The sequence below is a fragment of the Bubalus kerabau genome, chromosome 18 (assembly GCF_029407905.1).
Source record: "Bubalus kerabau isolate K-KA32 ecotype Philippines breed swamp buffalo chromosome 18, PCC_UOA_SB_1v2, whole genome shotgun sequence".
In the NCBI taxonomy this organism is placed as follows: Eukaryota; Metazoa; Chordata; class Mammalia; order Artiodactyla; family Bovidae; genus Bubalus; species Bubalus kerabau.
In genome coordinates this window covers 43,196,019-43,340,197 of record NC_073641.1, presented here as the reverse complement: position 1 = coordinate 43,340,197, position 144,179 = coordinate 43,196,019, and the positions used below count along the sequence as shown (strand labels likewise).

The window sequence follows — 144,179 nt, the reverse complement described above, 5'->3', positions numbered from 1 at the left end:
TATACATATAACTGAATACAATATAGCAGGAATTAGCACAGTGTAAATCAACTATACTTCAATAAAATAGAAAACTATTACTAGAAACATTCTTCATCTTTAGGCAGCACAAACTCTTCAAAAAGGCTATGTTACATAGGCCCCCTCTTACCTTTCTTGTTAATAGACTTTTACGTCTCATTCCACAAGCCTCTAGCTGTAACCTTCCTCTCAATGCTAATTCAATCAACATACAGCCACGTAATCCAGATGATATACAGTCATTCCAAAACGATGTGTAACCCTATTTAAAAAAGAGAAAACAAAAGAGTTAATTTACTTTGGAGTCAAGAAAATAAGTATTTTTTAGCCAAAGCTATTTCTCGTGCCTTTTACCTTTCATATCTTTCTCTAATTAAAATCAAAATACTGAAAAAATACAAGTACTATACATTATTAAACTAGGATTTTCAAGAACTTACTGTCTTTTCACCACTTTCTTACAAGTAACTTTGGAAGTCACTAAGTTATGTGCTAATTAGGCCCTTTCAGACTTCAGGGCTCACCCATTCAGTTAACCTCAGATCATAGTGGTTTACAACATGGGCAAAAGCAGCAGCTCAGGAAAAATAATCTAGTCCAATGTGGCCTCATGCAGAATTAGAACATCATTCAATGCTGTTTAGGATAAAAACACAAGGTTAAATTTAGATGAATATATCAGAAAACTTAGGCATGGGGTCATGCCTAGTACTCTGAATAACATACTGTAAAGCAATCAGATTCCGGCACCTCCCAACACACAACCCCAGGAGAAATTTAAGGGCAATAACCAAGGTGGATAAAAAAGCTGGACAAAATGAGACTGATAGGTATCTAGGGATTTGGGAATACTCAAGTGAAAACAGGCACTCTTTGAGAGCTAACAACTGGGTCTGTCCAAATTACAAAGCCATGAAGAGTTGCCAACTACTAAAGTACTCTACTTCCCAGGTGGCGCCAGTGGTAAAGAATCTGCCTGCCAATGCAGGAGACCCAAGAGATGTGGGTTTGATCTGTGTTGGGAAGATTCCCTGAAGGAGGAAATGGTTACCCACTCCAGTATTCGTGCCTGGAGAATTCCATGGACAGAGGAGCCTGGCAGGCTTCAGTGAGTACTCAACTCTGAAGAGAAATCAGCAGCTGTCTCTAGTCCTGTTTAAAACTCAGAATAAGGTAACATACAATTTTGGTGGGAGGGAAAACAGGTCAAAAGATTCTTTGAAGAAAAGAGGGTCTAGACTCAGGGTTATAGGGCTCTGTTGGGGTCAGTCTTGGTGCTCTGCCAGGCCACCGTGGGCAGCTTGTACTTAAGACGATGCCTGACTATCACGGTCCACGCGACTTCACTTTTGACACAGGAACTTAAATGGCGAAGCTACCCTTCTGAGAATGAAGGCTTTGAGAAAATTAGAGTTTAGACTAAGGGAGCCACAAGGAGATCAACATTAAGAAGCAGGTTTACAGGACTTTCCTGGTGGTCCAGTGGATAACACACCACACTCCCAATGCAGGAGCCCAGATTCAATCCTTGGTCAGGGAGGTAAATCACACATGCCAAAACTAAGACCCAATGCAGCCATATAAGTGTGTGTGTGTTTGGTTGTTGTTGTTGGTTTTTTTTTTTTTTTTTAATTTGTTTAAAAATAAAGAAGCCGGACTTCCCTGGTGGTATAGTGGGTAAGAATCTGCCTTCCAATGCAGGGACACAGGTTTGATCCCTGGTCCAGGAAGATTCCACATGCCATGGGCAACTAAAGCCCACATTTCTAGAGGCTGTGGGCCACAAGAAAAGCCACCACAATGAGAGGCCCGCAGGCCACAAAGATGAGTAGCCCCAGCTCATCACAACTACAGAAAGCCCATGCAGCGATGAAGACCCAAAACAACCAAGTACTTAATAAATAAATAAATAAATATTTTTTTAATTTATATAAAAAATAAAGAAGCAGACTTAAATGTGAGGCAGGGGAAGCAGATATTGTTTAGATTTGAGGGGATTCTTTTAAACTTAGTTTTTTTTAGGGATCTGGTTAAATTAAGATCACTAGAGATTAGCTAAGTAGTTAATAAGACCAATAACTTAACAGATGTTAGGTAAAATCCATGGCTTGTGTATCCATCCAATACTATTAAAGCTCTAGGAAACCCAGAAATGGATTCACATGAAATCAAAGTTATAGCTATCTGGCTTCAACGGGCCTGGACATACAGATGGGAGTTCCCAGGTGAGCCTCTACAAACTATAAATAATAGAGTATACCTCATAAGACAGTGATGGATCAAGTACAGGACCATGCCCTGTCTCTGCAGCCTGGAAATTTCTGATGAACAGTACTTATTAGAAACTTAGGGACTTCCCTGGCAGTCCAGTGGTTAAGAGTCTGCCTTCCAATGCAGGGGGTGTGTATTCAATGGCTGGTCGGGAACTAAGATCCCTGCCTCAGGGCAACTAAGCCTGTATGAGGCCAGCAAAGATCCAGTGCAGCTAAAAACAATAAACAATAAAAATTAAAAGAATGATCGATTTCACCTTAGAAAAAAGGGAGAGGGGAGAATCTTACATTTGCTAGCAGACAACAAAATACACCTCAACTTCAACTGCCCTGAGAATAAAGGTATACCCAGAGAAGTTAGCAAAATGGAGTATTTAACAGGACTTCAAAGATTTACATGTAGTGAATGGCTTTTGGGCATTAACATTAAAGACGCATACTTAAACAGAATTGACTTCACGTGGGAAAACAGACAAATGGACATGGACAGTTCTGTACCAAAGCTTCCAGGACTCATACACAATATTCCAAAGATCAGTGAAGCCACCAAAACCATACCAAGCAGGCTGACGACACCTGCCAAAATCCACATCATAAAAGTATGATCAGGAATTAAGCAAGTTGCAGGAAGCAGGAGAGAAAAGGGGAGTTGTTACTTAGTCGCTAAGTCATGTCTAACTCTTTTGCAACCCCACGGACTCTAGCCCCGCCAGTCTCTGTTCATGGGATTCTCCAGGCAAGAATACCAAAGTGGGTAGCCATTCCCTCCTTCAGGGGATCTTCCTGACCCAGGGGTCGAACCTGTGTCTCCTGCATTGGTAGGCAGATTCTTTACCACTGAGCCATGAGGGAAGCCCATAGCTGAACAAAAATATTTTATATTACTGGATAAGATGGTGGCAATGCCATCCTTGAGAATTAAGTATATTAGAAGGAAAAGAACCAAGTGAATTTGGTCATGACCTAGGCCAGCAAGATTCTGCAATGAATCCATGTCACTTTTACACATACAAGCAAAACTACTGAAGCTGGGGCACCAGCTTAGATCCTGCCAAGTGCTAAAGAGCACTTCCATCTTTTAATCTCTAGTGCTAACCATACAACTACATTTTACTGATCTCCAAACATAAGTTTAGTCTCTCTATATGAGATGATGGAAGCTAACTAAACTTACTGTGGTAATCATTTCACCATATAGGCCTACTTCGGTTTGGTAAATATCAGAGATATCACAGAATTGTTTCCAGACCACAGGAACAAAGCCAGTATCACAAGAAGTGAGTCACACAAATGTTATGGCTTCCCAGTGCACATAAAAGTTAATATATACACTACACTATACTACTACTACTGCTACTAAGTCGCTTCGGTCGTGTCCGACTCTGTGTGACCCCACAGACAGCAGCCCACCAGGCTCCGCCATCCCTGGAATGCTCCAGGCAAGAACACTGGAGTGGGTTGCCATTTCCTTATAAACAAAAAAAAAGAAAATGTATATACCTTAGTTTTAAAATTCCTTATTGCTAATTTAAAAACACCTTTAATTTGTAAAACATATGGTATCTGTGAAGCACAGTAAAGCAAAGCACAATAAAATAAGGTATGCCTGCATGTGTAAATTAAACCACGATACTGTACACCTTAAATTTATACAGGGATGTATGTCAATTATTTCTCAATAAAACTGAGGGGGAGAAGTTGTATCTCTGGTATTGGGATGCATTTAAAAATAGATGGTATCTTGAAAGAAATACAGTATTATAGCTACTGCTGCTGCTGCTAAGTCGCTTCAGTCGTGTCCGACTCTGTGCGACCCCACAGACGGCAGCCCACCAGGCTCCCCCGTCCCTGGGATTCTCCAGGCAAGAATACAGGAGTGGGTTGCCATTTCCTCCTCCAATGCATGAAAGTGAAAAGTGAAAGTGAAGTCGCTCAGTCGTGTCTGACTCTAGCGACCCCATGGACTGCAGCCTTCCAGGCTCCTCCACCCATGGGATTCTCCAGGCAAGAGTACTGGAGTGGGGTGCCATTGGTTAACGTAAACCCATGGAAGAGAGGACAGACATGGGGCACAGGCCTCACAGGTGCACAGCAGTCAGATGAAGAACTGGCGTCTAACTTGTCAGTTACTAGGAGCCTTAAAACTTGGTCAGACTGGCTGACTGACCATCCAAATCTAGGCAGACCACCAATCTACCTGACTTCTCAGTGCGAAAGACTTCATCAGAGCAGGTAACACCACACCGGCCCGGGGATTTGTCCTCAGATAAAACACCACTCCTGAAACAATTACAAGGACTTGTGTTCTAAATAGGAAAGTTATATATTCAGGGCATGAATGTGTTTTTGCCCTAGTAAAAATCTTATACCGTATCTGTCAAAAGGGCAGTTCAGTTCAGTCGCTGTCACTTCCAGCTCTTTGCGACCCATGAAGAGCAGCACTCCAGGCCTCCCTGTCCATCACCAACTGCCAGAGTCTACCTAAACCCATGTCCATTGAGTCGGTGATACCATCCAACCATGTCATCCACTGCCGTCCCCTTCTCCTCCTGCCTTCAATCTTTCCCAGCATGAGGGTCTTTTCAAATGAGTCAGTTCTTCACATCAGGTGGCCAAAGTATTGGAGTTTCAGCTTCAGCATCAGTTCTTGCAATGAATATTCAGGACTGATTTCCTTTAGGATGGACTGGTTGGATCTCCTTGCAGTCCAAAGGACTCTCAAGAGTCTTCTCCAACACCACAGTTCAAAAGCATCAATTTTTCAGCACTCAGCTTTCCTTATAGTCCAACTCTCACATCCATACATGACTACTGAAAAAAACCACAGCTTTGACTACCCTAGCTTAATCCAAAAATAGGGTACTAGTATTCAAAGTTCAGGGTCACATGAAGGGAGAACCACTGGCCAGGCAATCAGCTTAGTGACAAAGCAGCAGCACTCCATTAGGAATACCAGTAGCCACAGGATCTTGAGGATGTCCTCTACTCACTGCAGAAGACTCAACTTCTGGGTCCTGAAGGAGGTTAGAGAACCACAAACACACAAAAAAAACTATATGGGGGCCCTACAAGTTTAAGATTGGGATCAGAATCAGCTATTCCTAAAATATAAGAATGGAAGAGGCAGAGATATGCCAAGTAGCAGTGGATCATACACTACCCCCACAAGAATCCAGAGAAACAGGATTTCATTAGGCCTGGGTCCAAAACAAGGGGAAACATTCAAGAACAGATGGTCCCATGAAGACCCTAACATGGCTGTCCTGGGGAGCTGAAATGCTAGAAAATCAAATCAGGCACATTTGAAAGTCATACCACATGCAGCTCACAAGTGTGTTAGTCACTCAGTCGTGTCCAACTCTTGGCAACCCCATGGACTGTAGCCTGCCAGGCTCCTCTGTCCATGGAATTCTCCAGGCAAGAATACTGAAGTGGGTTGCCATTTCCTCCTCCAGGGGATCTTTGCAACTCAAGGATCGAACCCTGGTCTCCTGCATTGAAGGCAGATTCTTTACTGTCTGAACCACCAGGGAAGCCTAAGTCTTCAACAAAATCAAGACTAGAATATAAGAGGCAGGCAATCAGAAAGCCCTGGAAGCTAATTCAAAGCACCTCTACTTGCCTTTTACCAAAATTTAATAATAACAACTAATGATAACCAGGTAGGTGGAGCGTTTCCCAACAGAATGCCAGCTAAATTGACTACAGAGTGCTCCCATCAATCTTACATTTTTGGTAACACTCAGCATCTGTGACTCAGACAAATGGCCAATCTTTAGGCAGACCTCACGAGAAGCTTGTAACTTTAAGTGGGATATATGACCTTTATCATACAGTATGCCACTCAGAAGCAAGGAGCAGAACAGAAAGAATGAAGGCACAGGAACGAATGAGGCAATGACACCAGGGACAAGCTCTGCCCTTCAGTGGGCAGTTCCAATATCTAAACGTAGGGGACAGAGAATACATGCAGTAATCTGACATTACTGCAGATCTAAGCAACAACCTCCAACACAACTTTTTCTCAGCGATGAGATAAAATTTACTTGGATCTTTATTTGCCTGATTCCCTTTTTCTTCTCAAGTGGCTCCACTTGGGAGGATTTCAAAGGGAAATGTTCACTGGGGCCCCTAAATATGCTAACACTGAATTCTCATCATTCAACTTTTGAGTTCCAGAATATTTAACCAGAAGCCTTTTATTGTTTAAGACTAACTGTTGTTAATATATGGACAAGGTATAGACAACAGTTTTCATATTTTACAAGCATGTTTCTGTTTTTATGAAATGACTAAAAACAACATATCTGTATATAATGTTTAATTCTATTGTCACCACTGTTTCAGAAATGGCACAGACTTTCCTCAGCAAAAGAAAATAACAGGTTTCCAAATACATTTGGGATTTACTATAGGTGGCGCTAGCAGTAAAGAACCTGCCTGCCAATGCAGGAGACAAGAGATGACAGTTCAATCCCTGCATCGGAAAGATCCCTTGGAGGGCACAGCAACACACTCCAGTATTCTTGCCTGAAGAAACTCATGGACAGAGGAGCCTGGTGGGCTACAGTCCACAGGGTCACAAAGTCAGACATGACTGAAGCAACTGAGCACACACGCACCAAACTCACTCCAAAAGTTGTACTACTGAGACCACTCTTGGCTCACATCCACCTTTTAGAAACTTGCCCTCTACAGATTTTACAGAAAGGGATGACTATTCTGCCAAATCTAATTGGACCAGGATGGGTACATTAAAGTTCTCCTCCTGGGAATCTGAACTTGGCACACAAAGGCTGCATCATTTAGGTGGGCATGGACAATAGAGATGTAACTGGTTATGTGGATTCAGAAGTCACTGGCCGTTCTTCACAAATGCAACCAGAGAATGATGATAAACAGAAAGGAACAGAAGAGAGACATGCAGGCATGAGAACATACAGTGTAAGGCAGACCCAGACATACACATAGAGACACAGAGAAAAGCATCCTAACAACAGCATTGTGCCTGTATCTTTGGGTTGTACCTCTAAACCTTATTTCCAAAAGATTGACCTGTATCTCCTTTCCTTAGGTTACTTGCAGAAATTTGTTCTTGCAAGCAGCTAACTTTTAGTAATGCCAAAAGGAATTTAATGAAATATTAAATCAGTGGTATCTGAAAAAGTTTGTGTATAGAAACTATAACTAAAAGATTCATCACAGGCTAAAAAAATATTATGCGTGGCCAAGGAATTCAAATTTGCATACATAAACTCCAGTACTTTGGCCACCTCATGCAAAGAGTTGACTTACTGGAAAAGACTCTGATGCTGGGAGGGATTGGGGGCAGGAGGAGAAGGGGACGACAGAGGATGAGATGGCTGGATGGCATCAGCAACTCAATGGATTTGAGTTTGAGTGAACTCCGGGAGATGGTGATGTTCAGGGAGGCCTGGCGTGCTGTGATTCATGGGGTTGCAAAGAGTCAGACACGACTGAACGACTGAACTGAACCTTTAGTTGTTTATCAGAACACCAGTAAGTGTGATTGTGACAAGGGTAGTGGCTTACTGAAAACAAACAGCAGTCCCATCAACAAAACGAACCTGTCAGACAGCAAATTAGGGCTTGTGATTATCAAGTGCCACATTCCAATTAATCTCATCTAACTAGAAACAAATGAAATCCCAACATGATTAACCTTAAAAGACAGAAAATACATACACACTAAGAGACACATTAATAATTTACTTATACATCAAACCCAAACTAAGGGACACTCTATCAAATAATGATTAAAGAACTAAAGAAAACCACATTTAAAGAATTAGTGGGGTACTCGTACCCCACTGTTCATCGCAGTACTGTTTATAATAGCCAGGACATGGAAGCAACCTAGATGTCCATCAGCAGATGAATGGATAAGAAAGCTGTGGTACATATACACAATGGAGTATTATTCAGCCATTAAAAAGAATACATTTGAATCAGTTCTAATGAGGTGGATGAAACTGGAGCCTATTATACAGAGTGAAGTAAGCCAGAAAGAAAAACACCAATACAGTATACTAACGCATATATATGGAATTTAGAAAGATGGTAACAATAACCCTGTGTACGAGACAGCAAAAGAGACACTGATGTATAGAACAGTCTTATGGACTCTGTGGGAGAGGGAGAGGGTGGGAAGATTTGGGAGAATGGCATTGAAACATGTAAAATATCATGTATGAAATGAGATGCCAGTCCAGGTTCGATGCACGATACTGGATGCTTGGGGCTGGTGCACTGGGACGACCCAGAGGGATGGAATGGGGAGGGAGGAGGGAGGAGGGTTCAGGATGGGGAACACATGTGTACCTGTGGCGGATTCATTTTGATATTTGGCAAATCTAATACAGTTATGTTAAGTTTAAAAATAAAATAAAATTAAAAAAAAAAAAAAAAGAATTAGTGGGAAAAATAACAATGACTCATTAATAAAAATAACGATTCATCAAATATTGAACCTCAGTTAAGAGAATAAAATTCTTTAGTTAAAAAATATCACTGAATGAACCATATAATTACTCTTATTTTTTCCACTGTTTTCTTTTTCAACCTTTTATTTCCAGGAATTCTTTAAAAAAAAAAAAAAAGAGCTAATGCCTATTTTATATACTTCATTGAAAAAAGTTTATTTTAGGTTTCTTTTGTATTCTTGAAGTAAAACATGTTCAGCTAGTTCTAAAATGAAGTATCTCCTAAGGAAATGATCTAACCGAAGTCCAAGAATAAAAGAGATCACTGTTGTCCTTCTCTATTATTAATTCCTATATGGACGGTAGATCCAAAAATAACTGGAGAGGCGAAGAGAGGAAGAAAAACTAATCAACCTGTGTAGAAATTGCTCGAAAGAAAGAAGTATGGATGAATTAATTGATGTACTTGGGAAAAAGGTTAAAACGTCTTGTTTTCCTGGTTAATGCATAATACAAGTTGTGTTACTATCTGAAGGTAATTGGGAAACTATGATATATCTGCCAAAACTCATAAATGTTATACTAGCAACCATCTGTTTGAAAATAGGGGAATAAAGGTCTTTTTTTTCCTGTCCAAAGAAAAAAAGTATGACTGGGACTTCTCTGGTGGCATGGCAGATAAGAATCCACCTGCCAATGCAGGGGACACAGGTTTGATCCTTGGTCCAGGAAGGTTCCACAGCCTGTGAGCCACAGCTAATGAGTTTCTGTGCCACAACTACTGAAGCCCACATGCCTTAGGGCCAGCAACTCGCAACTAAGCCCAAGTGCTGCAATTAAAGAAGCCTGTGTGCCTACAGACCATGCTCCACAGCAAGGGAAGCCACCAGTGAGAAATCTATGCACCACAACTAGAGAGCAGCCCTCACTCTCTGCAACTAGAGAAAGTCTGCATGCAGCAATCAAGACCCAGCATAGCCAAAAATAAGTAAATGTAGCAGTGTGTATATGTCACACACACACACACTACGACTATAGTGAAAAGTTTACTAGAGGAGCTCAACAGTAGATGAGAGATGAGAAAGAGTCAATGAACTTGAATTTGAATTTAAAGAACAAGATGGAAAGTAATGAAGAAAACAGGAAAAACCTCAGTGGGCTTCCCTTGTGGCTCAGCTGGTAAAGAATCTGCCTGTAATGCAGGCGACCTGGGTTCAATCCCTGGGTTGGGAGGATCTCTTTAAGAAGGGAAAGGCTACCCACTCCAGTATTCTGGCCTGGAGAATTCCATGGACTGTAGAGTCCATGGGGTCGCAAAGAGTCAGACATGACTGAGTGACTCCCACTTCACTTTCACTTCAGAGAGTAGTGTTCAAGCAAGCCTCCCAGTAGCGACAAGAGCCTCAAAAAGAGGAGAAAGCAGAAAAAATAGTAACTGAAAACTTCCCCAAATATGGTGAAAAATATTCATCGAAGATCCAGAGCATCATACCCAGATGCATCACAGTCAAACTGCTAACATTAAACAAAGAGTATATATTATATACTGGAAAAGCAACAAGAAAAAAACAACTTATCCCATTTAAGGGAACAATACAATTACCAGATAACCTCTCACTAGAAATACTGGAAACCAAAAGGCATTAGGATAACATATTCAGTGCTGAAAGAAACAAACTATCAACCAAGAATCTATACCCAGCAAAATACCCTTCAAAGCTGAAGATGAAACAGACATTTACAAGTAAACAAAGGCTGAATTTGTTGCTAGCAGATATGCCTTATAAGCAATACTAAAAGAACTCCTGCCGATTTTAAGTAAATTAATATCAGACAGTATTTCAAATCCATATAAAGAAAAGATAGATGCAAAGGTAAATGAACAAGGAAGACTATATATTTTCTATTTTTGCCTTTAAAAACTCACTTAAAAGCAAAAGATTGCATAAAATAGTAAGTATAAAACAGTATTGAGTTATGTGCCCTTGTAATATTTCTGACAATAATGAACAAAGGAAAGGGGTAAATGAAGATATACTGGAGCATAGTTTCTGTATTTTGTTGGAACTAAATGAGTATTACTTTAAAGAAGATTAAGGAAAAAACTCCAATGGATATAGGTGTGCAGTGAGGAAGGCAAGGCGGAAGAAAGGGAGGAGTAGGAAAATTTAAATAGTATAACTTTATTTTTCCATTTAACACAAAAGAAGATGGTAGAAGAGGTAGAGAGACAAAAAGGACATCTGACACAGAAAACAAAGAGCACAGTGGCTGGTATAAATCCAACTCTATCGGTAATCACATTAAATGTGTGGGCTAGATCAGATACTCTGATGGTCAAGTTTCATAGACTGGATAAAAGATTTAACCATACCTATGTTGTCTACAAGAGACAGTTTAGATTCAAAGACACAAACAGATTTAAAAGAATGAATTTTTTTAAAAACCATGGAAACACTAATTCAAAGAAAGCTGGAATATTGTATTAACATGAGACAAAGTAGAGATCAGAATAAGGAAAACTGAAAGACACAAAGGGCAATGTTTCATAATGATAACAGAGTTAACCATCAGGAAAATTTAACTATTACACACAGAAACACCTAACAAGAGAATCCCAAAATACATGATACAAACCTAACAGAAAGGAAAAACAGACAACACAGTAAAAGTAGTGGAAAACCACACTGTTAACTGATACAACTAGAGAGAAAACAAAGATATAGCATTGAACAATATGATACAACTAGAGAGAAAACAACCGAAGATACAGCACTGAACAACAGTATCAACCAATTTGACTTAAATGACATTTATAGAACACTCCAACCAACAACAGCAAAATACATTTTCTTTTCAAGCACACAAATATTTCCCAAGATACCTCATAAGCCAGCCCACAAATCAATGAATGTAAAAGGAGTGAAACACAGAAAATGCTTTACTCCAAGAGAATTAAATCAGAATTAAAACAACAGAATGAAATGCGAAATATCTCCACATGAGAAATAATCCATGGCTCAAAGAATTACAAAGGCAGGAAGAAGTAGCCTGAACTAAAAGAATATGAAAACACAAAATATAAAAACCTACAGGATGCAGCTAAAGCAGTGTTTAGAAAGACATCTGAAGCTTTATTAAATACCTGTATTACAGAAGACGACCTCAAATCAACAACCTAATCTTGTACGTTAAGAAATCAGAAAAAGAGCAAACTAAATCCAAAGCAATCAAAGAGAAGGAAATGATAAAGCTTAGCATGGAAACCAATGAAATGCAAAACAGAAAAATAGAAGAGGGGACAAAGGTCAATAAAGCCAGCTTATTTCTTTTAAAAAGATCAATGTTAAAACAGGCATATGGAGAGGAAGAAAGGAGAGGGACAAAAGATCCACGAAGTACCAAGATAAAAAAACAGGAGGAACATCACTTCCAACCTTACAGAAATTTAAAGGATTATAAGGAAATACTAAAAACAGCTTTATGCCAATAAAGTAGACAATTTAGACAAAATGTTCAAACTGCTGGATAAACAGCAATGACCAAAACCAACTGAAGAAGAAATACAAAATCAGAATAAAACCTGTAACGAGAAGTTGAATGAGGAGTTGAATTATCTTCCAAGAGTGTTACTGAGGATGTAAGAAGAAGAATCAGCCTACCAGATGTAGATAAACCTGAATATTGCCCACAGCCACAAGAAAACTTCTTGTGGGCAGGGGGTGGGGGTGGGGTGCGCGGTAAAGCAGGTCATTTTATATCCTCTTTGAGTCTTCACTTTCTCATTTACAAAACGAAAAAGACAGATTTCAAGCATTCTACAAGTATGATTCTAACCAACTGGGAATTCCCTGTGGAGGTATGTGGCTTAAAGCAAAACAGGATACATGATCTATTTTAATCTCTGAAAAAAGCATTTGCAGGTCCATCATCAAGGTTATTCTTCAAACTGCTTCAGTTCAGTTCAGTTCAGTCACTCAGTCGTGTCCAACTCTTTGCGACCCCATGAATCGCAGCACGCCAGGCCTCCCTGTCCATCACCAACTCCCAGAGTTCACCCAAACTCATATCCATCGAGTCAGTGATGCCATCCAGCCATCTCATCCTCTGTCGTCCCCTTCTCTTCCTGCCCCCAATTCCTCCCAGCATCAGAGTCTTTTCCAATGAGTCAACTCTTCACATGAGGTGGCCAAAGTACTGGAGTTTCATCTTCAGCATCAGTCCTTCCAATGAACACCCAGGACTGGTCTCCTCTAGGATGGACTGGTTGGTCTCCTTGCAGTCCAAGGGACTCACAAGAGTCTTCTCTAGCACCACAGTTCAAAAGCATCAATTCTTCAGTGCTCAGCCTTCTTCACAGTCCAACTGTCACATCCATACATGACCAAAGGAAAAACCATAGCCTTGACTAGACAGACCTTTGTTGGCAAAGTAATGTCTCTGCTTTTGAATATGCTATCTAGGTTGGTCATAGCTTTCCTTCCAAGGAGTAAGCGTCTTTTAATTTCACGGCTGCGATCACTATCTGCAGTGATTTTGGAGCCCCCAAAAATAAAGTCTGACACTGTTTCCACTGTTTCTCCATCTATTTACCATGAAGTGATGGGACTGACAGTATATAAAGAACTGTAAAAGATAAGCATTTATAATGGGGTACCTAAAAATTGGTGTTTGGCACTATCATACATAATGTAGAAATGAACAAGAAAATTTTCCAGTTTTCACGTGACACGGAGATCATCTTAAATATCAAACTGATCAAACAAGAAATTATATGAGAAATTTAAAAAATTTCCTGAGACAAATGAACATGGAAATACAATATAGCAGAATTTATCGGATTCACCAACAGCCTCTAGATAAATGATGTGATACTGGTACATGAACAAACAGACCAAGAGAATTAATAAATCCAGAAATAGACCCAAGAATACACTGAAATCTAGTATATGATAAATGTGCTATCTTAAATCATATACCTGATAAGGGATAAATATCCAAAGTATATAAAGAATTCATATAACAGCAAAAAAAAATGATAATCCAGTTAAAAAAAGGGCAAAGAACCCAAACAGACATTTCTCCAAAGTAGATGGTACTCAGTATAAGAAGGAAAGATGGGCAATTTAATCATTAGTATTAAGAACTACTGGATAGCCATTTAGAAAAACAAAATTGGACCCGTACTTCATATTACACACCATAATTAACTCCAAATGGATGAGAGATTAAAATGTAAAATGAAACAATATAAAGCACTATAAGAAAATAGGAGTAAATACCTTCATAACCTAATTTGGGGGCAAGGGGTGGGTGGAAAAGCTTCCAGCTACTGCTCAAAATCTAGAAGAAATACATATGGATAAATTGTATTACATAAGTTTTTTTTTTTAAAGTAATCATGGCAAAAGCATCAACAAAGTAAAAAAGACAAAAGGAAATGTAGGAAAATAATTTATAACATCTCACAAAGACACAATTAGTTCCTAAAAATTAAAGGAAAATAAGATCAAGGGACTTCCCTAGCAGTCCAGTGGTTAAGACTCTGTGCTTCCACTGCTGGGGGATGTGGGTTCAATCCCTGTTTGGGGAATCAAGATCCCACGTGCTGCAGCCAAAAAATTTAAAAAAAAAAGGAAAATAAGATCAATACTCAATTTTTTAAAGGCAAAGATACAAACAGTAAATTTACAAAAGAAATGAAAATGACTTAAACATATGTAAAGATGCTTCCTATCATTAACAATACACATTTAAATAACAGGAGAAAAACAAAACCAATCAAAAAATGGGCAAAACAAGTGTCTATAAAAGATGAATGGATAAACAAAATGTGCTACATACATACAATAGAATATTATTCAGCTTTAAAAAGAAACAAAATTCTGACAAATGCTATAACAAGATGAACCGGGTCTGCTAAGTGACATAAGCCAGTTACAAAAAGGCAAAAGCTGTATGATTTCATTTTTATGAGGTGCCTAGAGGAGTCAAAACCACTGCCAGTACAGTGGTGGCTGCCCCAGACAGCTGGGAGGAGCAATGAGGAGCTGTCACTTAATTGGTAAGGAATTCCAGGGAGGGATGAACAGTGGCGACGGTTGCACAACAATGAGAATGTCCTTACTGTTACTGAACTATAGACTTTAAAATGGCTAATATAGTGAATTCTGTTATGAACATTTTAGTACAATTTTTAAAACTACATGAGACAATGGTTATCTGATAAGTCTGGCAAAAATTGAAAAATATCTGACACCATTGCCAACGATAAGGCCAATACACTGTGCTAGGAATGCAAAAATGACATCATCCCTGACAGAAATCATGAAAAATTACATGTCTTTAGCTTGACAATCCTACTTCTAGAAATCGCCTCTGAAAAGTCTATATCCCCATAAATATGAAACAATAAATGCATATGATTATTAATTACAACATTATCTGAAGTAAAAACTTGGTAACAGTCCATAAATCCATCAATAAAAACAATGAATATATGAAGATAAACAAACATAATGGAACACTATGGAGCCATAAAAGATCTTTATATAATGATATGAAATAATCTTCAGGCTACATAAACTATAAAAAGGAAAATGCCAAACAGCATATATCAGTTCAGTTCAGTCACTCAGTCGTATCCGACGCTTTGTGACTCCATGAGTTGCAGCACGCCAGGCCTCCCTGTCCATCACCAACTCCCGGAGTTCACTCAGACTCACGTCCATCGAGTCAGTGATGCCATCCAGCCATCTCATCCTCTGCCATCCCCTTCTCCTCCTGCCCCCAATCACTCCCAGCATCAGAGTCTTTTCCAATGAGTCAACTCTTCACATGAGGTGGCCAAAATATTGGAGTTTCAGCTTCAGCATCATTCCTTCCAATGACACCCAGGGCTGATCTCCTTTAGAATGGACTGGTTGGATCTCCTTGCAGTCCAAGGGACTCTCAAAAGTCTTCTCCAACACCACAGTTCAGAAGTATCAGTTCTTCGGCCCTCAGCTTTCTTCAGTCCAACTCTCACATCCATACATGACCACTGGAAAAACAATAGCCTTGACTAGACGGACCTTTGTTGGCAAAGTAATGTCTCTGCTTCTGAATATGCTATCTAGTTGGTCATAACTTTCCTTCCAAGGAGTAAGCTTCTTTTAATTTCATGGCTGCAATCACCATCTGCAGTGATTTTGGAGCCCAACAAAATCAAGTCTGACACAGTTTCCACTGTTTCTCCATCTATTTGCCATGAAGTGATGGGACCGGTTGCCATGATCTTAGTTTTCTGAATGTTGAGCTTTAAGCCAACTTTTTCACTCTAGTAGGCTATCTTTTGTATTTGGGGGAGAGGAGCAAGAACAAGTATGTTTAATTTTGCTTCAAAAACACTGGAAAAACAAACTCCAAACTAAGTTTTCAAAATGACCAACAAGAGGAAGGAGGAATGAAGTAGAAAGGATGATGGAAGTAAAGACTCCTAACTTGTAATAGTTATACATATTCAAAACAGAAAAAAACATTTTTAAATAAGGAAAACAAATGAGCTAATCTGACTGCACAAAAATCAGTGATACAACCACAAAGAAATATTAACTATTTCAACTGCCTTTAGAATATAGTATTTTAACTGTACATCCTAGTAAAGTATTACAAACAAATTTGAGGCTGAATTCAACAGTCAATTTGTAGTTAATACTGACATTATTATTATTTGAAAGCTATTTAAATACATGTAGTAACTAATCCAATAAAAATAATATTTTGGGGAACCAAGAACTTTAATTAAGAGAAAAAAGATATAGGTATAAAATTCAATAAGCAAAATAAAAATTCATGTTAAGTTGGAATAAAAAACCATGTGAAGTGATTCTTCCCTCCCCACAAATGCTAGCACTATCCCCTAAAGAAAATATACTCTCTGTTTGTGTTCTGAAAAGTCCTAGAGGCAAGGACATCCCAATAACACTAAGGACACCCAGTACCCAGACTGTGGTTCATTCCCCACTTAAAAAAAGCAAAGATTCCTTGGACTGATCTCAAGTCTGAAACAGGATATGTATTTAGAAGACGAGTCTCAGGCATTTTGATGTTGACCAGAAAGCAAGAAGTTATCAAAAGGTTAATAAGTGATACCAAAAGAACACTGCAGCCAAAGGAAATGAATTCCCATTAGCCAAAGGTGCAACAACTTTAAACATAAAACTAACATTAAAAAAGAGTAATTTATACAGTTCAGTCGCTCAGTCGTCTCCAACTCTTTGTGACCCCAGGGACTGTAGCACGCCAGGCCTCCCTGTCCATCCCCAACTCCTGGAGTTCACTCAAACTCACGTCCATTGAGTCAGTGATGCCATCCAGCCATCTCATCCTCTGTAGGCCCGTTCTCCCACCTTCACTCTTTCCCAACATCAGGGTCTTTTCCAATGAGTCCGTTCTTCGCATCAGGTGGCCAAAGTATTGGAGTTTCAGCTTCAACATCAGTCCTTCTAATGAATATTCAGGACCAATTTATACAGGTGACTCAGATTTCCTTATCAGTCTAATGGCTAGAACTCCACACTCCCAATGCAGGGGCTGGGGATTTGACCCCTGGTCAGGGAACTAGATCCCACATGACTCAACCAAAAGCTTGCAGACCAAAAGAGCCACATGTGCTGCAGCTAACATATTCAGTGCAGAGAAACAAATTTCTAAATGCTCCTTTAAAAAAAAATACAAGTGATTGAAACACAATGAATATATTTTTAAAAAACCCGTAAGTCACAGTTTAAAAAAACAGAAAGCCCACACCTCACTGAGTCACTAAAATACTAACTCCTTATTCTAAAACTTAGCACTCAAAAGAGAAAATTTAGTCAGCCCTCTGTGTCCAAGGATCCAACACACCACAGATAGAAAATAAAGCTCCAAAAAGCAAAACTTAAAATTTGCCCCTATTTACATTGTATTTACAACTATTTACAGAGCATTTACATTGCACCAAGTATTATAAGTAACAGAGATGATTCAGATGATACAGGAGGATGTGTGTAAGTTATATGCAAAAACTATAGCATTTTAAATAAGGGACTAGATCATCCAAGGATTTTGGTAACCCCTGCAATGTAGGTCCTGGAACCAATGCCCCTTGGACACTAAGAGACTACTGTATTTATCCTGGCATTAAAAAAAAACTATGTATTTGCTTACTTGGCGCTGTGCTGGGTCTTGGCTGCTGTGCACAGCCTTTTTCTAGTTGGGGCAAATGGGGCTACTCTTCATCGTCATGCACGCGGTTTTCCCTGCGGTGGATTCTCTTTTGTGCAGCACACGCTCTGAGACGCAGGGGCTTAGTTGCCCTGTGCGTGAGGGATCTTCCCAGAGAATGAACCTGTGTCCTCTACACAGGCCAGCAGATTTTTAACTACTGGACCACCAGGTAAGTCCCTATCCTGCCTTTTAAGTGCATAAAATAAAATGCATAGGATTACAAAGGAGATACAAATTTGTGATAATATATGTGCTTGCTAAGTGGTCTTTTCATATCTTATTTACACACTCTTCTTGAGACATCTCAGCCATTCTCGCTTGCTTGAAAAAAATTTTCAAACAGCAGTACATGAGGGAAAAGTCCCTACCTCTTCCCTTCCCTTCCATCCATCACCCACACCCTCACAGGTAACTTCTATTAACATTTGGAACATATCCTCCTCAAATCCTTTATTTATTTATTTATTTTTTAGTTTTCCTAGAAATAACTTTATTTTTGAAAAGTAATATGGAATTATATGAAAGGCAGCAAGCATGTAATACTTGAATAAGACATGTTTCTTAAAAAACTTACACATAAGAAATTAAATGTGTATGTTAGAAATTTTAACATTAACAGAATGCACTTAGAAACATTACCAAGAATACAATTTGTAGCCAAACCTTTTTTGGTTCCTACTAGTAATGCTTTTTTACCACTTAAGTATGAAGTGAACTCGCCCAGTGGTGTCCGACTCTTTGCGACCCCGTGGACTGTAGCCCGCCAGGCTCCTCTGTCCCTGGGATTCTCCAGGCAAGAATACTGGAGTGGGCTGCTATTTCCTTCTCCATCAAATCCTTTATTCTTCCAACGTGCAGACAGTTGTAGTTTAAAACTGGGCTAAGCATTTGCAATGCACCATGCTGCTGCTGCTGCTATTTAGTCACTCAGTCGTGTCCAACTCTCTGTGACACCATAGACTTTGGTCCGCCAGGCTCCTCTCTCCATGGGATTCTCCAGGCAAGAATACTGGAGTGGGTTGCCATTTCCTACTCCAGGGGACCTTCTCCACCCAGGGATCGAACCCAGGTCTCCTGCATTGCAGACAGATTCTTTATAGTCTGAGCCACCAGGGAAGCCCAATGTGCACCATGTCTAGTCCTTACAAGACCAAATTATGTAGGATGTATTCCTCCATTTTCATAAGACAATGAAACTGAGGCTCAAGAGAATTAAGGGACCTGCCAGTTACTGAGTGGCCAAGTTGGAACTGAAACTGTTCTCCTAGCTCCATCATTCTGTCTTGTCTTCCAAGTCCTGTCTGTCTCATGTGTGATCTCCAGTGTTTGCTTTCAGCTTCCATGAAAATGGAGATGTTGAAGAACTCACTTTTCTTTCCATGGGTGCCATAATTCATTTCACTTCAGAGAGCACAAAGTGTAAGCAGAAACTGACCTTCTCTCAAGAAAATGAATTTTGTAAAGGATTTCTGGCAAAAACGCACATACTTTTGACTAGCAAAGGTGTTTTTCTTTTTTGGCCATGCCATGCAGCTTGTGAGATTTTAGTTCTCTGACTAGACTGAACGTGGGCCCTGTCGTGAGAGTGTGGACTGCTAACCAATGGACTGCCAGGGAATTCCCTAGCAAAGTTTTAAAAAGTATATCTAACAGCATCTTATTAATAAGATTTAACCATAATTCCATAATCTTTCCTAGGGAGCATGAAGGTTTTGGATAGTAAACAGTTTTGCAAAGCTGTTTTCATATATGTAAATTATCACTTTGTCTTACAGTAACTGAATAAAGCATTATTTTACATTATTATGTAAAGCATTATTATTTATGTAAAGCATTATTATTTATTGAAAAATCTGAAGTTTAGGTAAATTAAGAAGTATAATCTAGTTATCAGTAGTTAAACCTCAAGCTACTCTGGCTAGATACTGTTCTTTGACCACCATGTTACACTGTCAGTATTTTAAGCTGAGGACATTTTGGAAAGCATATAGAATAATAAAAGCATTTAAGTTTTCTATCAAGTCACCATAACACTACTTATTAGATGTTGGCCTCTGCATGATTCTATTCACCTACTAAGTACCAAGACACTGCTAAGCAGAGGTAACAGAGATGACCAAGATATTTACAAGGCACAAAATGAAAAAAAAAATCATAATTCAATGTGATAAATATTGTAATACTGCTATGAATAAAATGAAAGCCTAACTCTCTTGTGACAGTATTTGGAAACAAAGCCTCTGGGAGATAATTAGGTTGAGAAGAGGTCATGGGGGTGGGGCCCCGTCATGAAATTAGTGCTCTTAGAAGACAGTAGAGATTTTGCTGTCTCTGTCTTGACACACAGCGAGAGGAACCTCACCAGAACCCAATCACGCATCCAACCTTCTGGATGGTGAGAAAAGGAATTTTTATTGTTTAAGGCAATTCTGTTGGTATTTGTTATGGCAGCCCCAGCAGGCTATCACACATGCATAAATACCTACAACATTCTAGACACTGTGCTAGGTGTACACAATGATAGGAGAAAGGGATATGAGCACAATGAATGGTGCCCTGGAGATTAGGTAAAGAGCTTTGGCTGGGCATCAAGAGATCGGTAAGAAACGGCTGCCAGGTAAAGAAAAGGAGGAGATCCTATACAGAAGAATCTGCTACAAACACAAAGGCCTAAAAAAGTAATAATGTGATTTCCAGGCTACTAGAGAAAAATAATTAAAGGATGAAGGTCCACAGCACGACCATACTTATAATACACCCCTATTAAATATGGTACATCAAATAATATGTTTCATCATGCAGTCACAACAAATACTAGGGCATCTTATTTCTCATTGGAAAAATCCTTATTTACTAACATGGGAAGGTGGTCGCTGTGCATTATTAAGAAAACAGGGGTTAAAAAAGAGAAAGAAAAGGGGTTACACACCAGTACTGGAAGGATTTGGTTTTTTTTTTAGTTTTAAATAAACATAGGCAAACTCATTGAAAATAGGACTGGAAAAATAATGTAACACCAAAATATTACTGCCCAACTTCCACTACTTGCCTCTGTGCAATCCTTTCTCCACACAGAACTTTTTTTTATTGATAACATAAAGAGTGGGTATGAAAGTATTAGTTCCTCAGTCATCTCTGTCCATGGGATTTCCCAGGCAAGAATAGTGGAGTGGGTTGCCATTTTCTTCTCTAGGGAATCTTCCCGAACCCAGGGATCAAACCCGAGTCCCCCACATTGCAGGCAGACTCTTTACTGTCTGAACCACCAAGGAAGCCCCAAAAGTTCTGTGTCTGTCCTTTCCCCACACAGATTTTTTATTGATAACACAAATACTGGGTATACCACTCCCCAATACCTCCAGTGGCTTCCCAACTACACGCAGTATAATACACAAAGTCCTTAGCCTGATTTGTGAGGCCTCTAGGTTGCAGCACTCTATCATCATCTCAGGTCTTTCTCCCCATCACTCCAGTCCTGCCTTCAACCACCTTTCAGTTCCTCAAACCAAACCAAGCTCTTCAATACCTCATGACCTTGAAACATACTAGTCTGTCTTCACTGGATTTGGCAGCTATTCATTCTTCGAGTCTCATGTCATGTCCTTAGAAAGTCCTTCCCTATGCTGTCCCCTCAATATCCATTCCCATGCAGTTTTTTTCACAGTAACTATCACAGTGTTTAATTTACACACGTTTATTTATACACATATGTATATACCTATCTATATATGTATCTATCTTCCTTAGCACAATACCTTCTGTATAGTAGACATTCCACAAATGTCTGTTGAAGGAATAAAAGTTGAATTATGGATTTATTTTTATTTTGTAGTCTGTATTTTCTCAATCTTTTTCAACAATGAGCACAGACTTGTAAAAGAAAGTAATTAAGAACAGTATACTACCTATTGGCTCTTTAAACTCAAACCAATCATCTTTTCTCTAAGCGTTAATGGTAATTAAATTCAAATAATTCTTCCTGAATAATTATCTGTCTCATTCCCTCTTCATCCAAGACCCAGGCAACAAATTTCACAAATTCTAGTAACTTCAAGCCTATTACAAATCTTCCTGCCTCCAACTTTTCCATCTACCAATTCTTTCTTCACTTAAATGTCTTTCTAAAAATCTAGTTTACATCATTACTGCTATCTTTACAAGCAACAACTGCCTCCACTATCATCTCCACCATCTGTTTAAAGGCTTCAAGGTACTGAGTTTTTTCATTTTCCCTATTCCACACATAATCTCCCTCATATCTTATCTTTTATTATTAGACAACTCAGATTTTATTCTTCAGCTTTAAAATAACATTTCTAGAAGGATAACTTTCCCATTTATTTATTTTTAATTAACTTATTTATTATAATTGGGGGCTAATTACACCCCACCCAGATCAGTCCTGGGTGTTCACTGGAAGGACTGATGCTAAAGCTGAAAACTCCAATACTTTGGCCACCTCATGTGAAGAGCTGACTCACTGGAAAAGACTCTGATGCTGGGAGGGATTGGGGACAGGAGAAGGGGATGACAGAGGATGAGCTGGCTGGGATGGCATCACCAACTCAATGGACGTGAGTCTGAGTAAACTCCGGGAGTTGATGATGGACAGGGAGGCCTGGCATGTTGCAATTCATGGGGTAGCAAAGAGTCGGACACAACTGAGCGACTGAACTGAACTGAATTACAATACTGTAGTAGTTTTGCCATACATTGACATGAAACAGCCATGGGTGTACATGTGTCCCCCATCCTGAACCCCCTTCCTACCTCCCTCCCCATCCCATTCCTCAGGGTCATCCCAGTGCACCGGCCCTGAGCACCCTGTCTCATGCATCGAACCTGTACTGGCGATCCATTTCACATATGATAATATAAATGTTTCAATGCTATTCTCTCAAATCATCCCACCCTCGCCTTCTCCCACAGAGTCCAAAAGTCTGTTCTTGACATCTGTGTCTCTTTTGCTGTCTCGCATATAGGGTCATCGTTACCATCTTTCTAAATTCCATATATATGTGTTAATATGCTGTATTGGTGTTTTTCTTTCTGACTTACTTCACTCTGTATAATAGGCTCCAGCTTCATCTACCTCATTAGAACTGATTCAAATGCATTCTTTTTAATAGCTGAGTAATATCCATTTACTTTCACATATATATCCCAACATAACATTCTGTCTAGAATGCTAGTTTCTTATGAAGTCACATGCCACATCTCATTTAAAATTCGGCTCAAAACTTATCTTCCTAAAGTGCTCCCTTCCATCTCCAACACTCCTCTTTGGTGACACACCCAATTCGGGTCTTCTTCACTTACCCCAGTCCCGACAACACCGAGGACTGCTTCCCATTCCACCAGTGATAATAGAGTTACTTTTCCTTTCCTCATTAAATCGAAACAAGAACCCAACATGAGGAACTCCTCTCTTCAAAAGAATGCCCCTTTCTTACCAGCCATTAAGATGATTTTTAAAGAAATCATCATAGGAGGAATGGACAAAGGCTGCCACTGTTCCACAGACGAGGCAAAGGCATCCTCCAAAATGTGAGTGAAGCAATCTGGAGCTAAGAGAAAAGCCATTCCCTCACCAAACAGTTAAAGAAACTATATTAAAAAACACAAATCCTGTGACAGCCTGAAGAGGTGGGATGGGGTAGGAGGTAGAACTTGCAGCATACGAGGCTTCCTTGCCCTTCACTATCTCCTGGAGCTTGCTCAAACTCATGTCCACTGAGTCGATGATGCCATCCAACCATCTCATCCTCTATCACCCCCTTCCCCTTCCGTGCTCATGCTCAATCTTTCCCAGCATCAGGGTCTTTTCCAAAGAGTCGGCTCATGTGTATACCTATGGTTGATTCATGCTGATGTATGACAGAAACCAACACAGTACTGTAAAGCAATTATCTTCCAATGAAAAATAAATTTAAAAATAAAACCAAATCACCAATCCTAGGCCTCCAATACCAATTCTACTGAAGGCAGAGCTTCTAATAACAAAGTTTATAATCAGAAACCACCCACAAAGGCATGGGTAAAGTAACTATGACAAAACTTGAAATGCCAGTGTGTGGTTGTTACTGGAGGAGACAGATGGATGCAGGAAAAAGAAACAAGAGTTAAAAGAGCAAGAGCCCCAGAGAAGCAGAGGGCATCCTGGGGTGAGAGAAGGGATCAGCCACTTTACTGGTCATTAGAGTCATATTATCATTTTGGAGGTTTGGAGGCTTCTGATGCCTCTGAAGAGTCAGCCATTTCTTATGAGAATTGTTCAAGGAAGACTCTGGACTTGGCCTGAAAGTAAGAAATGGTACTTCAGGTGTCCAGATTTTCCAGCACAGCATGCCAGCAATTATCAAAAAAAATAAACCAGATTGTACGTTCAGGACAAACACATAGATAAGCAAGCACAGATAAGTAATCACACTTGATGGAAAGGCTCACTTAAGCCCAGCAAAGCACAAAAAGGTTAAGAAATAATAAAAAACAGTGTCTTAATTCACTTCTCAAGGCTAGGCAATTAGCCATTTGCATTTGTTCAACACCTTGCAGTTTTCAAAAGCACGTACACATATGCCAATTCACTGGAGCCCTACAATTCAGAAGTATGGGACAGCCCACAAAGGCAGGCTCACTGTGCTCAGGGGGTAAAACTGAGGTCTAAGAATTCAATGGCCACCCACTCCAGTACTCTTGCCTGGGCAATCCCATGGGCTGAGGAGCCTGGTAGGCTGCAGTCCATGGGGTCGCTAGAGTCGGACACGACTGAGCAACTTCACTTTCACTTTTCACTTTCATGCACTGGAGGAGGAAATGGCAACCCACTCCAGTGTTCTTGCCTGGAGAATCCCAGGGACAGCAGAGCCTGATGGGCTGCCGTCTATGGTGTTGCACAGTCGAACACGACTGACGCGACTTAGCAGCAGCAAAAATTCAAAGCAGTTAACTTAACCCTTCTAACTAGTCAAGAGCAGGGCTAGAAGTCAAGAAATATGGCAATCTTCTGATTCCTGATCCAAGGAATCCACTATTGCACTTAACACGTATTTCCATTTAAGTCAATAACTTATTTTATTGCAACCACTTGCAAATCTGTTTTCTATATAGACTGGATGCTCCTTGAGGTAAGAGGATTTTCCTTGGAACTTCACCACAAGCAAAGACACTGGCACACAGATGTTCAATAGTTGGACTGAACTAAATCTGTTTCCACTATAACAGTGTACAGACAAAAAAATTAAATGAGCAGCTCAATTCAGTGACTGAACTGAAATTTAAGCTAAATTCTTAAAATGCTATTTCTGAGCTTATTTTGTTAACATGGTATAAAACTGTTTAACACTTGCATTTAAGAAACCGGAACTAGAAAATGAAACCAGAGTAAAAATAACAGTCGGCAATTTAAATGCAGTCCTTTAATTCCAGTTTCTCCAAAGGGCAGAGGGTAGAGAGTGGGGAACAAAGACTTAACCTATAAATTATCAACCAACAAGGATAATTTTGTTCTTAAAGTTTAACTTGCAACTCCCTACAGTTCAATATACTAAAATTATTCCTCCTACTACCAAACTACTAGTCAAATTATATTACAATAAAAACTATCAGAGAAAAAGATCTAAATCTCAGCTAAGCACAAACTCAGTATTTTCAATATTAATTTCAGTATTTCTCAACTTCTTCTTCCCATTTCTGTTTCCTAAAGGAGCTTTCTCAAAGAGTGTTTTCTCTAACCACATCCTCTCCCATAAAATTTTGGTAAGATGGCACACTGTATGTACTCAGTCACGTCCAACTCTTTCAGGCCCCACAGACTGTAGACAGGCTCCTCTGTCCATGGAATTTTCCAGGCAAGATTACTAGAGTAGGTTGCCATTTCCTTCTCCAGGGAATCTTCCAGACCCAGGGATCAAATCCACATCTCGAGTCTCCTGCACTGGCAGGCGGATTCTTTACCACTAGCACCACCTGATCGGCTTATATACTGTATGTGTATCTATGCTTTATACATAAAAGGAGTAAGAATTTTTCATCACCATCCCCAGAACCAATTTTCTCTCTCCCTTAGGGATGACATGACCCTCAATGAAAATACATGCTTTACTAAGTATAGTAAATATTTCCTGTGTGGGAGCTATATGCCAGGCTGAGATACTCACCATGGAAAAATTCTATGACAGCAACACAGTTTAGTTTTTTAGTTTACTGTAAGAGTTTTGATCCAGAGAACTGAAATGAAAAGGGCCTGAAGACAGAGACCTTCTTCCTAATATTTGCACCTCATCAAAGGCTTAGCTCAATAAACGTGATGAACACATGGACGGTATTAGAACTCTGTATGTGGTCGTTACACAATTTGCAAATGTCATCTAGCAAGATGACCAAGCTACAGAAATGCTGGCTTCCTATTTCCAACTGAAAATCCAACTCACCACAACCCTGAAACCTGAAATTTTCTGTAGTCAATTTTCAAGAGGAAAAAAAGAAGACAAAACACAGCCAAAACTAAAAACTTAAACTAAAACAAAGAAACAGTACCTCACAAAAGCTATGTTCCCTTTCTTTAGAAAAATATACACACACAATACATACAACTACAGAATGTTCACAGAATTCCCAAACTCCATCCTTTGACTCCAATTTTAAGAATTTCTCTATTAAAAAAGTATGTAAATCATATACAATTTATTGTTTAAAAATAAAAGCTTTTTTTTTTTTTTTAATTTAAAATTTAACTTTTTCAGCTTAAGACTATATTTACCAGAAGTATTCTTTCTGGAAATCATGTACTTTAATATTAATTGTATTCTTGCAGATCAGAGATTTACCAAACAACTAGTAAGACAAGATAATATGAATAAAATAATGCCCTACTACGTGTGTGTGTATATATATATCTTTAATACCTAATTTAAAACCTCAAGATTCACTAGATTATAATACTGTACAATACTATTGAAACAGGTTGCAGTCTTTCAAGCTTTGATCAGAGAAACTTAAAGCTATGGCATCAATTTCAAAATGAAGACGGGTTCTCTCCTTTGTTACTTGTCATCAGATCAGATCAGTCGCTCAGTCGTGTCCGACTCTTTGCGACCCCATGAATCGCAGCACACCAGGCCTCCCTGTCCATCACCAACTCCCGGAGTTCACTCAGACTCACGTCCATCGAGTCAGTGATGCCATCCAGCCATCTCATCCTCTGTCGTCCCCTTCTCCTCTTGCCCCCAATCCCTCCCAGCATCAGAGTCTTTTCCAATGAGTCAACTCTTTGCATGAGGTGCCCAAAGTACTGGAGTTTCAGCTTTAGCATCAGTCCTTCCAAAGAAATCCCAGGGCTGATCTCCTTCAGAATGGACTGGTTGGATCTCCTTGCAGTCCAAGGGACTCTCAAGAGTCTTCTCCAACACCACAGTTCAAAAGCATCAATTCTTCGGCGCTCAGCCTGCTTCACAGTCCAACTCTCACATCCATACATGACCACAGGAAAAACCATAGCCTTGACTAGACCGACCTTTGCTGGCAAAGTAATGTCTCTGCTTTTGAATATTCTGTCTAGGTTGGTCAAAACTTTCCTTCCAAGGAGTAAGCGTCTTTTAATTTCATGGCTGCAGTCACCATCTGTAGTGATTTTGGAGCCCAGAAAAATAAAATCTGACACTGTTTCCCCATCTATTTCCCATGAAGTGATGGGACCGGATGCCATGATCTTCATTTTCTGAATGTTGAGCTTTAAGCCAACTTTTTCACTCTCCACTTTCACTTTCATCAAGAGGCTTTTGAGTTCCTCTTCCCTTTCTGCCATAAGGGTGGTGTCATCTGCATATCTGAGGTTATTGATATTTCTCCCAGCAATCTTGATTCCAGCTTGTGTTTCTTCCAGTCCAGCGTTTCTCATGATGTACCCTGCATATAAATTAAATAAACAGGGTGACAATATACAGCCTTGACAAACTCCTTTTCCTATTTGGAACCAGTCTGTTGTTCCAAATCCAGTTCTAACTGTTGCTTCCTGACCTGCATACAAATTTCTCAAGAGGCAGATGAGGTGGTCTGGTATTCCCATCTCTTTCAGAATTTTCCACAGTTTATTGTGATCCACACAGTCAAAGGCTTTGGCATAGTCAATAAAGCAGAAATAGATGTTTTTCTGGAACTCTCTTGCTTTTTCTATGATCCAGCGGATGTTGGCAATTTGATCTCTGGTTCCTCTGCCTTTTCTAAAACCAGCTTGAACAGTTACTTGTCATGACTCTTATTAAATGGAAGAAACAGGGGGACGACAAGCCATCTCTTTGAGCGGCTTCAAAAGGACACTCCCATGAAAATAAAATCCCCTGAACAAAGACTACAGCAACTCTGAGTGATACAATTTACTCTGATTAATAGAAAAATTATGCAGATACAAAGCAGAAAGTTTGCTTGGACATAAAGCAGTGTTGGGCCAAGTTTAACACAACATAACTGGACAAGTACAATGCATTTTACAGTCTTTTGAGATTTACATATGAGCAGACAATGACTGTAATAGGTTATCTCTTTAAATGTCAAAAAGTATGCCTAAATATTTGATCAAAATAACTTCAAGGTGTAATTCTAAAAGATAATCACAAATGATCCATACAGGAATGCTCAGATGGTTTAAAATGAATAAATATCAAACGTCAGTATGACATATAAAATGAATCAGTATTTTGGCCACACTGTGAGAGAACCCTGAAGAAAAGTAATTTCACTAATATAAAATCTTATGTAAAAGATACAATCAAGTGGTTCAGTGAACTCCAAAAACTAATTTTATAACTAATATTTCATGTGTGTCCTCTTAAATGCACCTGAAAAAATAAATGATCCCTCAAATCATTCAAAAGTATGAACAGCACAGTATTTTTATTAAAGGAATAACAAAATTCTAAAACCTAGAAGTCTTTATTATACTTTAAATTACTAAAATCTTAACACATCTTTAAATACTCAGTATTGGATGAATTTCTCATTAACAGATTTGATATGCAGATATGTGTATTACTGCATGTACAGGAAGGAGAATTTTTCTTTTTTTAAGTTATCCATCATAATAAGTACTGTACTTCAAAGTAGAAATCTTGGGAAACTCCAAAAATGGAACACTTTTAGATCACTCTTTAGAGCTAACATAAAAGTCACACAAAAGACAGTTCTATCATTTTAGTTAAACTTAACTATTTTACCCTAAGTGTGTATTATCCAGCTCAAGCATCTACTTATTTTTCAAGATACAGAGTTAAATTAGCACATTAAGGTTCTCACCTGCCAAGCATTCAAAACATCAAAAACTGACTCTGGCAATCTTTAAAAAGGGACTTTACTGGAAGGTTCTTAAAGCTTACAAAATTGAAAGATGCCTGGGGAATCAAGATGGAAAAGACAAGAACCACAGGGCTAGGAAGAAGGAATCTAAAACAAATCAGAGAACAATCTTACCCACACACTCATGCTCCACTGCTGCTGCTAAGTCGCTTCAGTTGTGTCCGACTCTGTGCGACCCCACAAACAGCAGCCCACCAGGCTCCCCCGTCCCTGGGATTCTCCAGGCAAGAACACTGGAGTGGGTTGCCATTTCCTTCTCCAATGCATCAACTGACAGGTCCTCAAAAATCTCCAAAGCCTCTGGTTCTGCTCTCAAGATCCAAAGTCCAAGAAGAAAACAAAAGGTTGGACAAGTCTAGGTCTGACTACACTACAAAAGGGAAGGGGTGAATGCTTCAATAGGGCATCCCAGGGATGTATACAATGGGAAACACCCTACAGGCAAAATAAAACCTTAAGAGAACAACGTGAAGGGTAAAACAAGAAATGTTCACAACAGTCGTCAAAACTACAGGAGAGGTCTACGTCTCCATTTTAGAGCGCTCTGAGGCTCAGAGCGTTTGAACAACATGGAAAGCAAAGGATATACCTCAGATCAAGACTACACCACATCTTTCCACTCTGCTATTCCACATTCCACTCTAAATTTTATACCTCGTCATTTAATACAATCAAATCCAACTTCAAACCACTAAGATGTTCCATGAATGAAGATATTTAAAAGTATATGACACCAGTTATTTCACTTAATTCTCAATGAGGCATTCAGAAAACAATGACTATAGAAGGCATCTATGGAAAAATCAAATAGTTGGGAGGGGGACACACCTAGCTTGTTTGCTGTCTCTTCCTCTTAAACACAGGAGAGACTGCAGAAATCCTGCTAATTATTTGGAAGTTGAATTCAAGTTTAAACCTATCTGCCATCTTGTTGTGGGATTCTCATTATTCACTTCAATACCTATGTCCTCTGCCTACTTTAAGCATCAAACCCCCAGAGGGGCCCAGGCATCTGTGTTTTAATAAGACAGAAAGGAAAATCATTGGTTAAAAAAATCTGAAATGAAATTCACAATAACTTTAGTTATCCCTAATAGGTAATCTGAAGCCAGACCATCTGCTCACTGGCAGACAAGCTGAGCCTTCTGTTCAGTAAACAGGCGAGGAGAATACTAGATTCAGCATATGAGTTAAAAGAATTTTTTTTAATATTGTAGATTGTAAATGTGCTTAAAGTTGATAATAAAATGAGAATGAACAAATGACAACCTCAAACAAGCAAGTCACAAACTTGCTTTACAAAAGATACAAATTAAAGTACAAAAAAGGGGGAAACGCTATGCTGAATTCTCAAGTCAAACAAGTGGTGGCCCTTGAGGACCAGGCAGTGACTGGAAGGGAAATGAAGTGGGGCTTCTGGAGAGCTGTTCAGGTTGTTTCTTGATGTAAATGTTGGTTCAACAGGTGTGTTCAGTTTGCGAAAATTCTTCACACTCACGTGCACTTTTCTGTAGGTTTATTATTCAAAAAAAGTAATTTTTCACAAGCCATTAGTCTCAGCATTATTAAAAAAAAATTAAAATCAAGCTAATTTCACCTCTCACAATTTCTTCAAAATTTTCCGTATTTTGATTTCAAGTAAGGTTAGCTCTAGGGCTTCCCTGGTGCCTCAGATGGTAAAGAATCTGCCTGCAATGCGGAAGACCCAAGTTTGATTACTGGGTTGGGAAGATCCCCTGGAGAAGGGAATGGCTACTCACTCCAGTTATTTTTGCCCGGAGAATCCTGGACAGAGGTTCCAGTCCATGGGGTCGCAAAGAGTCAGAAAGGACTGAGCAACTATTATCTATCTAAGGTTAGTTCACAAATATATAAAGTGTATCCATTATTAAGGACAAACATAACCTTTGAATTTAGCTTTTGAGTATCTTAAAAGTACCCAGCTATGACAAAGATGGACATTAAAATAATAAAAAGTTAAAGCAGTGAGCTCTATATTACAGCTAAAATTTAGAATTTGTTAATATTAAATTTAGTAAGTTAAAACCTAGTATTAATAAGCATAAATGCCTAGAGCCTACATGAGAGTAACTCCTGTCCCTAAAAAGAATGATACAAGTAGAAGACAGGAGGGGGAGGGGAGGAGAAAGGGAGGGTGGGATCTCCTAAGGACAAAGATACAAATGCAGGAGTTGCCAGGGCTAATTATGTAAAGATGTGAGGACAGGGGGAAACACAGGTTAATCCCCAAAACCTAACTCTAAATCAATGCAAAGTCCCAACCCCACCCACCATCACAATTCCATGAACTTGCCTGCTAAAGGGAAAAAAGTTTCCTTCCCTCTGTGGTTGTGGAAATGATCAGAATTAGCATCTGGACCTTGGCCATGGCATTGCAGAGCATAGTGACTTCTGCCACAAACACAACATATGGCCTCAATTACCTGTCACCAAAGAACTTCAAATTTTCTAGATTTTGTAAGCACTATTAAGTTGCAACAAATAAATTCTTTAGATTATCTTCATGAAAACCAATCAAGGGAAAACAGCATGTTAATATTCTTCACCTTAAACATCACTCAGTAGTGTCAGACTCCTGGGACCTCATGGACTGTAACCCGCCAGGCTTCTCTGTCCATGGAATTCCCCAGACAAGAATACTGGAGTGGGCTTCCACATTCAGAGTAACACATACTCAAAAAGGTACTTTCTCACTCTAATTTCTCATCTACAGTGACTCAGAGGTCCAAAAGCTAGTTTTGGTTTAGCTTTTAAGTTTTAGTTTTACACAAAGACTATATCCACATAGAAAAGTCTCAAAACTTACAAATGAGATATTCACTGAGGAAAATGGATGAGACTTGTTTTCTTCGTTTTGCTTTTTTTTAGTATTTTTTACAATGTTACTTTTGTCCCAGAGGAAAAAGATAAAAACATTTATTACCAAGATTCTAAACTTTGAAGCTGAAAAAACCTTTTATAAACCTAAAATCGCATGTCTAGGGCACTATACCTCGTTTGTTTTTCCAAAGAGAAAAAAGAAATTTCATATACAGCCTGGCTGCATTATAACTCAGGTACTAAAAGAGACATTGAGTCCCTTTTGTGGCCAGAGAGGAACATCAAGTGATCATCAGACAGACCTGAGCAAACTGGAAACCTAGATAACACAAATACTCCAGACATTTCCATCAAGGTAAACTTTAACTCATTAGATTACTAAATACCAGGAGTCCACAAACAATCCATATAAAACTCACCTATATCTGATAAGTTTTGGAGAAAGATGACAAAGTTGCCTTAACATGAATTTTTTTTGCCCGTCTCTGTGAATTGGGAAAACTACTGAAAAACAAAAAAACTTAGATATTTTTGTATCTGACTCTCAAAATGTGCTGTCTGTAGTTTCCATATATAACAAGCTTCTGGGACCCTTCACCATACATGATTTATACAATATCCACTCATCTGACCCTCGGCAGGTCTCTAAAAATAATCAGCTTTGCAGATACACACATGATAAAGCAAATACAGCAAAATGTTAATTATAGAACCCAGGTGAGTATATAGGTGTCCACCGTAGCATTTTTCCCAACTCCTCTATGTGTGAATCTTTTCACAAGGTATAAGCGTGAAAATAACTGTTTCAAAGTGAGAACATACGTTATCTATCGAGACACTGAGGCCTTTCATCAAGTCACAAACCTAGCATTTCAAGCACCCCCACGAAAAAGTCCCTCCTTCTTTAAGACTGCAAGACTTTTTTTTGAGAACAGTAAAACTGGCGAAATGATAAAATTATAAAAATAATCTCTCACCCAAAGCATGTTTACCTAGAAAGCCAATTTGCAGGAGGTTTCATGAAAATTTTGTTGGACTTTAACAGTAAAAATAAAACTTTTGCTTCCATTACCATTTCAAGGAAATTTTTCAAAATTTCCAAACAATACACCTTAAGTTGTTCTTTTTTGTTAGTCCTCAGAAAGCATGTCAGCGGACCTCTCCCAGGTCCTAAAACCTGCAGAACCTATGGGTTCAGGGCGCTGGTGGTTCCAAGTGGTTCACGCTAACCTGCACTCCGTGGGAATTGTACCAAGGTTTACCCGGGTTATACAGGCGGGGAAAAAAGCGAGAACGCAAGAGACCGCCGTGGAGTCAAAATGAAAGGAGTGATTGAGAAACCAGAAAGGGAAATCCAAACAATCCGTGCGAGAGGGTGAGCTGAGCGCTCCCGCGCGCGGAGCTCGAGAGCTCGGAGAGCAGACGCGCGGAGCCAGTAGCCGGGCTCCCGCCTGGCGCCCGGACCCTGCACCGGCCGCCCCCGCCCTGCCCGCCGAGCCCGCACCTCTCGGTCCTTGAGGCCCAGCAGGAGCACTTCCTCCATCAGGGTCAGCCGCGTTTCCTTGGAGTCGCCCTTGTCGTCGTCGTCCTGCTCGTCGCGACGGCTCTGCGCGTCGTCCTCGTCGTTGCCGCCGCCGCCGCCCGCCGCCCGCTCCTTGTCGGCGGCGTTGCGGGAGGCCTCGGTACGCCGCTGCACCAGCCCGGAGCTGCGCTGGGTCAGCGAGGTCATGGCTCCGCCGCGCCGGGCCGAGAGGGACGCAGGACCTGCCGGGTCTCCCTCTTCCTCCCTCCGCGGCCCCCGACCGCGCTTCCGTGTTAGGACCGGGCACTGGGGAGACGTCCGTCGGCAGCGGGGCTGGATGCAGTCATGAGGAGACGGGCGGAGGGGGAGCGGGTGGGCCCGGCGTCGGTGGGGCGGACGAGGGGCTCTATACTTTCTGTGGCCACGGCCGTGAGGCAGCCGCAACAAGACGGAGGCGGTAAAGGAGGACGCGGCTGAGGAAGAAGCGGCGGCGGCGGCGCCTTTCCAATATGGCGGCGCCGGCTGACGTCACTGGAGGATGTGGCACGGACGGCGCGGGGCGGGCCCGGAGGGCGCCGGAAGCGGCGGGCAGGGACCCGGGGGCCGGGGCGTGGGCGGGGGCGAGGGTCTGCGGTCTAGGACCACCCCTCCCTGGCCCCTGGGACTCCCCCGGCCCTCGCCGTTTCCTTAGAGTCCCTTCAGCGCCCGGCCCGCGCCCGGCTTCCCGTGACGTGTCCTTCCTCCGCCCGCCTTCCCTGTGTCCCCTAAGGAGCCGGGGCTGAAAGTAGACATTGGAAAGGCCTCAACGAATCGGGGCAGCCTTGGCCTCGCGACAGCGAACCGTGATCCGTCTGGAGCTGCGCCCACAGCACCCGAGACACCACTGTCCTCGGCGTAGGCCTCGGGCGGGACTGGGCTTGGAGTCCGGTGTCCGGGTGAAACACTGAAAGGACTTTGCTCACCGCCGACGGAGCGTGGAGAGAACGCTCTCTCTGCCCACATTCCCAGACCCTTCAGAAGGAGCAGCTGCGTTTACGTAGCCTGAAAACGGACTTTTAGTTTTTCTGGGTGTATTACGGTACGAAGAGAGAGGTTAGAACAAATTGAATAGTTTGGTTTGTAAAACTTTGTCCCTCCTGCCTATCCGGGCGCAGTGAGTACAGTTAGCACTGCACAGGTCAGTACAGTCAACCTTAACGAGCTTTTTATAGAGACAATAAACCTGTTGCGTTTCACGCCACGTCTTTGCACACATTAAATCTTTCAATTTAATTACTAGGTTAAATCCTCTTGGCGTGCTTAACTGTGCACGTTCTGTTAAAGAATAGATGTCAAACCTGAGGGGAGGGCGTTGGAAGGCCAGAAGAGTGGAACTTACACATAAAACATTATCCAGAAATGGCATTGTATGCCATCCGACATTATTTAAAGTCAGGAGTGACCACAGGCTGTGGCTTCACAATGATTTAGATAGGAGGAATGTAACTGGACTGAAGCTGTAATAAGAGAGAAACGCCCACGGTAAAACCGTAGCATGGAACATTTTGGCTACAGAGTTATTTTCCTTTCACAAACCCATTATCCAGAACTCATGCTGGGCTTCACCACCACCACCCCCCCTGCCTCGGAAAATGGGAAGCTAAATCTGGGGTGGGGAGAAGAGGGCAGGATGAGCACAATGTTCCCTTCCTTTTTCCTATCTTTTTGGGCAAAGGTCGATTTCAGTTCAACCAATTTCTTTCATTGGCATCCTGTTCAACTGTTTTTTTCCCTCTTCCCCCCACTCCCCGCCCCCCAGTTCTTAAACAAATAGTTTAAAATGTTGCTTTTCAAAAGAAATATAATTAGTTGATTAATATAGTCAAATATATAGTTTAAAGAGTATGAAGATAGATATAGTGAAAATCTTCCTTCTAGCCCTGACCCTGTTCACCCAGTTGTTCCCCCTCTTCCCTTGGTGATTTTCAAATACCTTAGCAGATTAGGGGAAACCTAATTCCCCTCCCCTTGAGTGTGGGCCAGACTTTGTGACTCTCTTCAAAGGAATTGAATGTGGCAGGCAGGACTTTGTGTGACTTCTCAGATTAGGACAATAGTGTTTGCAACTTCTCCCTTGTTCTCCTTTCCTCTCTCTCAGATCTGAGGGAAGCCAGCTGCCCTGTCATGAAGACAGTAAAGCAGCCTTATGAAGAGGCCTAGTTGCAAAGGAACTGAGGCCTCCTGCCCAACAGCCGTGTGAGTGAGTCATCTTGGAAGTGAATCCCCTGAATGTGTGCTAAATCGCTTCAGTAGTGTCTGACTCTGTGACACTATGGACTGTAGCCCACCAGGGATTCTCCAGACAAGAATACTGGAGTGGGTTGCCATTCCCTTCTCCAGGGTATCTTTCCTACCCAGGGATTGAACCCAAGTCTCCTGTAGCTCCTGCATTACAGGCAGATTCTTTACCGCTGAGCCATCAGGGAAGACAAATGTGTTAATTACAACCTCATTAAAGATTCTGAACTTCTACCACCAGGCTAAGCCATTCCTGAAATGGCTTCAAAAACAGTGAAATAATAAATATTTGTTGTTTTCGGCTACTAAGTTTGGAATAATTTGTTATACAGTATAGGTACTAAGAACTTCCCTGGTGGCTCAGATGGTAAAGAATCTGCCTGCAATGCAGGAGATCCAAGTTTGAGTCCTTGGTTTGGGAAGATTCCCTGGAGAAGGGAATGGCAGCCCACTCCAATATTCTTGCTAGAGAATTCCATGGACAGAGGAGCCTGGTGGACTACAGTCTATGGGGTCTTAAAGAGTTAGAAACAACTGAGCGACTTACACACACACAGGTACTAAAATTCTTGGGCATATATACACAAATATATCAGTACTTAAGAGCTTGTTTGTGATTACTTTTAGTTGCTTCATATTCTATTGTATAAACATACCATAATTTTTTTGGTCACACCCCCTATTGATGGACATTTAGGCTGTTTCCAGTCCTTTGCGATTGAAAACAATACTATAATAAATATAGTGAATAGCTACATGTATTTTGTCCACAAAAATATATGCTCATTGTCTATTCATGCAACAGTATCATACTTTTGAAATTGTTCAGACTTTAGGTAACTTCATTGCTCTTTTTTTTTTAAGAGTTTTCCTAGCATTTTTTCCTTACTTATTTTCTACAAAGTAGACTTCAAAATCACCTTGTCTCTATACAAAGAAAAAGGGAGGAAAGGAAAGAAAGAAAAAACGAAGGAAGGAAGAGAAGAATAAATTATATTTGGGGACCAAAATATATATTCCTAATAACAAGGACCATTTATTTATTGACTGCTGGAAATGTGCCAGGCATGCTTTCCCGAAACCCCACACCAGAATGGTGAAGATTAGGTCCTGCTGCTGTTAGACGTGGACTTCAACTGCTTCCTGCAGTGCAGCTTGTTGGTCCCATACCTCATGTGCATGTGGGTCACCTCCAAATGTTCAGGAGTTAGCAGTTCAAGCTGGTGGATGAATGCTGTCCTTTCTCTTCCCTGCTACTGCTACTGCTAAGGCGCTTCAGTCGTGTCCGACTCTGTGCGACCCCATAGACGGCAGCCCACCAGGCTCTGCCCTCCCTGGGATTCTCCAGGCAAGAACACTGGAGTGGGTTGCCATTTCCTTCTCCAATGCATGAAAAGTGAAAGTGAAGTTGCTCAGCCGTGTCGGACTCTATGCGACCCCATAGACAGCAGCCCACCAGGCTCCTCTGTCCATGGGATTCTCCAGGCAAGAGTACTGGAGTGGGTTGCCATTGCCTTCTCCGTCTCTTCCCTAATGGATTGTTTTTAGATCGTGTATACAACTTCTCAGTGATACTAAGCTACAGCAAGCTCAACAACACATTCTACATATGGCTCTTCCACTTTAAGCCTCAATCCGTCTGTCCTGTGCGCTGCATTCCTGGGAGATGGACTCCATAACAAAATAGTAGCACAAAAGCCTTTGTCTTGGGTCCTGCCTTCTGGGAATTCCAGAGTAACAAACCCATCTTTTTTGCAAAGAAACTGAAACTTGGGGAAGTTAAGTAATCAGCCCAACCAAGCACATCTGGCAAATTGCAAGCCTGATGCTTGGTGAAATAAATGCTCATTATTGTGACTAAGATTTTGTGTTATCAAGCAGCAGTATCTGAGTGATACTAGTATGTTAACCCAGTTCTCACAACATCCTATGTGCTATAATTGGCCTTATTTTACAGAAAAGGCACAAAGAGATAAAGTATCTTACCCAAAATCCACAGCCTGCCTCCAGAGTCCATGTTCTTAACCAAAACCTCAGAATGATGCAATGATTTTACAGTACAGGAAGTGGTCTTTTCATAAGAGACAAGCAGGTCCAAAAACACATATGCAAAGTTTCAAAGATACAAAAATTTTTTTAAATATTTACTTATTTACATGGGATCTTCGTTGTGGCACACAGAATGCTTTGTTGTGGCACATGGACTCTCTAGATGAGGCGGGTGGGCTCAGTAATTGAGGTGCTTGGGTTTAGTTGCTCCTCGGCATGTGGGACTTAGTTCCCCAACAAGGGATTGAACCTGCATCCCCTTCAGTACAAAGCAGATCCTTAACCACCGGACCACCAGAGAAGTCTCCTAAAATTTTATTTTTGAGTAAGTGATAATAAATTCACATACTTCAAAAATAAAAATGGATAAAAGGAACATACAAAGAGAATTTGTGCTCCTTCCCATGCTCCCATCTATCAAAGGCATAATTGCAACATGGTCCTTATAATTCTTGCAGCCCTACTATCTACATGTATGTGTGATCCCCTCTCCTTCAGTGGGAGCAGATTTTGTAAGTTACTTCTAACCACTGTGTGTGTGTGTGAAAGTCACTCAGTTGTGTCTGACTCTTTGCAACCCTATAGACTGTAGCCCACCAGGCTCCTCTGTCCATGGGATTCTCTGGACAAGAATACTGGAGTGGGTAGCCTTTCCCTTCTCCAGGGTCCCAACCCAGGGATCAAACCCAGGTCTCCTGCATTGCAGGTGGATTCTTTACCATCTGAACCACCAGGGAAGCCCCATTCTAACCACTAGAATATGGCAAAAGGGAGGGGATGTTGCAGGTGTAATTAAGGTCCTTAATAAATTCACACTGAGTTAATCAAAAGAGAGATTATCCTGGGTGGGTCTGCATGATCAGGTGACATAATCACTTTCTCTTGAAAGTGAAGCCATCTCTTCTTTAATTAGAAAGACTTGAGTCAGCTGAGACACTCTCTTGAGGAAACAGCTGCGTTGTGAACTGCCATGGAGAGGGGTAATCTCTAAGAGCTGATGGTCTCAATCTTAGAACTAAAGCAACTAAATTATGCCAACAGTATGAATGAGCTTGGAAGAGGACTCCAAGTTCCAGGTCAGAATATACCCCAGCCAACACTTTGATCACAACCTTGTGAGACTCTGAGCAAAAAATCCAGTTAAGCTATGCCAAATTCCTGACTGATAGAAACTCTGAAATAATAAATGTGTGTTGTTTTAAGACACTGAACTTGTAATTTGTTGTGCCACAGATGCAGGTAGGTTGGGGAAAATAGAGTGGTAAACTATATATCATGAAAACAGCAACCATCAGACAAAATAGACTTTAAGACCACACATACACACAACATTGTAAATCAACTGTACTTCAATAAAAAATTAAAATAAGTATAAGACCACACATACACTAGAAATACACTCTCACAAAAGTTAATAGGAATACACTCTCACATTTGTGGTCAGTCGATTTTTAATAAGGCTGCCAAGACAATTCAATGGGAAAGAATAGTCTTTTCAAAACAAATAGTACAGAAACAACTGTTTATCCACATACCAATAAATAAAGTGGAAACCCTACCTTACAACATATACAAAAATTAACTTAAGATGGATCAAAGACCTAAATGTATAGCTAAAAATATAAAATGTTTAGATGAAAATTGGCTTCATGCTGTTGTATTGGGCAATGGTTTCTTAGATATAACCAAAAACCCAAACTAGAAAACAAAAAAGACATAAGTTGAACATTATTAAAAGAATACCATTAAGAAAATGTGCTTCAAAGGACACCATCAAAAAAAATCAAAAGTCAACTTGTGTAATGGGAAAAAAATTTTATAAATCATATACTTGATAAAGAACTTATAACTAGAATATATAAAGAACTCTTACAACTCAATAATAAAATCACAAGTAATCCAATTTAAAATAGGCAGAGTAGACAGCCGCCCTGCTGCCTCTCCATCTGAGCGGCTAGAGCCAGAGTCCTCGAAGCCAGTCCAGAGCCGGAACAAGTGCAGCCGCAAGAAGGAGCACCTGCAGGCCAACAGCGTACCCCAGGATTTGTCAGAGGCCCTGAAGAAGGCCGGGCTTCCCAGGTGGCTGTAGTGGTAAAAAACCCACCTGCCAATGCAAGAGACTTAAGAGACCTGGGGTTTATCGCTGGTTGGGGAAGATCCCCTGGAGGAGGGCACAAGCAACACACTCTGGTATTCTTGCCTGGAGAATCCCATGAGGAGAGGAGTCTGGCGGGCTACAGGTCACAGGGTGGCAAAGAGTTGGACACGACTGAAGAGACTTAGCACCCACACACATGAAGGAGGCCACCACGGAGCTGCACACCCAGGAGGAGAATGCAGAGCTCTTGAAGAGCTGTCAGAAGGGCGAGGGTAACCCCAGAAGGCTATAAGCTGGTGATGGCGTCTCTGCATCACGTCTCCTTGGCCCTGGAGGAGGAGATGGAACACAACCAGGAAAATCCGGTCTACGCCCCGCCTCAGCTCCCCGGAAAGCTGCACCGCAGGGCCACCCTGGAACAGGACGTGGCCTTCTAGTACGGGCCCGCGGGCAAGAGGGCATCCCGTATGCGCAGGCCACCTCTCACTCGGTGCCGAGACTCCAAGAGCTCAAGCTGCTGGTGGCCCACGCCTACACCCGCTACCTGGGCGACCCGTCCAGAGTGCCACATCCTCAAAAAGATCGCTCAGAAGGCCCTGGGCCTGCCCAGCTCCGGAGGGCCTGGCCTTCTTAACTTTCCCCAACGTCACCAGCGCCACCGAGTTCAAGCAGCTAGTTGTACGGCTCCCGCATGAACACTCTCTAGGGGACCCCCGAGGTGGGGCAGTGGGTCCTGCATGAGGCCAAGACCGCCTTCCTACACAACATGCAGCTGTTTAAGGGGTTGCAGGGGCTGCTGACCCCACAACGCCAAGGACTAGGACCATATGCAGACACCAGAGCTTCGTAGGCGAACAGGCAGCAAGGCTCAAGACTCCACTCCCACCACGGCGGACCAGGAGGAAGCCCCAGCCCAGGGGCATCTCCCAGGCACCGCTTGTAAGATGGGTCCTCGCAGTCAGCTTTCTGGTGACCACGGTCAACTTGAGGCTTTATGCCATGTGAATACAAGTGTGCTGGCTCCTGAAGGCCATGAACTCTTTCTGGGGAGGGGCTCAGCTAACTTTCTCACCGTGGGCATGGGGCGGGGGTGGGGCAGCTGTTGGGGCCCCTGATGTCTCCCTGTGTCGCTCTCTCTGGAAGGAGCCTGCGACATCTCCCCCAACAAAAGCACTCCAGTCAGTGACCTGAGCTTCAGAATGGGAGGAGGGGTCCTGCCCAGCCCCTCAGCAGCCTCCTCTTCCTGTTCCTGCAGCAGAGCCCAGAAGATGTAGCCAGAAGGGACAGCTGTCCTGAACCTCTGAATGGCCTAGGTCTGAGGTCTCCTTTTGACCCCTTGCCCTGTGGACCATGGCAGTTTCTGTATAACTGTTCAAAGATGTTGTGTCTTGTGTTTCTGTCTTGTTTTTGTTGGAGCTACTTTTTGTTCCCATCTCAGATTGAACTGTGGTATTTTGTTGTGTTCTATTATGTTTTTATAGCAGGGTTGGGATGGAATGTGAGGGCTGGGGAGGGAGATGTTTAACAGGACCATGGCCTTGGTTGCTAACGTTTATGCCAAATAATAAGCTACATGACCTGATTGAAAAAAATAGGCAAAGTATAGGTATATACTTTCCAAAGAAGATAAAAGGATAGCCAATAAGCAAATGAAAAGATGTTCAATATCATCAGGAAAGAGCAAATCAAAACCGTAATGAGATACCACTTCACACCCCTGGAATGGCTATAATAAAAAAAAAACTATATTAACAAGTATTATAATGTGGAAAAACTGGAACCCGAGTAGTAGTTGCTATAAGATAAAGTAGTGCAGCACTTTGGAAAACCATTTGACAGAGGTTTTAACATTAAGTTACCATATGACGCAGCAATTCCATGTCTATGTATATACCCAAAATAAATGAAAACATATTTTACACAAAAACCTGTAAGTGAATATACATAGCACCATTATTCATAATAATGGGGGGGGGGGGGAAAGTAGGAACAACCCAAATACATCAACTGATATGGATAAATAAAATGTAGTATAAGTACATCATGAAATATTAGGCAACAAAAAGCAAGTGCTGATACATGCTACAGCATGGGTAAACTTTGAAGACTTTATGCTATCTGAAGGCGCCAGTTACAAAAGATCACATACTGTGCAGTTCTCTTTATAGGAAATGTCTAGAATGAGCAAATATATAGAAATGGAGAGTGGATTAGTGATCGCCCAGGGCTGGGATGACTGGAAGGGCATGGGGAATGACTGTTAAATGGGTCCAAAGTTTCTTTGGGGGATGATGAGAATGCTCTAAAACTAATAGTGGCGGTTGCACAATTCTGTGAAGATACTGAGAACCACTGAACTATAGAATTTAAAAGGATGAATTGTGTGGTATGCAGATTATATTCCAATAAATCTGTTATTAACAAAAGGTAGGGATCTTTGAATTAGGTCTGGCTACAAGCATGTTCCAAGATGCTATATTATTGAGAAAAAATTTTTTGGATTTTTTAAAAATGTACTTTTTGTAATAGGGGCTTCTTAATTTTTAAGTTAAAATGTCTTGAACAAGATTTGCTCTTTGGTGATGAATAATAAACATACTTTTGAAATAATAAAACATAAGCTCATAGTTTTAACCAATAAGTTTGGATGAGGATTTAAAATTTTAAACAAATATAGAACACAGTATTTTTGTTTACCTTCATTGAAAACTACAAGTAAGAAAACAAATAAACATCAAAGAAATACACAGACTAGATAAACTATAAAAATATTTTTACTTCTTTATGTAACAGTCTGTCACACAAATTCTAGGATTATATAGTTTAAGGAGCTCTCAAGGGATCAACGGAGAAGGCAATGGCACCCCACTCCAGTACTCTTGCCTGGAAAATCCCATAGACGGAGGAGCCTGGAAGGCTGCAGTCCATGGGGTCGCTGAGGGTCAGACACAACTAAGCGACTTCACTTTCACATTTCACTTTCATGCATTGGAGAAGGAAATGGCAACCCACTCCAGTGTTCTTGCCTGGAGAATCCCAGGGACAGGGGAGCCTGGTGGGCTGCCATCTATGTGGTTGCACAGAATCGGACACGACTGAAGTGACTTAGCAGTAGCAGCAAGGGATCATAGAATAGCAAGGAGACATAAGAAAGTCTTAAGTGAACAATGCAAAGAAATAGAGGAAAACAATAGAATAGGAAAGACTAGAGGTCTGTTCAAGAAAATTAGAGATACCTAGGGAACATTTCATGCAAAGATGGACACAATAAAGGACAGAAACAGTAAGGACTTAACAGAAGCAGAAGAGATTAAGAAGAAGTGACAAGAATACACAGAAGAATTGTACAAAAAAGATCTCAATGATCCAGATAACCACGATGGTGTGGTCACTCACATAGTGCCAAACATCCTGGAGTGTGAAGTCAAGTGGACCAGGAAGTATTACTACCAACAAAGTTAGCGACGGTGATGGAATTCCAGCTGAGCTTTTTCAAATCCTAAAAGATAATGCTGTTAAAGTGTTGCATTCAATATGCCAGCAAATTTGGAAAACTCAGCAGTGGCCACAGGACTGGAAAAGGTCAGTTTTCATTCCAATCCCAAAGAAGAAACAAAAAAGTGAAAGTGTTAGTCACTTAGTTGTATCTAACTTTTTGTGACCTTGTGGACTTCAGGCTGCCAGGCTCCTCTGTCCATGGAATTCTCTAGGCAAGACTACCTGAGTAGGTTGCCATTCTCTTCTCCAGGGGATATTCCTGACCCAGGGACTGAACCTTGGTCTCCTGCACTGTGGTCAGGTTCTTTACCACCTGAGCCACCAGGGAAGCCCAATTCCAAAGAAGAGCAATGCCAAAGAATGTTCAAACTACCACATAATTGCGCTCATTTCACATGCTAGCAAGGTAATGCTCAAAATCCTTCCAACTTAGGCTTCAATAGTACATGAACTGAGAACTTCCAGATACACAAACTGGATTTAGAAAAGGCACAGGAGTCAGAGATCAAATTGCCAACATCTGTTGGATCATAGAAAAATCAAGAAAATTCCAGAAAATCATCTACTTCTGCTTCATTGAGTATACTAAAGAGTTTGTGCAGATCAAAACAAATTGTGGAATATTCTTAAAGAGATGGAAATGTCAGACCACCTTACCTGCCTTCTGAGAAACCTGTATGCAGGCCAAGAAGCAACAGTTAGAACCAGACATGGGAAAATGGACTGATTCAAAATTGAAAGGGAGTATGTCAAGGCTGTACATTGTCACCCTACTTATTTAGCTTCTATGTAGAGTACATCACATGAACTGCTGGGCTGAATGAAGCACAAGCTGGAATCAAGATTACCAGGAGAAATATCAATAACCTCAAATATGCAGATGACATCACCCTAATGGCAGAAAGGGAAGAGGAACTGAAGAGCCTCTTGATGAAGGTGAAAGAGGAGAGTGAAAAAGCTGGCTTAAAACTCAGCATACAGAAAACAAAGATCATGGCATCCAGTCCCATCACTTCCCGTGGCAAATAGATGGGGGAACAGTGACACAGTTTATTTTCTTGGGCTGCAAAATCACTGCAGATGGTGACTGTAGCCATGAAATTAAATGGTGCTTGCTCCTTAGAAGAAAAGTTATGACAAACCTAGACAGCATACTAAAAAGAAGAAATATCACTTTACCAACAAAGGTCCATATAGTCAAAGCTATAGTTTTTCCAGTAGTGATGTATGGATGTGAGAGTTGGACCATAAAGAAGGCTGAGCGCCAAAGGACTGATGCTTTTGAACTGTGGTGCTGAAGAAGACTCCTGAGAGTCCCTTGGACAGCCAGGAGATCAAACCAGTCAATCTTAAGGAAATCAACGCTGAATATTCATTGGAAGGACTGGTGCTGAAGCTGAAGCTCAAATACTTTAGCCACCTGATGAGAAAAGCCAACTCATTAGAAAAGATCCTGATGCTGGGAAAGTTTGAGGGCAGGAGGAGGAGGAGGTAACAGAGGATGAGATGGTTAAATGACATCATCAACTCAATGGACATGAGTTTGAGCAAGCTTCGGGAGACAGTGAAGGACATGCCAGGGAAGCCTGGCATACTGCACTCCATGGCATCATAAATAGTGGGACACAACTGAGTGAACAACAACACAACAAGGGATCAAACAGTTCACAATTCTGAAATTTTTCCAACTGCCTACTCATTTTTCTCACATCCATACATGAAGCAGGGTGAAGGCTAATAGAGTTTTGCCAAGAGAATGCACTGGTCATACCAAACACTCTCTTCCAACAACACAAGAGAAGACTCTACACATGGGCATCACCAGATGGTCAACACTGAAATCAGATTGATTATATTCTCCGCAGCCAAAGATGGAGAAGCTCTATACAGTCAGCAATAACAAGACTGTGAGTTGACTGTGGGTCAGATCAAGAACTCCTTATTGCCAAATTCAGACTGAAATTGAAGAAAGTAGGGAAAACCACTAGACCATTCAGGTATGACCTCAATCAAATCCCTTATGATTATACAGTGGAAGTGAGAAATAGATTTATGGGACTAGATCTGATAGACAGAGTGCCTGATGAACTATGGACGGAGTTTCGTGACACTGTACAGGAGACGGGTATCAAGACCATCCCCATGGAAAAGAAATGCAAAAAAGCAAAATGGCTGTCTGAGGAGGCCTTACAAATAGCTGTGAAAAGAAGAGAAGCGAAAAGCAAAGAAGAAAAGGAAAGATATAAGCATCTGAATGCAGAGTTCCAAAGAATAGCCAGGAGAGATAAGAAAGCCTTCCTCAGCGACCAATGCAAAGAAATAGAGGAAAACAACATAATGGGAAAGACTAGAGATCTCTTCAAGAAAATTAGAGATACCAAGGGAAAATTTCATGCAAAGATAGGCTCGATAAAGGACAGAAATGGTATGGACTTAACAGAAGCAGAAGATATTAAGAAAAGGTGGCAAGAATACACAGAACTGTACAAAAAAGATCTTTGGGACCAAGATAATCACGATGGTGTGATCACTCACCTAGAGCCAGACATCCTGGAATGTGAAGTCAAGTGGGCCTTAGAAAGCATCACTACGAACAAAGCTAATGGAGGTGATGGAATTCCAGTTGAGCTATTCCAAATCCAAAGATGATGCTGTAAAAGTGCTGCACTCAATATGCCAGCAAATTTGGAAAACAGCAGTGGCCACGGGACTGGTAAAGGTCAGTTTTCATTTCAATCCCAAAGAAAGGCAATGCCAAAGAATGCTCAAACTATTGCACAATTGCACTCATCTCACACACTAGTAAAGTAATGCTCAAAATTCTCCAAGCCAGGCTTCAGCAATACGTGAACCGTGAACTTCCAGATGTTCAAGCTAGTTTTAGAAAAGGCAGAGGAACCAGAGATCAGATTGCCAACATCCGTTGGATCATCGAAAAAGCAAGAGAGTTCCAGAAAAGCATCTATTTCTGCTTTATTGACTATGCCAAAGCCTTTGACTGTGTGGATCACAATAAACTGTGGAAAATTCTGAAAGAGATGGGACTACCAGACCACCTGACCTGCCTCTTGAGAAACCTGTATGCAGGTCAGGAAGCAACAGTTAGAACTGGACATGGAAGAACAGACTGGTTCCAAATAGGAAAAGGAGTACGTCAAGGCTATATATTGTCACCCTGCTTACTTAATTTATATGCAGAGTACATTATGAGAAACACTGGGCTGAAAGAAGCACAAGCTGGAATCAAGATTGCCGGGAGAAATATCAATAACCTCAGATATGCAGATGACACCACCCTTATGGCAGAAAGTGAAGAGGAACTAAAGAGCCTCTTGATGAAAGTGAAAAGAGGAGAGTGAAAAAGTTGGCTTAAAGCTCAACATTCAGAAAACGAAAATCATGGCATCCGGTCCCATCACTTCATGGGAAATAGATGGGGAAACAGTGTCAGACTTTATTTTGGGGGGCTCCAAAATCACTGCAGATGGTGATTGCAGCCATGAAATTAAAAGACGCTTACTCCTTGGAAGGAAAGTTATGACCAACCTAGACAGAATATTAAAAAGCAGGGACATTACTTTGCCAACAAAGGTCCGTCTGGTCAAGGCTATGGTTTTTCCTGTGGTCATGTATGGATGTGAGAGTTGGACTGTGAAGAAAGCTGAGTGCTGAAGAATTGATGCTTTTGAACTGTGGTGTTGGAGAAGACTCTTGAGAGTCCCTTGGACTGCAAGGAGATCCAACCAGTCCATTCTGAAGGAGATCAGTCCTGGGTGTTCTTTGGAAGGAATGATGCTAAAGCTGAAACTCCAGTACTTTGGCCACCTCATGTGAAGAGTTGACTCATTGGAAAAGACTCTGATGCTGGGAGGGATTGGGGGCAGGAGGAGAAGGGGACGACAGAGGATGAGATAGCTGGATGGCATCACCGACTCGATGGACGTGAGTTTGAGTGAACTCCGGGAGTTGGTGATGGACAGGGAGGCCTGGCATGCTGTGATTCATGGGGTCGCTGAGCGGCTGAACTGAACTGAACTGAACTGAACTCATTTTTCCTGGAAGTCTAGAGAGGCAAGATTTCATGGCTTTACCAGGTTTTTAGTACCTATGCAGTGTGATCAGCAGAAGTCTTCTAAACTTCTAAGGCCTCGTGGTGCAACGATAGGGCGTCTGACTCCAGATCAGAAGGTTGTGTGTTCAAATCACGTCGGGGTCACAGCATTATTTTGGACTTCCCTGGTGGCTCAGACGGTAAAGCATCTGTCTACAATGCGGTAGACCCAGGTTCAGTCCCTGGGTTGGGAAGATCCCCTGGAGAAGGAAATGGCAATCCACTCTAGGACTATTGCCTGGAAAATCCCACGGACAGAGGAGCCTGGTAGGCTACAGTCCATAGTCCATGGGGTTGCAGAGAGTCGAACACAACTGAGCAACTTCACTTCACTTCATAAGGCAGATATGAAAGCTGTTGACATGGAGATAAGGAATCTTCTGAGTCATTAAGATGTCTACTGTGATTGGAAGTTTTAGGCCAAAGTAATCTTTTGGGAATTTTACCCCAGGCTCCTCTATCCTCTGGAATCCTCCAGACAAGAATACTGGATTGGGTAGCCATTCCCTTCTCCAGGGGATCTTCCTAACCCAGGGATCAAACCTAGGTCTCCAGCATTGCAGGCAGATTATTTACTGTCTGAGCCACTAGAGAAGCCTATAATCTTCTTGGAATTTACTTCAGGTTTAAGTACAATCCTCAACCTTTCTGTTGCACTAAACATTCTCCCTTTTTCTCAGCTCAATGGAATCTGAATAGCTTACTTACTGATACCTAGGAAAACAGTTCCTTATACACATATACAAATTTAATGTGTTTTCTGCCCCACGTTCGCTGAATAAATTATCCTTAGTTCCCTGTGTCGACAGGAAAATAAATGCCTTTCTTACCCAAGATTTTAAATAAATCACAGTGTGATAAGAAAGAACTGACCCTTAGGAAAAAAAAAAATTATTGGAGTACAGTTGATTTACAATGCTGTGAATAACTGACCTTCTAAAGAATGTCTCCCTCTTTCCACAAACCACAAATTTTCCTTCTAGGAACAAAGGTTGCTTTCCGGTCAAAAGGTTGAATGCTGACGCTTCCTGAGTAGCTCTGTTAGCTTTCTGTGGTGCAGAACAAATAGAAAACCTTTCAATATCATCTCACAGTTTCTGTGGGGCCGGCATCAGGCACAGCTTAGCTGGATTCTCTACTCTGGGACTTAGAGGGAGGCCATCACGATGTCAGCTGAGCTGCATTCTCATCTGAAGACTCAAATGGGAAAGAACTGCCTTCCAAGTTTGCTTGGGTTACTGGCAGAACTCATTTCCCGATGACTATAGAACTAAGGGCTTCCGTTTGTCGTTGGCTGTTGTCTGTCTAGTTAAGGCTATGGTTTTTCCTGTGGTCATGTATGGATGTGAGAGTTGGACTGTGAAGAAAACTGAGTGCCGAAGAACTGATGCTTTTGAACTGTGGTGTTGGAGAAGACTCTTGAGAGTCCCTTGGACTACAAGGAGATCCAAACAGTCCATTCTGAAGGAGATCAGCCCTGGGATTTCTTTGGAAGGAATGATGCTGAAGCTGAAACTCCAGTACTTTGGCCACCTCATGTGAAGAGTTGACTCATTGGAAAAGACTCTGATGCTGGGAGGGATTTGGGGCAGGAGGAGAAGGGGACGACAGAGGATGAGATGGCTGGATGGCATCACTGACTCGATGGATGTGAGTCTGAGTGAACTCCGGGAGCTGGTGATGGACACGGAGGCCTGTCGTGCTGCGATTCATGGGGTCACAAAGAGTCGGACACGACTGAGCGAATGAACTGAACTGAACTGTTGGCTGAAGGCCACCCTTGGCTCCCAGAGGCTGCACATGGTTTCCTGCTGAATAGCCTTCTTCAGCGTGGCTGCTTACTTCATCATGCCGACAAGGAGAATGCCTAGCGTGAATCTGTCAGCGTCATGGAGTTTTATAGAATGTAATGTTGTCATGGGAACGACATCCTGACACACTTGCCATATTCCATTGGTTAGAAACAGTCATTAGTTTCAGCCCAAACTCAGGAGGACAGGATTAACATGAACGCATGAACACCAGTAAACAGGGATCACTGGAGATCACCTTTGGGTCTGCCCAGCAGAGCCGACTTGAATCCTTTCTTCACAGAGATGGAGTATGTGACTGAACAAATTAATAAAGAAAGGCTAACCTATCTTTCAGTATTTTATGTTATGTATTTTCTTTCTTCATTACTCCTCAGAATAGCATTTATATGAGTTATTTATTGCTGTTTAACAAACCATGTCCCCCAAATAGTAGCTTAAAACAGCAACTATTTGCTTATTATTCCGAGGGTCAGAAATTTGGGCTGGCCTCAGCTAGGCTGTTCTGCTGGTCTCCCATGGGGTTACTTGAATGGCCGGAGTCAAACTGCAGCTTGACATGGGTTAGTTATTTTAACACAGACTCACTTGCATCCGTGGAAATTGATGCTGGCTGTAGGTCTCCAGTAGGCTGGCCTGGTGTTCACATGGAATCTGAGTTCCAGGAGGCAGAGAAGCTACAAAGCTCATATGTTGTACAATATCATTTCTGTCACATTCTATTGATCAAAGGTGAGCCCAGATGTAGCAAGTGAGAAAATAGACTCCACCTCTTTTCCTTTCTAGACTTGTATGAATTTCAAAACTGAAAACCCTGCAAGATATTTACCTGATAGCTACTACAAACTATCCATCCTCACATACAGAGCATTTCTTAGCTGGTTAAAGATTCAGTGGCATTTAATCTTTGTTATTCCTAAAGTAGTTAATTGATCTTTCTTTAAATAAGCTACTATCTCCACATATCTTCACATGTTAGTCTGAAATGTTGCTAGGTTTATTCTTAATAAATGTCCATTTTAATATTGCTAGTTTTTTTCCTTTTTCTTTCAACTTTTTATTTTGATAAATACTTCTGCTGCTGCTGCTAAGTCGCTTCAGTCGTGTCCAACTCTGTGCGACCCCATAGACGGCAGCCCACCAGGCTCCCCCGTCCCTGGGATTCTCCAGGCAAGAACACTGGAGTAGGTTGCCATTTCCTTCTCCAATACATGAAAGTGAAAAGTGAAAGTGAAGTCGCTCAGTCGTGTCCGACTCTTGGCGACCCCATGGACTGCAGCCTACCAGCCTCCTCTGTCCATGAGATTTTCCAGGCAGGAGTACTGGAGTGGGGTGCCATTGCCTTCTCCGAAATACTTCTAAGCATTTAGTAAATAAACCGTAAAAGTTTTAGATGAACACTCTGTAGGTGAACTCTTTTGTAACATTGAAAAGGAGAATCTTTTCTTACTATCACATAAAATCCAGAATCATGAAAGAAAACATTAATAAATTCAATTCAATAAAAATCAAAAATTTCTGAATGGAAAAAAAAAATAATAGTCAAGACACATGGCAAACAGGAGCACAACAGGTTAACAGATCATTCCCATAAAAACAGAGTTGGCTCTTAAATATGACAAAGAGCTAACTTTATTAATAATGAAGGAACATTAAAAGTACACCGATAAAACCATTTCACCAATTAATTTGTAAATATAATATGTAGGCAAAAGCATGGTGAAACCATGTATGAAATGACACAGGTAGGTGGTTGTTCATTGTAACGTAGAAGTGAAAGCCTGGAAAATAATAATAATATGGTTCCTCAATGGAGTGATTAACACACAATGGAAGACCATATCCTGTGAAAATGAGTGAGGAAGCTCTGTGTGCTAAGAAGAAAAGATCTCTGATATACATTGTATAGAGAAAAATACAAATAGCAGAAAGGTTTACATAATATGCTGCCTTCCCTGTAAGAAAGGGAAGAACAAAAGAATACATATTCACATTTTGTTTATATGTGTATTGTTAAAGCCCTGGAAAGATACAGACAAAATTAACAAAAAGTAGTAGTACATGATGTGGGAGATAAAACAGGACACAGTGGTGAACAAGTAGATGATGTATTAAGTTTTGCTATGCGGCGTAACACTTTTTAAAAAATCTACGCATACATGTATCTTTCATTTATATTCAATTTTAGATTTACTTTTTCAAAATGTCAGCTCTATTGAGATATAATTCATATATATACAATTTACCTATTTAAATTGTACGAATTAATGTTTTTTAGTGTATTCACGGGAGAAGGCATTGGCACCCCACTCCAGTACTGTTGCCTGGAAAATCCCATGGATGGAGGAGCCTGGTAGGCTGCAGTCCATGGGGTCGCTAAGAGTCAGACACGACTGAACGACTTCACTTTCACTTTCCACTTTCATGCATTGGAGAAGGAAATGGCAATCCACTCCAGTGTTCTTGCCTGGAGAATCCCATGGACGGAGAAGCCTGGTGGGCTGCCGTCCATGGGGTCGCGCAGAGTTGCACACGACTGAAGCGACTTAGCAGCAGCAGCAGCAGCAGTGTATTCACAGAGTTGTACAACCATCACCACAATCCATTTTAGAACTTTTTCATCACCTTCACCCAATAAAGCACCTATGCGTAGCAGTCATGCCCCTCTGCCCCCAAACTCCCTCCCTTGGCCCTAGACAACCATGAATCTACTTTTTAAATTTTACTTAGTTATTTTTGACTGTGCTGGGTCTTTGTTGCTTCATGTTGGCTTTCTTTAGTTGTGGCAAGTGGTGGCTACTGTTCGTTATGGTGCAAGGGCCTCTACTGAGGCGGCCTCTCTTGCTGCCGAGCATGGGCTCTAAGTGTGCAGGCTCGGTAGTTGTGGCTTCCAGGCTCTAGAGCCCAGGCTTAGCAGCGGTGGCTCACGGGCTTAGCTGCCCCAAGCCACATGGGATCTTCCTGAACTAAGGATTGAACCCATGTCTTCTGTCATTGCAAGACAGACTCTTAACTACTGGACCACCAGAGAAGTCCTCCTACACATGTTTTAAAAGTCAAAATTGTGGTATTATTTTGCATTTACGTAACCCCTTTTCTAGAAGCTCATGATACCTCTTCAGTACTATGTGGCAGTTTTTACAATATCCTCCAGAGGTTTACCACAACATTTCTTTCATATTTGTTGCTACTCTGTTATCCTCTCCCCAACAAAGCCCCTCCCATCAATTCACAAACAAAATTCAGAAAGTATTCCACATGAACTGAACAGGGAAAGCTCTTATGAATAAAGCATACTGACCATATGAAACAAGATTCATATACAAAACACTAATTTTACCAAAAGTTAACCTACTCAAAATAGAAATGATGACTTTGACTAGATTATTTCTTCCCACCAAAATGAATTAAGAATGCAAGAAAGTTATCTTAATAGGTAATTTAGCAATGTTCATAATAATCTTAATAATGACTACATCTTCTTTAACTCAAAACCCCAGTAAAACTTTACTTTGATTCACTTAATAAATAAGATAGTGGGATGTAAGTAACTCTATTTCCTTTTAAGAAAGGGATGTTCAGATAAGTCAAAATTTAAAAAGTAATAAATAATCCTAAATTTGACATTGAAATTGGGGTCTTTGTTTTTTTTTTTTTTTAACAGTTGCTTGATTAGGTAGGTTTGGGTTTTGGTTTTTAATTATTATTCTTTTTGCATTTGTAGAAGAAATAGGCTTCGGAAATTTTATTATCAACCAACTACAGAAGATCTGGTTGAGGAAGACCTGGGAAGATCAGTTTCTCTGTCTCTGCATTGCTTAACTGCTATTATGCTGCTGCTGCTACTAAGTCGCTTCAATCATGTCCAACTCTGTGCGACCCCATAGACAGCAGCCCACGAGGCTCCCCTGTCCCTGGGATTCTCCAGGCAAGAACACTGGAGTGGGTTGCCATTGCCTTCTCCAATGCAGGAAAGTGAAAAGTGAAAGTGAAGTCGCTGAGTCTTATCCGACTCTTAGCGACCCCATGGACTGCGGCCCACCAGGCTCCTCCATCCATGGGATTTTCCAGGCAAGAGTACTGCAATGGGCTGCCATTGCCTTCTCTGTAACTGCTATTATATTCTATTGATATTTCAGATCCAGTCATCAGCTCTTTGCTACCTCTCAAAACTAAGCTGTGGCCAATAGCTGGCCTACATTTGCCCCCCAATCAAGAGAGGGACTCTATAGCTCCTCTTCTTAAACCTGAGTAGAACTTGAGACTGCCTCAACAACTAGTGTGTGCGTGCTAAGTCATTTTAGTCATGTCTGACTCTCTGCGACCCTATGGACTGTAGCCCTCTAGGCTCCTTTGTCCATGGGATTTCCGAGGCAAGAATACTGGAGTGGGTGGCCATGCCCCTCACCAAGGGATCTTCCCGAGTCAGGGATTGAAACTGTATCACTTACACCTCCTGTATGGGCAGGTGGGGTTTTGTTTTTGCTTTTTTTACCACTAGCAATACCTACTTCTGCTTTGTTCTCTAAGGGTGATTGTTCTTGGAATCAACCGCCATACTGTGAGGAAATCCAAACAGTCTAAACTGTTCAGAGGTCCCCTAGAAAGAACAGAGGCCCCTGGTCCACGTGTCTGGCTGAACTCCCAGTTAGCAGCACAGTTTGCAAGCCATGTGAGTGAGGGGTCCTGAAAGTGAATCCTGGCCTTCAGCTGAGCCGTCCCAGCTGATGCCACGTGGAGCAGAGATGAGCCATCCACTCTTGTGGATGAGAATAGGAAGGATTCTCTCGGCTGGAACTGCTCTAGAGTGGAGTCTGGTACAGATTCAGATTCACAGGACTTCCTTCTTTCTGAGGTAAATCAACCAAGCCAAGAATCAAGAGGAATTGTTAACTGCCAGTAGAACTCTGAACCTTTTGTCAGCCTCCCTCATCTCAACAAGTAATTTAGTGAAAGTTGACCCTCCACTAATTTTACAGGCCGAAGGTTTTAAACAGGAAGTCAAGACATCGATGGACACCAGGGCCAGGAGCAGTCTGACTGAAAAACACAAGCAGGTTCATGAGGCAGTCTGGAAGAGAAGAAAGTGGATAAGCTCTCAAGAGACGGGGTGAGACCCCTCCAACGGTGAGGTCAGGGCCGAAAAAGACAAGCCAGTTAAGTGACTTCAGCTGATTTTGAGTAGCTGCCTCAGAAATTGTCTCTTGTTTTTTAGTTCTCGAAAGCGGTGTGGGTGGGATGAAGTCAGATGCCAAAGAAGTTCAATGAGTTTAGTACTTCTTGTTTTTAGAGGATTGCCTGCACCAAACAATCTTTCGAAAATTACCCAAGTAACAAACACATTCTTATGATAAAAGATTCAAACTAGAATCAATTCCAGAGAGCACCTTTCACCCTCATCCCCATTTTCACATCTCTCCTCCAAATCAGCCAGGACTGTGGTGTGGCCCCCATCCTTCCATCCCCATTCTATGCGTTTATGTGCAACACATTCACACATGTTATACAGATTCATGTGAAAGGGTTGTGTTGTACGTGTTGTGCTGCATGTAGCTTTTTTCACGTAACAGTGTGTCTTCGGAATCTCCCCACATCAGTGCGTTTAACTCTATCTCATTCTTTTTATTTTTTAAATTACTTTTTATTGGTGTATAGTTGCTTTAGAATGTTGAATCGGTTTCTACTGTACAGAAAAGTGAATCAGCAATACATACATCCGCTCTTTTTTGGATTTCCTTCCCATTTAGGTCACCACAGAGCACTGAGTAGGTTTCTCTGAGCTATACAGTAGGTTTTCATTAGATATCTGTTTTATATATAGTATCAATAGGATATATATGTCAATCCCAATCTCCCAATTCACCCCACCCACCCGCTTCCCATAACATTTGTTCTCTGTGTGTGTCTCTATTTCAGTTTTGCAAATAAAATCACATATGACGTTTAGATTCCACATATACGCACTGATATACAATATTTGTTTTTCTATCACATTCTTTTTGCTATACTGTATTTCACAGTATGAGCAAACAATTTAATCTGTTCAGTAATGATGAGGACACCTACTTTATTCCTAAATGTTCACTATCCCAACAGTGCTGAGAAACCCCTCTGTGCAAACATCTGCCTGCCAAGTGTTTCTGTAAGATTGATTCCATATCTCAGATTGAGTGTGGGCTCATGAATAAAGCAGCTCATGTCCTGGTTTATTTCTCTCGTTGACATAACATTCACATAGTCTCTGACATCCTTTTCTCCTCTGCCTTTAAGGACCGTTTCTTGAGTGACTGCTCCCGAGGAACTCTAGAAGGGCTACTCCCTAAAGAAACAGAAGACTCCAGTGACAGGAAAATTAAGCTCTGCAGAAGCTGAGGTTGAATAAGACACAGAATTTGAGATGAGCCACAGGAAAGCAATTTTGGTCTCCCCAAGAGTTTCTTAAGAAAGATGGCCTTGACATATGTTTACCTTTCTTAGTTCCCCTACTATTTCTAGTTATTTGGGCAAAGTTAAGACTTGATTATAAATATAGCCTTGTAAAATAAAAGAAACCTTATAACATGCATGTAGAAGTTTTCAGCTAAAAGTAGCCATATTCTGCCCCTGTAGATGACCATCGGGCTGAATGGCACATACCCTTGGAAGCATCATTAACTCCTTTACCCTGTTAACCTCCTCTCAGACAGATATATTTGCCTCATGGTACTAACTGATGCCTCACGACCTTAGAATCTTAATGCCTCTTCCAAAGGTCATCTGGCCAAGTCTAAATCTAATCACTAGGCTTCCCAGATAGCTTAGTGGTAAAGAATCTGCCTGCCAATGCAGGAGATACAGGTTCGATCTCTGGGTTGGGAAGACACCCTGGAGAAGGAAATGGCAACCCACTCCAGTATTCTTGCCTGGAGAATTCCATGGCCAGAGGAGCCTGGTGGTCTACAGTCCATAGGATCACAAAGAGTTAGATATGACTTAGCAGCTAAATGTTAACAACAAGAAAATCATAGCTATAGCAGCCTTTGGATCTGGTTTACCAGCTTTACTTATTTAACAGTTTTTGTTTTTTTAATATGTACTTATTTGGCTGCACCAGGTCTTTGTTGCTTCAAGTGGCATCTAGTTCCCTGACCAAACCTGGGCCCCCTGTATTGGGAGCATGGAATCTTAGCCATTGGACCACCAGGGGAGTTCCGTTTTCAGTTCAGTTCAGTTGCTCAGTCATGTCCAACTCTTTTCGACCCCATGGACTGCAGCATGCCAGGCTTCCCTGTCCATCACCAACTCCCAAAGTGTGCTCAAACTCATGTCCATCGAGTCAGTGATGCCATTCAACCACCTCATCCTCTGTCGTCCCCTTCTCCTTCTGCCTTCAATCTTCCCCAGCATCAGGGTCTTTTCCAATGAATCAGATCTTCACATCAGGTGGCCAAAGTATTGGAGTTTCAGCTTCAGCATCAGTCCTGCCAATGAATATTCAGGACTGATTTCCTTTAGGATGGACTGGTTTGATCTCCTTGCAGTCCTAGGGACTCTCAAGAGTCCAGCACCACTTCTCCCACACCACTGCTCAAAAGCATCAATTCTTCGGCGCTCAGCTTTCTTTATAGTCCAACTCTCACATTCATACATGACTACTGGAAAAACCATAGTTCTGACTAGATGGATCTTTGTTGGCAAAGCAATGTCTCTGCTTTTTAATATGCTGTCTAGGTTGGTCATAGCTTTTCTTCCAAGGAGCAAATGTCTTTTAATTTCATGGCTGCAGTCACCATCTGCAGTGATTTTGGAGCCCAAGAAAATAAAGTCTGTCACTGTTTCCATCGTTTCACCATCTATTTTCCATGAAGTGATGGGATTGGATGCCATGATCTTAGTTTTTTGAAAGTTGAGTTTTAAACCAGCTTCTTTCCTCTTCTCACTTCTACCAGTTTTACTTTTATCTATTTGTCTCAATAAGGGTTGAGGAGGGGAGGTAGAAAACCAATAGGTTAGATTTGCCTTTTACAAAGGTCAGACCAGTGGGAGGTTTCAAATGCAAAGCTAATTATAAGTCAACCTTTGTTCTGGGGCATGACATAACTGAATTGAATTCCACCTATCATGTCAGTAAAACCATAGCATTTCGTCCAGCTATGTCAAAGGTACACCTACCATTCTAAAAAGGGTTTTCTTCCTCAATCATAATTCCTCAGAGCTGTGATAGTCCCACTCCAGTTGCCACAGTCGTCTTCTGTCCCTCATGAGAAAAGCCTCTTTGTAAAGGTGGTCCATTTGTTTGCTTGTTTATTGAGAGGCATCTTTCAAATTATCTAACTCCAAAAATCATTTGCTTGTTTATAGTAGAAAAATAAACCTAAAAAGGCCATTGCAATTTGAATTAAAATTCCTGTCTCAGGAATAGGAGCTTGGTTAGGAATCAACATTTAGAGAGATGAGATTGAGGACATCAGTTTGCTGTCTAAGGGGACTGATACTGAATCAAAGGAGATGAAGTAATAGACATGGACTGGCTGTTGTGCTCTCACCACTGTGATTACGATTCATCAGGGGAAGAAGAGATGGGAGAAACAAGTGATATGCTATAAACAAGATCCCACCATCTTCCATTTCCTTTTTCTCTTTTTGACAATGAAGAAATAGTTTTATGAGACAGTTAAGAAGCCACTAAGATACTTCGAAGGTATTACCTTCAATTATGCTCCCTATCTTCTTTTCAGGGAATATTCAGCCCCTACAGCTACCACCAATGCAGCAAACCCTCATTTGAATTCTTTTAATAATGCACCAGCAAAGAAAACATCACTTGCAAAGTTGCTCTGGTATCCCCCAAGCTTCACTGTGGCCCCACGGATCCCTTAGCCCTGGGGGCCAACTTCTCTTGGACAGTCTCGAGTGGGGTCCCTTCTATCTTCCATTATTTATAATCAGAAAGTTTCACTTTATTGTAATAATGTTCATATCCACATTCATGGGCCATGCCTAACCCATGGCAAAGTGACTTCTCAGAACACTCAATATTCAGTCTCCAGCCAGAGACACCATATTCTGAGATCCATTACCATGCTCTTTCATTAAGCAAGAGCTGTGAAGTGAAGTGAAAGCCACTCAGTCATGTCTGACTCTTTGTAAACCCATGGACTATACAGTCCAATGGAATTCTCTAGGCTAGAATACTGGAGTGGGTAGCCTTTCTCTTCTTCAGGGGATATTCCCAACCCAAGTATAGAACCCAGGTCTCCCACATTGCAGGTAGATTTTTTTTTACCAGCTGAGCCACAAGGGAAGCCCAAGCAAGAGCTGTAATGCTCCCAAATTATCCTTTTGTTCTTCCTCAGGCATCTCTTCCCACATGGCCCACCCAGCCATCTACTCTTACACCCCTGGGTGGGCTTCAGGGGAGTTCTCTGAAACACACCTCTTCCCTAAGTTACAGATGGGCCTGAGACATAGGCCTCTTCTACTCTCGTGTGTGCATGCTCAGTTGTGTCTGACTCTTTGTGACCCCATGGACTGTAGCCTGCCAGGCTCCTTTTGTCCATGGGATGCTCAGATTCCCCAAATCAATGTTGTGGGTTGTGGGGGAGTAGAGTCCCTACCTACCTCTGCTCACACTCAGGGAATTCAATGGGTAGGAGTTCGGTGCTTCACCCCATCCCTTGCTCTTGGCCGACTCTTCTTCCTAGCCAGGGGACCTTGACTAAGAGAGGTTGGGGAGGGTATGTTTGTTTGCGTGTGTGTGTGCCATGAATTCTTCAGGTCTGGCCACTTGCAGTGGCCAGTAGAATTGCACATGGGGAAAAAATATCCATTAACTGTATAAAGTAATCTTCTCTCTTTTTATTCTGTGCTCAGCTGTTTCCAACTCTTTGCGACCCCATGGATTAGAGAATTTTCAGGCCAGAATACTAGAGTGGGTTGCCAATTCCTATTTCAGGGGATCTTTCCAACCCAGGGATCAAACTCACATCTCTTGCGTCTTCTGTATTTGCAGGCAGATCCTCTACCACTGAGCCACTCATTGGAAAAGACTAAAAGTAAAGTATTAGCCACCACATTTTCTCCAGTGGTTTGAATCAGACAAGGCATGACTTACCTCCTGTATGAGCTGTTGGGTCCTACTCCACCCAGGATTTGGAGGGGAGGCATCTGCTGCCCTAAATTCCATATCATCATGCAGTGTTCTTCAGGCAGATTACTGCAAACTGGTTCACTCAACACCCTCTCCAGCCTCCTCCTAGCACACAAATACTTATAGAATCCTAAGTATATGTTACATGCTATTTTAATTGCTTTATATTTATTTATAATAATAATTATTATTATTTGCCATGCAATGAGGGATGTGGGATCTTAGTTCCCCAACCAAGGATTGAACCTGTGCCCCCTTCAGTGGAAATGCAGCGTCAACCACTGGATCACCAGGTAAGTCCCACTTTATTCATTTGTGCCCTCCTCATAAAACCCCTAAGAGGTGGATACCATATTATCTCCATTCTCCAGATGGGGAAAGTGAGGTCAAGAGAAGTTAAGTAACTTCCCAAAGTCACAGAGCTAGTAATTCTAGTAATGAATAACTCTAGTCACCAGCTAGCGTCAGAGTTGGAATTGACACAGTTTCAGGAGTCCGAATCTGTGCCACTGATCACTGCTTTGTGCTGCCATGGGCCAAAACCAACCCTGTTAGCTGAAAATGGGGAAAATCAATCTTCCTAAATATTTCATCATTAGACTCAAAACTATTTTACTTAACAATTTTAGTGACCAAAAGAATCAGAGTTTATAATGCACACTCGTTTCCTTAAAAAAGAGCCTTGTTCCCCAAAGCATCATGCAAAAGCAAAACGTAGAACATTTTAAACTAGGAACTCCTTGGTGATCTGCTGATAAGAATATGGCAAAATTCCTTATCAGATTTGTCAGTAACTGTTCTACTAAAAAAGATCTATCAGCTCTTGCAGGGTCATTCCCCTTTAAATTTCTCTTTCAGCTTATGCATCCAGACTGTCTCCAGCTCAGCAGTAAGTAGCCTTAAAAAAATTTTATATTACATTTTATTCACTTATTTATTATTATTGGCCCTACTGTGTGGTATGTGGGATCCTAGTTCCCTGACTAGGGACTGAACCCACAACGTGGCATTGGAAGTGTGGAGTCTTAATCACTGGACCACCAGGGAAGTCCCTAAGTAGCCTTTATTTTACAAAATTTGTGACTTGTTCTCCATATAAGGAGCTTCTGACTGAGTGTATTAGCCAACTATTGCTGCATAACAAATGATCTGCAAATGGTAGCTTTAAATGACAAAACAGTTTTATTATCTCATAGATCCTAAAGATCAGGAATCTGGTCATGGCTTAGCTGGGTGCTCTGCCTCAAGCTCTCTTGCAAGACTGCTGGCTTCCAGTAGGGCTAGACCTTAATAGATTTCCTTAATAGGCTTCCAGTAGGGCTGGACCTTAATATTCAGCTGGAGGAGGGAGGGTCTGTTTCCAGGCTTACCCCTGGTTGTTATCTGACCTTAGGTCCTCAATACCATTAACCAGAGACATCAATTTCTTGCCATGTGGACCTCTCCACAGATAGCTCACAAAATGACAGCTTGCTTCCCTAGAAACCAAGTGTTCCAAACATGAGAGAGAGAGAGAGAGAGAGATGAAAGTAACAGTCCTTTGTAACTAATCCCTTTTGCCATACCCTATTTGTCAGAGGGAGTCACTAGGTCCAGCCCACACTCAGGGAGAGAAGATTCAGAAGGACATGACCATTGGGACCCATTCTGGAGTCTGCCTGCCACACTGAGGAATTTTCTTCTTCCCGATCCTTGTTGTCCTTACCATCTTGTCTTTTTAAATTCATTCATTCATTCATTCATTTGGCTGTGTTGGGTCTTAATTGCAGCAGGCAGGACCTTCACCGCATCATGCAGGATCTTTAGGTACAGCGCAGGGACTCTCCAGTTGAGGCCCACAAGCTTAGTTGGTCCCTGGCATGTGAGATCTTAGTTCCTTGACCAGGGATCAAACCCGCATCCCCTGCATTGCCAGGCAGATTCTCAACCACCGGACCATCAGAGAAATCCCCCATCCTGTCTTTATAGAATAATCTAGGTCATGTGATATGGCCAACTAGTCAACCCAGGCCTGAAGTCCATACTCGAAGCATATCCAGCATCCTTCCACAAATACAACAGTGTGCTTTTTACAAATGAATGCATAATGAAGCCTGGGGGGGGAGGGTGGGGGGAGTCTTTCACAGCCATCTCCTTGTTTGGATGTGTTCAGGTATTAGACTCCTAGATCTACAACCTGTAGCATTTAGAGGCAAGAAGACCCCCGCCTCAGAATGTGCCTGTATCCTCTCCAGCATATCCTGGGAAGCCCTTCGTCCTGTGAGTGCTCTACTGAACAACATGGAGTTAGAGGAATTGTGCAGGAAAAGACTCAAGTTTTCCCAGTGAGTGTCTAGGTCTAGGAAAGGCAGCTGAATAGAGTATAATGCCACGGGATCGTCAGGCTTGCTGTACTCTTAATTAAGCCTTTGTTCTGAGTAGTCTTGGAGACACAAGCTGAGATGTGGACAGGGCTTATGAAGGCAGGTGGTTTGGGTAGAAGAGAGGAAACGCAGTGGACGATAAAGGTGAAGATGACATTCTGTTAACCCCCTGGGGGAGCTCAGCGATTCATGTCATCCCTCTGGGCTTGAGTTTGTCCTCTCAGAAATAACATGGCTGAAGCAGATAATCTATACATTTTATGGGTAAACGACCAGCAGGAAGAATTCATGAGAAGGCTAGACAGGAATGTGTTTAGCTGTTGTGAAAAGGAAAGCGGGATAAGTCAACGCTGAGTTACTAGGAAGCTACTGAAAATAGTTTATGAGATTAAAAAAATATCATACTGTATACTTTTTCTAACTTTAATAAAATTTCATTTTGGTGTGAAGATTTTGTTTTGTAAATACAGAGCTCCTTTCCTTCTGGAAACAACCACCTACTGTTACCAAAGAGTATGTGTGGGGGTTCCAGGTGCTCGCCGTTCAAAAGCCAGTAAACAGGCTGGGTTGGTGGTAAGGAAAGTTTGTCTTATTTCTGATGCCAGCAACTGGGGGGAAGGGTGGTAGACATCTTTCCAAAGGCCGACTCCCCACCCTGACAAGTCAGGGGTGAAAGCATTTCCAGGCAGAGTGGGGGTGGGCAACATGCAGAAACAGCACAGTCATCTCTGTCGTCTTCAAATTGGTCATCAGTGGTCTGACTAACATCATCTTGGTTGTTTTAGGTACAGTTAATCTTTAGTTCTGGCGCACACTTGTTCCCATTTCTTTGCAGTCAGTTCTCGAAATTGTGGTAGTTCAAGTCCTGGGTACAGTCCGGTCCTCACGTAGTTAATTTCTCCAACCTGGTGTTTTGGTATCTATAAGACAGCTCACAGGATATGGCTCAGAATATTATCTACAGCCCTTGAGAAAGAACTAAAGGTCCTTGACTATGTTTAATGACTGCCTTAGTCTCCTTAGTGTTTTTCTTTGTTTCAGCATTTCTCACTTCTCTGATTAAACTTATTTTTTAACTAAAGTTTTCCACCAGCAATAGGCAGGCAGAGGACATGTTGGAGGTGGGCAAGGACCATATGGTCCTGCTCCATTTCACTACTGTTCTTTTTCTTTTCATTTCATTCATGCTGCATGGCATGTGGGATCTTAGTTCTTTGACCACGGATTGAACCTGCACCCCTTGTATTTGATGCACACAGTCTTAATCACTGGACTGCCAGCGAAGTCCCAACCACCTTCTATTCTTCTTTTCAATCCCTTGCCTACCACACACACATATACACACCATTCACATGATAACCAGGGAAGCCACCATGTTAGTGCATCATGATCCTGCCTCTTTCTACAGGGGACCGGTGCACTTATCTGAGCTGGGACAGTCCTAATCCTTAGCTGATTTGGATCTAGAGACAGGTGGTCTAGTCTGTCTTAAGAATCCCAGGACCATGAACTGTGAAGTCAGGGCATGCAAGGACTACATTTTCTCTTACTTGGACCAGAGAAAATTGGTCTGAAAAGTAAGGATGAAACTAAGCAGACATACAGAGGAAAGCCACTGAGGTGGAGAAAGAACATAGGCAATATTTGCATTTCTGGTTCAGTAATTGCTGAGGCTGGCCTGGTTTCCAGTCATTTAGTTTTGGAGATACAACAGGATTCTCATAACTTCCCCCTCTGGTTAAAGTATATTTGATTTGAGTTTCTATCTCTAGCAGCCAAAGTGGGGGAAAACTTCTGACTTATTCACAAGTTCATTATAGAAGCAATTGTCAAATTATTAAAAAATATAAAGTGAAAGTGTTAGTCACTCAGCCACGTCCAACTCTTGGTGACCCCATGGACTGTGGCCGCCAGGCTCCTCTGTCCATGGAATTCTCTCATGCAAGAATACTGGAGTGGGTTACCATTTCCTTCTCCAGGGGATCTTTCTGACCCAGGGATCAAACCCAGGTCTCCTGCATTGCAGGCAGATTACTTACTGTCTGAGCCACCAGGGAAGCCTATAAGGAAGAATATAAAAAATGACCAATAATTCTACGAGTTTGAGTTTTCCTAACATTTTGGAATATTTTTCCTGTTACCTTTGCCATGCATTTTTGTAAGGGAAATTAGAAATGTGGCAGAAGTTTTAAATTCAAGTTTTTTTCACTTAAGGATGATGTTGTGAACATTTTCTTGTGTCAATTAATATACTCTTCATAAACAACATTTTTACGACTGTATGACAATTTATGTTCATGAGAAGTGACTGGATTTGGTTGACATTTTGGAAAGATTCTGCCTTCAGAGTGGAGATCAACTTGGAGATTAACATCCATAAAGACAAAATGAGAGACAGTGAGAGAGCAGTCCAGGTGCTGCCCAAGCTGGTTAAGATGCGTGTGGTGACAGTGAAGAGGGAGAGAAGAGGAAGGCCGTTCAGAAGTCATGTAGTAGGCAGACCCACAGGGCTTGGGTTTAATTAGGGTCAGGGAACAGGGAAAGAAGACATCCAGAGCAGCGAAGTGAATGGCACAGCCATTCATGAAGACACAACTCTGGAGGAGAAGCAAGTTTGGAAGGAATAAAATGAGTTTAATTTTGGATATGTTGAGTTCTCAGTGTTTTGCAGACATTCAAGTCTTGCTACAGGGTAGCAAACAGGAGACAAAGATCTGGAGCAGAGGCAGGAGATAAGGACTGGGGAGTCATTCATATCTACATGGTGACTAAAGCCACAGGAATGAATGACATCATCCAGGAAGAGGGTTAAGAGTGAGAAGGGAGCTGAGGAGGATAGAAGAAAGAATCTCCGTCAAGGAGACTAGGAAGCAGCAGCCAGAGGGGTAGGAAGAAAACTAGGAGAGTGTATTATCATGGCACCCAAGAGAAGAGATTTACTCAAGGAGGAAATGGCCGATAGTGCTGGCCACTGAGGGAGTCAGTCAAGGTCTTGGCAGGTGTTGATGGCCAGCTCCCAATGCCCACGTCCCCCTTCTTGCCTTGTCATGCTCAGTCCTAACTGCTCCACAAGATGAGAACTGAAAAGTGTCCTTTGGGCTTGGTGACACAGAACTCACTGGGTTTTTGAGATAACAGTCTTAGAAGTTTGGGGTTGGGAACTTCCCTGTGGCTAAGAGAAGTCCAGTGGCTAAGACTACATGCTCCCAGTGCAGAGGGCCTGGTTCCATCCCTGGTCAGGGAACTAGATCCCACATGCCACAGCTGAGAGTTGGCATGTCACAATGAAGATCGACTATCTCGAGCGCTGCAGCTAAGACCTGGCACAGCCAAATACATCATTTTTTTTTTTTTAAGGAAGTTTTGGGTGGACTGAGAAGTGAATGTGAGACGGGACAGTGCTGGAGGGCAGGCATGGGGGTGGGGAGCATAGGTGGAGGAGGAAGATAGGATCAAGACATGGGTTTTGTTTGTTTTGAGATAAGCTAGAGTGGGGCTCATTGTAATACTGATGGACAGGATCAGTAGGGACTAAATGACCAGTGTAAGTCACTCTGTTGTATCCAGTTCTTTGTGACCTCATGGACTGTAGCCTGCCAAGCTCCTCTGCCCAGGGGATTTTCCAGGCAAGAATACTGGAGTGGGATACTCCAGGGGATCTTCCTGACCCAGAGATCAAACCCAGGTCTCTTGCATTGCAGGCAGATTCTTTACTGTCCGAGCCACCAAGGAAGCCCAAGACTGTCTCCCTGAACTAAAGGACCAGGGAGACAGAAAATAATAGAGAGCAAAGGTTTCTGAGAAGATAATAGGCAACGGTAGTCAGTGTTCAGGTCATGGAGTCCTGGGATTCCATGTGCGTAGAGGCAGTCAAGTCTTCCAGAGCAACAGAGAGAAAAACAGTGGAAGAAAGGCAGTGGAAAGCTGGGAATGATGGGGATTGTGGACCGGGAGCCACAACCTCCCTGAACAATGCTGACTTAGGTCTGTAGAGCTAGAGAGGACTTCCTTCCTGTCTTCTCTATTAATAAATCCTATCTTCTTGATGTGGTACACATATACAGTGGAATATTACTCAGCCAGAAAAAGGAACAAAATTGGGTTATTTGTAGAGCTGTGGATGGATCGAGTCTATCATACAGAGTGATGTAAGTCAGAAAGAGAAAAACAAATATTATATATTAATGCATATATGTGGAATCTAGAAAAAATGATACAGATGAATCTATTTGTAGGGCAAGAATAGAGATGCAGACATACAGAATGGACATGTGGGCACAGGGGCGGAAGGCGTGGCAGGATGAACTGGGAGAGTAGCATGGACATATACACTGCCGAGTGTACAGTGGAGAGCTAGTGGGAAGCTGCTGCATAGCACAGGGAGACCAGCTGGTGCTCTGTGACAATGTAGAGGGGTGGGGTGGGGGGCTGAGAGGAAGGCTCAAGAAGGAGGAGATATATGTGTACATATAGCTGATTCACTGTGTGGTACAGCAGAAACTAACATAACATAACATAAAGCAATTATGTGTGTGTATGCTCAGCTGTGTCCGACTCTTTGCAACCCCCTGGACTGTAGCCTGCCAGGCTCCTATATCCAAGGAATTTTCCCGGTAAGAATACTGGAGCGGTTTGCCATTTTCTCCTCCAGGGGATCTTCCTGACCCATGGATCACACATGCATCTCTTGCATTTCCTACATTGGCAGGCGGATTCTTTACCACTCAGATCAGATCAGATCAGATCAGTCGCTCAGTCATGTCCGACTCTCTGTGACCCCATGAATCCCAGCACGCCAGGCCTCCCTGTCCGTCACCAACTCCCGGAGTTCACTCAGACTCACATCCATCGAGTCAGTGATGCCATCCAGCCATCTCATCCTCTGTCGTCCCCTTCTCGTCCTGCCCCAATCCCTCCCAGCATCAGAGTCTTTTCCAATGAGTCAACTCTTCACATGAGGTGGCCAAAGTACTGGAGTTTCAGCTTTAGCATCATTCCTTCCAAAGAAATCCCAGGGCTGATCTCCTTCAGAATGGACTGGTTGGATCTCCTTGCAGTCCAAGGGACTCTCCAACACCACAGTTCAAAAGCATCAATTCTTCGGCACTCAGCCTTCTTCACAGTCCAACTCTCACATCCATACATGACCACAGGAAAAACCATAGCCTTGACTAGACGAAACTTTGTTGGCAAAGTAATGTCTCTGCTTTTGAATATGCTATCTAGGTTGGTCATAACTTTCCTTCCAAGGAGTAAGCGTCTTTTAATACCACCTCCAAAAGAAAAAACTCTCAGCTAAAGATGCTTGCTCCTTGAAAGAAAAGTTATGACCAACCTAGACAGCATATTAAAAAGCAGAGACATTATTTTGCCAACAAAGTTCCATCTAGTCAAAGCTATGGTTTTTCCAGTAGTCATGTATGGATGTGAGAGTTGGACTATATAGACTATCCATATACGGACGTGAATGCCGAAGAATTGATGCTTTTGAACTGTGGTGTTGGAGAAGACTCTTAAGAGTCCCCTGGACTGCAGGGAGATCCAACCAGTCCATCCTAAAGGAGATCAGTCCTGAATATTCATTGCAAGGACTGATGCTGAAGCTGAAACTCCAATACTTTGGCCACCTGATGTGAAGAACTGACTCATTTGAAAAGACCCTGATGCTGGGAAAGATTGAAGGCGGGAGGAGAAGGGGACGACAGAGGATGAGATGGTTGGATGGCATCATTGACTCAACGGACATGACTTTGAGTCAACTCCGGAAGTTGGTGATGGACAGGGAGGCCTGGCAGGCTGCAGTCCACGGGGTTGCAAAGAGTTGGACACAACTGAGCGACTGAACTGACTGAAAGGGCAGCTTCCTTCTACCCAGCCTGTTCTCTCCGGGAGTCATGAATACACTAAACCACCTGGTCTAAGAACAGGGGTACCCAAAAAGGCAGCTCACTGGGACATAGCCATGGAACTGTATCTCTGAACTGAGCAGCCGTGGGTGTCAGGCTGGAATTCATGGAGCTCAGTTGCCCTTTGTCTTGACAACTTGGCTCCTTTCTGCCTGAGTCAGTCCAAGATAAGTTCTCCTTGTGCCGACAACACACTGAGCCCTTATTCCCTGGCATGTGCTATGTTATTGCAAAGAAAACCAACAAATTTTGAAGCTGCTCACACAGTAGAAGCATAGATCTAACTGGTTAGGCACGGGCAAGAAATGGCATGTGTTACATTACGTTTTTCTTACCACCTACTATAAACAGATGCTGTTTAATGTCTTGGCATTTTGCTCATTTTTTTTTTTAATCACAAAACATTTATTTCTTGAATTCTGGCTGTTGTTTCTTGGTGTCTCATAGCTCAGAGGATTTGGGGTGGTGGTGCATGTTTGAGAATGTCATTGCACTTGAAAAGGCTGGTGGGGAGCCTTGGAACCGGATGAATGTATGGGTGCTCTGGGAATTGAAAACACTACAGGTATTTGATTTTATTTAATTCACAGTAAGGACTGAATCACATACTCATCTAGTTTAATTTCGCCACTTCCTGGGAGGCAAGGGACAGGGTGGGTCAAATATTCAAGAATTCTGGGAAATCAGGCGCTGTAACCAGAAGCTCTGGGGCAGGATGAAATTCAGCCTCCTAGTAGAAATAAGAAGGTCATTTAGAAATGCCCACAGGCATTGAGGATATATAGAAATAGTACCCCTTAAACAAGAGGGGAGCCACAGCCACAGATTCTCCCATATTTGGAATCTGGGGAGAAATCAAGGAATTTATCTTGAGGTAGGAGAGAGCTGAAAGGGTTAGTTGTTACAAAAGCCCTTTATGATGCTCTTTGAGGCGCTATTATATAAAATGCATTGGAACTCTACCTCCTAATTTAGAGGAATTTTCACAAGACCATGCTGAGTGAGGCAAGATAAGAAGATATGGGGACTTCCCTGGTGGTACAGTGGATAAGAATCCTTCTGCCAATGCAGGGGATGGACACCGGTTCAATCTCTGGTCTGGAAAGATTCCATATGCCGCAGAGCGACCAGGTCCGCACGCCACAATTCTGAGCCCGCACATCACAACTATTTGGAGCCAGTGTGCTCTAGGGCCCAAGAGCCGCAACTACTGAGCCTGTGGGCTGCAGCTACTGAAGCCCATGAGCCTAGATCCTGTGCTCTGCAACGAGAAGCCACTGCAATGAGATGCTCACACATCACAACTAAGAGTAGCCCCTGCTCACCGCAACTAGAGAAAGCCTGCTAGCAGCAACAAAGATGCAAAGCAGCCAAAAACAAATTGTTTTTTAAAAAGAGAGATGGGTATAATCAGCACCCTCCTAAGTTCATATGGTCTCTCAGAGGGTTCCTGGCAGGGCTGGGCCCCATTGCTCACTGCAGTAACTTACATGAACCTTTCCTAATTGCTCACTCATTCACGCTGTTACTTGGGATCACTTGCCAGATAAACAAGTTGTATTCAAACATTTGTCTGAGTCTTGGCTACTGGGTAAATCCAAACTAAGCCAACGAGTAACTTCCCTGGTGGTCCAATGGTTAAGAATCTGCTGGCCAATGCAGGGGACACAGGTTCAATCCTTGATCCAGGAAGATCCCATCTGTCACAAGGCAACTAAGCCCATGCACCACAACTACTGAAATCTATGTACTCTAGGGCGCATATGCTGCAATTACTGAAGCTCATATGCCCTAGAGCCCGTGCTCCACAGCAAAGAGTAGTCTCCACTCGGCACAAGTAGAGAAAGCCCACGTGTAGCAACAAAGACCCAGCACAGCCAAAAATTAACTAATCAATTAAAAAAACAAACAAAGACATAGAGACCTTAGGTGGCAGCCACAATGAACCAAAAACTGCAGGCTGACTTCATATACCCTAAGCCTCCCATACAACTGTAGGGAACAGGGAGGAGTTCCCCCAGATACGACTATGACTGAACATCCAGTAAATCTTAACTACTGATATATATAATGATTGAAGTCATGACTTGATCCAAGTCAATTTGGCCATTACATAATTATGACACTCTTCTGCTAAGTCAGTAGCTTCTGGAAATCAGCGGTGGGCAGGGGCAAGAGTATATCCCAAGTACTGACACATCTCATTGCCAGAAGATGCTCAGCAAACCTTTGGAGGTAGATATTGAACATCTGAAGTGCTTATGTGGCCACCTTTGGAACTTGGGATTCCTGTTTGGGGTATTTCAAATGTTAACTGCTCCTGGTTAAGTTTACACACACACACACACCTCTGTTTACTTAAAGTATTTAAATGACCACATAATAATAGCTAATATTTGTTGAACATCTACTACGTAACAGACACTTAAGAGGAACTCATCATTAATCCTCCAAAGCTCCAATAAGATGGATTCTGTGAATGCTGCCATTTTACTGGGAGGGAGGGACAGTAACTCCCTCAGCCAAGTCCCACAATTCGTAAGTTGTGAATCAGGGGTTCAGAAATTCAGGTAGTTTGGTTCTAGAGAGGCCACCCCTTAACTATCAAACTCCTCAGCCCCTGATGGGGGCCGCTGTCAGTCAATGTAGAAAAACACAGAAATGTGACATTCATATGATGAAACTTGAGAATTTGACAGGGAAAGATGACTGCCTCACAATTAATAAGCAGTGAATAGCTGGCATCTGTGCTGGGCAGGCAAGCGCACAGCACACTCAGAGCTGCGGGGAGTGGCCCAGTGAAGACCCCGCCCCACAGCTGGCTGGCCCAGACTCTCCGCCCCGGATCTGGAATGGGACCAAGATTCCAATTCAATCTGACTGGTCTCTTGAAAACACTTGCTGTGGGAGTTTCATTCCACTTCATCAACTGGGAAGACAAGAAAGCTGGTATGCAGACCCAAGAACAGCAAAGAATGCTCAGAACAGACTACATGGGCTTCAGGGAGAATTCCCTGGTCGTCCCATGGCTAAGATTCCACGCTTTCAATGCAGAACCCAGGTTCAATCCCTGATCAGAGAACTAGATCCCACATTTTGCAACTAAAGATCCCATATGCTGCAATGAACTCACCTGCTGCAACTAAGACCCAGAGCAGCCAAATTAAAAAAAAGAAGACTACATGGGCTTCAGGAACAGAGATCCAACAGCATCTCTGACCCACACCTCCAAACTCACAGTCTCTCTTTTTGGCTTAAGATACTGTAACCCAGAGTTCTAATGGATGCATCCATCACATGTTTTCAAGTCAAAAAGAAGAAAAAAAAAAAATCACATGACTACTTTAGGAAGATTCACCGGCAACATGAGACAAAGGACAAAAGCAGAGAGAAAGGAGTTTAGAATGATGATTCAGGCAACAGAAAATGATGGTGCAGAAATGATGGAAACAGAAATAGGGGGCTCTGGGCAGTGGCGGGAGGAGAACATGAACATTCCGGTTCCTTCTCTCAGTTTCTTTATATCTTCCTGGTGGCCAGGTAGTTTTATAAGGATAGGGTTTCTCTTCTCTCATAAAAGACTGCTATAGTCGTAGGCACCTTTCCCCCCTCTGTTTAGAATTAATTCTTGAAGGGTTTATTTTTAAAATTTTCCATGGAATTCCCTGGTGGTCCAGTGGTTAAGACGCCACACTTCCACTGCAGGGGTCACAGATTCAATCTCTGGTTGGAGAAATAGGCTCCTGCATGCTGGAGGCGTGGCCTCCTCCAAAACAATCCAACTTTTTTTTTTTTCACTTTTTGGCCACGCTGCATGGCATGTGAAATCTTAGTTCCCTGACCAGAGATTGAACCCATGAGCCCTGAATTGGAAGCAGAGAGTCTTAATCACTGGACTGCTGGGGAAGTCCCCAAAATCCAACATTTTATTACAAAAACTTCCAAACACAGTCAGTTTTAAAGAATTTTGTGGACACTCATACTCCCACACACCCAGCTCGAGATCACATCACTGTCATTTTATCTACTATCTGTTATTCACTTTATCACATATCCAGCCATGTCCATCCCTCTACCCAGCCATTAATCCCTCATGGTGTTGGTGCCACTGAAAGTAAAACGCAGACAACAGAGCATTTCCCCATAAATAATTTGTTAGCAGTATCATTAAATAGAGTTCAAGATTTGCTTAATATTCTCTTAATGCAAAATTTAAATACAGTGAAACACACAGCTTCAATGTAATTTCACCGAGATCTGTCACACACCTGTATAAGCCAAATGCTTATCAAGATGTAGAATGCTGTATACCCTGAAGAAACCAAAATTGAAAAAGACATATATACCCCAACGTTCACTGTAGCACTATTTATAACAGATAGAACATGGAAGCAACCTAGATGTCCATCGACAGATGAATGGATAAAGAAGCTGTGGTACATATACACAATGGAATATTGCTCAGCCATAAAAAGAAAGGTATATGAGTCAGTTCTAATGAGGTGGATGAACCTAGAGCCTATTATACAGAGTGAAGTAAGTCAGAAATAGAAAGAGAAATATTGTATACTAATGCATATATATGGAATCTGGAAAGATGTTATTGAAGAATTTATTTACAGGGTAACAGTGGAGAAACAGACATAGACTTATGGACATGGGGAGAGGGGAGGAGAGGGTGAGATGTATGGAGAGAGCAACATGGAAATTTACATTACCTTGTGTAAAATAGATAGTCAATGAGAATTTGCTGTATGGCTCAGGAAAATAAAACAGGGGCTTTGTATCAACCTAGAGGGGTGGGATCAGAGAAGGCAATGGCACCCCACTCCAGTACTCTTGCCTGGAAACTCCCATAGATGGAGGAGACTGGTAGGCTGCAGTCCATGGGGTCGCTAGGAGTCAGACACGACTGAACGACTTCACTTTCACTTTTCACTTTCCTGCATTGGAGAAGGAAATGGCAACCCACTCCAATGTTCTTGCCTAGAGAATCCCAGGGACGGGGGAGCCTGGTGGGCTGCTGTCTATGGGGTCGCACAGAGTAGGACACGACTGAAGCGACTTAGCAGCAGCAGTAGAGGGGTGTGAAGGGGAGGGAGATGGGAGGGAGGTTCAAGAGGGAGGGGACATATGTATACCTATGACTGACTCATGTTGAGGCTTGACAGAAAACAACACAATTCTGTAAAGCAATTATCCTTCAATTTAAAAAATTAATTAAAAAAAATGTAGAATGCTGGACTTCCCTGGTGGTCCAGTGGTTAAGAATCTGCCTGCTAATGTAGGCAACACAGATTCAATCCCTGCTCTGGGAAGATTCCACATGCCCTGGAGCAACTAAGCCTGTGCGCCACTACTGAGCCCGCACACCCTAGAGCCCTTGCTCTGCAACAAGAGAAGCCATCACAATGAGTAAGTAGCCTCCACTCACCGCAACTAGAGAAAGCCCACTAGCAGCAATGAAGACCCAGTGCAGCTAAAAACAAAAATAAAATAAAGATGTAGAATGCTGCCATCATTCTGGAACAAGTCCTCCTGCCCCTTTCCCAGCCCATCCCTGCCCCCACACCTCCACCCTCACCCCAATCTGTTGTTCTCCACTCTAGGTATAGTTTGGGTTGGGCTGTGTTCAGCTCTCCCTGCAGCAATGCATTCCAGGCCAAGGTCCTCAGGTCAGTCTGACGGGGATGAAATGTGGCCCTTTCGCATTCCTTCCCAGCCCAGGAATGGCACGCCCTGTGCCCTTTTGGTGTGGGGAGCTGTGCCCTTTCGGCAATGGGAATTAGCAGCGCACTTGCCTGCCCCAGTCCTCTGATTATTTGAAAAATTCTCCATTCAAGACTAAAACAAACAAATGTCACATGGCTTTTCACAAAAGGAATATTCAAACGTAATTAAAAAAAAAAAAAGTTAACAAAAAGTGGACTGACCAGCAAAACTGGATTTTTTTTAAAAGCCACATACTTCTCTGGCTGTCCACTGGTTAGGACTGTGTATATTTCCGTATGATTACACACCTTCATATCCTTAAACTGCTAAAGGCGGACGGTGTCATGGGAGGATTAAACAACAAAGAATTTAAAAGAACCTGGGCCTGAACCACAAAATAGACCAAGTTGTCTGTTTTTAGAGATACAGAACCATCATTCTAACAAATAACTTTCCTGTTCAATATATAAATGACCCTTAACAAGTTATTTGTTATTACCCATGGCTGGCCTGATTGTTAGTACATTCCCATATAAGCCCTTGCACAATACCTGGTTACACTGGAGCCCAAGGCACAAACAGGGCCTTCTCTTTTCCACCTCCATCTAATATTTTTAAGAGCAAGTGTGTCTGGGGATGGTTGCTAGAAGGGTCGATGTGGAAGGATCTGTCACTGAAGGCCCTGTCCCCTGGCCTTGCAGTGGTCCTGCCCCGGGGTAGGCGTCACAAATGCCCTAGGGCCCAGCAGGGCACAAGCACAGCTGAGGAGACTCTCCTCCTGTTGAAGAAACAGTGAGCACAACCACGGGAGGGGAGGGGCTCAGAAAACAAGCAAGAATCCAGGTTCCCTCTGCCCGTCCACTCACCTTCCAGGACAGGAGGTGACACAGGAGGCAGGCAGTCTGTTCTCAGCAGGAGCCACCTCTCCCCACTGTCCTGTTTCACACTGGATGGGAAATGAAATGCTCACTCTTCCTCTCTCCACCCTGCTTTCCCTCAGTCCCCCCTTGGCCCTCACTTAGAAATCCAGGAACAAGCAAAACCTGGAGAGAGGGAGTTCTCCCAAGTCCAAGAGCCAGTTAACAAATGTGGAAAACAGGACTAGAGTCGGCTAACCTCAGGGCTTCCCAGGTGGCACTAGCGGAAAAGAACCTGCTGCCAATACAGGAGATGTAAGAGATGTGGGTTGGATCTCTGGGTTGGGAAGATCCCCTGGAGAAGTAAAGGGCAACCCACTCCAGTATTCTTGCCTGGAGAATCCCACGGACAGTGGAGCCTGGCAGGCTACAGTCCATAGGGTCACAGTCGAACACAACTGAAGTGACTTAGCATGCATGCACTGCTAACTTGTAGGGGCCAGAACTTTTAACGGGAGTTTAATACAAATATCAAGTACCTGACGCACGTGAGGGCAATGTGGCAGCATATGGAGTTCCAGGGATGGCTCAGAACTGGCCCTGTGCCAGGCCTGGCCCACAGCAACAGAGGGGTGAGCAGAGCCAGGGGAGAGGGCCGTGGACAGGAGCGGACAGAGAACAGAGCTTCTCAACCAACAGCGATAGGTCTCAATCTCGCAGACAAACGCTGAACAAATGAATGAGGAAAAAGTCCTTGTACACACCATCCCACCCAGGCCAGCCTGCTTACTCTCTGAGGCAGGAAATGAAGCCTTTTCTCTTTCATCAAAGCCCTTCCATCAACAGTTATTCTCATTTTATATATCCCTACAAAAGCAAAGAGGCAGTGATATTTCATTTCAGGGATTAAAAAACTCTCTCCCTTTACTTACCCTGTAGGCATGCATGCATGCTAAGTCACCTCAGTTGTGTTCAACTGTGCGACCCTATGGACCGTAGCCCGCCAGGCTTCGCCATCTATGGGGATTTTCCAGGCAAGAACACTGGAGTGGGTTCCATGCCCTCCTCCAGGGGATGATCTTCCAACCTGAGTCTCATGTTTCCTGCACTGGCAGGCAGATTCTTTACCACTAGCACCACCTCCTTACTCTATAGGGTCCTACCCTATTTTATTTTTTGTTATAGTATTTTATCACCTCCTGAAATTTTAAATCTCTATTTGGTTATTGGTTTTCCATCCACCTACTAACCAATCAACCACCTCCCCCTGCAACACATACAATGACTAAATGAAAATAATTATTCCATGTTATACCAACCACACCAAATACAGTATTGTAAATTGTGCTTTAATTTCTGCAATCAGATACGATGCAGTGAAATACAAGTATAAACTTTCATTGTACATCCAGAAAATAAAAAGCACATTTATACAGATTTAGCCCAACAGCTTATTCCCTTAAAAAAAAAAAGTTTCTAATGTAATTAAAGCTAATTTATCTTCAGTGTAAAAACTTGGAGGTATAAACAAACTCAAGATATTATATACAGGAAATTAATATACATTTCCAAACGTGCACAGTGCAGCATTTTAGACAAAGTAAATGATCTCATTTTAGCTTTTACTGTTAACCATAATCCATATCTCAATCTTGAATAAAAATGTCACAATATATAAATCCACTGAGAATTCTGTACACAAATACAAGTTTATAGAAATCTCATTTCAGATATAAATACATAAACTGTCATGACCTTACATGTTAAAACAGCTTATTTTTCTATTGTAATTTTATTTAAAAAAAATAATAGAAAAATATTTCAATGCACATTCAACTGCTATGAGAAGGGCCATGACCTTGTGCCTTTAAACCATACTTTATGGATGTAAAGCATCACACTGGGCATTTTTGGAATGAAAATTACTAAGATCTTAAGACTGAAGAGGCTACTGTATAAATATTCCCATTATAAAATGATCACAAAACGAGTTAACTCCATAGTGTATCTGGGAGGCAGTGGGGCAGAGAAAGGAGGTGAGTGCTAATTTAAGAAGGCCCACAGAACACAGCCAATGAATTCGGGTCATTTTAAAGTCCCCACTGCAAGCCTACACTGACCTTACTAGTGAGACTCTTAAGGCAACCAAGACTGGGCATGTGTTTGGCCCCGGATGCATAAACCCTGCCCTCCCCTCAATCTCCATCGTCTTAACAGACCAACAAGGCTTGGGCATCAACTCGGCGTGGGGAGGACTGGAAAGCAATTTCTTGTGGTGTACAAAAGACGATTCAGTGCAAACCGAGAAACTCCTCTTTGTCAACGGTTTCAAATTTTCTTATTGCCCTTCAGCAACTGAAAGCTTTTCTAAACAGGTAACGTTCAAATTGGAATCCATACTGGAGAGCAAACAGATATAAAAGGCAAACTTCTGATAGGGAACATTCTGACGTGAGATCGATCATTTTTCCCACTTCCTTCTGTGGAACTGAACAGGTTTCCATGGAGAATGAAAAAAACGGGTCCTCACTAAGTGTGCTTTTCCGGCACTTAAAAACTATAGATCATTTAAACAGCAGATCCAGGAAGGTTACCAGGCAGAGTCAAGTTTCTTCTATGGCTTTTTAAATCGCTGAGGTACTACGTGGTCACCATCACTTCTGAGACTTATGCTTGACCGCTTCCCTATGATAGCCGCGTTCAACAGTGACCTTCTTCCCCGGTCTGTAAGGTAACGAAACTGGGGAAACGCCTGAGGATGGCGGTCACAGATGCTCCGAAGCCTCGGCGCGCTGTTGGAAAAAGGCGAAGCAGCCTCCGGGAGCATGGAGGCTCCTCTGGGCAAACCTAAGAGATTCCCCCAGTTTGACCCACAGGCTTAGCAGCAAGATCCCAGGACGAGGTACACCAAGGCAGGGATCGCGAAGGGACAGTGGAAAGCGGTGCACAGCCAGTGGCGAGGGGGCGGAACCTGGAGCTGTCGGCCGCGAGCCAGCCCCCCGCGCCCACATAAAGTGACACAGTCTGAGGATGGTCGGAAACATCAGGATGGTGACACGCATGGCAAGAGGACACAGGAAAACTGCTACGGTTTGGAAATGAAGGCCACGCATCTTAACACCGCTATCTGAATCTGTTAATCCAACACACACCTTACACCACACACACACACACACACACACACATCATGTGAAGCTGAACTTGCTCTGAACCGGGATGGGCTAAAGAGACGCTACTCCTGATGAATGGATAAAGCACATTGGCACAGGAAAGATGTGAGGACCTTACGGCATCCAAGCACAGCTTACCAAAGCCCTTTCTAAGTAGTAAAGTAGCTACCGTGGGGTCTGAGTGATGCTAACACAGAGGACACTGGCCACAGCTGTATTACAGGTCACGTACTAACTCCTTTCAATAATACTCTAGATACGGGTTTCAACTGCATAGTCTTTCAGAACTGGGGGGCAGAAATGAGAACCAGCTCTTTTCCAGAAGACCCAGGCTTTCCCTGGCAGTCGGCTTCAGCATGACATGCCAACATGGAAAGCAGATGTGCCCAACCTCTTGTCCCAGCCTGCGAGGGTCCTCTCTCACTGCCACCGAGCAGGCCAGTCACATGTCCCCTAGGTCCACAAACTCGTCTTCTCGCTTGGCCAAGTCGTCTTCATCTCCCAGGGCTTTCCACCCGCTGGTGGGCAGGACGGGCTTGGAGGAATGGCGCTGCAGCAGCGCGAAAGGGAACAAGGAGGACAGGCGGCCCGAGGTCCTCGGTGGCGAGGCAGCCTCTGCCTGCAGGGCCTCCTGGCTGTGGTGTCTCGCCTCGATTTTCTCCTGTAGGCGCTGGACTTCCTCCATCATCTCCAAGAGTTTGCTCATGGTGGCCACTCCACCACCACCCAGGATCTGGGCCTCCGGAATCCAGCGCAAGTAGCGCTGGGCCCAGACTTTGATCTCCGGGCCCTCGAGGTGAGGCAGCAGCAGCCCCTGGTAGCTGGGGGGCCTGCTGTGCCAGCCGTCATAGAACTCTCGGAAGCCGTCCTGCAGCTCCTCCGAGGAGTTGATCAGTTTGCTGATTCTCTTGCCCAGCAGGTTTTTAATTAAGTGATCTGTTTCTTCCCTGAAAAATCCTCTTTTGGGAGATGATTTCGATTGGGTGAGGGGCAGAGAAAGTTGTCTTTGATGCTTTGAGAGAGAACACAAATAAAAAAAAAGTCTCTGGTTAGCCCAAGAGCACAGTGACAGTTGTTTCCATCCAAAAAAAAAACAAAAAAAAGCATAATCCTACTTTAAGAAGGGTCATGAGAACTGCCCTGTGAATGCAAATTCATTACAATGCCATCATACACAGAGAGAAAGCGGCAGTGGGTGGGTGGGGGACGCCTGTTTATTCCACGATGAGCATATCAGATGCACGCTGGGTTGCTAAACAAATGGATGAGACCAGGCGCAGGGTATTAAGCACTCATGAAGAACAAGCTGAAGTTAAGACAGGCGGATGAGGACCTCTCTGGTAGTCCAGGGGTTAGGAGCTCGCCAGCCAATGCAGGGTACATGGGTTTGATCCCTGGTCCAGAAGGATTCTACGTGCCAAGAGGCAAGTAAGACCACGCACCAGGCTCTACTGAGCCCAGGCTCTAGAGCTCCGCGACTAGAGAAGCCATTGCAAAGAGAAGCCTGAGCACTGCAACCAAGATCAGTCCCGACTCACTGCGACTAGAGAAAAGCCAGAGTGGAGCTACCAAGACCCAGCACAGCCGGTAAATGAGGGAATAAAAACAGAGGCAGATGATGAGTCAGGGGAGTTTGGAGATGAGGCCTATTCATTCATCTGTGAAGGGAGCAGAATGTTTCTTCTTTGAAAAACTTAGGGGGCTCGCTTCCACAATATTCTCAACACCTGTGAGGAAACAGTGCCAACGACCTGAAGAGCCTGTCGCTCCAACGAAATAACTTACAGGCTTAACTTGTGGGAGGTCAGGCATCCAGTGGGAGGTTAAGCCTAAGTCAGAAAGGTTCTTTTGGACAAAGAGACAGATGGGAGCAAAAGGAACTTGAGGACTGTCTAAATGGGCCGGGTGTTCTTGTTGATGAGCTGCACAGGGTGGAAGATGTTGGAGCGTCTACACGCTTGTCCTCCTCAGGAATTCGACCTGAAGCCAAAGCTAGGCGCTGTATTTTGGGATGCACTGGGAGAGGGTTGTGGGGATGGCCAGGGTGGTTGCAACAGATCCTTGGTGCCCGAAGATAAAGGTAAAAATCTGAGGAGGAGCTGTTTCTCCCCATCTCTTTTGCTCCTGAGGTGTCATGTGAAATAAGAAGAGACAGAAGTTTTATTTTGGGACTAGGCTCCTAACTCTGTAACATGTTCCTACCAGTGGTTTGTATTTATTACGGAGTGTAGAACAAACAATAAAAATATACCGTAGAAAGCAAAACCATTCACAACACCCCAAGTCAGAGATGACCAGGATTCCTGACTTTCCATTTGGGGGCAGGAGAGTTGGGGGCCGGCCTCTTCTGCCCAGTGACCCAGGTGAGTCAGGGATGAGGGAAGCAGGCGGGATCTTCACTGCATGCCGGGCTCCATGCTCAGCGCTGAACATGCAACCACTCACCCAGTCCTCAGAATCACCATTACTGCCCCACGTTACACACGAGAAAACTAAGGCACGGTGGTTAAGTCAAGCGCAAAGGCCCCGGCTACCAAGTGCCAGGTGTGGTCTCACGCAGTCTGGCTCCAGAGGGAGCCCGGACTCGTAACAGAGCCCTCCCCATATTGGAAGCCCTTCTCTCAAGCCCAAAGCGAATGGAGTGCTCTGGACAGGCCAGGTGGGGGCAGCACTGTGTCCCTGCAGCCTGGTCAAGGCCTGGGGCTGAGGCTGGGCCCCACACCTGAGCGGACCCCGTGGTCTTGAGGGGTAATTCCCGGGGCAGTGCACTGGGCATTCCCAGGGCAGCCGTGGTTGGCCACGGCTCTTTGGTCTCTACAGAATGTCTCCAAAGCTGCCTGTCCCCCAACAAGAGGCCCCAAGCCTGACACCAGGACTCCTCACCCAACGGCCTCAAAGGTTCTCGTTGGCCCACCACTGGCCCTGCATGGGCTAATACAACCTCAGATGCCCTGACCTGCAGCTCAAGCCTCTCCCACGGGCCAGCTCCTGCAACCTGGGCCCTTAGATTCTCCACTCCCATCTACGAGAAGGGACCCTCAGAAAAACAGGGCCTGGGCAGAGAAATGGACTTACAGGTAGAGCGTCCATGTCCTCCCTCAGGCCTCTGAGCGCCCTCGCGCCTCTGGTGGGGGCAGCTGGGCCATCCTGACCTGGCGGGAGGCGTGTGTGCAGCCACCAGGGGGCAGAGCACACTGACAAAGCTGACCTCTGGCCCGGCTGTGCTGGAGCACAGGGCGGTTCTGGCCCAGCAGACAGGACAGAGGCTGAACCAGGAGTGCTAACACCCAGCCTGGGCCTGAGGACCCTTGAAGGGGTGAAGCGGCAGCCAGCAGAGCCACCTTCTGCGAGTGCTGGCATTGGCTCATGGGTCTCCAAGCCCCTTTAGAATGGAGCCATCTCCCACACCAGAACTGGCCAGGCCCCTAGGAGCCCCGCAGGACTTCGGAACCAGAAAGACGGTGGTGGAAAAGGCAGTGACATGCTCTGACTTGCGAGGGACCATCACTGACCACCCTGCTCTCCTCTTTGTGGGGGGGGTCCCAAGTCAGGAGACAGAACAAGAAATGCCATGTACATCATACACCATCTAGGGAATGTCGGAGTTTTAATAACTGGTAAAATCAGGAACAAATATCTAAAGGGAAACCCAAATAATTTGATGTTTGTCATTTAAGCCCAGGTCTGCAAATAACAGCCCACGGGCCCAACCTGGCCCGTGCCAGCCTCTGTAAATACTGGAATACAGCCAGGCCCGTCTGCTCACATGGTGCCCATGGCTGTCTTCCAGCTCCAACAGAATGGCAGGGGGTGGTGGTTGTGCCAGAGCTCTGTGGCCCCTGACAGAACATGTCAGTCACAAACACCATTTTTAGCATGAACAGAGGCCTTGCTAGTGAAGACGTGAACTGGTACAGATGACAGAAAACCCTCACTGTGATCAGCGTTCCCTATGCTCTATCAATCACACTTGGCAGGGCTGAGACCCTCGATTCCCCGCAGCATTCCCAGGGACACTCGGGACAAACATGCATCTGCCGAAGGCAAGGATGCTCAGGGGCCCTGACAACCTGCCCATCACAGTCTCCACTCTGTGACTGTGCCCAGAATCCACAGGTTAAATGTAATCCTTCCACATAAGGAGATCTCGGCATAGACGAGGGGGTTAGACACGCACAAATCTTACTTTGAAATGCGTTCCTTTCCGCTGGACTTTCTCCAATTTTGGCTTCTCCACGTAAAGAGGGTTTGTGAGCAACGTCTGGGCTTTGGGTTCAAACTGCACGGACCAATCCCACACAGTGAGCAGATTCAAAGGCTTGCTTTGTGAGTCCTGGCTCTCCTTGCCCTGCCAAAACAAGCATAGGTCACAGTGTTTGCAGGGAGGGCTGAGGAAAGCAGACAGTGCGGAGAGAGAGGCTCCAGGATGGCGCACCCGGCCTGCCCTGAGACCCGGCCTCCGCAGCACCGCACGTGAAGGCTGTGGTCGTCGGTGGTCGCTCCCCAGTGGCTTTAGGTGGGGAGAAGGCAGAACACGTTACTTCCAGCAGAACTTGTGCTGGCCACTGTGCTGCACACGCTCACTACACCCTCAAGGTCGCTCCTATTTTTTCAATTTACCTTTGGAGCAATGGAGGCTGGGAAAATGAAGTGAACCACCTGAGGCCATGAGGCTGGTGAGCAGCAAGGCTGTGTGACTGAAGGCCCGGGCTCTGTTTCCCACTCCCTGTAGGATGTGGTAAGACCCACCGGGAGGGCAGCTCCAGCAAACCCCAGGCCCCCAGAGGGCTAGTCTCGGCCCTGATAGTGCAGAGTTAAAGCCCCGGAAGCAGGGCCTCAAGGGAGACTATAAAGATGTTTAAGGCAGAGAGCGAAAGCCGAGCTCCCCTCCTCCGCCTCCACTCTCTTCTGAGTCACTCCCGGCATCCGTCAAGTGGAAGAGAATGCATCTGAGCTGTTCACAAAGACCACTTTTAATGTGCTTAATCCCCAGCTCTCACACTGGCTCCCAGCCCTGATATTTACCCTGTGACCCACAGTGACGGCCTCACTGTCTCAGTGACTCACTCTCAGAGATAATAATAATTCGGACTTGAGGATTACATATCAATACCTGGACAGTACTCAGAACAGGGCCCTCTGTGTAATCACTGTTATAAAGAAAATATCATTTTCATCATTGCTCCTCTTACATCTTACTTGTTAGACACGGCTTCTTCAATACACAGGTTCCTAAGAGCGACTCTTACCATGTTCGTATCTTTTTGATGAGGCGAATTGAAGAAGAAGGTGCTAAAAATAGGTATGTACAGGCTGTCTGACAAAACGGTCAGGTACGTCTCTGTAAACTCGAACGCTGGGGGATGCTGGTGCACCAGCTGCCACACGCAGTCCAAGAAGAGCAGGAACACGGGAGCCTACGTGAAGATAAGACACGCGTGATGGGGGGGTGCCAACGGTCCGAAGCCAGCGGCCCGGGTATAGTGCAGCCACCTGGACAGCTGTGGAGTAGCCTCTCCTGGGCACTGCATGCTCTGGGAAGCACATTCCAGGCAATTGCCATTCCCAACTGCATCCCAATCCCAGGGATAAACATGCTTGACTGAAAAACCACACACCCGTGGATTAACCTCGGGACTCAGCAGTAGCTCCCTATGTGAAAGACACTCCCGAGATGAAGGAAAATCTCCCTGCCCATCGACACTGGCAGAAGAGCAGCTGCAACTGAGCCTGAGGACAGGGAACGTTAACTCTGAACCTCAACAAGTGAAACACTACTCCCCACCAAAGAATGCCACTCTCCTCACACACACACAAAAAACTACTCGGTTTCTTCAAATTTTGTGAATACTCCCTTCTCCGCCCTGACAATGGGGCTTCCCTGGTGGCTCAGATGATAAAGAATCCACCTGCAATGTGGGAGACCTGGGTTTGATCTCTGGGTTGGGCAGATCTCCTGGAGAAGGGAAAGGCTACCTACTCCAGTATTCTGGCCTGGAGAATCCCGATGGACGGAGGAGCCTGGAGGGCTATAGTCCATGGGGTCACAAAGACTGAGCGACTATGCACACCGCCCTGACAATGAGGGCCCAGAAGAGAAAGCAGATGGGAGAGGAAGCAGAAAGGGCAAAAATGAGTTTCTAACATTTTTCACAAATGCATTTTTTATCAATGGCCTCTTTTTATTAGCCTCAGAGGCAAGCTCTTTCTTAGTAGAGTTTCTGAGGGCACCTTGTCATTCCCCAGTGCTCCTCCTCGAGTCACCAGTGACCCCGTCAGGGGGACAAGGCAGACTGCGTCACGGTCTCTCCATTCCTGAGCCCAGCTGAGGTCTCACACGCAGCTCCTGAGAGGCAGGAGCTGGCAGTCCAGCTCTTGACTCAGTCCAGTGCTGCGTCAATTACATCACAAACTGGACCATCCAGTTTTCCGTCAAAACTCCAGGGTGTCGATGTTGAGATGTGAAGAAAGGTCTACGTGGCAACCTTATCTCACACCTCATTTTACGTTCAGTGGCATTAGATAAGAGTGGAAAATATCTGAATCTCCCAGCACAGTCAGGGAAATGGGCTCAGAAAGTACAGGTGATTCCTCCCAGCCTGGGTGAGCAGGCCGATCTGCTCTGGGGCTCCTTCCCCTTTAGACACATGGTGCCCGTCAGTCCCCCTGCTCTCAAGATACACAGACTACACAAGACACACAAAAATACCCTCTTCCCAACACAGTACCAACTCTGTTGAGTGCCATCAACCTTTTGAATTAGTTTCTCAGGAAGGCAAGTCCCTTCTAAGACTGAAAGACGGTGATACATATTCATCATCAGCCTGACGGGACACAGATGAGTATAGACCAGTCCTCAGAGAAATCTGCAGGCCCAGCAAGGGCGGCCTGGTCTCGCAGGACACACCAAGCCTTTATGGGCAGAAGCCTCAGCTCTGTTTCCAGAGCCGCTGTGTCAAGCTGCCCAGCACCGCAGACAGACATGCCTATTATCTGGGGGAAGAAAAACCACCAGCCGCCCTGCTAGCATATGTTAGCTCTGCAGGTGATTTAATTACAGTTCACATGTTTTCATTTTTTCTTCCATGGTTGTTAATAATGCAGCCAAAGCAGTTGGCACAGCTGTAACCCAGACAAGTACGTCCCAGTTTGGGGGGCGGGGGGGACTCATCTTCACTAACTGAATTGTCTCGCTGTCTCTCCAGTGCTTGAATCCGGAAGCCCAGGCCTGCAGCTATCATGGCGAAGGCCCAGGTAATGGACAGCATTCACATAACCCTGGGCTTTATTTTGAAAGGGTTTACTGCAAGGGAAATTTACTTTGTGTTATTATGTATTTTCTTATTATTATGTGTTATTATGTATTTTGTATGTATTATTATGTATTTTCTTGTTATTATGTGTTATGTATATACATGGAAACTTGTACCCTATTTATTTTTTTTGCAAAGACTAACTTATCAGAAATTGTGGGAGTCCCACCGTGTTCATTTTTATTTAAGTTTTACAAGTCAACATCACTTCCACCGTGAACTATAATACACCCTTGGGACACACAATTTAGAAGAGAAGGTTCTGAACACACTTCCTAATAAATATCCCTTTTCCCTGGGAAGGGTTTCCAGTGTTTAAATCATTCACACTCACTGACCAGTGACTGGTCCTCGCCTTCCTGAAAAGCTCCTAAGGTGTGCGCTGTGCAGGTATTAAGGAGACACAGGGCTCCATGTGGTCGAGGCTGCCCAGGTCTGTGCCGAGGACACTCACCTCCTCCTTGTCGCTCTGACGGAGATGGTTGCAGCGGTCCAGGAAGCAGTGGCCACCCATGATCCACTCCTTTTGGACAAGGCTCTGGAAACCGAAAATGGTTCGACAGTGGGGGTCCATCATCACTTGTGCCAGAGAAGAAACGAGGCAGCAGAGGTCAGAGGCGTTGTCCTCTGTGGTCGGGGGGGGCACGCGGGTTGCCGGGCAACAGCACAGAGAGGAAAGAGGGGACCAAGTGTTAAAAGAGCTGCGGAGGGCACAGGCAAAAGCAGGGCCCCCACACCAACGTCTACCCCGACAGTCAAGTTCTAATTCCCAAAAAGGCTGGGCCATTGGTGGCAAAAGGTAACATGTTCAGCTTGAGAGACAAACGCTTCAAGCCTGGCTGGCACCGGCTCCAAGGGACACTGGCACTAACGATGGACTCTTTACTGGTGAATAGATGCAACGTGGCAAACCCAGTGTCCGCATGGGGGGGTCAGATGCGCCACACAATGAGGGCACAGGTATGGCGGCTTGCTGGGCTCCACAGACCAAGTTTAAAACCCTTCCAGCTGGGACATCAAGATCGCCATCCCTGAGCTCACTGTTTCACGGCTCAGCTGCTTCTCAGCCGCCTTTCCTCCACTACCTCTGCTTTGGAGAAAGGGTAACATCCCTGGACTGCACCAAAATGCTCTGACTGTCAGCTCCATGGCTCTTGCCATTTCTGAGAGCATGGAGGGGCCTGCCTAGCCTAGAGGTGAAACTCTCCATGGTAAGTATAAGCCACGTGTCCACCCCTCGGGCGACGGTACAAAACTCACATGATGAAAACTCCGCTCATATCCTTGTTCACCATCTACCACTCATAGCAAATAACAACATACATCTACATCTGGGCATTTGTCTTAAGAATTTCACAGTCCCGAAAGTCAAGGTCTACATCCTCATAGTTTCTACTTTACAAAAAGAAGTGGCACTCAAGTTGCTATTTTAAAACATCCATGAGGACGATGGTTCTGGTAGTCACAGGGTTAGAGAAACTTCAGAATGAATCCTAAGTAGGGAGGTGTTTGCACTTTGTGACCCCGGGGCCAGGAAGCATTCCAGGGCCAGGCTTACTGTGCTCCTATCTCTCCTCCAGGAAAATAAGTCTAAACCATGGGAACCCCAGGGTTCAGAAGAAACAGATTTTTATATTCATCTTTCTTTTGAAACAAGTTTCGGTTTTCAAGAGAATCTTTCTTCTTGTGTATGAAGTATGTTATCAGTACACCTACAAGTCCCAGGAAGAGTGGCTAGAGAGTGAGATTTCAGAGAAGACACAGCTCTGCCATCCGTCGGGGAGTGAGGCACAGCTCAGCCTCACCCACTGACCGTTCTCACTTCACTGTGCGCACCTTTGGGGTTGGTGCAGTCTGGCCTGGGTACTTGTACTCCTCAGCCCCCCAGTCTTTATCCCTCCTTTTCACCAGTTACTCAGTACTCTGTTTGGCCACTATTAACCAGATCTTTTTCAATAACACCCTTATGCCAGCTCTCTCTCAAACTCAATAGGGTGTAAACGTCTAGAAGGCAGAAGCTCTGTACATGGGAGGTGCTCAGTCCGCGTGTTAAAATTTAAGTCAGAGGGTACAGAAGCCACAGGCTGACACATTTGCGGTCTGCTCACAGAAGCTAAGTCCCAGGAGTCGGACACTCTCACAGAGAGTGTCAGAAAAATGATAAAAGCTTGAGGGTGTGGAAGCACAAGACACTCTGCTTAAAGCATGGGGCCACAAGAAACTTTAAATATTCACAATGGCAGATAATATTTTAGCTCAGATCTAACCAATCCCAGCAACAATCTTTGTTGCACGAGGCTCATACACAATGGGTGTGTGTGTCCAGCCCACATGTACAGCAACTTCAGTCTACTGTGGAAAAGGAAATTGTGGACCACACAGTTTCTGCAACAACTGCTCAAAGCTGTCAGACACAAAGATGCAGAAATAACACTTAAACCATCCATGGGTCTCATCATACAAAAAAAGTCATCCAAACTTTAACTGAGTTAGTATAAAACAAAACCCCAAAATATCAGGAAATGTGAGCTTTGGTAAAGATACCAAACAATTCCTTCTTGGGATGCAAATATGTCTGCCAAGTTCCAAGTGAAGGAATGTATTTTTAAACTGTAACAATGAAATCCAAGGCAAGGATTCCAAGGTCAGGGTAAAAAGTATGGGAAGGATTTCTACACTAGCTCACTCCTTTTATAAGACAATCTTCCCTGGTGGCTCAGATGGTAAAGGGTCTGCCTGCAATATGGGAGACCCAGGTTTGATCCCTGGGTCGGGAAGATCTCCTGGAGAAGGAAAAGGCAACCCACTCCAGTACTATTGCCTGGAAAATTCCATGGATGGAGGAGCCTGGTGGGCTATAGTCCATGGGGTTGCAAAGAGTAGGACACGATTGAGCAACTTCACTTTATAAGATAATTCCACTTACATAAATCTCTATATACAGAAACAGAACCCCCAGTAAAGGAAAAAGGAAACCACCCTTTGTGCTTTAAATGTATTACCTAAAAGAAGAACGTTCATGTTTTGGGCTTCTAGACATTCTATAATCTCTACTGCTTTTTTCAGGCAGCGCCTAAATAGGAGAGAGACAAGTAAAACAGATAATAGATCTTGAGCTTGGTATTATGAACAACAAGAAATTTAGAGGCAGTCTAACTTGATCTTCAGTGTTCCATCTCACTTACTGTCTCATACTAACATTCTCCAGAAAAGAAACAAATTATTGTTTACACTATTCAGGTACTGCAAGACATTCATCTGCTTATTAGAAACTTACAGTTTTCAGAAGGGAATTCCAAAGTCAGACGTAAAAATGCTCTTAGATGATTCCTAAACTGGGAATTCTTACTGCAGATTTATACCTGAGTGTGGCAGTAAGTCCTAGTAAGACCCTAAAATGTCTATATCTGGAGGCTGTGCTACAGGCCCATGTTGTTTAATTCAAGATCACTGGCTAAATGTATCCGCCTGTCTGGAAAGGCCCATGTGTCCTGAAATCCCTTTGTCTCTCTGGACACACTATTCCCTTTGAAACTGTTGCCACCATCAGCAGCCCCACCTTCTGGATTGATAACCCTGCCACGGGGGTGCCTCCTCCAGGCTCTTCACCCGGTTAGGGATGCACACCTTCTCTACAAGCCCCACAGAAAGAAAGGGCCTCTTATTTTATAACATCTATCACAATACTTGCAATTATATATTCAAATTATGGGACATGCAGCAGGCTCTTCAAAACCTATTTGCTAAGAAGGGTTTGGAGGCCTGCGGCTCCTCTGTACAAACCAGGCAGGTCTGAGGGAGAACGCAGAGCAAGGGGAGAGAGGGGGCCTGCCCTTTCCTTAGAGGTGCCCTGGGGCTGGAGCCATTCGCTCACTGGCTCTAACCCAAGCATCATACCTGTTCTGCGCCTCCCTCTGCCCTCGCCTCTGTTTAAGGGCAATGGAGAGAAGCTATTCAAAATAGGAAGTAGGACAGGGAAAAAAGTTTTGTTCTCTCAGAATCTCTACTTAATCCCCCAAATGAGAAAGACTAATTGGCACTCATTATAGTAAAAAACAATTTAATATGTAAGAGACATAAAAGATAGGGAATTCTTCTAAAAAAGTATGCAATAAAAACTCAGCATCTGGGAATTCCCTGGCTGTCTAGTGGTTAGGACTCTGCACTTACTGCAAGGATGCAAGTTCAATCCCTGATTTTCACCAAACCACCCCCCGCCCAAAATAAAAACAAAACCGGAGAACTCAGCATCCCCCCACCTTCCCAACCCCCAGCCTCCTCCCTGGAGGTGAGCACTGCAGCTCAGTTAGAATGCTGGGGTCCCACACCCCCTTTTCTGCAGCCTTCCCATCCCTGGTCCGTAGTCTCAGGAGCAGATCTGTGTGGGCAGGTAGCATATTCGTAAATCCTGATCAGACGTGCACAGAAATAATAAATAACAAATGCAAAATCCAGCTGAGCCCTGAACAGAACATGTGACCTAAGAACATTTAACTGTGAAACAGAAAACAGTTAATGTGTCCGTTTGCTTTACTGCTTTGGTTTCAGGAACTGTGAAATTTACAACACCGTGAAATACCTGATTATGTCCAGCCAGCTGCTACTCTCCAGCAGGGAAAACCATTTGATGTCTGTGTCCCAAAATTCAGTACTATTATCTGAAAAGAAAGGAAACAAGAGTAAAGAAGTCGGGCACTGTTTGCAGAAGCCGCTGTAGAACCTGTGGCTGCTCAGTGGCGTGGCCCTACGCTAGGCTGAGAATCCAGCACCGGGCTCCGGTTAAGTAAAGCACGTTTCAAGCCTTCAGCTGAAGTGGTTTTTGAACTGTAAACCTCTGGAAGGGTGTGGTAGTCAAAAACAGACTTTTTTTTCACAAGTAAAAAAGTGCCCTACAATCTGTCCACCAAGTCACGGCCACCCTGTAGCTTGACAAGGAGAGAAACATGCTTTAGGCAGACACATCGACATTCAGCCTGCTGCTCTTAGAAGCGGAAGATCCAACAGGCCACGTCCTGATGCTGTGGAAACCTGAGGGGAGAGCTAGCTTCCGCTGGAGTCTTAAACACACACATATTTATCCTGCACACTGGACACGACCTCCCAATCCAACTGGAGGCAGAAGCATTGCATTTTACAGAAGTCTACTGCCTGTGAAAGTTGCAAACTCAAATCAGTGAGAAGGCAGATACCCCTGCCAGTACTGGATGGTGACAAAAGAAGTGGATCAACCAGTGCAATTTCTTACTTCTCGTCCACATGCCTGCTTTTTGCCAGTGTGCTCCAGTTAGAGGTGTACACTGGTTTCCCTTGGTGTCATAGTCATCTTTGTCTCCAATGCCTGGCATAGCTGGTGTGTATAATGGAAATGCAATACATGTTGGCTGAATGACTGAGTAAATCCCAAGTCAGACCACTAGGCTAAAAACGAAAAGCTGGGAAACGCAATAAGCGTGACAAATATCAGAGGGTAAACATGCACTCAAGCGTAAAGAGAGAGGGTCATGTGTGTCAATGGCTGAATCATGTAGATGTATGGCAGAAACTAACACAGTATTGTAAAGCAATTATCCTTCAATTAAAAATAAATACATTTGAAAAAAAGAGTGAAGAGAAGGGACTTCCCTGGTGGTCTAGTGGCTAAGACTCATTTTTCCCAATGAAGGGGGCCTGGGTTGGATCCCTAGTCAGGGAACTAGATCCCATATGTTGCAACTACAGAGTCTACATGCCTCAATTAAGAGTTTGCATGCCACAATTAAAGATTTCACATGCTGCCAAGAACATCGGAGATCCTACGTGCTGCAACTAAGATCCAGTGCAGCTAGACACATAAATTAATGAATAAAATATCTTTAAAAAAAAAAAAGAGTGAAGAGAACAGGGAATTCCCTGGCAGTACAGTGGTTAGGATTCACTGCTTTCACTGCTGAGGGCCTGGGTCAATCCCTGGTTGGGGAACTAGATCCCACAAGCCATGTGGTGCCGCCAGAAAAAAGGAGTGAAAAGAATCAACAGGTGACTGACCTTGATTAAATCTGATCCAAGGTCTAAACGCTTCACACTGGGCAGCCTGAGCAGGGAAGGAGGAGTGGCAAGGATGGACATATTTAATTTTCTACTTCATACATTTCTGATTAACTGGAGTTTTTTACACTGTAATATATATATATGCTGAATCAGAAAAATAAAATAAAATACTTCCACTCAGTGGAGGAGGAGTCCATTCAATAAGTGACTAAGAAAAACAAACAGATCATCGACCTTACAAAACAGCTGGGGAATACAGGTACTGCATAGTCCCACAACTTCTAAAGGAAGAAGCCCAATGCTCACTGCTAAAAACGAAAGGAAGGAAGAGAAGAGAAGGGTGGCTCTGTGTTCATTGCTCTGAGAAGGGGCAATGGGACTAGAGCCCAGAGGAAAACGATGGGAGGAAATGTGGCAAGGGCCACCAGCCCCATGGTAACCGGCCCCTCTGTTCTGTGACTCCCACCCCCATAGCTGTGTCCGACCACGAGGAACCCAGGGACAAGGCACCACCTTTCACCCGAGCCATGTAGCACGTCTTTTTCCAGGTGACAGCCAGTTTTGGCTTAGGGTTCTTCTCACCTATCAGAAACAGCTGTTTGAACTTAGAGTATGCCATCTGGATTTCCTGCAGGGACAGGAAGTTGCTTGAGAGGTCTTCAGTTTTAGCAGTCTCATAGGGGGGCCTGTGGACGGTCCTGTAAATCCTAGGTATCAGGAAGGAACGAGACATTAGAAGAACAGGCCTGAGTCAGAAACAGTTTCTCCCGAGCACTTCCTAGGCGCCAGGATCTGTGTGCAGCGCTCCCAGCGCCTCCTCCCCAGTGAGGCAAGTGCTGCCCAGCGGCCACTCCTGGTCAGCCAGGCCGGGAACTCAGGGACAAGCAGCAGAGCCACCACGCCTATAAACTGAAAGAGCCAGGATGTGAGCCAAGGCAATTTAAACTCCTAAGTCCACTCCTTTTCTTGTTTTTAAATTCATCTAGTTTAGGGGTGAATAAAAACATTTAATGTTTTTATTCTGAAAATTTTCAAACATGCCAGAACAGAAGAGCACAGTGACATCTATACCTTGACCCAAATTTGACAACTGTCAATATTAAAGCCATCAGACTACTTCCCCCTAAATGCTTTGGCCGTGTGTCTCGCAATACAATGCAGTTGATGCACTTCAGGACCATGTCATCCCGACTCTTTTCAAATTAAAAACGACCTCGCTGAGCTGTATTCCCAGCACTCGGGCTTTATCAGTAGGTAAACTGAAATGGACTTACTCCCGAGAACTGTTCCCAGCTTCCCGGAAAACAACCGAGCCAACTAAACGATAACAAGATGCCCAACAGTGCTGACCTATCCGAGAAGTTCTTCTGGATCTGCGACATGCTGTCATCCTGTTCTTTGGGCAGGGCCGACATTTTCAAGAGGGCACATCCGTTGTGGCAGGACCAACACCATATCTGCAGAAGAGAAGGAAGGTTTTCCAGACATGATGTAAACCACCTTGCAGAGGACAGGTAAGCTTAGCCATGAAATTCATACAGGGAAATTATACCTTTAATACGAAAGACCTGAATATAGTCAACTCTGTTATGCCAAGGAATCAATGTGTTATACTCACAACAAAAAAGACTGATTTAGTCTTACCACCACCACCACCACCTCAGGTCTAAGTACTCACATTCAGACTCACTGATAGTCTAACATATACCTTATGACTTGGCTTTAGTGCTGGGAACCTGGAGGATGATGATAAAATCATTATCATCATTACTGTTACTGTTGTTATTATTATAATAGAGGCTATTATTACTATAATCATCGAGGTTATCACTGGGGTAAAGCTATTTCAGGATTTTACATGAATTAAGTCATTTGATTCTCACAACCACACTCAGACAGGTTATGAGTACTAGCCCCAATAACAACAAGAAATAGGGCTGGAGAGACTGAGAAACGTCCCCAAGTTGCACACCGTAGAGCAATGACTCTGAAGGCCCTACTCCACAGGGATGGTCAAAAGCGGGCAGCTCCCATCATTACAGAAACTTCAAACTAGAAAAAATGGACAGCTGCTTATTCAACATACACTGATAAGAGACTTGCACAGGAAAGACACTGAATTTGGTTGAGAGAGGCTGGAAAGAAGGCTACGATACTTTGTCTATCTTCAAAGAGCTTTATACTCCAAAAAGGGAAATAAATTTGCAAATCTAATAGGAAGCAGAATGTGGTAAACCACAGGAGAAGGGAATTTCAATGAACAACAAAGGGTGGGCAACAGAGGAAGAAATCATGTGACTGCCCGTAAGTGACAGAGTCAAGCTTTTTAAGCATTTTTCAGGGGGAGTTTCATTTGTTCGTTCTGTTGTACAGGACAAGGAGATTAGACGTGATTTGGGGGCAAAGTAATGTAATCTGCCAGTAGAACCTGAAATGGAGGAGAAGGAAGGCTGGTTCAAGCAGCCTGTGTAAAGGTCTGGTTAAGGGTTTGACAGTGGCTAAAGCCCAGCCCTGCTCTGCTGACCAAGCTTTTGGGCCCGAGGTCAAAGGTCAACCGAGAGGATTTCCGCTGTCTAGGGGGCATCCTCTTGTGAGTCACCTGCAATGTAAATATCAACCATACACGGGAATGCCGGCAGCAGCCTGGGCTGGAGACGAGCACGCAATCCAGCCGATACTCCGCACCACCCTCAGAAAGGGAAACTGGTTTGGGGTTTCAGAGGAAGAGGGCAAATTAGTACAGGGTGTGTTGGGTGTCTAGGGCCCACAGGACATCTGTGTGGAGAGACTGAAGAGGCACCAAGGTGAGAGGGAGGCGGGCTGCCACTGCAGACACGGGAGCCGACTGCCGGCCATGGAGGGAGAGCTGCTGAGGGACACATAACTGCCTCATGAGCTGCCAAAGCGAGCGCAGGCCCTGTAAGATGCCGGCGAGGCGGAAGTGCTCCAACACAGACAAACCTGAGGTCCCCGGCTGCCCTCCTACTCCCCTCTTCAGTGTCACACTGCGCCCTCAGCCCGGGCACTCCCGCCTGGCGGCTCACTCTGAGAAAGGGGACCCTCTCAAGCCATGACTGGTGACAGGTTCTAGGAAGTCATGTGTTCTCATCCTCTTTATCTCCTCTCCAGGGGCAGAAAGAATCTGCTCTTGGTAATAGCCAACCATGGCTCATTTCCCCACTGGGGCTCAACTGTAACCATCTCCTCTCAGCTCAGGCATGGAGGGGCCTTACATTCTCTATTTGAAACAGTAAATAGAAAGCAAGCAACATTCTTGGTGAGAGAGAAGACTTCTCACAGGAATTCAGGAGAAGACACATGAGTTCCCCTACTATTATCTGTACAATTTCTGTCTGGGAAAGGGCCACAGGTTCTTTGTATGAAGGACTTGACAACAGACAAGAATTAGTTTGATGATCCTGTTTATCTTACAAAGGGGATAAATCCCATTATTTGCTAAGTCTCCTTTGTTTTTGGTCTTTTTAACTTAAGTATAGCTGATGTACCATATTAAGTAACAGACTTACAATAGAGAGAGATAATTTTTAAAGGTTTTACTCTATTTATAGTTACTATAAAATTCTGGCTATATTTCCCATGGTGTACAATATATTTAATACTAATATCTTTTATACTCTGTGTGATGGAGTGGAAACCAAGCATGGAAGTGTCTGTCTCAGGGAAAAGCACCCATGAGACTGACTTAAGAGCTGAGGTAGGTGCTATCTTCACGGAACTGAAAGAGTGAACGACAGACAAACTAGGGTGTTCTGACTTTGGTATCTGGCAGACACTCATTTTTAGGGGAAAAAAAAAAAAAGCCCAACAACTTTAAGGAAAACATCTACTCTTTGTTCCTTGGAGGAAAAGCTATGACAAACCTAGACAGCATATTAAAAAGCAGAGACATCACTGATGACAAAGGTCTGGATAGTCAAAGCTATGGTTTTTCCAGTAGTTATGTATGGATGTGAGAGTTGGACCACAAAGAAGGTTGAGCATCGAAGAATTGATGCTTTCGAACCGTGTGCTGGAGAAGACTCTTGAGAGTCATTTGGACAGCAAGGAGATCAAACCAGTCAATCCTAAAGGAAGTCAACCCTGAATATTATTGGAAGTACTGATGCTGAAGCTGAAGCTATAATACTTTGGCCACCTGATGTGAAGAGCTGACTCAATGGAAAAGATCCTGATGCTGGGAAAGACTGAGGGCAGCAGGAGAAGGGGCCGACAGAGGATGAGATGGTTGGATGGCATCACCGACTCAAAGGACTTGAGTTTGAGCAAGCTCTGAGAGACGGTGAAGGACAGGGAAGCCTGGTGTGCTGCAGTCCATGCGGTCACAGAGTCAGACACGACGAAGTGACTGAACAAGAACAAGGAAAACAACTGACAATTTGTTGCTAGTGATAAAAGCTGTACTTTCAAGCAAAAATTAGAATTTTGGAAGACTAGTCTCTGCCTTTTTAGCTGAACAAATTCCCAATATTCAAAGACTTTTCTAATGAGACAGGGATGATATTAACAAACGTGATTTGTATCTAAGAAAGCACGTCAATATTTGAACATAACCTAGTGAGTTATTTTATAAATTACCAATGTATTATGCTTTTAAAATCATGCATGTTTTAAGATCCATTCAGAGTACAAGACAGACCAATGGATTTTAATGCAGTGAACGAAGAGTTCATTGATTATGTTTTCAGATTCCTTATTGCAATTAACCTTTACAAAACCACCATTTATCAATTTTTTGTGTACCATATTATCTGACAAGGCTATTAAATACTAGTTCCTTTCCTAAATACACATCTATGTGAGGCTGGATTGTCTTCATACACTTCAACTACACCCAACATAGCACAACAGACTGAATGAAGGAAGGGATAAAAGAAGGCAGTTGTCTATTTTCAAAAATGTACTATTTTCAAAAATGTACAACAGTACTATCTTGCTTTTTTGTTTTGGACAATATAGTTATTTATTATAGAAATACTTATGTTAACATCTAATGAGTTTACTACTAAAATAAACATTAAACAATTCTCCAGTTTTAGTTTCTAATATGGCAAATATCAACAGATACAACCACATAAACAAAAACTCAAGATTCTCAATGATTTTTCAAGAGTGTAAAAAGTCCTGAAACCAGAGAGTTTGAAAACAGCTGCATGCATTTAGAAATAAGAAAAATTCACATAAAACCCCATATTTCTTATTTCTCCTGAGAAGTCCGAGCAACTGGCAAGATCAGGCCTATGCTCCCACATGGCACAAACAGGCTGGCACAGACAAGCAGGCAGCCCTTCATGCAGGCAGAGGGTCTCCTTGCCTGCCCAGCCTGCACATACTGCTAAGGGCTGGGACCACTGCTGAGATACCTCACCTCCCATTACAAGAGTGACCTCTGAGGGGCACCAGCAATGTGCACGGCCCAGCATTTATCTGTGATTCTCATTTTGTACTCAATTCCCTGCAGGCTTGGCAACTCCCAACCACCAATTAGAAAGTGAAATAACTGCCAGAGTCTTGCTTTCTTTGATCAGCGACATGTGAAATATGGCTCCCATCCCAGTCTGTTCTGTGAAAACTAAGTAAGTCTCCACGCTGTCTCTGGGTGGGAACTCAGCCATGCCCACTCAGGATTAATGGAGAGGCCGAAAAGGATTTGAAACCCTACAACCCTTGGAGGGGACGGTTCAGCCTCGGAACAATTTAGGTGTTAAATTAGGCTGGCTTTCAACACCAGCTGGGCCTAGAATCCTCCTAAAGCTCTTTAAAGATGTCTCTGCTAAGAGCCCCAGGGCCTCTGGGAAAACTTCATAACTCTGTCCCCCAGGAGCCTCCTGTCGAAGGGGCTCCTCTGGGGAGTCCCAAAGGTATTTTTAGATTGCTCTCGGGCTGAGGACAAACTGTTTAATACCAAAGCCAAGGGCTTTAAGTAGGATAATCTGCCAGAATGGACCAATGAGTAACCCATGCTTTCAGGGTTTCAGTGCACTTACTGGTATGCCACGACCCTGGAAGAACTCTACGTCCTCTTCGAGAAGAGGGGCGGGGACGACAAAGTATGCTGGCAACCTAGAGGAAAGAGATGTCATTGGTTTTAGTACCAGAGTTAATTCATTAAGGATGAACGGTCACCGTCGATGAACACAGGAAGTTGAGCAGACTGTCTTGACATGGACCGTATCTCCTAGTTAAGAATGAGAGCAGATAAACTGTCTCTGTCCAAATCAGTCAGGAATCTGAGTTCAAATCCCAGCTCTGCCTCTGATTCTGTGTAACCCTAGGTAAGTTAGCCCACCTCTCTGGGTCTGTTTCCTCATATATAAAATGAAGGGAATGGGACATCTGATACCTAACAGTATATGAATTCTTAAAAAAAAATTTTTTTTAACTGGAGGAAAATAGTTTACAATATTCCCTCCCTCTGGAGCTTCCCTCCCTGCCCCCCATCCCACCCCTCTAGGTCATCACAGAGCGCCAGGCTGGGCTCCCTGTGTTACACAGCAACCTCTCATTAGCTACCTATTTTACACATGGTAAGATACATACATCGAGGCTTCTTTCTCCATCTGTCCCTCTCTCTCCTTCCCCCACTATGTCCATAAGTCCATTCTGTAGACATCTGTGTCTCTATTCCTGCCCTACAAACAGGTTCATCAATACCAATTTTCTAGAGTCCTAAGTATAAGATTTCTGAAACTGGGAGGGATCTTTCTCATCATACAGAGACAATATACCTGTGTTGATATGAGTCAGACTAACATGAAAACCAGTAATTATGATGACTACTGCCCAGACATTTTATCAAGTGCTCGGACAACGCTTAACTGCTTACCATAGGTCAGACTGTTCTAATTACTTAACGTGAATTACTCATTTAATCCTCTCACCAACACTATGAGGGTATGTGTACTATTATTCATTCCCATTTCACAGATAAAGAAACAGAGCTCTACTTAGGCCCTTCCAGGGTTATACAACTAGTAAGAATTAGTGGAGCTGGAACCGGGCCCCAAGCAGTATGACTTCAGTTTCTAAAGAATAAAATAAATTTAGGTTCTAAAAATAACAAATCTGTTAAGTAGTAGGATGTAGGAGAGTTAGGTTTTTAGAGCTGCAGAGGTCAGAGACATACAGGGACACTATCTCTTCCTCTAATTAGGAGATGTAAGTTTCTATTAAAAAGACCATCTGAGTTCTACCATTGTGGAGCTATAAACAGCTTTCACTCAAAAAGCTTGAAGGAAGGATGAGAAGGCAGAAGGTGCCTACGGTGTAAAACCTACAATGGCAAACAATCGGATGGTGTTTGTGTGCACACCCCTGCTGCTGCTAAGTCACTTCAGTCATGTCCGACTCTGTGTGACCCCATAGATGGCAGCCCACCAGGCTCCCCCGTCCCTGGGATTCTCCAGGCAAGAACACTGGAGTGGGTTGCCATTTCCCTCTCCAAGGCATGAAAGTGAAAAGTGAAAGTGAAGTCGCTCAGTCATGTCTGACTCTTAGTGACCCCATGGACTGCAGCCTACCAGGCTCCTCTATCCACGGGATTTTCCAGGCAACAGTACTGAAGTGGGGTGCCATTGCCTTCTCCGAGCACACCCCTAGTTTGAAGTAAGTTTCTTAAGTACCAGGTCATGGGAAAGATGGATTTTCCGAGTTGAAGAGATCAGAATTTGAGTGGGATCAAGTCATTAGATCTAATCAATTCACAGGGGATGAAACAACAGTTCAAACATCACCATGGTGATGTAATCATCAAATCCACACTGTAGGGCAACGATCAGATGAATGGCCTGGTTTTTTCAGGTAAACAAGCAAGAAAAAGATAACAGTGTGAGAGTCTATAGATTATTTGAAAGTTGTGATAATGGTGTTATGTTTATAAAAAGTCCTTAATTCTTAGAGATGTAAAATTGAAATATTTGTGAATGAAATATGATGAGCTCTAGGATTTATTTCAAAATAGTCAGGGCGGGGTGTGGGGGGTAGAGTACATAGAGGCATAGAGACTAGCCACGAGTTAGTAACTGTTGAAGTTGGGTGATGAGTAAAAGAAATTCATCAAATTCTCTTTTATACTGTTTGAAATTTTCCATTAAAAAAAAAAACACAACTCTCAATGGTAATTAAAAAGAACAAAGCTTCCATAATATGTGAGGCAAAATCAGGTTGAGAACTACAGGTCGAGGCTAAGATATTCACACATGAAACCATTAAAACTTAGAATTATTTGACTTTTTGAGATTTTGAAGCGTTCAGGGTATTTCCTTCAGGTCCACTTGAGTGGGTGGGCTTCTTCAGGTGCTGTTACTGATGCAAAAACCTCTTCACAGATCAACAGCTTTCAAACTCAAGCTCCCCATTAAAGTCACATGGGAAGACCTAAAAACTCCCAGTGTCCAGGATGCACTCAGAACTACTAAATAGCAGAGAGGTAAAAGATCTCTAGGTGTGCACACAGGATGAAAGCTGTTGTTCTAGAAGCTCCTGCACATCAGGTGTGCACACAGGATAAAAGCTGCTGTTCTAGAAGCTCCTGCACAGCAGGTGTGCACAGGGGATGAGGGTGCTTAGAAGGAAGCAGATTCTTCAGCCCTATCTGGACCTCTACAATCAGAAGCTGTGCTTTCACCAGCTCCCAGGTGATGGGGCTGCACAGTCAACCATGAGAAGCATGGCCCTAGATGGCAACTTACAAACCACTGTTTCCCAGCCCTTTCAGGAGACTCACCCGTGGGCTTCATTTATGAGCAGGTTCTCAGCTCCTTCCCCAGGGGCCCATGAGGTGGGGCCATACTGCTTTAAAAATCTACATGCCCTCCTCTACCATGGTGAGGGTGAATATTTTTAATGCTGGTGAACCAGTTAATTTTTTCTCAAGTCTTTCACGTGGGGGAAAACGTCAGAATCCAGTGTATTAGCGTGTTTACATGCAGTCACTGGGGATTCCCATGTGGCGCTAGTGGTAAAGAACCTGCCTCCAACACAGGACACATAAAAGATGTGGGTTTGATCCCTGGATCAGGAAGATTCCCTGGAGGAGGAAATGGCAACCCACGCCAGTATTCTTGCCTGGAGAACCTCCATGGACAGAGGAGCCTGGTGGGCTACAGTCCATGGGGTATTAAGGAGTTGGACATGACTGAAGTGACTTAGCATGCAGTCACTGAGAAAAGGGGCTGCACAGATGGGCAGCTCTGCACCGCTGGGGGGTCTGTGACATCCCCTCCCGTCCCAGTGAACTTGAGCGGGCTCTATGGAGGCTCTGCCGTGAGACTGCCAGCGTTTACAAGCAACTCACCCTCCTCCTTGGGGAGTGCTCATTTTGTCCTTAGGATGAGCTCTGAGGACAAAGTCAACAGCCTCTCCAAACACAAGCTGACTTCCTCAAGGAAAGTTGTACGATCCTCTCAGGCACCACCTCCAGCAGGGTGAGGGAACCCCCAGAGCAACAACCCCAGGACAGCAGTGTTTTCCTTGGCCGAGTCAACTTCTTGGCTCCTCTGTGTCACACACTCCCTACAGGCTGGGGATCTTCTTCTGCCTTCTCAGGGAGGTGGGAGGAGGAAGGCTTTTCAGGAGAAGGCGAAGTAGACACTCCGTTCCTAATTCTTATCCAAGCTGACTGGGGTCCCTCCTCTAACCACTGGGGCTTTTGTTAATTTATTCATTCTGGCCCGTATCTACTGAGTGGGCCTTATGAGTCAGGCACTATACGTGGTACTGAGGATAGAAAGATGAATAAAGACAGTGTCCTTGATTCCCCAGAACTGCTGGGCTGCAGAAACAAACATGAACCAAATGGTGATAGGTGCTTGCTGCTGCTGCTGCTGCTAAGTCGCTTCAGTCGTGTCCGACTCTGTGTGACTCCACAGACGTCATGTCCAACTCTTTGTGACCCCACGGACTGCAGCCCATCAGGCTCCTATAGATAAAAATAAACTCCAAACCAGAGGAGTTGCAGGGAGACAGGCATATGGTGCAAGGAAAGACCTTACCTAGTCCTGGGAAGACCCCCTAAGAGACGCCTGAGCAGAGATCTGATTGACAACGTGGAGGTAACTCACTTGTGCAGCGCGAAGTGAAACGAGCGTCCCAGACAGGAGACCACATGGGCAAGGCCCACAGGAGGGGTCAGGGGAGCTGGAGGGGTGGTGCATGGAAAGCTGACAGCTAGGCAGGCATCCAACCACGAAGGGCCTTGGAGGGCCTGTCAGAAGTTTCATCTTCTCTATCATGCACAGTGAGGAGCACTGACGTAGAGGAGAGGACGGTGAGAAGCCTTCTGGAGCCACCTGCTCAATCTGTTCCACGGAGCACGGATGCTAGGGCCAGAGTGGCTGGGGGAGACCATGCAGGCAGCTACCACATGGTCCAGGTGCAAACCAAAGCATAGATTCTCCTGTATCGTTCCAGTTGGGCAGAAAAGAGGGGTGGTGCTGAGTGTGTGTGTTGGGGAGGGGAGCCTGGCTGGGGCAGTTTGGGGGAGTGTGTTTGCACTGAGTGCTCTGAACACCAAACCTTGCTGAGGCTCCATCTTCCCCACTGACCACTAATTAGAACCCCCCACTCCAACCCCGACACACTGCTCTGCTCACCTTCTCTACCTGGTGTGTTTCTGCTGTGCTGACACCTATGCAAACACCAGTGACTCTAATCAGGAGGCGGCAGGATTTTAAAAAACAACCCTGGGAGTGGGGCTGCCTCCTCTCACTGTCAACATCACATTATAAAACATCACTTCCGAGGAGCAAGAGTTTCTGACCTCCTTCTAACTAGCTTTCCCTTTACACGCTGTGTGACTGTAAAGAGAGGAAGAGGGGCAAGAAGGCGTGAGGGGGGTGTGTGTGATCCCACACTTGTCCTGCAGGTCCCACCCCACTGTCACCCTGGTGTGTGCCGTGACGAGAGGGCTAACCATGCAAATGTCTAAGACAAAGTCAAAACAAAACACCAATACAGTGTATTAACGCATATACTTGGAATTTAGAAAGATGGTAACGATGACCCTATATGCGAAACAGCAAGAGAGACACAGATATAAAGAACAGTCTTTTGGACTCTGTGGGAGAAGGCGAGGGTGGGATGATTTGAAAGAATAGCATTGAAACACGTATATTATCATATGTGAAATAGATCGCCAGTCTAGGTTCGATGCATAAGACAGGGTGCTCAGGGATGGTGCACTGGGATGACCCAGAGGGATGGGATGGGGAGGGAGGTGGGAGGGGCGTTCAGGATGGGGAACACATGTATACCCGTGGCTAATTCATGTCAACGTATGGCAAAAACCACTACAATATTTTAAAGTAATTAGCCTCCAATTAAAATAAATTAAAAAAAAAACTGATCTGCTGATGAGGCCCCTCAGAATCACGAATACAAAATGCTATAGAAAAATATGGATTTTTGGAAACTGTTAGCAGGGTGTTGAGGAGTGTGTTCCAAAATGATAAGATTCAAGTTTCCAAAAAAAGGGTGACGCAGAGTCATCCTTTAAAAATGTAGGTCAGACCACATCAAACCTCTCTGCTCAAGCTCCTCCGCTCTGCGCTCTAAACTCTGGAAACCGCCCCGGCCATCAGCACCCAGCTGGCCCTCTCCTCCCTGATCGCACCCCCTTCTGCTCCGGCCGCTCAGTCCCCTCCAGCCCCTGGGCCCCTCACTGCTCCTCACAGTACCAGACTCAATCCCACCTCAGGGCCTCTGCCCACGCTGTCCCCTCTGCCTGACCCACCCTCCCATTGACAGCTCCAGCGCCCCCCAGCCCCTTGCCTGATCTACTTTTCTCTCCATAGCACTCGAAGTGAAAATGAAAGTATTAGTCACTCAGTTGGTTCTGATTCTGTGACCCCATGGACTGTAGCCCTCTGTCCAGGGGATTCTCCAGGCAAGAATACTGGGGTGGTTTGGCATTCCCTTCTCCAGAAGATCTTCCCCACCCAGGGATCAAACCCAGGTCTCCTACACTGCAGGCAGATTCTTTACCATCTGAGCCACCAGGAAAGCACTTATTACCTTTTAATACACTGTCATTACTCTTAAGGGTTTCTTAAAAAAAGCACAGGATCGATGTGGAGAAAGTGGAACCCTCAATTGCTGTGGACAGGAGTGTAAAGTTGGTGCAGTGGCTGTGGAAAATAGTCTGGCAGTTCCTCTTAAGGTTAAATGCACAGTTACTATATGACTCAGCAATTTCACCCCTAGGAATACACCTAAGAGAACTGAAAATATGTCCATATGAAACCTTATACTCATGTTCACAGCAGCATATTCATAATAGCCAAAAAGTGAAAACAATTCAATGTCCCTCAACTAATGAACGGATAAATAAAATACAGCATATCCACACCATGGAATATTATTCAGCAGTAATAAAAGAATGAGATTCTGATATCTGCTATGACATGCATGAGCCGTGGTAACATTGTGGTCAGTGAAAGAAGCCAGGCACAAGGGCCACATATTGCACAGCTCCATTTATGTGAACTGCTGAGGACGGCAAACCTACAGAAACAGAAAGTAGATGAGCGGCAGCCTAGGGCTGGGGCGGGGGGTGGAGAGTGACTACCAAGGGATATGGGGGTTTCTGGGATGATGACAATGTTCTCAAATCGACCAGGGTGATGGCTGCAGGAGATGCAAGAAACGCAGGTTGGATCCCCAGGTCGGGAAGATCCACTGGAGGAGGGCACAGCAACCCACTCCAGTATTCTTGCCTGGAGGACTGCATGAACATAAGGGCCTGGTGGGCTCCAGTCCACGGGGTCACATGGAGTCGGACACGACTGACTGAGCAGCTGAGCACACACGGCTGCACAACCCTATGAATGTGCTAAAAACCAAGATACACATCACGGGGATGAACGGGTACGGCACGTGAATTAAATCTCAACAAATCCATCAAAAAGAAAAGCATGGTGCCGAGAGCTTACCTTTCACAGACTTTATAGCCTTCATTGACACTCACTGCCTTGTACTTCATGTTGCCTTTGGTCCGCTCCAGCTCCCGACACCAGTCCTGAAGTGTGTCAAACATTACGGCGTGTTTCTTGGGGTCCGTAGCTAACAACACAAATGGAGAAAGACAGTAAAATCTTGTCGTGAAGCCCTGGTGTTTTAATGCTGTGAAAGTGGCTCCTTGGGCCCCAACTTCCTCCACAAAGCCCATTTTTATCCCTGCAGAATGAACTCACTGCTTCATCCTAACCTTGTTCCTTTCTTTCTGTCATTCATCCAAAATTATGAGCGAGGCTCTGTCTTTTTGTACCAGGGGAAAGGAGCTGTTCTCGTTCCATTCCTTGCAAAAGTAATTTATAGCTCCATTTGCAGTCATCTGACCATGAGATAATTTATATAACATAGAAAGATCCCATGAAGCACTAAAAGACCGGCTTGGCACAAATGCTAAAATAATAAAATATTTTTAGCCCTACCCATGTGTGCATAAGATGGCAAACTCATTTGAACAGCATGTCAGATTCCTGAGTCTAAAGCCTCCTTGCCAAGAAGAGGAGTCCTCAGTGTGACACCTGGCTCCTGAAGGCCACAAAGGAGAGGGCCACGTTGAGGGTTGGGGCCCATAGGCCAAGGGCCACATCTCGGTGATGGGCACTTCTGCCCCTCACCCTGCCACTCCCTGCAAGGAGGAAGTGCTCAGGAGTGCTGCTCACACAGCCCAGCAGGTGTGCCGTGGTCCTCCCCACAGCACTACCTGATGCGGGTGACGTGCACGTGCGAGTGACGTGCACCAAAACACCCTTGGGTGGTCACACAGATCAGTTCGTTCCAACCTGTGCACATCTTTAAAAAGCAAGCCTTCTGGGGAAAACAAAGTGTTAAATTAAATGCCCACCTGCTCCTTTTAATAAAACCTCATCATAGTACAAAGAATGATAATACAAACAATGATTTAAGAAAAAACAACAACAGTAATGAAGTTTATATAGCATTTAGGATGCCAAGCACTATTCTGAGTACCTTTCAAGTAATAACTCAATCCTCACAACCCTACAGGGTAGGCAATATTATTTCCTTCATTCAGACATGGCACAGAAAGGTTAATTAACTTATCCAAGGTCACATAGCTAGGCAATGGCAGAACTGGAATTCAAACCTAGGCAGCATAAATTTCCCATAAGGTTAATAGATGCAAATAAACTTCCCCACAGACATAGGTAATACCAATATTCCTGTTCAAGCATACTAGGTCATTTTCTTAGCAACACAGATAAGTTCTTCCCTAAAATGCCATGTCACAAACATTTAGGACCTTTCAGCCAAAGCACATTTGTGAATTATTAAACCTGAGAAAAATGAAAGATGTTCCGATTGCAAAGCACCCATTTCTACAAACCCCTACGCAATAAAAAAAGCTAACTGGTCCACTTGCACCTCTCAGTTATAACCTACTTTATCTAAAAAAGGAGGCTGGAAGGAGAAGAAAAGGATGCTGGAATTTGAATAGAAGACAAGATGCTACACAGCCTGGACATTCTGGCACAAAAAAACCTCCATAAGGTAATGAAACTGCCAGGGTCAGTCAAGGTAAGGGTTTTGGCACACAGATCGACACCTGCTGGGGAGCTGGGATATGTCCTGTGCTGGTCCAGACCAAGAGGCAGGATACAAGGGAGAGGCAGAGCTCCTAAAAACAGTACAATTTTCACATGTAGACCCAATAAATGTTTACACAAGTACAGCAATCAACAAAGAGGCTGTATTTTGTACAACCCATACTGCAACGTGCTGTTGTCAGCCAGCGCCCCGCTAATCAGCACGTACACGTATTGCTACTGTGAAAAGACCATTCACAGACAGGAACTTACTACATGAAGGCACAAATTTTAGCCTCAGACTACTAACACTGCTAAGTGCATTTTCATGTCAATGTAATTCTCTGGGCAGAATCTGCCCTGAATAAGCAGTTACATTCTCAATTAACCCTCACTCAATGACTGTACCCTATGTGCCATGCATTTAACAATCTACAGTCTTCAAAACATTCATGGGAATCATTAACACTACTGTTTTTTCAATGAGAAAACAGAGGCCTCAGGAGTTAAGTGCCATCCCCAGGGTCTATGCTACTTGGCAGCTGGACAAAGATTTGAACTCAGGACGGACAGACCTGCAAATTCACACCTTTTCTGCAAGATCACCACAGTTCGCCAAATGCAGCCTGCTCTCCCAGATATCTTCATCTCTGCACACGCTAGTCTCGCTGCCTCAAACACTCCTGAGTGCCTTTCAGATACTCCACAATCTCCACCAGCAGCTCAGGCCTGGCCTTCGCCCTCTGACAGCCCTCCCTCCCCAGCGTGGCCGGTCCCTTCCACCAGAGCACACAACAATCTGACTGGTTGCTCTTATTTCTTTTTCTGGCTGTGCCATGTGGTGTTCAGGATTCCAGTTCCCCAACCAGGGATTAAACCCGGGCCCCCTGCAGTGGAAGCACAGTGTCCTAACTCCTGGACCACCAGGGAATTCCCTGAATCAATGCTCTTAGAGGGCAGAGATTTAGTCCTGTTCGTATTTCCAGGGTGCATTCGAGAAACATTTACCAAGTGAGCAGTTGGTGACAAAGCAACTCTGCATTCCACAGAGCCCGGTATGTGCAGGCAGGACATGTCACATCCCTGAAGAAAGGCTCATGGCACACAGGATCAGTTGACACCAACTTCATGTTCAGAGTGACGGGCAGATAGGGATGTAATGTACAACATGACGAATACAATTAACACTGCTGCGCGTTTATGTATGGAAGCTCTTAAAGAGAGTAAATCCTAAGGGTTCTCACCACAAGGAAAAAATTTTTCTATTTCTTTAATATCATGTCTATGCACGATGATGGACGTTCTCTACAATTACTGTGGGCATCATGTCATGACATATGTAAACCAAGTTGTTATGCTGTGCACCTTAAACTTATACATGCTGTGTCAATTATATCTCAGTAAAACTGGAAGGAAAAAAAAATTAAAATACTAATTTGGAATTAAAAAAAAAAGGAATGGGAAGAGCAAGTGAACAGATGGAGGGGAAAGATCCAGAGAAGGATGAAGACAAACATCTGTGGAAACACTGGGCATTATTAATAGCTAGTTCAGATGACCACAGTTTCTTACAAAAAACATTGCTCTCTTTTTCAGGGAACCAAATGGAAAACATTTGGAATTTCAAGTTTTCGAACCAAACTGGTTTTCGGATGTGCTCTCTTCTGTACAAGTATTCCATTCTCCATCCCCAAATATTTGCTATAAAGCATGTTCTGGCTGTTTAAAAACTTTCTAGAATGCAAAACTTTTTTTTTTAGGGTCTTATGAAATGAAATCAAGCCTATTAAAGTGGAAAAAAGAACCCAGGGACAGAAAGGGTGATTTTAGACTTGTCTCAATTTTCTTTCGCTATAGTCTCACATTTCCAATGACAATCGATTGATTTTAATCTTTCATACGAACCCATCAAATAATCCTTCACAATAAGCAAACAAACCTAAAAGATAAGTTAAAGCAACAAAGATCACAGGAAAGAAACAGAAACCTTTTTTAAAAAAAGAAATTTGAATCAATCACCCAAGTAAGAGGTGACCCATTGCTAGAGAAGATGGGGAAAAAAAACTCATGGATGGGTTTTCTCCCATGAGTTGCAGGCAGGAACTGGAAGGGTCCTGCCTAACTGCGGATGAAAGCTTACCTGGGCTGTTTCGTGCTGCAGTCGCGTAGGAAAACAGAAACAATCGTTTAAGCAGTTTAGGGGCCTGGGTATGATGAATTATGCCACTGACAATCTAGAAAGAACCAAGTAATGGATACAGTCATGCTTTTGGCGAGTAAACACTGAGAGGCAAGACCCAAGTTGTCTAGGTTTTCAGTAATGCCCATGGGCTCCGCTGAGCAACATGCTAACTCTCACTGAGGTCTGTATCTGTGATATTATCTCTTGGAATAATGCCACACAAACAGAATGCTAACTATTTTGTCAGGTTTTTTAAGAGCTTTGAATTTCTAGGGCAATTTTTAAGACATAATCTGATTTATCAAAGACAGAGTGCTAAAAAAAAACTTAAGTGCCATATTCAGACACTCCAAAAATCTGACATGTCAAAAATGTAAAGAAAAAGAAAGTGAAGTTGCTCAGTCATGTCTGACTCTTTGCAACACCATGGACTGTAGCTTGCCAGGTTCCTCTGTCCGTGGAATTCTCCAGGCAAGAATACTGGAGTGTGTTGCCATTTCCTTCTCCAGGGGATACTACTGACCCAGGGATTGAACCCGGGTATCCTGCCCTGCAGGCAGACTCCTTACCATCTGAGCCACCAGAGAAGTCTTTCTAAAGATGTAAAGCTGGTATCAGATAATAACCAAGACACTGAGCTATTCCAGTCTGTGTTATGGCCTGAAGGATCTTCTTCTAGAAGATAGCCTTCCCTTGGTGGCTCAGACGTTGAGTCTGTCTGCAATGCAGGAGACCCAACTTCAATCCCTGGGTCAAGAAGATTCCCTTGGAAAAGGGAATGGCAACCCACTCCAGCATTCTTGCCTGGAAAATCCCATGGACAGAGGAGCCTGGCAGGCTACAGTCTGTGCAGTAGCAAAAAGTTGGACATGATTGAGTGACTTCACTTTCTTTCTTTCTAGAAGATAAGGAACTCAATCTACCATGCTTTTTGTTTGAAGTTCCAAACAAAAAGTACATTTGGACAGATGATGAAAATCATCATTCAAAGTGAAGTGTCTTGCTTCTCAGGGAATTTTCCGTATCTATACCATTTTTTCCTGCTCAGAACAGATACTGGGGTCATGTTTATTATTCTAACCAAACTCCCGCACTACCTTAAAGAAGATTAAGGGGATATCTAAAAAGAATGTCTAATAACTCACTGTAGCCAAAGCCAACAGATAAACTGGCCTCTCGCTAAAGGTTTCCCCTGATGCATTTACCATGTCAGTGGCAAGTCTGAGACCTTCAATATCTTAAGAGAAACCTTGGAACTTACAATAATCACTGTAACCAGTTCACCCAGTTACACACCTCAATTTGCTGCAGCAACCAGATTAAGTAAGTGACCAAAAGCACAGGCTCATTTGGTGACTCATTTTGCCCATGACCATGTACCTCCACCTCCCTCCACGTAAAACCACGACCTTCCAGACGTCAACTTCTTCATTCAGGAGTTGGGAGTCACTGCTGCTGCTTTTGGAAAGGCTGGTGGGGTGGAGGAAGGGGACTGTTTCTAGCTGCTCCATCCATCTGCCCCTCCCTGACTGCCTTCTGACCCTGGTTTCCCACCTCCCACCCTCTGAAGCCTCTGGGAACAAACATGGTGTGAATCGAAGGACTAAACGTAGCATGTGCCATGACAACATGGTCCTGCTCTACCAAGTTATCTCTCAATTCTAATCAAAGCACGTGAGGTTATAACCAATTTCCACTTTACAGAGTGAAAGGTTCCCCTCAACCTTCGTGCAGTGGAAGCAAGAACTGAGTAAGTGGGGAAAACCTGATGGGAAATAAAACCTAAAAACACATGCGACTAGTTACCCTTTTGACTTCCTCTTCTTTTGTGTACCTCAGACAGAAGTGGAATACCCGGAGGTCTTTACAGTGGATGACCAGCTTCTCAGGGTACTTCTTCAGCTGTCCAAAGAGAGTCTTTTTTTTCTCATCAAACACTACAAAACAATGAAATCAACAAGGGAAATCATGCTATAAGACAGGTTAATGCTAAAGAAACAAGGTAGACTGCTAACTTCCAAGGAGGCCTTTCAAAAGTGAGAGGAAGGGTGTCATCTTCTCAGTAACCATTAGCATGGCCCCATCCCACCCAGCTGGGGCCTGTCCCACCCAGCAGGCCCCCCGCCCCGTCCCACCCAGTAGGAGCCTGGGACTCGGCAACAGCCAGGGCTCCTCACTCCTCCTGAGGAAGTACAAGACCAAAACGGACCTGCCACTGTCAGCAGAATCAACTCCTGCAGAAAACCCAGCTCTGAAAGCTGAGATTACGAAAGATGGGAGATCATTAGGGACCTGACCTGGGACAGCTGACTCCCAGGTTTATGGCTAGGGCCCCTCCTGACCCTGAATTTGGACATCCTGGTGCTGGAAACTCCATAAATGGCTACTGAATAGTTGCTCACAAAGCCTTGACTACCAAAATAGAGAAGTGATGTCAAGAGAGGCTTTGTGTAATCAGCAGAATAGATAGCTGTGTGTGGTACAACAGACTTTTACAGGTTAGCCTTTAAAGCAAGACCTGCATAGCTAACAATGACATATGACCAACATCTAGCCTGTAATGGCACCATGGAGTATTAGAAAGAACAGGTTCACGTTGAAGCCCAAGTTTCTCCAGCTAATAAGCTCGTCCTCAAATAAGCCACTTCACATCTCAGTTTTATCATCCAGAAAACTGATTAAGATAAATGGGTGAAGAAATTTTAGTAAACTATAAAAGGCCAAAAAAACAAAAAACAAAACCAACCCATCATTACCAGCTGTACATTCAAAGGCCTGGGGAACACAGATACTCACCTCCATAAATCTGATCAACACAGTGGAGGGTAATGTCATTTTCTCCTATAACCTTATTCTTAAACTGTGTTTCCTAAAAAATTCAAAAGGAAACAACTGTGATTCCTTGCTAAGCACTGTTAGACACTTACAGGCACAATGAATTACTATCCCCAACTTGCATACTAAGAAAAATGAGGAGCGGGTGGGGGAAATGGGCGAAGGGGGTCAAAAGGTACAAACTTAGTTTATATTATAAAATAAGTAAGTCCTGGAGATATAACATACAGCATGGTGACTACGGTTAGTAACACTGTACTGTACATTGGAGGAGGAAATGGCAACCCACTCCAACGTCCTTGCCTGGAGAATCCCAGGGACGGGGGGGCCTGGTGGGCCACCGTCTATGGGGTCGCACAGAGTCGGACATGACTGAAGCGACTGAGCAGCAGCAGCACTGTACATTATAAAGTTGCTAACAGGGTAGATCTTAAAAGTTCTCACCACAAGAAAAAAGTTGTACAACTACGTGAGGAGACGGATGTTAACTAAATGTATTGTGATAATCATTTCACAATACATACACATCCCAAATTCATCACGTTGTACATCTGAAACTACTACAATGTTATATGTCAAACCTATCTCAATAAAACTAAAGAAAAAATAAACGAAAAGGTATATGCCCTAAACAAACAGGGAAATGTCACATCCCGAGGAAAAGGACAGTGAAGTAGCAAAGTGTGTGAGAAATGTTGTGAACACTCGTTTTCAAACCCAGGCAGGACATGTCAGTCCTGGGCTGCTCCCAGGCCAACAGGCCAGGCAGCTCTGAGAGGTGCTGGGAGGTAGCACACGGGTTCGGATTTTTCTACCGAAATGCAGATGAGTGACAGGTGAGTGACAGAGCTATAAGAGGGCAGGAAGAAAACCCCAGGAGAGTCACATTTCTGTGAATGCTATCTCTGCACAGGACTAGGAACTAGGCTGTTACCGCAATGGCAGCACAGAGGCCCACACTGTGAGGCAGCGAGATGCTGCCATGGCCAGGCTGACCAGCTTCCAGGACCGCAGTGTGCTCTGAGCGGCGCGGACAATCCTTTCTCTCCTCTGCTCGCTCTTCATAAGGGGGACAAGTCTTACGGAAGAACACTGCTGCTCGGGGCAGAGCAAACACAAACCCAAACTCAAGTGCTGCATTCAGCACCAGTCTCATAACTGTACTTGGGTGCTAAATTTGGGGAAGAGTTCAGTGCAGAGAAAACATGGGGAACTAGTGTATTTGGGGACCTGTGATTCCCCTGAGTGATATGTACTGCACTGAAATACAGAAGAAAATAAAAAAGTTGACAGTGTGAACCTATGAGGTCCAATGCAGGCCAGCATGACATGAGGCCGTGGTGGAACTGCAGAGTGGTCCTCCCACCAAAGGGAGATCCCCAAGGAAGGAGAGCAGATCACGGGTGAGAAGGACTCTGGCCTTTGTGTTTACATGCATTAAGGGCAAGTTGCTGAGAAGCTGGGAAAAGAGACAACGGGGTCACAGGGGCAGTGCTACCCCAAACTCAGCCAAGTGCAGCTCACACGCACATCATTATCCAGGGCAGATTCATCATCGCCCAAGAAAGCAATCTTGAAGTCTGTGCAGACAAGCCTCCCGTAGATTCCACGCTGACAGGAATCTTCCTGGACACACTTCAGTACTGTGTTGGCTTCACACAGCAGCTGTTCACCTGATGGAAAGCAAAACAAGGTGTCCTGAGAGTCCTCAGGCAACATACAGAAGGCAAGCAGTACAAGCTTCCCCGGCTCTATTCCTGTAAAGACAAACACAGGCCACGACACGGCACAGGGGAGCTGCAAAACCCAGGGGGCAGACAAAGCAGCGTGGGGCCCACGGAGAGGTGGAATCACAATGACTCAGATACACCTTCACAAGGGGCACTTCTATCTTCTCACTGCAAATAATGGACGTATCCAAAGAGGCAGAAATGACCTAGGCTACACCGGCAGGCACAGATCTTAGTGCTTCTACTACTTGAACCCGAACAGACGTTCTGTACCCGAGCAGAAGCGGTACCCAAGCGAGCAAAGCCAGAAGGGCTGGCCGGCAAGCTGTGGAATGTAGTTCTCGGGCTCCCCTTCCTGCGAGAGTGGCCATTCCTTACCCCGGAAAGAGGACGGGGTGTGTGCCTGGTCCGGAGCTCTCAGGCAGCTTCCTCAGGCCCAGGGGCTACAGCATGACCGCACTCGGTCTGGCTCCGCAGACAAGGATGTGAAGAAAAGGGAGGTCAGAGGTTTGTGGGAAAGCAAGCCTGTTTCCTCTCTTTCTTCGCTGAGCGTGTTTCCTCTCACTATGTCACCTTTCCTGCTCTCTCTGCAGACGCCCAGCAGCACGGGAGCTGTATTTCCTGGTGACAGAGAGAGCCAACTTCCGTCTCCAGTCAAAGAGATGAGGGTTTAGGGATAGGCAGGAAGCGGAGAGGCTCATGAGGGCCGGATGGTAAGGACAGAAAAATAAAAGGAGGATACAGGGAAAGGAAAAACTAAGTATAATATTAAAAAAAAACAACAAACCCACCTAAGCGTAAATACTTTGCGACAAAGAAAAAACAGGAATTTTCTCCTCATCCAACAGACAACCATCTTCTTAAAATCTCCCTCTGGATTTTCCCTTCAATGTCTTTAAATTTACCATTTGGCTCAAAATTAATCTATTCTAACTTTCAATATGAAAACGAAGAATTTCAGATACTAAGACTATGAAGGGACACATAAAACGTTTCACCTTGTTTTTTTTCTCTTCCAAGTGGTTAAATAAAATAGAAATACAGGAAGATGGTTCTGTCACAAGCTCAGCCTCTACAGAGAGGTCAACACCTATAGGTCAGCATCCTGAAACCACCAGGCTTGACGAAAACAGTGAAGCGATAAGGGCCTCACTGGGGTTTAAAATAGTCTCAGAAAAAGCGCCTTAGCTGAGTCCAAGGTAGAAGGCACGTGAGCAAGGCTTTCTGTGCTTTCTACCCCTGGTGTAAAAACAGCTTTAAAAATAAATAAATAGAACAGCCTTAACAGTGAACCTCTTCCAAGGCCAGGCAAGCCATATGGGTCCATGGTCAGGCACTGGAGACCTAGCCACTGACCTCGCCACACTTGTCAGCCAGTACAGACAGACGGAGTCTCGGGTCATATGAGGCATGAGCTGGGAAAGATCTTAATCTAGCCTAGGAAACCTGGGCTGCACACCGAGACGAGACGTCAGGAATCCAGGGAATGCGAGAATGTACGTAACACTAAGCTGAAGACAAAAGTAAACTTCTGAATCTGTAACCCAAGAAGAGGAAATAGAATAGGGTATATGGATTGAGGTTTAGGCCATTTTTATAGGGAAGAGCCTTTGACACTTAAAAACATTTTTTTTAAAAGTTAGAGATTCTGATGTTTACCAAATAAGGTGGATCAGTCAGAAACTTGTGCATATTCATATTGTCCCAATAAAAGGGAATAAAATTAAAAGAACCAGAATGAGGCCTCAATTGTTTTGGGAAATGTACCTAAAAATACTTATGAAAAAAGCTGGAAAGAAAGAAAGCAGAAGAACTGAACGCACAACTCACAGGATAGCCCCATGTATAGAGAGCCTACACCACCAGGTCTGTTTCTGAATTCAGAAATGATTAAAACTCGACTTACGCTACAGACAGTCACTTTCCCCCATCTCAAAAAAAAAAAAACACCCAACCAATCCAGTCTCCTTGGTGATGACAAACAGCAAGCCCTGGCAGCGCAGCGCTGGGGAGCTGGTTAAGCCCCACCAGGGTGGGTGTAAGGATCTAGAAGGGAAGGATCTTCCAGATAGGGACCAGAAAAGTTGATGGGGCCAAGTAAGGCAACCTGAAAAAAGACCTCATTTGCTTACAAAGAGGTGAGAATTTCCCGCCTTTATTTTCATCCGCTGTGGGGAGGGGGAAACAAAAATTCTTTGCAGATGTTGTAACACTCAGTCCCAGGTGTGCAGTTACTGAACTACAGACCTTGACATTATGGTCCAACTCATTACTGTCACACACTGTGTGGATGAAAACAAAGGACTTTATATATAGCGCTACTAGAAATGACATAATTTATCTCTGGCTTTGAATTGCACACGGGGAGGTACGACGCTAACATGACTGTTACCTGGCAACAAGTGAAGAGTTACTTCCTTCTCGGTTGCTTCCTTTTCGTTTGTGTGAATTTCCTAAAAGAGAAGAGCAAAGCGTAATATATTTAAGGGCTCAAATGAATAACATAAAGCCATACTTTCAGAATACATGCTAAAACATCACGTTCAGCAGCTTTTTGTTTATTTGACAAGCTAGGTGTTTTTTAAAATTGAAGTATAACTGATTTCTCAAATGGTAAAGACTCCACCTGCAATGCAGGAGTCCCGGGTTTGATCCCTGGGTCGGGAAGATCCTCTGGAGGAGGGCATGGCAACCCACTCCAGTATTCTTGCCTGGAGAATAACCAAGGACAGAGGAGCCTGGTGGGCTACAGTCCATGGGGTCGCAAAGAGTCGGACACAACTGAGCAACTAACTAACACACAGCTGATTTACAATGTTGTGTTAACAGCTTTTAAAAAGTAATTTAAAAAAACTTTTAAAAAAATAGGTACATTTGGTTTATTCTTTTTTTTGGCAGCACAGCATGTAAGATCTTAGTTCCCCAACCAGGGACCGAACGCCAGCCACCTGCAGGGAAAACACGGAGTCTTAACCACTGAATCACCAGTGAAGTACCTAAAGTATCTTTAACTAAAGAAGCCAGAAAATTTCAACAGGTCAGTTCAATGGATTACACTAACGATTCAGAAGTGACAATGATTAGGAGGAGCCCCAGGGATGGGCACTCCCCACATACAGGAACAGATGTCACTCAGCAAGGCAAGGCAGCTCGAGCAGAGTCAGAGAGAGAATGGAAGACAGCCCAAGAATGATTCCCTTCTTCCTCCAGTGAGGATCAAGGATCAAAAACTAAAGTAGACTGCTGTGTTTCTGAGAAAATGGACCTGTGTAAAGGGCTTGAAGGTAAAAACAGGAAGCTATGAACATATCAAGTCAACACTGATCCATCCACTCTGCAGCATGTGCGTGCATGCTAAGTTGCTACAGGCATGTCTGACTCTGTGATTCTATGAACTGTAGCCCACCAGGCTTCTCTGTCCATGGGATTCTCCAGGCAAGAATACTGGAGTGGGCTGCCATGCCCTCCTCCAGGGCATCTTCTAGACCCAGGGATTGAACCCATGTCTCTTATGTCTCCTGCATTGGCAGGTGTGTTCTTTACCACTAGCGCCACCTGGGAAGCCCTGCAGCACACTAGGGCTCAGAAAAGGTGTCTGGGAAGATATTTGCTCATTCTAAGTTACCTAAAACCACTCAACAGTGCCCCAGGATGCAATCATTCCTAGTAAAGAATCAAGGCCAGGTTCTTCTCTTTTTTTTTAATTTACTTATTTTGGGCTACACTGGGTCTTCATTGCTGCGCGCAGGCTCTTTCTAGTTGTAGACAGCAGGGGCTACTCTTTGCTGTGGGTGCACGAGCTTCTCAGTGGGCTGGCTTCTCTTGTTGCAGAGCATGAGCTCTAGGGAGTACGTGCTCATTGCTCTGCAGAATGTGGAATCTTCTTGGACGACGGATTGAACCCATGTCCCCTGCACTGAAGGAAGATGCTTATCCACTGCACCACCAAGGGAAGTCCAAGGCGAGGTTCTGTGTCACTGTTTCTCAATTAACAATGTCTTCAAAGGCTTTTATCCAGGGTTCAGTGTTTCCCCGATATTCAAAGATAACTAGCAATCATTTCGGAGAAGGCAATGGCGCCCCACTCCAGTACTCTTGCCTGGAAAATCCCATGACGGAGGAGCCTGGTAGGCTGCAGTCCATGAGGTCGCTCAAAGTCGGACAGGGCTGAGCGACTTCACTTTCACTTTTCACCTTCATGCATTGGAGAAGGCAATGGCAACCCACTCCAGTGTTCTTGCCTGGAGAATCCCAGGGACAGGGGAGCCTGATGAGCTGCCGTCTATGGGGTCGCACAGAGTCAGACACGGCTGAAGTGACTTAGCAGCAGCAGCAATCATTTCAAATCCTGAAAGATGATGCTGTGAAAGTGCTGCACTCAATATACCAGCAAATTTGGAAAACTCAGCAGTGGCCACAGGACTGGAAAAGGTCAGTTTTCATTCCAATCCCAAAGAAAGGCAATGCCAAAGAATGCTCAAACTACCACACAATTGCACTCATCTCACACGCTAGTAAAGTAATGCTCAAAATTCTCCAAGCCAGGCTTCAGCAATATGTGAACCATGAACTTCCAGATGTTCAAGCTGGTTTTAGAAAAGGCAGAGGAACCAGAGATCAGATTGCCAACATCTGCTGGATCATTGAAAAAGCAAGAGAGTTCCAGAAAAGCATCTATTTATGCTTTATTGACTATGCCAAAGCCTTTGACTGTGTGGATCACAATAAACTGTGGAAAATTCTGAAAGAGATGGGAATACCAGACCACCTGATCTGCCTCTTGAGAAACCTATATGCAGGTCAGGAAGCAACAGTTAGAACTGGACATGGAACAAAAGACTGGTTCCAAATAGGAAAAGGAGTACCTCAAGGCTGTATACTGTCACCCTGCTTATTTAACTTACATGCAGAATACATCATGAGAAACGCTGGGCTGGAAGAAACACAAGCTGGAATCAAGATTGCCAGGAGAAATATCAGTAACCTCAGATATGCAAATGACACCACCCTTATGGCAGAAAGTGAAGAGGAACTAAAGAGCCTCTTGATGAAAGTGAAAAGAGGAGAGTGAAAAAGTTGGCTTAAAGGTCAACATTCAGAAAATTAAGATCATGGCATCTGGTCCCATCACTTCATGGGAAATAGATGGGGAAGCAGTGAAAACAGTGTCAGACTTTGTTTTTTTTGGGCTCCAAAATCACTGCAGATGGTAATTGCAGCCATCAAATTAAACGACGCTTACTCCTTGGAAGGAAAGTTATGACCAACCTAGACAGCATATTCAAAAGCAGAGACATTACTTTGCCAACAAAGTTCCGTCTAGTCAAGGCTATGGTTTTTCCAGTGGTCATGTATGGATGTGAGAGTTGGACCGTGAAGAAAGCTAAGTGCCGAAGAATTGATGCTTTTGAACTGTGGTGTTGGAGAAGACTCTTGAGAGTCCCTTGGACTGCAAGAAGATCCAACCAGTCCATTCTGGATCAGCCCTGGGATTTCTTTGGAAGGAATGATGCTAAAGCTGAAACTCCAGTACTTTGGCCACCTCATGCGAAGAGTTGACTCACTGGAAAAGACTCTGATGCTGGGAGGGATTGGGGGCAGGAGGGGAAGGGGACGACAGAGGCTGAGACGGCTGGATGGCATCACTGACTCGACTGACTGTGAGTGTGAGTGAACTCCGGGAGTTGGTGATGGACAGGGAGGCCTGGTGCGCTGCAATTCATGGGGTCACAAAGAGTCGGACACGACTGAACGACTGAACTGAACTGATGATTTCCATCCTGGGAGACGCCAATAAATGAAGCCTCCCTGACACAGCGCCTCTCAAAGCTGTGGAGCATCAGGTCAGCTCGGGGCGTTGTTCTTCACCTCCGCAGACGCTCAGGCCCCACCACAAGCCTGAGGAATCAGAGTGTGGGAGCCGCTGCTGAGTCCCTCGTCTGTAAACACTCCCCAGATGACTCTGACACACTGCTCCAGGTTACACAAGAGAGACCGTTTTTTGCATATGTAAATGCTAGGAGTGGATCTGGTAATTTAGAAATTCTCATTGAGAGTTTTCATCATCTGTCATTGACAAAGAACTAAATTAAAGCACAATTACTTTTGACAGGTTTATCATCTTTGTCCGAGGAAAGCAAAGCTATGCATTAAATTCAATCAGCTGCTACACAACTAGCAATCATCTTTAGTGCTTGGAATTCAATTGAAAAACTGAAGCCAGGACAGAGAAGACTACCTTATTGTTACGCTGTCCACAGAAGTATCATCTTCTGACTTAAAGATTTTATACTATCCCCAAATTACCGACGTACATCAATTCTTGAAATGATTAGTGAAATCCTTTGTTTACATCCCATGAACAAGACAATCAGGAGACATCTTTCAGGATGGTCCCACCCAAAACACCCTTGTCCTGGACTACTGTTACCTGCTTCCCTAACTTCCTTCCTGGAGAGAACCACCTCCTTCCCACCACCTGCGTGAGCTAACAGACAAGACATACTTGCAAATGGCTAATTATTTTATCTCCCCCATTAATTCGGCTGAAGGGCTAAGAGAAGCTAATCAAGCTGGCTACTTCAACTACAGGCTTTGTAGCATATGTGCTAAGTCACTTCAGTGGTGTCTGACTCTTGGTGACCCTATGGACAGTAGCCCACCAGGCTTCTCTGTCCATCAGATTCACCAGGTGAGTATAATGGCATGGATTGTCATGCCCTCCTCCAGGGGATCTTCCCAACCCAGGGATCGAACCTGAATCTCTTATGTCTCCTGCGTTGGCAGGCGGGTTCTTTACCACTAGCGCCACTTGGGAAGCCCACAGACTTTGTAGATTTGGCTAACTTCCCTGGTGGCTCAGAGGTTAAAGCGTCTACCTGCAATGTGGGAAACCTGGGTTCGATCTCTGGGTCGGGAAGATTCCCTGGAGAAGGAAATGGCACCCCACTCCAGTATTCTTGCCTGGAGAATCCCATGGACGGAGAAGCTTGGTGGGCTACAGTCCATGGAGTTGCAAAGAGTCAGACACGACTGAGCAACTTCACTTTCACGCAACAGCAGAGAAAGCTGTTCTGTAGAGAATGAGACACATGAAGAAGATAGGTGGAGACAAAAGACCGTCCCCCAAACAAATAAGCAGTCCAGGCCTGGTCTCCACAGATTTCCAGGCTCTGGTGATGCCCAACCACGCCTCTGGCCCACAGTTCCAAGCATCACACCTGTATCTTTATAACAGTCTCCTTTGTGAGCCAAAGCTAGCTACAGCGATTCTGCTGACCATCACCAATGGTACTGACTTTGGTCAACTGCACCAACAGAGAAACCAGAGATGATGGACTCATGTCATGCAACATGTCATGCAACATGTCAATGTGCAGTATGTCCAGGGCTACAGGATTAGGAACCGACATCAGAGACACCGTCTCACATGAGTTAAGAATGACGGAAATCACACACCAGACCTAGCACCTGCCACTTCAACCGTGTGGATTTTAGGTGAGGACGTATGAGGCCTCCAGGCTGTAAAACCTCACAGGGTTTCACCATTATTCAAGCGGAAAGAGCCCCCCCTGAATGGCGTGCCTTGGCTGCAACCCCCACAATCCCTGCATGACCTCCCAGGGTGTAGGGGCGCACACTACTTCCAGCACCCTTTCCCACATACCAGGTAAAGCAGAAACTGCCTTAAAAACAAAACACCCCAGGGACTTGAAGTGGTTAAGACTCCTGCTTCCACTACAGGGGGTGCAGGTTGGGTCCCCAGTCGGGAAACTAAGATCCTGCGTGCTGCATGGCGTGCCCAAAAAAAAAATCCCATAATGTCCTCAGCCTTGTCTTTTCCAAACTAAGTCGTACAGTGTATGTGTTTGTGCACACACACACAAATATGTACGTATATGTATTGTTCAGTCGCTAAGTTGTGTCCATCTCTTTTTGATACCATAGACTATAACCCGCCAGGCTCCTCTGTCCATGGGATTGTCCAGGCTCTTGCTGGACAGAATGCTGGAGTGGGTTGCCATCTCCAGGGGTCTTCTTGATTCAAGGATTGAACCTGTGTCTCCTGCATTGGCAGGGGGGTTCTTTACCACTGAGCCACCTGAGAAGCCTATATATATGTACAGATGTATATAAAAGCAGAGGATGCTAGGCTTCTAAAGATAATTGAGGTTTGTACATGAAAAAGGAGAAGGAGATTTATAAGAAACAAAGGTAACTGAATGAATCTCTACCAAGTGCTAGGTAAACAGGAGCTCACAGCCCAGTGGGGAGACGAGACAATACTAACACACTGTTCTGCCATATGCGACAGGTTGATGCTTTAACGAAGGCTCTGAAACCTTCTTAAACACAAAAGTGGGGACCTGACTCAGTAGAGGGACCAACAGAGGGCAGGGAAAGGGCAGACTGTTCAAGCAGTCTCCCTGGAAGTGGCTCACAAGGAGTGTGCAGGAGTTCAACAGATGGACCAGCAGAGGGAGGAGGAGAGGAAAGAGACGGTGCAGACATGGTGACAAGGAAGGCCGTTTTAAGGAGTCTGGGCTTTATCCCGTGGGCTGTGAGGAGCAAGGAGTTTAAGCAGAGTGCACTAAACACATGGTGTTTACTATCTGCAACAAGTGTCTTTCAGGTAACAGCACAGGACTATGTCAGAAACCTGGGTGGGTTCTGGCCTCCAGAGCAAGTGGGACCATCTGGGCAAGTGTCCTGGCCTCGGAGTGCCCGCTGAAGAGAATGGAATCAGGAGCTGCACTGCCTGCCTGATGATCACATCATGACAGCACAGTGAGCCTCACTCAGTATTTGTGCTCTCAAAGGAGGCAGGGTCCATAGTGGCTCGCCCTCACTAGAACGGCAAAGGAAGACCCCTGCAGACCAGCTCTCCATTCTAAAACACAGGCACGACAGGGCACCCCGATCTCAGAGGGGGAGAAGAGAAATCTACCAGAAGCATCTCCTCAGAGAAAAAAGGAAAGGACTGGAGGCCTTTTCCCCTCATGGAAAAAGGGAAACTTGAGACTCACCCTTATCTTTTTCAAATGCCCCAGAAGCTTATTACACATTTTTCACTTTAAGAGTAGGGACTCCTTGGTACTTCCCTGGTGATCCAGTGGCTAAGACCCAGTGCAGCCAAATAAATAAATAAAAATAAATATATTTTGTAAAGAGTAGGGACTCCTCCTCGTCTCTGGAATAATGTTAAATACATTCTGATGCTGGCAACAAGTTGCTGACCAAAAACTGATCTGAGACAAAGAAAAACCCACCAAGCAGCCACGTATCTCATAAAGTGTGTGGGAAATTTGAGCGTGAGAGGCGGTGGCAGAAAAACCACCAAGATTTCTAACAGTGCTTGACTTCCTACTAAAGCTGCCACTATTCATCAGACTTCCTTCAGCTGCAGACAGGGAGAGGAGAGGTCAGAATAATGAGGTAAGATGCACACTGCTGCCGACAAGCTAGTGTTCAACAAAAAGGAGTCTAACCAGCCAGTGCATGTGAGCCCTTGCCTCGAATGCCACTAAATAACTTTGTGTGAGTGTGCTGTTAGCCGTTCAGTTGTATCTGACTCTTTGCGACTCCATGGACTGGGACCCACCAGGCTCCTCCATCCATGGGATTTTCCAGGCAAAAATACTGGAGTGGGTTGTCATTCCCTTCTCCAGGGAATCTTCCCAACCCAGGGATTGAACTTGGGTCTCCTGCATTGCAGGCAGACTCTTTACCATCTGAGCCACTAGGGAAGACTAAACAAGTAAACAGCTTTACTTGTCCAAAACACAGGTCATACAGCAACCTCAGCTATTTGAAACACTGCTGAAAATCCCAAAGTGAAAAGAGACTTCTGAGTGGTAAAGACAGGTGTACACGGCAATCAAGGCCCTCCACAAGCTGTCAGTCTCAGCTTCCACTTCAACTGCACACGTTTAACTATAATAATAAGTCACATTTATTAAGTTCTATGATGTGCCAGATAAGTACTCGTCATAAGTATCTCATTAATCTGCATAACACCAGAAGCGGTACTGCTTCCATTTTACAGATGAAGAAACTGAGGCTTAAAGAGGTTCAGGAACTTCCCTTTAATAGGAAAATAAGTCACTAACCAAGGGTTCAGCCCAAGCCCTGACTAACTCCAGAGCCCACATTCCTTGCTGCTGTGTTCCAACAAACACGGTCTCTAGTTTCCTACCACAAAACATCCATTGCGCGTAACAGAAAACCAGTCTCCTGCTACAAAACTCATTAGAACAAATTAGAAAAATTCCCTTACGAGAACTGTACTCCACTGTACAAGGCTTTGCCTCATACAGGACAGAAGCACGTGAAAGCAAGCGCCAGCTGCGCGCCTGAGAATCTGCTGAGAGACTGTGGAGTAGCCTGGCTGTTTCACTCCACTGGCTCTCAGTTTTCTCTAGTGTCTTACCAAGTTCATATTCAGGATGCACACATCTCAAAAGTGTGGTGGACCTAGAATCTTGGCAAAGGCGGAAAAAGGGAAGGCTCTGCAGGTTGACCAATGACCTTGAAAAGAATGGGGCAGGGGTGTCTACCGTGAAGCTCTCCTAAGCCAGATGCTTGTAAATGTTCACGTCAACCCTTCACTGCTTACAAGGGCTCTGAGTCAAAAACCAAAGTTGTTATTCTCAGTTTAATTTCATCCAGGCAGAAGGGCAAATTCCAAGAGGCAACATAACATCCCTAAAGGTTCCAAAACACAATTTCTTTCGATCACATCTGGCACCAAGCGCTAAAAAGACATAATACAAACATTTTTATTTCCTCCAAGTTGCTCCACTGCTCTAAAATGGACACTTAATACTCTGTTTTCTCCGCTAAAATAGAAAATCGGAGGGAGAAGATGCATTTGTGGCTACATATTAGGTGGTAATCCATGTGTATCTCAGAACGAAATTTACCTTTTTTTTTTTAAAAGCAGAGTTGTATTTTTAAAACAGCATAGTACTAAGAATTTAAGCTTTGTCTTTCCCCCGTTTCTCCAAACTTCTCTCTGTGCACGTATTGAAAACAAGTAATACAGACTTGAGGCAACAGTCCAAACCCAGCTCTGGTACCTGCAGACATGAATTTGGGCTTGCCATTTAACCTGACTGAGCTTGGCTTCCTCCTGTGTGAATGGAAACAACACTGCCGACTATGAGGTTATGAGCAGAAGCGGGTGTAAACGCATGGCATACGTATTCAGCAAACGAGATTTGTTACAACTATCGGACTGGGCAGAATCTGTCCTCCTTGATTCCTGTCTTTTTCTCTCCCTTTCCTCTGATAATTAAATAAAGGTTTCAACATACTACTTAAGAGCTGCAATTATTTAAGATTCTGCATGAGCAGAATAACTTCTGCTCCTCTTGTCAATTCTGTTTCCCACGTTAAACGAAACTGACTCCACTCAGGAGACTTCTCAATTCTTTTTTCTGGGGATCAGAAAACTCCTGCAATTAGCAACACCCAGACTGGTCCTAATTCCATTAGACTTTGACTACACAGGACTATCTGAAGTCATGGAAAAAGAAACGGCCTTTTTCTATTAATAGGACTTGTTTTCTACAGTGAGTTAGGTCTGGTCATTTGGTGTCTTTTCTTCTGCAATAGAAAGTATTCTGAACCCACTTACAAGACCAAAAGAGCAAACTAATAGCATCCTTAAGAAAACACCACATCCGAGGAAGAGACTGCTCAGGCACCGCGACCAAAGGAAAGTTTTCTCAACTGCTGAGTTTATTCAAAGCAGGTTAAACTGAGAATTCCCTAGTGGTCCAGTGGTTAAGACTTGATACTTTCACTGTCGCGGGCCTGGGTTTGATCCCTGATAAGGGAACTAAGATCACACACACATACACATACACACACACACACACAAGCTACTGAAAGTTGGTGACAAATTGAGAATAAAAACTTATATAAGCACTTTTGTACTGGAATTTAAAGAGCCATACTGCAGACTAATATCACTACTATCTAATATCTATATCACTAATATCTAATCTGTCTCTGTTTATCACTTCAAAAACAGTATAAATAAGCACCATCATCACCAACCTCCCCTTCACCCCTGAAATCAAAATATACACCAGTCCTGAAAAGAGAAATTATCTAGGGGACTCCAATAAATCAGGGTGTGTAAACAGGAATGAAAAGGAAACCCTCCCCTTAGAAAAAAAGTGAAATTCTCCCTTTTCTCTGGGAAGCCACCTGTACAGGTTGGGGAGAAGGCAGGGAACACAGAATGGAGAGTTCTCACGTCTTAATAGCTCTTTTGCTTACATATTTTTATAGTATTTTTTTTTTTGGACCCCATAAGAAAAACACAGAAAGAACTAACAAATATGGAGATAATATTTTAATATTTCAAAGTGTTTTCTCTTTTTTTGAGAAACAAGAGGTGTAACATCTGCTGTTGCTGATTCTGGGGGAATGAGCATAGCTAAATGGAGAAGAGGGGAAGCGGTTAACAATAAGGCACAGCCCACGTCTGGATGCGCCAAGGGTTATGGACACAATGAAATTCCCACGTGTACATCCTCCTACTGACCAAGCTGAGTTCTCAATGCGTAATAAGCTGCTGTCTTCATCGGCAAATTTACTGGGCAAGTGATTAAAGGCTATCCAACTTGACCTTTACAACTGGATGAGAAAATACAATCTCTTCCTTACTGACATCACAAATTACTCCATCGTGACTCAGGGGTTGCTGGTGAACTGCAGAAATCACAAGTGTGCACTCTATGAACGTCAAAGCGGCTACCCTCAAGGGCCAGCCCTCACGGAGGCTGAGAGGTGAATAACAGTAACAAACATTTCTAGAGCCTTATGTACCAGGCACTGTTTAAAGGGCTTTATACTTATTAACTCATTTAATCCTCACAGCAAGCCTTGAGGAAGGGCTCTTATACCCACTCTCCCCTCCATTCTGCAGGTGAAGACACTCAGCTAGCATGTGGTACAGGTGGAAGTCAAACCTGACAGCTGGCTCAACTTGCGTTCTTACACGAGGCCACATTACTTCTTCTGTGAGATGAAGGGAAAAAAGGAAAACAGCACAGGAAGATCACTAATGCATCTGCTAGACAAGCATCACTGAAAGAACCCACAGTGTCGTTGTTCAGTCGTGTCTGATTCTTTGCGACCCCATGGAGTGTAGCCTCTGTCTGTGGGATTTTCCAGGCAAGGATATTGGAGTGGGTAGCCATCCCCTTCTCCATGGGATCTTCTGACTCAGGGATCGAAGTTGGGTCTCCCATATTGCAGGCAGATTCTTTACCATCTGAGCCACCTGGGAAGCCCCAGGAAAAGCCTCAAATTGTTGTGGAGAGGGAAAGAGGCTGAAAGGAAAAAAAAAATACATCTACCCCAGGAGTAATGGCCGCTGTGTGGGGAAGAACTCAGGGGCTTCCTCAACACCACCCGAGAGCTCACCTCTTACGACTTACTCCACTCCATCCTCCAAGGCCTAGGTCTCTGTCACTCCAACCAACCCTCGAGAGTTCCGTGAGAACCTTGTGCGGTCCCACACTCCAGGAAAGGCCCCAAGGCAAATAACACAGTATGGTCTGGGCTACCCTGTGCTTCCCTTCAGAAGAATGTCATCTAGGAGTCCCCTTTACACTTCCTTCCCCTTCACCCTTGGTATCCAGTCTTTGACCAAATCCTATGGGTACTGCCTATTACAGACACCCAGAGCCCACGCTCCTCTCTCACCTCCACCAGGACCAGCCTAGTCCAGGCTCTCATCGTCGCCCACGTGGACCAGTGCAGCAGCTTTCCAACTGCTCAGCCTGCATCTGCCCCTCTGGCACCCACTGCCCGCCCTGGAGGGGCAGTGGCCCCTCAGGACACAGCCCGCTCTGGGTGACCGGTGGGAGAAGGACAACGACCTGACAGAGCTCGCCAGGTCCTGCACAGCCTGGTCCCTGCCTCCCTGTCCAGCCTGGTCTCCCACGCCCTCCTCCTCAGTCTGCACGTCGGCCACACCGGCCTTCCGTCAGCCTCTCGTACCTGCCAAGCTCCTTCCTGCCTTGAGTCCAAGCCCCTGCGTGGAATGCTTCTCCTCTCTGCCCTGTGAGTTTCTGTGTACCCATCAGACCTCAGGACAAGGGTCTTTTCCTCTGGGAAGCCTTCTCTGCCATCAGGTTCTTTAAGCCCTCTGTATCTTTCCCTCTTAGCACTTGTCACAATTGCAGTATCACATTTGTTTATGTAACTATTTAAGTCTATCTCCCCATCAGTTTATAAACTCTTTGAGGGCAGGCTCTCTGTTTTTCTGTTCACCATACTGCCCGAGTCCAGTGTGTGTCCATGTGTGTGTGAGTGCTAAGTCGCTTCAGTCGTGTCTGACTCCTTGTGACCCCATGGACTGTAGCCCACCAGGGTCCTCTGTCCATGGCATTCTCCAGACAAGAATACTGGAGTGGGTTGCCATGCCCTCTTCCAGCAGATCTTCCTTACCCAGGGATCAAACCCATGGCTCTTATGTCTCCTGTATTGCCAGGCGGGTTTGTTACCACTAATGCTGCCTGGGAAGCCCCAGCACAGGCCTTGCAAACAGTTAGTGCTCAAAAGATTTCACTGAGTAATTTAGTTAATAATGACTTTAAGTAATAAGAGGTTTTTAAACCACTCCAGTGGGGTACAGAGAAACATTTGGAAGATTAAGAGACAATATCTAGGCTTGGGCATTAACACAGGCGGCATCACCAAATGCTCTCATGTTACTGGAAAGAACATTCCATTGTAGACTGTCACACATATGACATTCATCCAGAAAGACTGAAAGTCGTGAAGCCTGTCCAGTGAGAGAGGCAGGGCAGCAGCCACCATGGATGGACTCGGTGTCCTCCCAGGATCTCACAGGCAATTCAACCAGCGCCCAGGGACGGCTGCTTCTACCCTCTCCCTCTTCTTTGGAGCAGTGGGAGCTTCTTAACTGTCACCTGGTTTCAGCAAAGGGCCCTGGGCTCCCCCTTAACCCTCTGCTCCTTCTGCCCTTCAACTGTGACACTCCCTGCCCAGCTGCCTTATTAGCAAATGGCCACAGTCTTATTTCCGGAGCTGGACACGTGGGATAAAATCCCTTACTGACCCCAATTGCGTATCATGTTCAATGTATAAGAAAAGAAGGTTGGGAAAGTACAGTTCTTTTAACAATCAAGCAGAACTGGTTCTACTAGTTATGCTGACAGACTTTTTTCTCTGCCACAGGCCCGAAAAGGAACTCAATTGGAAAGTGATGCAGATTTTCAACAAATGGGGTATTAACCAAGGCCCCTGTGGTTTGTGCAGCACCTCTCGGGGTTTTGACAGAGCTTGCTATTACCACAAGAGAGTAGCAGAGACTGCCAGCTGGCGCTGGTCACAGAGCATCCAAGTCTTCAAACCCGGGAATCCTAGAGGCCTGCATTCAGTCAGAACAGCAGCTTGAAATAAACGGAGGGAGGGCAGTTATGCCAGAGGGGTGGGATCAAGGTTGGGGGTTTTTTGTTAATTACTTATTTCAATATTTACCCCAATGCTATGGCTACCTTTGTTTGTTGGTTTTAAAAGGGGATAAGGGCATAAACAGCAGGTCTTCCAGCTTCCGTACATTTTACCCCACAGATCAAAAGGAGCTACCTCTGTTCCTGCTGCGCTTGGACAATCAACAGTTCCCAGGACTTGCTGCCCCGACATGGCCTAGGAACTCCGCCCCGCGCTGAGCCAGAGGCACTCCCATTCTGGCCACTTGTGTGCCAGACAAGATGTGAGAACTGCACCCATTCTCCAGCAAGCTTGCGGCCCAAAGGAGACACGCCCACTGGGACCCACCTCACACAGCTGGCCCAGCATGGATTCCTTTTCCTTTTTTTAATTGTGGCAACAGTCACATAATATAAAACATAATATTTTAACTATATTCAACTGCACTGTTCAGTGGCACTAAGTACATCTGCCTCGTTGTGCAACTGGTCGAGTATTTAAAAGGCGTCCACCTGATCGCTCAGACTTTCGTCTCTGAGAAGGAGTGGCACAGATCACAGGGCTGCAGTGAGCCTGCGGAGCGAAACCAGTGAGTCAACACTCAAGCTGTGTGTCTGGTTCCTCAGAGCCGCAAGGTGGACCCGCCTCCAATGGATACTGACTGATTCCAACCACCAGCTTCCAGGTAGGCTAACCACCAAACACCCAGGATAAAAGATGGAGAACTGACTTCAGCATTCAAGACATTTAGACAGACACATTAAAAAAAAAAAAAATAACTGGAAAACTAGGGAATCAGGGCTATAAATATTCATTCATTATGCTAAGTCACTTCCGTCATGTCTGACTCTTTGTGACCCCAAGGACTGTAGCCTCCCAGGCTCCTCTGTCCATGGGGATTCTCCAGGCAAGAATACTGGAGTGGGTTGCCATGCCGTCCTCCAGGGGAATCTTCTCAATCCAGGGATGGAATCTGTGTGTCTTACATCTCCTACATTGGCAGGTGGGTTCTTTACCACTTGTGCCACCTGGAAAGCCAGTAACATATTAATATTAGACACCAACAGAAGGTTCTCTTTTTACACGTCATCTCACTTAATCCTCTCCACTCTTGACTGACATTACTGCTCCCGTTTTAGAGAGGAGGAAATCGAGGCTGACCAAGGGTAAGTGAAGCGAGACCTGAGCCTGGGCCTGCCTGCCCAGCGCTGTGCCCTTAGCTGCAACAATCCTGGGCCTGCCCGCCAACCACATCCTCCCCAGCAACACTGTCTCCTCCCCTGCCTTTCAGACGCTCTTTCACCGACTGCACTATCCTTTCTTAAGCACCTGCTGTACCAGCACAGCAAATGCAGGGGTGAACACAACGCACAGCCCCACCCTCCCCAGAGCGCACGGGGTGCGACCGCAGCGGGGGCAACAGTGACGTGTGCAGGGCTACGCCGGGGGCGGGGGCGGGCAGGCCACAGCGGGGACTCGGCACCGAGACCTAACCACATGCGGAGGTGAGGCCAGAAAAGACCGCTACGCTCGGGAAGTGTCAATTAGGCTGAGACCTGAGAATCAGCAGAAATGAGTTCCGGGCCAAACAACCGACCTGCTGTCTGGCTGCTCTTCCTCATCTCCCTCCTGGGCATCTCCTCATAGGACCTCTGCTCCTTGGGGAAACTCTCCAGCAACACATGCTGATGGCCCTCCTCCCCTCAAACGGACCTGCACTCCAGACTCCTCTTCAGGGATCTGGATCTGGACCCCAGACAGCCTCCCGGCCACTCGCGCTGGAATGGCCCTCAGACCCTCCAAATTCCCATTTCCAAGTCAGCTCATCCCTTCCCCTATCCCTCCCTGAACCTGCCATCCTCTGGACTCCAGCCCTGCATCCACCCGGCAGTCATTCTCAGCTCACCCTTGCTTCTTGTATTTCTGTCTGCTCTGCTTTCTTAACAGCTCCAGAAGCCATCCTCGCCCGTCGTCGGCCCTGGCTGCAGCACTTACCCCAGCCACCATCGGGTGTACCTTGCCCACTTCTGATTACCCTCGCACTGCCTCTACCCCGCCCCCACACCCACAGGGCCCGTCATCCCCCCTCGCCAGTCCCACCCAGCCAATTCGCCATCCAACCCACTGCCACATAGTTCAAGTCCTCTGCAAACCTTTCTTATACTGCAATAGTCTCTTTCCTTGTCTATCTCTGCAACGAGTGATGCTAAGTGGGGGCTGGAGCTGTACTTTTAGTATTTTTAGCCTCAACAACTTTTATGCTCCTAGATACCAAAATGCCAATAAAAGTCTACTGAAAGCATGCATAACAAAATAGAAAGAGAAAAACAATTCTTGATCCTGGTAATATTCTTTAATCCTAAACACAGTTCTTGACACAATTCTATCCAAATTGACTACCTAATACTGTGAATCACTGCTGGCCACCTATAACTTACATAATGTGTATGTGTGCTTAGTCACTCAGTCATGTCCCACTCTTTGCAAGTCCATGAACTGTAGCCTGCCAGATTCCCCTGTCCATGGAATTTTCCAGGCAAGAATACTGGAGGGGGTTGCCATTTCCTTCTCCAGGATCTTCCCGACCCAGGGATCGAACCCATGTCTTCTCCACTGGCAGGAAGATTCTTCACCACTGAACCACCTGGGAGGTCCAACTTCCATAATATTGTACACTGACTATGCTTCAAACGAAAAGAATTTTTTTTTTAATTTTAAAGCTTAAGAATAAATAAATAAAAACTACCACCTAAGTTTGTGATCAGTGGCAAGTATTACTGACCTTTCCTCACACCACTCCCTTAGCTGGCTGCCTGAAACACACTCCAGTTTCATCGGTAGGGTAGGGGCATATTCAAAAACACTCTGAATCGGAAGCCTGATCACTAAGGATGGAAGTTTAGAGACTGAGTGAGTCTACCTACTGTTGAGGTCTAGGAAGCTGGAGAAATCAAATTAGGATTTGTTTCCTGGAGCCGATTTCCAAGGCTGCTGGCCCCCGATTCCTGGACAGACGACTCTGCACCCTGCCGAGTCAGCCTGACCAGGTACCAGCTTTGCCGCTGACCACAGCTCGACTCTACTAACAGTACGCTGCCTTGGCAGGTGGAGACAAGCAACAATGTCTGTTACAATAAAGCACGACGTCAGCATCTGACGTCCAGTACGAGGCTAACCGATGCTCTCTGTCTGGACTCAAGGTCCCAGACCACAGACATGAGGCAGTTTGAGACCTGGTTTTTAAGGACTCTGCTCTTTACACATCATGCAAATCAGTTCTCAGCCACAAGCAGTGTTCACTTCATAGGGCGAGCAGGGAATTCTCAGGAGCATTTCAGGCTAAACATCCATTATCCACAAAAATAGACTAACTTAAACATGTAAATGTGTAATTAGCAGAGGTTTTACTATGTCCTATTTCACATGCCCTGTGTCATTTGTCTTAACAACAATCCCATAAGGAATTTTCATCCTCACTTCACAGATAAAACCAGTGAAGCTCCAGGAGTTTAGATGATGTGCCTGGGCTCAGAGGGCTAAATAGGTGGTGAAGCCAGAACTCAAGACTTCAGACCCTAAGTTTGGTCCTTCTGATTCATAAACTGTGATTCCATAAGAGCTTATTAAGACATAAGTCCCATACCATACAATTCACCCATTTAAAGTATACAAATCGAGGTGTTCATCAGTTCACTCACAGGATTGTACAACTGTCACCAAAGTCAACTCTAGAATATGTTCAGGTACCCAAAGGTGCCTTTACCCAAGCGCAATCACCCCGTTCTTCCCACAGCCCTAAGCAGACAAACTTTTCTCTTATTACACAATAGTACCATCAAGCGTCTCTTCGCCTCTGACAAGTCTCCAGGGCAGGGGAAACAGGCAACGACCTCCCACAGCGCCCTTACACCAGCCCCCCACCCCACCCCCACAACAGCTGAGCCAGACTATCTCATTCATGTATCATTCTAAATCCTTTCTCTCCCATTTAGATCTCCTGCTAGTCCCCTTTATCTCAGATTTTTTTTGAAGGAAGAAAGTAACTGCTCGCCAAGATGATCCACGGTAAAGCCCTCACCTGTTTTGACAGCTCATCACCCACTGCACAGCAGTGGAAGGTTTACCATGCTTCTTAGCAAGAATCACTCTTACCAGGCACTCCCCAGGCCTTTAAATAATCCAAACCCTTTATCACATTCTCCCTGGTAGGAAACTCAAGCTAGAGAGGAAATGGTGAGATCGTGGGCAGCATAAGCCTCAAAACCCACAGATCTGACCTCGCCAAAGAGCTGGCTCAATTCCAGCAGACAGGGCCTGAGCTCAGGAGCTGCCTGAGGAAGCTAAGGGCGGCCCGAGACACATTGTGGGCAACAGCTGGGCTTCAGGCATCCACGCAGGTCAACAGCCTACCAACGTCAGCACCACAGTGACAGTGAAAACGAGTATTTTTAGGCAAAACACCTCCTGCCAAAGCAGACTCTTAGGGCACAAAGACCCAGAGTCAAATCAGTGACCACACCGAAGTTCCTCATATAGTTCTCAACCTCAGCCCCCAAAGCTCACTCTGCAGGAGAGGTAAACACGACCTGAGTGAAGGGCCTGCCAGTGACCTTCTGAGGCCCTCTCCCATGACGGCCCTGAGTCACCGTCCATTCACCCTTCCCTGAAGCCACCGTGAGCTCCACAAGGCCACACTGAGTGGTGGGCACTACAGCCCTGCCCTGGAGGGGCTTACAGTCCTGTTGGGGAAATGAGAGCCACAGACACACAGCACAAAGGGGTAGACAATAAACGCTCGATGGCACCATCAAAACCCGTAGCTACAGTCAGCCTGTACCACGGACAGGAAGAAGGGAGGCTGCCAGTCATGAGGCAAGACTTGGGAACACAAAGGGGCTGAAGGAACAGGAGCCCTCGGGGGCCTTCACACTGCACCTCTCACACCCTCTCTCTTCTGGTCTGTCTCTATTCCTGGGCTTCCTCTGTGATTTCATCTGAAACAGCAGTTCTCAAGAGGGGCTGAAGGAAGAGATGCCAGTGAACTGAAAAAAACTACAGGTTCCTCCTGCAGGTCTCCCTCCCACTCCCCACCCCTCCACCATTCACATTCACCCTTCCCCCTGCCCCCTGGGGTCGTATCTGAATCTCTAAAGCAGGACTGGGGACAGTGGGTTTTGAAAAAGTTGTTCAAGAATCATGCTGTGTTTTTTCGTTTTTTTTTTTTTTTTTTAAAAAAAGCTCCTTGAACAAAATATGTTTAAAAACACTTGCCTAATCCAGGAAATGAGACCCAAAGAGGTGAAGGGGCTTCCTCGAGGACACTCAGATAAGAAATGGCCACAGCCCAAGGTTCCTGAATCCAAGCTATTGCTCTATCAACAAACCAGAAGCAGGCAGAATCTGGGTGAGCCTGGGAAAGGTGCTAAGGTTCAGACCAGTGAAAGGGGCAGGGGGCATGAAAGACCCTTAAATAGGAAAATGACACATCAAGGCGGTGTCTAAAAGAAGCCTGGCCATGATGTGAGGGGTGTCTGGGGGAGGGGGGTTCCAAAGGGAGCAGTGGCAGGTGGGAAAACCTGTGTAAGGTAAGCAGCTGTGGTTGGTGGTCCCGGGCATCAGAGGAGGTGCTTGGTCTGGACCACACAGGACTGAGGAAATGAGAGATGCTGGCAGCAGCTGGGAAGGAGGGAAGCGGAGCTGAACTGGAGGCAAAGTCCCAGGACCTAACATGTTGCCCAAACCCCAGGTACCCCTGGAAGCCCTGAGATAAGGGAAGTTACTGATATAGGAGGGCAGAGAGGGCATCCGTGAAACAGCTCCTGAGAAAGAAAACCGTGCTGGAAGGGAGATGGGCTACGGCAGGACCCGCAGGAGGGGCGGCGCCCCCAGCTCCAGACTCACGCCTCTGCGAGGGAGCACAAAGAATGATGCTCAAAAGGAGCACAAGCTGTTATCGGGACCTGCTCTAGTGGCCAAAGACAAGGACACGAGAACGAAGACACACAGCTGCGACTTCTGGGATGAAGACTTAACAGCAAGTACGGCAGTTAACATTTCCTAAGCATTTACTCGGAGAAGGAAATGGCAACCCACTCCAGTGATCTTGCCTGGAGAATCCCAGGGACGGCAGAGCCTGGTGGGCTGCTGTCTACGGGGTTGCACAGAGTCGGACACGACTGAAGCGATGCAGCAGCAGCAACAGCAAGCATTTACTACAAGCCAAGTTGTACTGTGTTAGCAATTCTCCATGGAGGGCCTCACTTGAGACTAACGACATTAGGTATGGGCTGGATACTACGACCTTTATTCCCAAGATACAGACTAAGAAACTGAGGCTTAGAGAACTTACATACCCAGCCTAAATCCATACAGTGAGTAGCAAAACTCTAATTCCAAAGCCATGCCTCTAACCTCTCATGACACCGAGAGTGAGGAGGGCAGTGCTGGAATGTACACAAGCGCTAGGAGAAAGAGGTCAGGGGGCGGTCATGGGACCACCAAAGTCTTACCATTTAAGCTAACTGATGGGACCAACAGCAGCTGCAGAAACACATGGCACTGCCTTTTGTGTGCCCCCTCCTTGTCCCCCTCCAGGGCTGTGCTGCGCTGTGCTTAGTCACTCAGTTGTGTCTGACTCTTTGTGACCCCATGAACTGTAGCTCATCAGGCTCCTGTGTCCACGGGGATTCTCCAGGCAAGAATACTGGAGTGGGTTGTCATGCCCTCCTCCAGGGGATCTTCCCAACCCAGAGATCGAACCCAGGTCTTACACACTGCAGGCAGATTCTTTACTGTCTGAACCACCAGGGAAGCCCAGGAATACTGGAGTGGGTAGCCTATCCCTTCTCCAGGGGATCTTCCCTAGCCAGGAATTGAACCGGGGTTTCCTGCATTGCAGGCAGATTCTTTACCACCTGAGCTACCAGGGAAGCCCCTAAGGGCTGCTATGTATAGATGTCAGGTCAGGAGAGGAGCTGGCAAGGAGCTGAAAGCCTTGGGGCAGTAGCTCTTCCATGATCTTGGAGCAAGAGGAACTGGGGCAAATAAGAAGCTGCCTACAGGCTCACCAAGAGCCAGGCTGACCCGTACAGCAGCATCCACAGAAAACGGAACAAACTGCAGGTCCCAGAGGTACCCCCGGATTCTACTCTTTAAGACCTGCCGCATTCACACGCCCGCATGCACCTTACATAAGAGATGACGACAGACGGTCCGACCACCTGGTCCCCACGCACCTGTGAGTCTTCCAACTTATCCCTCTTGCCTGCAGCCTCCTCCTCCCCACACCGGAACCCATATCAACACTGCCCCTTCCAAGTCCCACGCAGCCTCCCAGTGAGGCCAGATGCTGCCGTGGGGCCGCAGCGGGCCCTCCTCCGTGCCCGGGAGCGTCATGCACTCCTCCCTTGTCAACAGGCAGCACCTACCTCCGTGCATTGCAGCCATCTGTCGACGTGCCATCTCGCCGGCAGAATGTGGGCCTCCTGAGTGCACAGACTGCTTTTTTCTCTCATTCCTAATTCTAACACAGTGCTTAGCAAATGGTAGCAACACTCAATAATTCTCCCAATTCAAGTTATTGTTTGGGCGTACATGGTGTTTCTGCTCATGCTTAAAATAAGCCTGCCAGGAAGATGGGCACCCAATGTTAGATGAAGATCAAAGGGAGGCTCACAGAGGGGAAGTCACACCAGGAAGCAGATCTCAAGGGATTCAAGCAAAACAGGGATATACAATCTTATGTATGGAGAAAGGGGAAGGAAGAGTGAGATTTTTCATCTAAAAAACTGGGACCATTCCCATCACAGGCATTCTCAGCAATCTTAAAAAAAAAAAAAAAAAAACCTCTCAGCAAAAACAAGAACAAACAAACAAACAAATCCAGCAGTTCAGGATCACTGCCTGAGAGGGGCTGACAATCTGTTACCAGGGAAAAGGCAGACTTCAAAACATGTCACCCCTGCGGCCAGTGCTTTCACGCACAAGCCCTGCTTTTCTCCTGGCTGAAGCCACCCTCTCCCCACAAAGCAAACAAGTGAGGGCTTAGACTCCTCTGAAAGGCCGCCCAACAGCTAGGTGTACAAGGACTGAATCATTTAAAGTCAAAACAGCACACGATCTGGCTACTGCCTTTGGAGCACATAAAGAGAATTATTACTCCCAGAGGTGATTTGATTTTCCTTACTCATATCTTCGGTAAATCATTGACCAGATGTGATAAATGCATAAAATGTGGCCTATGATGGAGAGACTCAGAAATGAGGAGAGAGGAAAAAATAAGTCCACAGAATGAATCCAGCAAAATGTCAAAGGCCAAATGTTAACAATGAAAAAAAGCTGACCACTCAGTGTTCTCATTAGGTTGGAATTTTAAATATAATCAAAGCATTCTCAAAAGTAAAAAGGAAATAAGAAAAGAGGAAAAGAAACTTTCAGAGATAGTGAAAAACACTCTAAGAAAGAGTTAGCACACAGAGAACTTTCCGGGCAGGGTGCCACGGCGACAACTGCGACGACTGAAACACTCCACTGTCATTAACACCTTAGTTAGGGAAAGATTTCTCAATTCTAAGACTGATGACTGAGTACTTTCTGGAACCCTCCAGGGGGCTCCTGAATAACAGTAACAATGAAAGCCCACCTCTCCTGAAGGTTACCCGGCTAGAGGCCAAGTTCGCTGCTAAGCAGCACCCGCTGCGCACAATCACAGTTCAGATGCATAAATGTTCACATACACCTATCAGATAAGACAGATGTCATTATTTCCACTTCTCCAGTAAAAATACAACTGAGGCTTGGAAGGACTGGCCTCATGCATAGGTATCAAGACGGAGGAATGACAAGTGGTTGCTTTCCCTGGAGAGTGACGCCCAGGTGCGCAAAGGGGACTAGGGGAAGGGGGAGGCCCCTGTGGCCCTTCAGCTCTCGGAAAGGTTTGCTCACTCCTGGGGTCCCTCTCCACGTCTACCTCCTCTCTTCTTCCCTCCGAAGCAGCAGCAGACTAGAGGTCGGCAGAATTATTCCAATTCAATCCTACCTCCCAATCTACCTCAAGAGGCTGATTCTAAGTGATTCATTAAACTACAAACCCTCTGTTCTCCTTGGGGTCTCCAAAAAAGCACATCAAAAGTCACAAGTGTGGACTTCCCTGGTGGTCCAGTAGTTAAGAATCCACCTGCCAGTGCAGGGGACACGGGTTCGATCCCTGGTCTGGGCAGATCCCACATGCTGCAGGGAGACTAAGCCGTGCACCACAAATGCTGAGCCCACACACCACAACTACTGAAGCCCAGGTGCCCCAGAGCCTGTGCTCCACCACAAGAGAAGCCACTGCAATGAGAAGCCCTGGGACCACACCTGGAGAGTAGCCCCCACTCGCCGCAACTAGAGAAAAGTCCACGTGCAGCGATGAACACCCAGTGCAGCCAAAAGCAAGCAAATAAATAAATAATTAAAAAAAAAAAAAAAAGACGTCACATGAAAAACTGAGGCTGGCTCCCTGCTGGAAAAACAGCTCTTGAGTTTCTGTTCTGCTGACAGGAATCAGTGGTACCACCTTCAAACACGATACCACAGGGCAGGCTATAAATTTTTAGACATATTGTGTTTGCAACCGTGTAAGACACAGACCAAGCCTGGACATACTAAAAGAAAAAATGGAAATAGTCACTTTGGTTATTAGGGTAGCATAATTAAGAGTAGCTTCATTTTCCTAACTTCCAAAGTCGGCAATATTGTCTTTATCATTAAAATAAGGTATACAACTTTCATAGTGATTAAAAAATTTTCTGACCCCCTAAAAACTGAGTTCTCTCTGATGCACACTGCGACACAGGATGGTTTCCTGTGGAAGTAGTCAAAGGACAGCAAACATTCTGCTGAGCCTGTGCAGAGAAGGATCCAGAACGTCTAAGTTTCTAAGCATGGGTGTCCCACGGCCTGAGACTCTAACAGCATGGCTGGTTTTAACATCAGAGACAGAAGCAGGGTGCAGAAGAGTGGTGGCTGCACGGGGGCCGTAGCAGTGGCCACCGTGTCGCTGGCTGCAGGCAGGACTGCCTGACATCAGCCTCCTGACATCTTCTGGTGCTCTGTCTGCAGAAGCTGTGTGGTGCTGGAAGGGACCCAGGGAGATGCCGCAGGAAGCACATGCAGCAGAGAAAAAGCGGAAGCTCTGGACAGATCATCAGGCTAAAGCCACAGCTAGGAAAGTGGTCGTTTCAGGAAGAACTCTTCATGTCCTTTAACAGCCTGTGAAGTCACTACCGATGATCTCGAAGCTCAAGGAGAAAATTCTGCCCTTAGAAAAAGTAGCTGGGAATGGAGTTCTTCTCCACAAGATCTTAAACTAATGGATCTAGATTTTGCTTTCAGAGGTATTCCTTTCTTGCTAGAACTGAGGAAGGAGGTCTGTTTTAGGATAAGCCAATCTCTTCTTGTCATTGACCCATCAAAGTCATCAAAGTTGGTATTAGCAGTCCAATACCATCGTGTTCCACCAAAAAATAATCTCAATCATTTCATCTGTTCTGGACCCCCAACATCTAGAACAGTGCCAATCACCACCCGGTGCTGAGTAAGTACCTGTTGAACAAATTAATCGTATCTCCAATGAGCCCCATATCTGCTCATGATCCCCTGGTAGACAAACTAACAAAAGCCAAGAAAGAAACTGCTGCCAGAGAACAGGAAAAGGCACTCTCGTGTGCAAATACCAGGCATGCCTATAAGTATGCTTCACTAACGATATCCCCGGCATTCACAAACAGAGGGATAAGAGAATGGCCCTGGAGTCCGACCACCCTAGTTTAAATCCTGGCACCAACCCTTGCCAGCTGTGACCCTGAGCAAGGTACTCTCTGGGTCTCACTTTGCACGTCTGGACACAAAAAAGAGAGGTCACGATAGTACTCACCGTGTAAAACAGATGAGGATGAAATGAGATAAGGAGTTTCTGGGACACAGAAGTGCCTAATCAATACCAATAGAAATTTTTTTTAAATTTTAATATATTCCCACAGTCCTAGCTCTGGGGAGCATACAGGATCACAGGTTCACTTCCCCCCACCAAAAGAAACAGCCCTAAGTGAGGAAGAGGCAATCAGATGTATTCTTCTCCCTGGGGGAATCAACGAAAAGCATCGGCTCTTAAATCTGGATTTTTTGGACTTTTCTCAGTCTTCACATCTCTTGTCTGTTCTCCTCAAATCTATGTAAAACCTTTCCTGAACTCCTGTGGGTCTGGCTTAGTCACAGGCACTACTGGCCTCAGGAGACAGCTCTTAACCCTGCTCTACAAAAGCACTGTGCCCGTGGGCAGGACAAGTAACCCTAAGGGCCTCATTTCCACATCAGCAGAACAGACCAAGAGTTCACGGGTAGACTCGGTCATCTCTATGTTTTCTTCCAACTCTAAAAATTCACAACTAAGTAACTAATGACTATTACTAGTACGTTCAAGTCAAACACTGACCTAAACTCAACTAGAAAGTACATCTTAACCATATTTGGCATACCACATGAACACGGGCACAAGTAGGGCAGACTCTCAAAGCTGAATTCTTCCTGGTCTTAGTTTCAGAAGGCAACACACAGCACCCCGAGGCATTTATTCAACTCTCTCATCATGAGAGACCCTGTTCTTATTAAATCAGAACTTTCTCCTAGGAACCATTTAATGGGGTTTCCCTGGTGGCTGAGCAGTCAAGAATCCGCCTGCCGTGTGGGAGACCCAGGTTCGATCCCTGGGTCGGAAGATCCCCTGGAGAAGGGATGGCTACCCACTCCAATATTCTTGCCTGGAGAATTCATGGACTGAGGAGCCTGGTGGGCTACAGACCACGAGGTCGCACAGTTGGACATGACGGAGCAACTGACCACGCACACACAGAGGTGCTTTATTTACTAATACAAGCTGCCAGGTACAGGCAGTAAGCATTTCTAACCACTGCTGCTAAGTCACTTCAGTTGTGTCCGACTCTGTGCGACCCCATAGACGGCAGCCCACCAGGCTCCACCGTCCCTGGGATTCTCCAGGCAAGAACACTGGAGTGGGTTGACACTGCCTTCTCCAATGCATGAAAGTGAAATGGAAGTCGCTCAGTCGTGTCTGACCCTTCGTGACCCCATGGACTGCAGCCTACAAGGTTCCTCCATCCATGGGATTTTCCAGGCAAGAGTACTGGAGTGGGGTGCAGTGGCCTTCTCCACTAAGAACTACCAAAGCAGAGCTTACAATTTCAAGATAACTGAGCAGAGAACTGACAGTCTTAAAGAAATCAGTTGTCCTTTGGTACCAGAGAAGGTAACTGACCAGAAAACCATTTTAAAACCATACTACCTTCCTGGCCTCTTTGTGCTACCTAACATCTCCCATCACACTGTCCGTCTCTGTTGAGGAAAAGGGGTCTAATTTAAAAAGAAGTTACAGTTGACAACTGACATGGAAAGACATTTACAATATACATTTCTGGTGAAATGGGCAGATTATAAAATAATGGGATCAGCAATATTAATCCCATTTTGGTAAAAAAAAATACATATATATATATATATATATATATGCCCTACACACACATCTGACAGGATACACTGCAAGTCACTAATAAGCTTGCAATTTTTCCATTAAAAAAAATGTTTGCTTATCTACACTGTCTTATTTTTCTACAATGAACACTAATGGTTTCTGAAATCACCATAATTCAAACAGGTGTTTTCTGTATAAGAACAGAAGAGCTGGCACCCAAACTATAAGCTACCACCTTGCTGAAGCAGAGCTGAGCATCCAGGGTTCCACTGCACAGAGGCACCTTGTGCCTGGGCCTATGCTGGGGTGAAGGTGCTGGCATTTTCAGGTACCAGCCATTGGGTATCACCAAGACCAGCCCAGCTCTCTCCCTCCTGTTCACCTCAGCTTCCAAAACCATCGACTTCCTATTTACCAAATTTATTGATGTGCCACCCTTTGGGCAGAGTTTACAAAACGCGACCAAGTTCCTAAATTGCAGCTCAAGATTTTAACTTGCTTGTTCACTGATTTAGGAGAATCAGTGACAGAAGAGCCAAGTTCCTGTGGCAGAGATCCAATGTTAACGGAGGAAGTAAACTCCTGTCCCTCATTTTAGGCCATCCAATGCCAACCCTTTCGGATCACAAGAGAAAAAAAAACGTCATTATGTGTAAAAGCATCATCTGCAAATACTTTTACCCAGTTAAGCCTTCTGCTTTTGAAAGAAAGTGCTAACTCTTGATAGCCTCTTTGGCATACAGAATATAGATCCTTTTAAATCTTACAAGATCTGATCAGTCAAGAACAAGTTCATTACTGGGCACAGGGGCCATAAGGCACCTTACATCCTGAAGGTTGTTCTGGTGGCTTAGTGATCTACCAGCAAAAAGAGCTGTGAGAAATTGCGACCTCCCAGCTAACAAAAGCAAACCCCATACAAAGAAGTGATGGGAGAACACACATGAAAAGCACTAAAGATGAACTCGATATGAGGGAAAGGAATAGGAACAGCAGAACAACAGTCTAGAGAAGGACTTCTATTAAGTGAGCCAATAGAAGTTTATCAGATCCAGGGCTCTCAGCGACACATAGCTACACCTCAAAACTGCTCACATGTATTTCCCATAATGTAATGGCTAGCAAAAGCTAGATTATACTTAATGACAAATTGCTTCCTCACTCTTTCATTCCCTTATCTTCTAAAACCCATCAACAATTTAGGTCAGAGCCTTATACTCTGTCAAAAAATATTTTTAGAGACAGATTTCAAGAAAGAAGCATAATGTCTACATAGCATTATTTTACTGTGAGGAAAGAGAACTGCCAACTATAAGGATCTGAAAAATGTGACCACTTCAGGCTTATTTTGGGGTTGACCCACTCCCCTTCCCTAATATCCCTCAAAGGAAATATATCAGGAGCTGTGGGCAAAGAGGGAAAATATGCCTAATTACAACATGTGTGCTTGGTGGATAAAAAATTGGAACATTCTTGAACTCTGGCCACATTTCAGAAGACTTTCCACTCGCATTCGAATCTCACTAAAGAGGAAAGGTTAAAAGATCAGTTTCATTTCAACCCAGGCTCAATCAAAAAGACACAAAGAGAAACTGACCACATTACTTACCCTCCATACTATAAGGGGAGCCTGCTGAATATTCAAGATGACCCTGACTCCTTATCAAGCATTTACAGAGGAAGTGGTTTTTATTTTAAAATTAGGACTAAAAATAAGACGAGTCCTCTGCACTGGAAAAAAAGACACACATTTGAATTTAAAGATACACATGCAAAGGCTTCAGGCCACTGGTGGTTTTATAGAAGCACTCCCTGATGAAGACCTCTCCTCACAGCCCACCTGCCTCTGCTTTACAGAGGTGGGAAGACAGCACGGGAATTTGCCAATGCTTCCGCACCCGTTGCTGATTAATGTGCTAAGAGAGGAGCAGGGGAAAAAAAACCCTTCAGAAATCAAAAATGAAAATGCACCTAATCAGGCATTTGGATCAGGAGCTCAGCGGGGCCTACAAGCTGCAGCCTAACTTCCTCTCCCGGGACTCGGGCATCCCCCTCCCTCACTGGATTCTGCAAGGCTGGTTTCCTTGATGGCCCTCCAACATTCCAGACTCTATCCTCAGATCCCAAACATCCTTCAAGTCTTTGCTCAAATGCCCCATGTGCAAGGAGGAAAAGGGGGTCTTTTCTTTTCCCACCATACTTTTCAACTTCTAATATACCATATAATTGAAAAAAAAAAAAAAAAAAAGCGTTAGTCACTCAGTCATGTTCAATTCTTTGCGACCCTAAGTACTGTAGCCCTCCAGGCTCCTCTGTCCATCAAGATTCTCCAGGCAAGAATACTGGAGTGGGTTACCATGCCTTCCTCCAGGGCATCTTCCTATCCCAGGAATCATACCCACGTCTCCTGTGTCTCCTGCATTGGCAGGCAGGTTCTTTGCCCCATGGGCCATCAGTCAATCCCTACTCTTATCCCACTTGCAACTTCTAATATACCATATAATTACTTGTATCTATTTTACCGATTGTTTACTCCTCTCTCCTCAGATAAGCTCCCAGAGAACAGGGATATTTATTCTGTTTACTGATGTATACCCCAAGCAGTTTAGAACAGTGTTTGGCCCTGAGTAGGAGCTCAAAAAATATCTTCTGAATGAATGAATGAACTTGACAGTAAAACTCCAGGAGGAAAGCAGGAGGTGGAAAGGCTTATGGTGAAGGAGTGAAATGAAAGGGTGAAGAAGCGACAGAGGGGAATTTACAAGGAAGAGACAGATACTGATTGAGGCCGGGACCGACCCCACTTTCTCCCAGTAGAGCTGATGGGAAGCGGGAAGCAGGGCACGGGATCCCGCCAGCGGCATCATATAGCACTCTTAGAAGCAAGCAGCTGAGATAAGCAAGCTCTACAGACTCACTGAGAAATTCCGAGAGCAGGGCAGACCCACCCGCCGGGATTGCAAGTTCTACGCAGGTCCTCGGAGTTGGGGCGGGGGGTGGTCAGTACCCCGAGCCCTTCCCCTCCCGTGGTGCCCCAAACCCCAGCTCCCCTCAACTGTAGCCAGGAGCCAGCCGGGCCGCAGGACCTTCCCGGCCAGGGCCCCTTCACCTGGTATCCCGGTGAGGTGGGCCCTGCACTCGAGCACCTGCCCGCCCGCGTCGGGGAATCCCACCCGGGCTCGCCGGGAGTCCCATCGCGTCCCTGGGCCCTCATCCCGCTCAGCTCCCCTCCGGCACTCGGACAGGAAGCGCTCGCGGCCCTCCGGAGGCAGGGAAGGGGCTCCCGGCGCCCCCCGCCCCGGCCACTCCAGCACGACGCCCCGCCCGCGCGACGCCCCCTCACCTCGGGGCGCACGTACGACACGAAGGAGGGCTTGGGCGCCTTGGTGCCGCCGCCACCGCCGACTACCCCTTTCCCCAGCATACCGCCACCCTGGGTAGCAGCAACGCGCGGGAGCAGAGGCGGCCGCTCGCAGCGGCCACCAGCACTGGCGGCCGGGGCTCCGCCCATCCCCAGGGCCGCCGCGGCCGCGGCACCGCCCGCATCCGGCTCCGCCGCCGACACCGCTCGCCCCGCCCAGGCCCGCCCGGGCCCCACCTCCTCCGCGGTTGGGCCTAAGCCGTAGGGAACCCGCCGCCGGAGGCCACGCCCCCTCCGTTCGCGACAGGAGGATCTGATTGGCGGATAGTCGCCTTCAGATAGGCTCCATTCCACCGTCTTGCGGCCAAGCCCGCCCCTATGCGTTCTCTGATTGGCCAAAATGCTCTGCCGGCCTCGCCCACGCCAAGCCCCTCCTTGAATGAACCTGGAGGGATGTTTTCTCTGACCAATGCAGAGAGTTC

At 44.6% G+C, this 144,179-nt stretch overlaps 2 protein-coding genes, 2 long non-coding RNA genes and 1 pseudogene across 7 annotated transcripts in view; 3 read left to right on the top strand and 2 right to left on the bottom strand.

The window, feature by feature from the left end:
* The window catches only part of GOLPH3 (golgi phosphoprotein 3), a 50,051-nt gene extending 15,913 nt beyond the window's left edge, over nucleotides 1-34,138 (bottom strand). The window contains exons 1-3 of one of the 4 annotated variants that reach the window (XM_055554949.1): nucleotides 33,681-33,819; nucleotides 32,596-32,680; nucleotides 26,870-30,843 (exon numbers count right to left, since the gene is read on the bottom strand). In XM_055554949.1, coding sequence (XP_055410924.1) covers nucleotides 27,051-28,052 — 1,002 coding nt within the window. In that variant the 5' untranslated portion in view covers nucleotides 28,053-30,843; nucleotides 32,596-32,680; nucleotides 33,681-33,819 and the 3' untranslated portion in view covers nucleotides 26,870-27,050. Of the gene's footprint in view, nucleotides 1-151; nucleotides 284-26,869; nucleotides 30,844-32,595; nucleotides 32,681-33,168; nucleotides 33,575-33,680 lie in introns of those variants that run through there. The other 3 variants (XM_055554950.1, XM_055554953.1, XM_055554952.1) reach the window with 3 other exon arrangements.
* Nucleotides 34,139-40,006: 5,868 nt separating this feature from the next.
* LOC129633162 (heme oxygenase 1-like) lies at nucleotides 40,007-43,026 on the top strand (annotated as a pseudogene).
* Nucleotides 43,027-53,692: 10,666 nt separating this feature from the next.
* Nucleotides 53,693-55,970, top strand: LOC129633164 (uncharacterized). Its single transcript, XR_008704934.1, has 3 exons — nucleotides 53,693-54,397; nucleotides 54,522-54,669; nucleotides 55,813-55,970. It is a non-coding gene; the product is annotated as an uncharacterized LOC129633164 (long non-coding RNA).
* Nucleotides 55,971-75,837: 19,867 nt separating this feature from the next.
* Nucleotides 75,838-143,912, bottom strand: MTMR12 (myotubularin related protein 12). Its single transcript, XM_055554948.1, has 16 exons — nucleotides 143,680-143,912; nucleotides 114,726-114,786; nucleotides 112,134-112,276; nucleotides 110,565-110,637; nucleotides 109,575-109,705; nucleotides 107,727-107,820; nucleotides 103,967-104,096; nucleotides 97,025-97,100; nucleotides 92,370-92,476; nucleotides 91,602-91,726; nucleotides 89,572-89,650; nucleotides 87,995-88,065; nucleotides 85,447-85,619; nucleotides 82,929-83,096; nucleotides 81,866-82,027; nucleotides 75,838-78,691 (listed from the first exon to the last, which is right to left on the bottom strand). Exons 1-16 carry the CDS (start codon nucleotides 143,845-143,847, stop codon nucleotides 78,122-78,124), a joined length of 2,331 nt encoding a protein of 776 aa, XP_055410923.1. The 5' UTR covers nucleotides 143,848-143,912; the 3' UTR covers nucleotides 75,838-78,121.
* LOC129633163 (uncharacterized) lies at nucleotides 126,249-128,073 on the top strand. The gene is made up of 3 exons (XR_008704933.1): nucleotides 126,249-126,415; nucleotides 127,556-127,605; nucleotides 127,952-128,073. It is a non-coding gene; the product is annotated as an uncharacterized LOC129633163 (long non-coding RNA).
* Nucleotides 143,913-144,179: the final 267 nt, after the last annotated feature.

Coding starts and splice junctions, on each gene's coding strand:
- MTMR12 (XM_055554948.1), bottom strand. CDS start 143,847: ATGGGCGGAGCCCCGGCCGCCAGTGCTGGTGGCCGCTGCGAGCGGCCG. Junction 85,620..87,994: donor CATGAACGTTCTTCTTTTAG/GTAATACATTTA, acceptor CCCCGACCACAG/AGGACAACGCCTCTGACCTC. Junction 82,028..82,928: donor ATCAAAAAGATACGAACATG/GTAAGAGTCGCT, acceptor TTGTTTTGGCAG/GGCAAGGAGAGCCAGGACTC.